This window comes from Sus scrofa, chromosome X, assembly GCF_054392235.1.
Source record: "Sus scrofa isolate SSC_HxYL_T2T_F1_AM1 chromosome X, Sscrofa_HxYL_maternal_Yorkshire_Landrace_v2.0, whole genome shotgun sequence".
Lineage (NCBI taxonomy): Eukaryota > Metazoa > Chordata > Mammalia > Artiodactyla > Suidae > Sus > Sus scrofa.
In genome coordinates this window covers 97,208,386-97,330,717 of record NC_139401.1, presented here as the reverse complement: position 1 = coordinate 97,330,717, position 122,332 = coordinate 97,208,386, and the positions used below count along the sequence as shown (strand labels likewise).

The window sequence follows — 122,332 nt, the reverse complement described above, 5'->3', positions numbered from 1 at the left end:
GGCCACACCCGTAGCATATGGAGGTTCCCAGGCTAGGGGTCCAATCAGAGCTGTAGCCGCCGGTCTACGCCATGGTCACAGCCACCGGGGATCCCAGCCGAGTCTGCTACAGCTCGCGGCAATGCCGGATCTTTAACCCACTGAGCGAGGTCAGGGATTGAACCCGCAATGTCTTGGTTACTAGTCAGATTTGTTAACCACTGAGCCACGACAGGAACTCCTCCACAGAGATTTTGGGACAGACCTGTGGCTAGCTTTAAATCTACTTTTTCAAAATCTACTTTTTATTTCTTGAGTATAAAAGAAGCAAAAATATAGGGCTAGAAGTGATGTCAACAATTTAAGAATGAGGGATATTCTCATTCTTAAATTGAATATGGGGATATGACTTAGAGCAAGAGATAACATTTCTAGTGTTTCTATTTTAGAGACTTGACATTAATATAATATGACCTGATTCAAATATAATCTCAAATATCTGAAATCTTCAGATAATCCCCAAATCTAGTGTTACATATTCATGTTAATCTTTTCCCCTAAAATTTCCTTGCTAAAAACAATTGATTACTGAAGTATTTCACCTCCCATCAATTCACCTGCAAATTCATGGGTAACAATGCTTTAAAAAAAAAAAAAGAAAATGTACCTGGAAAAGGTAACCAGTAAAATAGCCACCAGCTCAATTATAAACCATAAAAATGACTTTAGAATAAAAGAACTGGTTATAATCTATAATCCATATTGGTGCAAAGTATCTACTCCAAACATCAACTGTTGTTAGTGTCACCAAATAAGGGTTTCAAATTTCTTAAAAGTCCTTTTCTTAATATGAATAAAACAAATGCAGGATAATTCCAACAAAGAAATAAAAGTGGCAGAACAAACATGTTCTCAGATTCTTCTTTTTTTTAATTAAAAAAATTTTTGTCTTTTTAAGGCTGCACCTGCAGCACATGGAGGCTTCCAGGCGAGGGGCTGAATTGGAGCTACAGCTGTTGGCCTACACCACAGCCACAGCAACGCCAGATCCTTAACCCACTGAGTAAGGCCAGGGATCAAACCCATGTCTTCATGGATACTAGTCCGGTTCGTTTACTGCTGCAACACAAGAACTCCTCAGATTCTTCTTTTAATAGCTTACCAAAGGATTTCAATGGGTAGACCTCATGTACCACCTAATATTAAAAGCTGTAAAGACTGCGGTCCTGTGGTAGATTATGTAATATTTCATAATTTACTAATTATATTTAATATAAAAGTGACACTACAGTTGTATATTTGTGCTGCTTTGGAATGAATGTACACATATTGTTACCTGAAGCTAAATTCTTCTGATGGTAGTTTGCTATTTTTCTTAGGAAACTGCCACAGCAGCTATCCAATTTTGCAATAATTGGAAAGGCGGACACAGATATTTAACTCCAAATTTGGATATAATATAATATAAAATAAATTGTGGAGTTCCCATCATGGTTCAGAGGAAATGAATCTGACTCACATCCATGAGGACGCAGGTTCGATCCCTGGCCTCGCTCAGTGGGTTAAGGATCTGGTGTTGCTGTGAGCTGTGGTGCAGCTCGGATCCTGAGTTGCTGTGGCTGTGGTGTAGGCCAGTGGCTACAGCTCTGATTCGATCCCCTAGCCTGGCAATCTCCGTATGCCACGGGTGCGGCATTAAAAAAAAAGACAACAAAACAAAACAAAGATAGAATAAATTGCTATGGAAGTTGTTTTTAAAGATCCTAAATCTTAAGATTAAGAGTTGGTATTTCTCATTCAATATGAGAACAAAAATTACACTTGTTAAAGTGTACAGTTTTGAAATTTCAGCCTGAGGTTTTTTCGTCAATAGCCATTTAAGGATTAATGTTTTCCCTTCCTCAATATTTATGGGGCACTAAAATTAAATTGCCTATTAGCTTAAAACAAAAACCCAGATTCTGTTTGGTAAACAACAGTTTTCAACCCATATGGAAGAACCATATTGGCTCATTTAGCAAGTACATATAGGTCTACCATAGGCCAAAAATATGGTGGAAAGACATCAAATACATTCAAAATGAAACAGGTTTTAAATTCTTTAATAATACACTCAAAATTTTAACATGAGAATGATTCACTAATTAACATTTAAACACAATTTTAAAGAACAAAGGACTGAACACATTTATGAACAAATTGCAGCATCTGTCTTTAGGTTTTTGAGATGCCCAACACATCTAAAATGTATAGCATATGAAATCACAGAACCACAGGGCTAGAAGGAAATATTACAAGTTAACAGCTTAATGACAGTAAGATTCATCTTGATACAGAGTACTTTGAAATTCATGTGATGGTCATTTTAGCACATCTAACTAACCACATAGATGTCAACCACAGAGCCTTGCAAAATGCGGAATGGCCACTTACAGTTAAAATGAAGTAAGCTAGACAACCAGAGTGAAACAATTCCTGTAGCTATTGTTTTATACTTTCAAAATGAGCTCTTAAAATGGTAATTTGAGACAAATTTTAACTATTTAAAACTCACACTACAGGTACCACAATCAGAAATGAACATGGTGAGAATACAGACACACACTAGTCAAAACATTCAGATATTAAAAGGATATGAAATCACAATAGGGAATGGAAAACCTTAAGACAATTTAATTAAGCATGCTCTTTTACAGCTGACCAAACTCATGACCAAGGCACCTGAGCCATAACAATCCATGTGTGCTTTTGAAAATGACAGAAACTGTCTTGGCTGTGAGAAATGTTGGTTGACCACTTTAGGAGAATTTCATCTTCAAATTAGCAATTCAAAATTGCACCACTTTAGGAGAATTTCATCTTCAAATTAGCAATTCAAAATTTCGCATTATAGCTTAATGCAAACGGAAAGGTGTTAAATGCCCATGAAAAGTTACTCTTGTTAGTTGGGATGCCTTCTACTGAGGCTTTAGAATAAAAGGCCACTTCACAAATAGAACAGTGAACACAAATCATTAAAGTCAAGTTAACAGTCATATAGAAAGAAGTAAGGTACATTTTCTTGATACACAAAAATTGTTTTGATGACTTTTTCAGTAATGAATTCAAAATGAAGTGTTAGTTCCAAAAACAAGATGAACATAAAACCGCTTAACTTTAGAGTTTATGTAATATTTTAAATGAGAAAACAGTTACTGAAACTACCAACAAAATGACAGAATGTCTTTCAAGCAATGCCCTTTAATAATTTCATTTGACAATTTTTAAGAAGGATTATCAGGTCTATAAATTTTCTGCAAATAGACCTCTGCTTTATTGTTACCCAAACTACAAATATCCAAGATACAGACGATATGCACTCTATCCAGTTCAGTTGCTGCTTTTATAATATCACCTAAAAATCAAAAGCAGATGGTAAGCATTATAAAAGAGTTAAATATTTACTGGGATTTAGTAGCACATAAGCTGATATTTTTTTCTCATAATTAATACTGTCCCTCATCTTATCCCTCTTCCCCCCAATTCATCACACACTTTCATCAAAGTTATGTTATAGTTATTTCTGCAGCTAACAGTGAATACATCAAACAGATGCTACCAAAAATGTCAAGATACAGGCTGGTGCTCCAAAGCCATATTTAATTATTTTATTTGTTCATTAATTTAGTGGAGTAAAGTAAATCTACATCAAGGTGATTTATATGGTGTCAAGTAAACAACTTACCACCATGCTTCAAGGAAATACAAAGATACATTTTTCTATTTTGAAATTGAAATATCAATTATTTGCAAAAGTTATAAGACTTCAGCAAAATAAATACATGCAATTCGGAGTTCCCATTGTGGCTCAGCAGAATCAAATCTGACTAGTATCCATGAGGACGTAGGTTCGATCCCTGGCCTCGCTCAGTGGGTTAAGGATCTGGCGTTGCTGTGAGCTGTGGTGTAGGTCACAGACACGGCTTGGATCTGGTGTTGCTGTGGCCGTGGCATAGGCTGGCAGCTGTAGCCCCAATTCGACCCCTAGCCCGGGAACCTCCATATGCCGTGAGTGCAGCCCTAAAACACAAAATATATATATATATATGTATATAAAATACACACGCGCGCGCACACACACACACACACACACAAAGCTTCTTTTAAAGCTTCCTCTGAAATGGCTTAATTAACCAACACTTAGCTCTGCATATTCTTAAAATTTATCAAAAATGGATCAAGTGAGTGATGTGGATGAAAACGGCAGAGTATGGAATTTCAGGGCTCTGTCTCTGCACTAAGGCAATTTATAAGCTGGCCAAAAAAACCCCTCTCAGATCAACTTTTGCAGAACTCTAGAATGTAGACAGCCAGGTGAAAGATTAATGAAGAAAGAAGCTACTGCACCGTGCTACAACTGTGCTGTGGTGTTTTAAAATGCCCACCTACTCCCCTGATCAGCAGCAGCCATGAAGGTGACATCTCATACTCTTGGTGCAGGTTGCTAGCACCAGAGGGAGCAACATAGACCTTATACTCAGAGGTAATGGTGTATTTTGACCTGTCTGGCAGTTCCCTCAAGGTCAAATGAAAGAGCTTGCTTTTGTTTCACCCAATTTGGAGCATCCCCACTACTCGGGTAGCTTTCCCAATGGCACTTGTAGAAAGCATATAAAGGCAAAAGGATTGGTTAGAGCAGCTGGGGCCAGGGTATCAAGTTGGGACAAGAAATGCACATACCAAAAAGCCTGGGGAAGAAGGGGTTTGGGGAATCGATATGTGGGGGAATATGGGCTTTTAAGAGCTCCTATGTATTCCAAGGAATCAAGGAGGCCACGTGTATGCCCAGTGCTGGACACATGCTCAGAAGAGGCCTAAGAAAACACTCATTGCTCATCTCCAGCTGACCTAAGTCTCCGAAAAACAGGAAGTGAGGGCTAAGACAGAGTTGTAAACAGCATGGCTAAGCACTGAAGGTGTGTCATAGCACAGAACCAATCTGCAAGAGCTGGGAGAGTAATGTTTTTCTTTTCTTCCTTTTCTTGGCTAAAGTGGTATTTAAGGAATTGTTTTCAAGACACCAACTGGCAAAACAAACAAACAAAACAAGAAGAAAACCCCACTAACTGACTACACAACATTTTCAGTTTGAGAAAAACTAAGACATTTAGAGGTTAAGTAACTCCAGCAAAGTGACAAGGTGATTCTAATTCAGAGTCTGGCATCAAGGCATGTGTTCTTTTTTGTGCTAGAGGTACATATCTACAAAACTGTGCCCAAGGGCCAGCAGTGGATCTATTTTATGGAGCCTGAAGGGCAACATTTGGGGGGTCCTTTCTATGAAAGAGAAGATAAAATACAAAGGAATACCAAAAAGGATCTTGGGAGGGATTTATGAAAGTGAGAGCTCCTCAAGCTTAGGCTTCATTAGCTTCACAGGAAAGCCACCTCTGCCAGGCATGTCACAAGAGCCAATGATTTACAATTGTGCAAGTTCACTAAGCACAATGAACATAAAAGAAACTGCTAGTACTGTAAGTACTATATAATTTTCTTCTTCGAGTGGGATGGACTTTAATCCAGATGCTTTGGAAAGATTTCAAGATCTTCAGATTTGATGCTCACAGCAGAAACCCAAACCTTGATAATTCTAATTGTTATCCTGTATCAACTATTACAAATAATGACTTACATAGTACCTGCACCATAAAGTATAAGTAAGGGAGTTCCTGTCGTGTGCAGTGGAAATGAATCCGACGAGGGACCATGAGGTTGTGGGTTCAATTTCTGGCCTCGTTCAGTGGGTTAAGGATCCTGTGTTGCCATGAGCTGTGGTGTAGGTCGCAGACACGGCTTGGATCCTGCGTTGCTGTGGCTCTGGCATAGGTCAGCAGCTACAGCTCTGATTTGACCCCTAGCCTGGGAGCGTTCATATACTGCAGGGGCAGCCCTAAAAGGCAAATAAATAAATAAATAAATAAAATAAGTAATATTCTGTAATATTTCGAGCAAATGACAACCTCTCTGTGCTTCAGTCTGTTCATTCAGTACCTACATTATAGGTCGTTGTGAGAATTAAATGCATTGTAAAGCACTTAGAATGGTAGCTGACAAAGAGTAAGCACTCAATGAAGTATCAGCCACAGCAACCATCATTTTCTTTCTTTCTTTTTTTTTTTTTTTGGCTTCACCTGCAGGCCAGGGATAGAATCTGAGCCACAGCTGTGATCTACACCATGGCTGCGGCAATGCCAGATCCTAAACCCACTGCACTGGGCTGGGATTGATTCCGTGCCTCCACAGCAACCTGAGCTGCTGCAGTTGGATCCTTAACCCACTGTACCGCAGCAGAAACTCCAGCTACCATCATTTCCTACTTAAGAAAAGCTAGCATTAAATTAGAACGTTGTTATTTATCTCACAAATCAATTGTTTTAAAAGGATAATTCACTGTATCTGTAAGATGAGCTTCTCTACATTTCATTTTAAATTCTTTAGAATGATAAAAATTGTACATTTTTAGGAACATCACAAATGCCTAAGGTGAGCTACCAAAGGTAATGTTATGTATTTGCCATTCCAGTTCCTCTTCATGGTCATGTGGGAGACAGTGTGTCCTAGCCTCCTCTGTAGCTGGGTTGGGATCATGTAAATGAGTTCCGGCAAATGAAAATGTGAGTAGAAATGATGTGTCACTTTTGGTTCAACACAATGAAAAGCCAGTGTCTCCTTCATTTCTTTCTTCCTCTGCCTAGACTACTGTAGAAGCCATTTGTTCCTGTGGAGTTGCGACAGGATGGAAGCACGCTGGCTTCCTGAATCATGCTGGGAAGAAAGCTAATAACTGATTGCATCAGACTTGACTTGAGCAAGAAGTAAACTTTATTGTGTTAAGTCACTGAGACTTTGGAATTGCTTTGTAACTGCAGCGCAGTCTACCTTATCACTGTGGTATTCTTGTCTCTGAAAATTATATGGGAAACCCTCTAGAGAATAATAAAATTGTTTTCTTACATGTGTTAAAACCCTTTCATATTATGTAATGCTTCTGAAATGTTTATCAATGGTGCTTTCCAAGAGATGGAAGGTATATATATGTATCCTGGTACTTCATAATTAAAGATAATACCAATTAGGACACCATATCAGTAAGTATTATTCAACAAATGATTTGGGAACTATGACTAAGCCCTCGGAAAAAATTAACTTGGATCCTTATCTCACTATACCAAAGAAAGTCCAAATGGATTAAAAATTTTAAGATATAAAAATGAAGCTATATGGGAGTTTTCTTGTGGTACAGTGGGTTAAGGATCTGGCATTGTCAGTGCAGAGGCTTGGGTTGTTGCTGTGATGAGGGTTTGATCCCTGGTCCAGGAACTTCCATATGTTGCAGGGGCAGCAAAAAAAAAAAAAAAAAAAAAAATGAAGCTCGTATTAACAACAGCAATAACCCCCAAACAACGCAATTCAAAAATGGGCAAAGGACTTAACATTCCTCCAAAGAAGATATACAAATAGCCGATAAACACATGAAAAGATGCTCCATAACATTTGTAGTTGGGGAAAGGCAAATCAGAACCACAACACGATACCACTTAAGTATGACTGTTATAAAACAAAACAGAAAATAGTATGTGTTGGTAAGGATGTAGAGAAATTGGGACCCTCATGCACTGCAGGTGGGAATGTAAAAATGGTGCACCTGCTGTGGAAAATAGTTCGGTGGTTGCTCAAAAAGTTAAATTAGAATTACTATAGGACTCCATAATTCCACTCCCAGGTATATTCTCAAAAGGATTGAGATCAGGGACTTACAGGTACTTGCACACCAATATTCAAAGCAGAACTATTCACAATAGCCAAGAGGTGAAAACAACCCAAATGTCCATCAACAGATGAATGGATAAACAAAATGTGGTATACACCCAACGGAATATTATTCAGCTAAAAAAAGAAGTGAAATTCTGTTATATATATTACAACAAGAACAGACTTTGAGGATATGATATTAAGTGAATAAGCCAGACACAAAAGGACAAACACTGTGTAACTTCACTTAAATGGGGTACCTAGAATAGGCAAGTTCATAGAGAAATGAAGTAAAATCGAGGTTATCAGGAGTTGGGGAGAGGGGGGAATGGGGAGTTATCCTTTAACAGGTATAGAGTGTCTGTTTTGGATGATGAAAATGTTCTGAAAATGAGTAACGGTGGTGGTTGCACAACACTGTAAATGTACCTAGTGTCGCATGATTTTTAGGTTTAAAAATGCTTAAAGTGGTAAATTTTATGTATATTTTGAGTAAAAAAGAGTGAAGCTATAAAAGTGTCAGAAACAAAGCACAGTGAATTACAAAAAAATCATGGATTGAGTGATACCTTTTTGAGTATGACATAAAACCAGCAGCCATAAACATGAAAGATTGATATATTTGAGTATATAAAAATAAAATTATTTAAAATATCAAAACCAGATTCCCACTGAACAAATGTCAAACTGTGTAAAGGTATTTGTAACACAATAAAAGGTTATTTCTTCAATATGCAAAGAGGACTTACAAATTACTAAGAAAAAGAACCCTCTTAGAGAAAAATGGAAAAAATAAAACTAGTATAGAAAGAAAGTTCATAGAAAGAAAAAATATAAATGGCCAATATGCAGATATTCAAGCTTAGAAATATTCAGAAATGCACATGAAAATAATGATATAATACTTTTTTGCCTATCAGTCTGCCAAACATTAACAAGACTGATAACACCTAGTATTTCTAAGGATGTGTGTTAAGTGGCATTTTTTCTTTTGATTGAAGTGTACATTGTTATAACCTTTCTGAAGGACATTTTGACAGTATCTGCTGAAATTTACAATACATACATTTTTTGAGTCAGTGATTTCTAAGAATCCATCTTTCAGATGTATAAAGGCATGAAAATTATATATACATACACATAGATAGACAGATACTCATTGCAGTACTGTTTGCTAATAGCAAAAACATTTGAAAAAATCTAAATGTCCACCAATAGGGGACTGACTAAGTAAATTTTGGTATCTCTACACCATGGAATATTTATAGTTATTAAAACGAAAGAGGGGGGAGTTTCCTTCGTTGCTCAGCAGTTAAAGAACCTGACTAGGATCCGTGAGGATGCAGGTTCAGTCCCTGGCCCTGCTCAGTGGGTTAAGGATCTGGCATTGCTGTGAGATATGGTGTAGGTCACAGACATGGCTCAGGTCCTATGTTGCTGTGGCTGTGGCATAGGCCAGCAGCTGCAGCTCCGATTTGACCCCTAGGCTGGGAACTTCCATTATGCCTTGGGTGCAGCCGTAAAAAGTGGGAAAAAACCCCACAAAACCCAAAGAGGTAGCTCTTTATATACTAATATGAAAGCTATTCAAGACACAGTGTTAAAAAGAAAAAGCAGGTTATGAAACCATGTTTACTATAATTCCATTTGTGTGTATTTAACAGTGTGTGTTAGACTATATATAAATATATATCAAGACACCATCAAACTCCTGGAAGAGAACACAGGCAAAACATTCTCTGACATCAGCCTCATGAATATTTTCTAAGGTCAGTCTCCCAAAGCAACAGAAATAAGAGCAAAAATAAACCAATGGGTCCTAAACAAACTGACAAGTTTTGCACAGCCAAGGAAACCAAAAAGAAAACAAAAAGACAACTTACAGAATGGGAGAAAATAGTTTCAAATGATGCAACTGACAAGGGCCTAATCTCTAGAATATACAAGCAACTTACACAACTCAACAGCAAAAAAGCCAACCACCCAATGGAAAAATGGGCAAAAGACCTGACAGACATTTCTCCAAGGAAGATGTACAGATGGCCAACAAGCACATGAAAAACTGCTCAACATCCCTGATTATTAGAGAAATGCAAATCAAAACCACCATGAGATACCACCTCACACCAGTCAGAATGGCTATCATTAATAAGTCCACAAATAACAAATGCTGGAGGGGGTGTGGAGAAAAGGGAACCCTCCTACGCTGTTGGGAGGAATGGAAGCTGGTACAGCCATTATGGAGAACAGTATGGAGATGCCTTAGAAATCTATACATAGAACTACCATATGACCCAGCAATCCCACTCTTGGGCCCACATCGGGACAAAACTTTCCTTGAAAAAGACACATGCACCCGCATGTTCATTGCAGCACTGTTCATAGTAGCCAAGAAATGGAAACAACCCAAATGTCCATCAACAGATGATTGGATTAGGAAGATGTGGTATAGATACACAATGGAATACTACTCAGCCATAAAAAGAACAAACTAATGCCATTTTCAGCGACTTGGAGGGAACTAGAGACTCTCATCCTGAGTGAAGTAAGTCAGAAAGAGAAGGATGAATACCATATGATATCACTTATATCTGGAACCTAATATAAGGCACAGATGAACCTTTCCACAGAAAAGAAAATCATGGACTTGCAGAATAGACTTGTGGTTGCCAAGGGGGAGGGGGAGGGAGTGGGGTAGTTGAGGAGCTTGGGGTTAATAGATACAAGCAATTGCCTTTGGAATGGATTAGCAATGAGATCCTGCTGTGTAGCACTCGAAACTATGTCTGGTCACTTATGATGGAGCATGATAATGTGAGAAAATACAATGTGTACATGTATGTGTAACTGGGTCACCATGCTGTACCGTAGGAAAAAAATTGTATTGGGGAAATAACTATTAAAAATAATAAAATGTCTAAACATTAAAAAATATATATTATATATAATATACATGTATAGACAATATATACTGTTATATGCAAAAATAATTTCTTAAAGGATTCAATACTGGTTATCTCCAGAGAATGGGTGAGTGGGTTGGCAGAAGGGGATGGACTTTCAAAGGCAGGAAAGGTAACTTTCAATTTTACCCTATACTTTTTGTATTGTTGGAATTTTTTTTTTCTTTTGCCTTTTTGTCTTTTCTAGGGCTGCACCCGTGGCATATGGAGGTTCCCAGGCCAGGGGTCCAATTGGAGCTACAGCTGCCGGCCTATGCCACAACCATAGCAATGCCAGATCCAAGCTGCGTCTGTGACCTACACCACAGCTCACGGCAACGCCAGATCCTTAACCCACTGAACGAGGCCAGGGATAGAACTCACAACCTCATGTTCCCAGTTGGATTCATTAACCACTGAGCCACAATGGGAACTCCTGTTGGAATTTTTAGATGATGAACATGTATAGCTTTTATAATAGAGAAAAAACCAGTTCATAAAAATGCTTAAAAGATGATACCAATGTTACACTATAAGCCTGTATTACATTATTCTGTATATTTATATCTTTCCATTTGTTGTTATGGAGGGAATGAATGTTTTGAATCAGGCAGATCTGGGTTCAAATTCTAGTTGTTAACCATGCTGGTGAATCGCTTTGATTTTCACTGTAGTCATCTATAAACGGGATAATAATATTCACCTTGCAAGGCTCTTGTTAGGGTTAGCTCTAACTTAATGTAAAATGCTCAGGCACAATGCTTTGCACAGAGCTAAACAGACCCTATTATTAAGTCATGAAAAATATAGTATTCCATGTTCGAAATGAATCACCCTTCTTTTGATTACCATATCACTTTTCTCTTCCAGTGACTCTTGCCCTTTATGCCCCAAATATTATGTGCTTTGGCAGAATGGTACCAGATATTTTCACGTGACCATGTTAGTGAGTGCTGGAAGGACACTGGCACTAGCAGCTCATAGGCACCCAAGGATTTTGTCTTGATATTTTTTTTATCAATAATAACATACACATACAGCAGAAGTAATGTGACAGAAGTGGATATTGTATGAAACGAGAACATGAGTGCACAAATATTTAAAGTAAATATTAGGATTTGAAAAGATGTGTGCACCCCAATGTTCAATGCAGCACTGTTTATAATAACCAAGACACAGAAGCAACCTAAATGTCCACTGATATAGGAATGGATAAAGAAGACGCGGTACATATATGTGATGGAATATTAGTCACCCATTAAAAAGAATGAAAAATGAAATCATGCTGTTTGCAGCAACAAGGATGGACACAGAGATTATTAATACTAAGTGAAGTAAGTCAGACAGAGAAGGACAAATGTTATATGATATCACTGACATGTGGACTCTAAGTCAAACTTATGGTTACCAAAGAGGAAACCGTGGCAGGAGGAATAAAGTGGGGGGATGGCATTGGCATATACATACTACTATGTACGGAATGGATAGCTGGCAGGGTCTTGCTGTATAGCACAGGGATATCTACCTAATTTTCTGTAATAACCTCTACGGGAAAAAAGAATGGATATATTTATATGTATGACTGATTCACTTTGCTGTACACCTGAAACCAATACAACATTGTAAGTCAACTATAGACCAATACAATTAGAAAATGGTACATATTAGGGCACTAACTACGAAATGTGGAATTATTGAAAGTCTAAGAAGGTGAAATGTAGGAAGGGATATTGCATGTCAACTAATATATCATCTCTAAGATGGACTAGAGGAAAAACAGAAAACCTCATCTCTTACAAAATTAGAACCTCAAGTTCAGTTTGTAGTAACCATTACTGCCAAAAGTTACTTCATCATCAGGCACAGCTCGTAAGACTTGCTTGAAAACAACATACACTCTAGGATTTCATCAGCTTAGAAAGGCCCACCACAAAATCCCAAGATAATAAAGGCTTTCTTTAAGGCTCTTTTAATTGTAATATTCTTAGAAGCTCAATGAAAATGACTAGAAACTTTACCACATGCTTAGGAAATGGGATTGACAACAGAAAGTGAATACGATGATTATATAATGGGACATATAATTTTAGTGGCATATAGAAATGATTTAAAGTTTGGGATATTATGCAGCAGCCTGAACAATTAGTTGGTTGAAGGGTTTCACTATTGGGATTACATGCACTCTGAGAAGTCCTCAAGGAATTTATTGCATAGCACTTGAATAACTAAACATTTATAAGAGAAAACAATTGTACTGTACTATACTATGGTGGTATTGAGATTTCAGGCAATTATAAGGTAAAAGGACAAACTGTCCTGCCTGAATTGAAAGGAGAAAAGAGTAGAAGCTGAACCGCTCCATGTTCCTACCACTTAGGCCCAGTCAATACTTACATTTAGACATGTATTATGAGAGAACATTCTTAATGCCTGCCTGAAATGGAAAGCATTAATCTATCCAATTTTATAGAAAAATATATTCTCATATATTAGTCTTTGGACACTTCTACCAAAAACCTCTTTACACTGTATAATTATTATTATTATTAGAGTAGTAGTAGTATTTGTCTTTTTAGGGCCACACCAGCGGCATATGGAGGTTCCCAGGCTAGGGACAAATCAGAGCTGCACCTGCCAGCCTATACCACAGCCACAGCAATGCCAGATCCGAGCCACATCTGTGACCTGTGCCACAGCTCACGGATCCTTAACCCACTGAGCAAGGCCAGGGATCGAACCTGCATTCTCATGGATCCTAGTCAGATTCATTACCACTGAGCCACGACAGGAACTCCTACATTGTATTAAATGTTAAAGCTAGAGCTGTTTCTATAATAACATCTTAAGGTTAAGACTGCTTGCAATATTAATTTTATTTTCTGAGTGTAATAATACTTAGATTATTATTGTCTTACCTGCAAGTGCTCTTGGACCTCGCACTTTGTCAGTGCTAGGCCCTTCCTGTGGAAACACACAGCTGTAATTCATGCAGGTTAATAATGTGTCTATTTGAGATGTTCGGATGTCTTCTGGAGAATACATGGGGAGGAACGCAACATCGATTGCTATCTCGTGGTTCAGACCTGTTATAGAAAAATCACACAAGTGCAGTGGGTTAGTGCTTGGTGTTAACGAGGCCAGGTTTGCCAGTATGATCCTCACATGTGCCAAAGAGATTCACAGGTGTAAAAAACAAAAAAACTTTCAAAACGAGGGACTAAACCCCATGCTGTGCAAACATTTATGCATACATGCTACCTACCACTTGAAAGAGAGGACACTTCGGAGCAAACTATTAACCACTGTGGGAAGTAACAATCCCGAATGTTTTCACATACTGATAGAAGGCTTAAATTCTTCTTTCTTTCTTTCTTTTGCTTTTTAGGGCCGCATATGGAGGTTCCCAGGGGAGAGGTCGAATCGGAACTGTTGCTGCGGGCCTACACCACAGCCACAGCAACGCGGGATCCGAGCTGTGTCTGTGACCTACACCACAGCTCATGGCAATGCCGGATCCCTGACCCACTGAGCAGGGCCACGGATCAAACCCACAACCTCACGGTTCCTAGTCGGATTCCTTTCTGCCGTGCCACAACGAGAACTCCTAGAAGGCTTAAATTTTAATAACCAGAGGATAGCCTGGCCACATATATGAAAACATGTGGAGTATCTTTGTCATTTATGACAGGTGCCATCACAGGATAAGAAAATTCAGAGATGACCGATGGGTTCCCTTACTGCCATTTGGACTTAAAATATAAGACTCAAACAAGAGCAGGGGTGGTAATATCAAGGTTCCACTTGTCCTCAAGTATACAAGAAAAACTTCAATCACGCACTTTAGGGCTATATAAAAGGTTGCAATATGGGGGAACAACCAAGGTGAAGTCTGACCTGTGTCTGTTGTCTCCTTATGTGGGTCAATGTCAACTAAGGTGGATAAGAAAGACTTCTTAGAGGCAAGGGTCTGAGCTGGTTTTTTTTTTTTTTTTTTTTTTTTGGTCTTTTTAGGGCTGCACCCACAGCATATGGAAGTTTCCTAGATTAGGGGTTGAATCAGAGCTGCAGCTGCTGGCCTATGCCAGAGCCACAGCAACGTGGGATCTGAGCCATGTCTGCAACCTACACCACAGCTCACAGCTGTATCCTTAACCCACTCAGTGAGGCTAGGGATTGAACCCGCATCCTCGAGGATACTAGCCAAGTTTGTTACTTCTGAGCCATGAGGGGAACTCCTGAGCTGGGAATTAAAGGATGAGCAGTATTTAAAGAAACAAAGAGAAGGATATTTCAAGCAGGGCAGGAAGAAGCCAAAAGTATGTAGACCAGAGTAAGGAAGCCATCTTGGCTGAAGCAAGGGTAAATGCACACAACACTGCTTGAAAATCCTCAAACCAGAAACCCAGAAGTTATCCTGAATTCCTCCTTTTTGTTCTTCTCTGATATTCAGGCAGCAAGTCCTATGGCAATTCTTAAGTACGGAGTATGGGCCAAGGAAAAATAGATAAGTCCTTCCAGTTAGGCTGTAAACTGATCCAGAAATGCAAGTCCATTCTTTGCCTTTTTATAGGCAAATGACACTAAGTTCCACAGCTTTAACATACAACTAAAGGCTGTTTAAAGCTTTTAAGGATGACGAAAATTTGGTATTCATAAAATAAAAGTCACCATCTATAATTTACTGTGAATTCCAGTTCAATATTATCAAAAGTAACACTACCTCATAACTCTTAGCAATGTTGTAAAACTCATGTGAATGTGTACAGGCTGGTATCCCATTTCCTTGATTCTAATACCAAATCTAACTCTAAGACATATCGCCAATTTAATGAGTTGTTTTTTTTGCCACATCTATGGCACGAGGAAGCTCCCAGGCCAGGGATTGAACCCTGCCACACGGCGACCCGAACCACAGCAATGACATTGCTGGATCCTTAACCCACTGAGCCACCAGGGAACTCGAATAAGGTTTTAATAAAAAGGAAACCCTGAAGTAAATGGACCCATTGACTCTAAGATGCTTTCCAACTTATAAATGTAAGAAAAGAGAAAGCATTCCTTAGAATTGAGAAAATATCAGACATTGAGAATCTGATATTTTCAGGAAGGTAGCTTTATGATCAGTGTCACTGGTAACATTTCAAATTGCTTTCTAAATTATAGATAGAATACTGTGAGTTTAGCTTCAACATTATTAGTAAACTCAGTCATGAGTTATTTGGTTAAAACTCAAGTTCAGAGTGCAAATGTATAAGTAAACAGGCCTAGGGCCTCTGTACTTGATGTTCTTGTACATAGAATGTTCTTTCCCCAAATAAACACACGGCATGCTCCTTCACCTCCATCAGGTTTCTGGTGCAATGTTCCTTTCTCAGGGACATCTCCCCTAATGACTCTATTTAAAATTTAGCCCTTTCCTACTCCAGAACTCTTCAACCCATTTCTTCCAGCACTTATCATATTTTACTATAAGGTTTTTCTTTTAACTGTTGTGTTCACTCATGTAAGCTCAGGCCCTGGAACAGTGCTGGGCATGCCTTAGGTGCTCAGTAAATATTTGTTACATTGAGCAAATGATTGCATATGTGTTTATTTTTAACCTATAATTTTCAAATGTGAAGACTTTAAGACTTTGGTATATTGTGTTCAAATATGAATGCATCATATTCTCAACAGCAAAAGAGAGGCACATGAATATCCTTCCCACAGTGCGCATGTATAATGCACTTCAATGGTGACTTACTGTTTATGTGTTACTTAAGTAACTGACAACATATTATCTGGGTAAGTGTGGTGATACTTGTGGACTATATTCAAAATTATAGGGAATATGAAATCGAATAAGCTCCTATTTCTCTTTTGTAAAGTGCATTACATGCAATTTATGTATCTTCCTCTTAAATTCTTTGTTATCACTGAAATTCCTTTTCCAGTGAAAAGTGTGTGTGTTTGTGTGTGTTGGGGGGGTGGCAATTTGTAATCCCAGCACCTAGCACAGCACTTGGCATATACCATATTTTATAGGATCTAAGATACCACCGATTTTAAGATGGTCATTATTTTATATACCACTAAGCCACTAAGAAAGTTAAATGCGGGTTCCCATTGTGGCTCAGTGGGTTAAGGAGGGTGCAGGTTTGATCTGTGGCCTCTTTCAGTGAGTTAATGATCCAGCGTTGCAGTAAGCTGCAGAACAGGTTGCAGATGTGGCTAGGATCTGGTGTTGCTGTGGTTGTGGCTTAGCCCTTAGCTGCAGCTCGGATTTGACTCACAGCCTGGGAATTTCCATATTCTGCAGGTGCAGCCATAAAAAGAAAAAAAAAAGGTAAATGCTACCAACTAGACAAAAGCATAACATCTGCTGTAGAATTCCTATTATTTTTCATCAAGATGTTAAAATATGGTGTCTTGGAGTCACCTTGGTGGCTCAGCAGGTTAAAGAGCCAGTGTTGTCACTGCTGTAGCCTGGGTTGCTGCTGTGGTGTGGGTTTGATCCCTTGCCCAGGAACTTCTGCATGTCATGGACACCCCCCGCCTCCCAAGACACTGAATAGTCAAAGCAATCGTGAGGAAGAAGAGCAGAGCTGGAGGAATCACACTCTCTAACTTCAGGCTATACTGCAAAGCTACAGTAATTGGAAAAGTATGGTACTGACACAAAAACAGAAATACAGATCAATTGAACAGAATAGAGAGCCCCAAAATAAATCCATGCACTCTTGGTCAATTAATCTACAACAAAGAAGTCAATTAATCTACAACAAAGACAAGGCAAGAATATACAATGGAGAAAAGACAGACTCTAAGTGGCACTGGGAAAACTGGACATGTAAAAGAATGATATTAGAACACTCTTTAACATCATACACAAAAATAGACTCAAAATGGATTAAAGACCCAAATGTAAAACTTGAAACACAGGCAGATCACTCTGACATAAATCATAGCAATACATTTTTTTTGGATCTGTCTCCTAAGGCAAAAGAAATAAAAGCAAAAACAAACAAATGGGACCTAATTAAACTTAAAAGCTTTTGCATAGTAAGAGAAACCATTGACAAAATGAAAGGACAACCTATGTAATGGGAGAAAATATTTGCAAATGATTTGACTGATAAGGGGTTCATATTCAACCTGTAAAAATAGCTCACATAACTCAACATCAAAAAAACAAACAATTAAAAATTGGGCAGAAGAATTGAATGGATATTTTTCCAAAGAGGAAATACAGATGGCCAACAGGCACATGAAAAATGCTCAATACTGTTTTGTTTTAGTGAAACTAGATACAAAGTTTCACCTTTTTTTTTTTTTTTTTTTTTTTTGGTCTTTTTGCCTTTCCTAGGGTGGCTCCCATGGCATATGGAGGTTCCCAGGCTAGGAGTCTAATCAGAGGTGTAACCACTGGCCTGTGCCACAGCCACAGCAATGCCAGATCCAAGCTGCTTCTGTGACCTACGCCACAGCTCATGGCAACGTCGGATCCCTAACCCACTGAGCGAGGCCAGGGATCGAACCTGCAACGTCATGGTTCCAAGTCGGATTCGTTAACCACTGAGCATGATAGGAATGCCTCCACGAGAGGTTGATAGGCTATCCCTCCCATCAAGGTTCTATAAGAATCACTGGATCCAGTACTAATTAACTTCATTTTCCAGATTTTCTCTCTGAATTAATAAGCTAAACCATTAGAGAGATAAGTATTTGGATTACATAATAATTAAGGTGAAAACACTCCTTAACAGAAATACCTTATTAAGATTTGACTAATAATTATACTGAATATATCTATAGATGCAGTCAATTATCTGAAAAGCATTTCCGTATCTTTTAAAAAGAAAACTGTATTTGAAGACATCAGTCTATCTGTTATTTTATGCCGTTTATACAATGACTTGATATAGGAAGTTCACACTTGAATTCTGTTAGAGAAAAAAAATGACAGGATTCCTATGTGAGTGTTTTCACTGCAACGGGAGATATGTTTAGAGACTCAAGAGACGTGATTTCTAATCACAGCCTGGCTTCTATCTAGCTAGGGGGTAGGACTGGAAGATGTCCAGGCTTCTCTTACCTTTAAAATTAAGTAGTACCTCAGCAGAAATAATCCCTTTTCTCACTTCCTGCTGGAGAGCTCACAAAAAATTACTAGTGAATGGTAATAATTTGTTATTTACAGGTACCTAGTAGTTTCCTTTTAAAAATGCTCTGTTTTGTTTGATCCATATGTGTGGATGGGCAGAATGACAAATTTGCCTTCTTCTTCACGTTTGACTCTTGCTTTTAGGTGATGCGTAATGAAGCTACAAAGGTTTATAATTATAAGACAGCTGAGATATTTAGAGGATCAGTAACAGGTTGAAAGGAAGAGAAATACTCAATTGCTATGATTCCAGATGAACTCACGATTTTCATGGTTACTTTTTGTGATATATGGGAAATCCCTGCTATAATGATTGTTTTTAGATATAAAACTAAGATCAGGAATCTAATGAAAAATGATGCAAAAGAACATTCAAAAGAAGAAGACCCAGATTTTGAAACCAAATTGATGATTACCAAAGGGGAAACGTGGTGGTAGGGAAGTATAAATTAGGGGATTGGCACTGACACAGGCACACTACTATGTATAAAATGGATAAGTAACAAGGACCTACTGTATGGCCCAGCATAACCTATTCAATACTGTGCAATAACCTACATGGGAAAAGAATCTGAAAAGGAATATGTATATGTATTACTGATTTACTTTGCTGTACACCTGAAACTAAATACAACCTTGTATGTCAACTATACTCCAGTAAATTTTTTTTTTTATTTTTCCACTGTACAGTAAGGGGGTCAGGTTATCCTTACATGTATACATTACAATTACATTTTTTCCCCCACCCCTTCTTCTGTTGCAACATGAGTTACTCCAGTAAAATTTATTCAAAAATACCTGGAATTCCCTTCATGGCTCAGGGGTTAACAAACCTGACTAGGATCCATGAGGATGTGGGTTCGATCCCTGGCCTTGATCAGTGGGTTAAGATCTGGTAGTGCTGTGAGCTGTGGTGTGGGTTGCCGATGTGGCTCGGATTTGGCGTTGCTGTGGCTGTGGTGTAGGCTGGCATCTACTGCTCCGATTCAACCCCTAGCCTGGGAATCTCCATATGCTGCAGGTGTGGCCCTAAAATAGCAAAAAAAAAAAAAAAAAAAAAAAAAAAAAAAGGAAAAAGGAAAAAAAACCCCTAAGATTAATAAATTACCTACAGAGACTAAGCAAAGCAGTTGAATAAAAAGAATCACTTGAAATTTAGGTCTGAGACTGTCTAACAAAGTCAGTGGGAATTCATTTTTTTTCATGGATTGCATACATATACACAATCACATGTATGTACATATTTATGTGTGAGGAGATAGGAAAGAAGAAGTGAGAGAAAACAGGAAAAGGGAATCTTGGTAAAGGTCAAGGTAATTCATTCCAGTACTGAAGATGTAAAAATCTATGAAATGAACTTTCTTTCAGGCATTAATTTGCTAATGGAATTTCATCGTTCTTTCATTTTAAGGTAACAAGATCGTCTTTTCAAAGACCAACACAAATTTCCTTGACCTAGAAAGTAGCTCATTTTAGCTATGATTTTATTTTACATTTAATTTTTTGTGTACATTGATCATTCATGAGAAACAAACTTTAAAAATAAATATGTTTAGGAGTTCCCGTCATGGCTCAGTGGAAACAAATCTGACTAGTATCCATGAGGATGCAGGTTTGATCCCTGGCCTTGCTCAGTGGGTTAAGGATCCAGCACTGCTGTGAGCTGTGGTGTGGGTCGCAGACAAGGCTCAGATCTGGTGTTGCTGTGGCTGTGGTGTAGGCCGGCAGCTACAGCTCCGATTCGACCCCTAGCGTGGGAACCACCATATGCTGCGGGTGCAGCCCTAAAAAGACACACACAAAAACGTTTAAAAACGTGTTGAGGAGTTCCTGTCGTGGCGCAGTGGTTAACGAATCCGACTAGGAACCATGAGGTTGCGGGTTCGGTCCCTGCCCTTGCTCAGTGGGTTAACGATCTGGCGTTGCCGTGAGCTGTGGTGTAGGTTGCAGACGCGGCTCGGATCCCGCGTTGCTGTGGCTCTGATGTAGGCCAGTGGCTACAGCTCTGATTAGACCCCTAGCCTGGGAACCTCCATATGCTGCAGGAGCGGCCCAAGAAATAGCAAAAAGACCAAAAAAATAAAATAAAATAAAATAAAAATGTGTTGACATCTTTAAATTTCTGAAAGTTCTAAAGCTACTTGTTGGTTTAGGACAATCTGAGAAAATTAGTTTATTGCCCCTTGTTGCATAAGGTAATTTTTATTTATTTATTTATTTATTTTGTTGTTGTTGTTGTTTTGTTATTGTTGTTGCTATTTCTTGGGCCGCTCCCGCGGCATATGGAGGTTCCCAGGCTAGGGGTTGAATCGGAGCTGTAGCCACCGGCCTACGCCAGAGCCACAGCAACGCGGGATCCGAGCCGCGTCTGCAACCTACACCACAGCTCACGGCAACGCCAGATCGTTAACCCACTGAGCAAGGGCAGGGACCGAACCCGCAACCTCATGGTTCCTAGTCGGATTCGTTAACCACTGCGCCACGACGGGAACTCCAGGTAATTTTTAAAATAGCTTCTTTCTGTTCAACCTAAGTTACTTGAGAATTTTCTTTCTTTTTTTTTTTTTGTCCTTTTTTGCCTTCTCTTGGGCCGCGCCCATGGCAACGTGGGATCCGAGTCATGTCTACAACCTACACCACAGCTCACGGCAATGCTGGATCCTTGACCCACTGAGCGAGGCCAGGGATCGAACCTGCAACCTTATGGTTCCTAGTCGGATTCGTTAACCACTGCGCCACAACAGGAACTCGGAGAATTTTATTTTCTACAGGGGCTAAACAGATCTCTGTTCATAAGATCTTCACTGGATTAGTTAGTATTCCTTTCTCTTGAAGCTACATTTTCCCTTCAATGGCTCAGATCATCAAGATAGAGGCAGAGGATATGAGCAAGAAAGTGGTGGCTAAAGGAGAAGAGAATGAGAGCTGGAGTCAGGGATAAGGAAAGTTCCCTTGGTTCTCATTCTTTTCCCAAAGACTTGTCAGTATGACTAAGCCCACGATTGAAGCTTAATTTAGTCCAGAATTAATGTTCCATTCCTTGGGTTTGAGCCAAACAGGAGCGCTCCTTGGCCTTAACTTTTTTTTTTTTTTTAGAGTCTTTGAAAATTTTATTACATCCACTACATCAAGAAAAAGCCCCAAGATGTTACTCAAGTCCTTTAGCTCCTCCAGGGATGAGAAAGTTGTTTATAGAAGAATCATAACATCAGGCTCACTGTAAGCCACATCCATCCCAAAGCATGACATGCCTGGTTATTGAAACCAAGCATGGAAGAATTGAAGGGGGCTTGAAGATTAGTGATAGTTCTATGTTTTGGTTTGTTTTTCCAGCCTTAATTTTTTTGGGGGTGTGAGTGCTTAATTTTAAAAATCAAAATAGTATCATCTATATTTATATTACACCAAATTAATAATATTGAAAGGAGTTCTCGTCGTGGCTCCGTGGTTAATGAACCCAACTAGTATCCATGAGGACGCGGGTTCGATCCTTGGCCTCCCTCAGTGGATTAAGGATCTGGTGTTGCTGAGAGCTGCAGTGTAGGTCACAGACGTGGCTCAGATCTGGCATTGCTGTGGTGTAGGCCGGCAGCTGCAGCTCCAATTCGACCCCTAGCCTGGGAACCTCCATGTGCCGCTGGTGCAGCCCTAAAAATGCAAAAAAAAAAAAAAAATAGTTGACTTACCTAAGATGGTTATTTCAAAATGTCCAAGACTTCGGGCACTCTTAAAGTCATCAAGTTTTGGGGGTCTTCCTTCTGGTGGTATGTATTTTGCAGGCTGAGAATTATACTGCTGGGTAAGAAAATTTCTGTGTTCAAAAATAAATTTCCGTGGAATACTTTCAGGATGAACAGAGCTGTAACGTAGGTGATCTATTAAGCCGAACTTTTTCTCTCTCCACAGCAGGCTTTCCCATCTATCACTTATAGTTTTTCTGGCTTTCCCTTGGACGCCAATGCCTGTGCTTCCTCGACCTGTTAAAGAAACAATGAGATGAACATAATTGATCTATAAACTGGCCAAATCAAGTAATTCACCACGAAAAAGCACAGGTTAGGAATTCCTGCTGTGGCAGAGTGAACTAATGCTCTGGCTTGTCTCTGTGGTGCTGCTGGTTGGATCCCTGGCCCAGCTCAGTGGGTGTTGCCATGGCTGTGGTGTGGGCTGCAGCTACAGCTCAGATTCAGTCTCTGGCCTGGGAACTTCCATATGCTGTGGGTGTGGCTGAAAAAGGGGGAAAAAAAGCACAGGTTAAAGAGAAATAACTTAATTAACTTTAAAAATCAAAACAACCACCTACAAAATGTAAACTGAATGTCCAAAAGATAATTCTTATTAAAGTAAGCAAAGAACTAAAATTCACTTTCCAAAATAAACTTTTACTGCAAAATATTAAAAAGTAGTATTGTTTTCTCTGTTGCTGAAATTAATGAGATTTGTAATTATCTTCTTTATACTTTTTCTATATTTCCTAAATATTCTTAAATAAACAAATATTCCGGAGTTCCTCTCATGGCTCAGTGGTTAACGAATCCGACCAGGAACCATGAGGTTGCGGGTTCGATCCCTGGCCTTTGCTCAATCGGTTAAGGATCCGGCATTGCTGTGGGCTGTGGTGTAGGTCGCAGACGTGGCTCAGATCCCGAGTTGCTGTGCCTCTGGTGTAGGCTGGCAGCTGTAGCTCCAATTCGACCCCTAGCCTGGGAACCTCCATATGCCGCGGGAGCGGCCCTAGAAAAAGCAAAAAGAAAAAAAAAATACACTCCTTTTATATTCAGTGAGAGATTCAAGTTAGGTCAAATGCATGAGAATAATAACCTTTAGACATTGGACCACCACTTAGTACTGGTGGAATTTAAGCTTAAAATAAAATTTTGTTAATCTTTGCTAAAAGTACCCTGAACATGGAGTTCCCGTCGTGGCTCAGTGGAAACGAATCTGACTAGCATCCATGAGGACGCAGGTTTGATCCTTGGCCTAGGTCAGTGGGTTAAGGATCCAGCATTGTCGTGAGCTGTGGTGTAGGTCGCAGATGAGGCTTGGAACTGGTGTTGCTGTGGCTGTGGTATAGGCAGGCAGCTACAGCTCTGATTAGACTCCTAGCCTGGGAACCTCCATATGCCGAGGGTGTGGCCCTAAATAAATAAATTAATTAAAGTACCCTGAACAAATACAAAATATACTCTTTTTCTTGGATATAAATCTCCTTCAAAAGGACCAGGTATTTATTTTATATGGTATTCCATTGAGATATAACATGTAGAAAACAAAGAGGGATCTAAATTGAAACAAAAGACCACTTCAATTCTTGATAGTTCTCTATTATCAAGTTAATTTATCATTTATATATAATTTATCTAACATTTAGTTTCTAAGGCAGAATATAATTTCTCTTTTACACATTAACACATTCATTCATTCATTCATTCACTCAGCAAATAATTATTGAGCACCTATTAGGTATCAGATACCATGCCAAGGAATTTGGAAAAATAATATTTTAATTGGGAACATACCTTGGGAACTGAAGACAGAGTGAATCAGAAAAAAAGATTTTTGTGGAACTTCTCATGTTGTCAGTTCTGCCAGAAAAGGCAAGCTGACAGCAACTCTGTTCCAGGGTTTAACAGGTTGCTGAAATTGCTTCCTTGAAGGCTGCCTATGCCTTGGTATTCATTATTTTCCTAGTATTAAAAAAACCTTGCTGAGACAGAAAGGTGCTTCAACAGTAAGGTTTCAGTGTATTTAATACACCTCTTCTGCTTTTTGAACTTTATTCTAGGTTGAATTTTAAGAGAGGATGAGAAGTTGAACTTCCTCCCAGGAATTCAAAATATCGCATTGCAAGAGTTTTTTTTTTTTTTTCTTTTAAATTCAAAATTTAGTTGATGAACATTTTTAACTTCCTATAGTAATGCTTAATAACAAAAAGGATAAAAACATTTAATCACACATGAACAGGAAAGGAATCAATAAAGCCAAGAGGAAAACAAAATTAATAGTTCTAAACTGAGGACTGGGCAATGATTTAACCTTTTTATTTTCTAGAAATTGAACTTCCCTTACCCAAATTAATAAAAGTACATACTTAGATTAGCAGTAAGTAGCTATTACACGTTATAGTGAGAATTTCTGACTGATTTCTTCTAAAATAGAGCATGCAAGAGTTCCCCTGTGGCACAGTAGGTTAAGAATCAGTGCAGCAGTAATTTCCATGGGCATGGCCAAAAAAGAATATAGCATGCGTGGAGTTCTGTTGTGGCTCAGTGGGTTAAGAACCTGACATAGCATCTGTGAGGATGCAGGTTCAATCCCTGGCCTTACTCAGTGGGTTAAGGATCCAGCATTGCTGCAAGATGCAGCATAGGTCTCAGATGTGGCTCAGATCTGGCATTGCTGTGGCTGTGGTGTTGGCTAGCAGCTGTCATTCGAATTCAACCCCAAGCCTGGGAATTTCTATATCCCGCATGTGTGGCCATAAAAAGAAAAAAAAAGTATGCAGAGAACAAGTTATAGGCTATTCCAATTTTTTACAATTAAGTAATTACATCTTTCCCACGGGAAAAAAAAATCGACACTGTCAGGAATACGTCAGAATATTTTCTATGCCTGCTTTCTTTTTTTTTTTTTTGTCTTTTTTTTGCCTTTTCTGGGGCCCACTTGCAGCATATTTAGGTTCCCAGGCTAGGGGTCGAATCGGAGCTATAGCCACTGGCCTACGCCAGAGCCGCAGCAACACAGGATCCAAGCCGCGTCTGCGACCTACACCACAGCTCATGGCAATGCTGGATCCTTAACCCACTGAGCAAGGCCAGGGATTGAACCTGCAACCTCATGGTTCCTAGTCGGATTCGTTAACCACTGAGCCACGAGGGAACTCCTATGCCTGCTTTCTTATTTGATTGTTAAGAACTGGCAACTTTTGCACAGCAAAGGAAACCACAAAAAAAGTGAAAAGACAACATATGGAATGGGAGAAAATAGTTGCAAATGATGCAACTGACAAGGGCTTAATCTCCAAAATATAAAAATAACTCATACAATTCAACAACAACAAAATAAACAACCCAATTGAAAAATGGACAGAAGACCTAAATAGACATTTCTCCAAAGAAGTCATATGGACGGCCAGCGGGCACATGAAAAAATGCTCAACATCACTAGTTATTAGAGAAATGCAAATCAAAACTACTATGAGGTACCACCTCACACTGGTCAGAATAGTCATCATTAATAAGTCTACTAATAACAAATGCTGGAGAGGTTGTGGAGAAAAGAGAAGCCTCCTACACTGTTGGTGGGAATGTAAATTGGTACAACCACTATGGAAAACAGTGTGGAGGTTCCTCAGAAAACTAAAAGCACTATTCACAACAGCCAAGACATGGAAACAAGCCAAATGTCCACTGACAGATGATTGGATTAGGAAGATGTGGTGTATATACACAATGAAATACTACTCAGCCATAAAAATAGAATGACATAATGCCATTTTCAGCAACTTGGGTGGAACTAGAGATTCTCATACTAAGTGAAGTAAGTCAGAAAGAGAAAGACAAATACCATGATATCACTTTTATCTGCAATCTAATATAAGGCACAAATGAACCTTTCCACAGAAAAGAAAATCACGGACTTGGAGAATAGACTCATGGTTGCCAAGGGGGAGGGGGAGGGAGCGGGATGGATTGGGAACTTGGGATTAATAGATGCAAACTATTGCTTTTGGAATGGATTAGCAATGAGATCCTGCTGTGTAGCACTCGAAACTATGTCTAGTCACTTACGATGGAGCATGATAATGTGAGAAAATACAATGTGTACATGTATGTGTAACTGGGTCACCATGCTGCACAGTATAAAAAAATTGTATTGGGAAAATAATAAAAAAAAGAACTATAATATGATCTAGCAATCCCACTCCTGGGCATATATCCAAAGTGGACAAAGCTATAATTCAAAAAGATACATGCACCCGTATGTTCATAGCAGCACTATTCACAATAGCCAAGACAGAGAAACAACCTAAATGTCCACCAACAGATGAATGGATTAAGAAGATGTATTACATATACTCAATGGAATACTACTCAGCCATAAAAAAGAACAAAATAATGCCATTTGCAGCAACATGGATGTGACTAGAGATTCTCATACTAAGTGAAGTCAGAAACAGAAAGACAAATACTATATGATATCACTTATATATGGAATCTAAAATGTGACACAAATTAACCTATCTACAGAATAGAAACAGATTCACGGACATGGAGAACAGACTTGTGGTTGCCAAGGGCGGGGAGGGAGTGAGATGGACTGGGAGTTTGGGGTTAGTAGACGCAAACTATTACATTTAGAATGGTTGGGCAATGAGGTCCTACTGTATAACACAGGGAACTGTGTCCAATCTCTTGGGATGGAATATGATGGGGGATGATATGAGAAAAAGAATGTATATGCGTGTGTGTGAGAGACTGGGTCACTTTGCTGGACAGCAGAAATTGGCACAACATTGTAAATCAACCACACTTTAATAAAAAAAAAAGTATCCCTCCCCCCAAAAAAAGAACTGGCAAGACTGGAATTTCTGATGTGGCACAGTGGGTTAAGGACCTGGCGTGGTCTCTGAGGTGTTGTGAGTTTGATCCCTGGCCTGGGAACTTCCTTATGTCACAGGTGCAGCCAAAAAAGAACTGGCAAGGTTTAATGTTTATATGAAAAGCTCTGAAAAAAATCATTCATTGTTTTTTCTATTTAGTAACTTGGGACTCTAATTAACTGTCACAATATTCATAATTAATACAAATGGATGAGACCAGTACAAGAGATACTGGTAGTCATTGGTTGTGAACAGCGAGATTCCAAAGGCAATAATCAGCAAAGAGACAAAATACATCTAGAGTTCAGGTTTTTCTAAAACTAAGATGGAAAATTACACACTAGCTTGAATATTACTAAAATAATGACACACTATGTTTTATGTCTAATGCATAACTAAGATCCGGGTTAATAATCACCTATCGCAACTATATTTTTGTGTGTATATGATTCTATATTACGATTATAGTGATCGCTGCTATTTTAATGGTTCAGTTTACCCTTATTTCTGGTGAGAATGCATTTATGTGTTAATGAGGAAAAATTTCAGGAGAAAACCACATTTAGGTTGTGAAGCGAAAAAGGACATGATATAAATGTATGTGTGTAGGCATACTGATTGTGTTTCGTCACAAAATCTACCCTCAGCATTTCATTATGTGTGTAAGAGTGATAGGTAAGGATGTATGGAGGCATGGAGGATGGAGAAGAGCTCTTTCCTTTGCCTCTTTCCCCCTTGCTTTCACCGATCCCATGCTGGTACAAGATCTACAAGGCTAGAAAAAAAAAAAGCAGGATATTCCAGTCAGTGATCAGGTTTGTGCTTGGAAGCATATATATAATGGACTTTTTAAAAGGACTGTGTAAGTCAGAGGCTACCTATAATGTCTTATGATCTCAGTCGTATTGTTATTGTTTATTGTTAACTTTTCAATGTATGTCTTACCTACTTTTCGAAGTTACCAGATACAAAGGATAAGATATTAAACTTTCTAGTCTTCAAAACACCTAGCACAATCAAACCATGCACACAAATTAGCTATATAGTCACAAAATGAGTGACTTGTGAATTTATAGATAGTAATTTCCAAATCTCTCATGAAGCATTTGGGAATACATTAGTAATCATATGAAGACATAGAGACCTAATTCACTCATTAAAACTGTAGTATAATAAATAAATGGGACTACATCAAACTAAAAAGCTTCTCCACAGAAAAGGAAAAAGCAACCTACTGAATGGGAGAAAACGGTTGCAAATCATATATCTGATAAGGGATTAATACCCAAATATATCAAGCACTCATTCAACTCAATAGTAAAAAACAAACAGTGCTATTTAAAAAGGGGCAGGGAGTTCCTGTCATGGTGCAGTGGTTAACGAATCCGACTAGGAACCATGAGGTTGTGGGTTTGATCCCTGGCCTTGCTCACTGGGTTAAGGATTCAGCGTTGCCGTGAGCTGTGGTGTAGGTCGCAGACGTGGCTCAGATCCCACGTTGCTGTGGTTCAGGCGTAGGCTGGTGGCTACAGCTCCGATTGGACCCTTAGCCTGGGAACCTCCATATGCCACGGGAGTGGCTCTAGAAAAGGCAAAAAGACAAAAAAAATAAAATGAAAAAATAAAAACGGGCAGAGGCAAGTTCCCTGATGGCTCAGTAGGTAAAGGATCTGGTGTTGTCACTGCTGTAGTGTGGGTTCAATCCCTGACCTGGGAACTGCATGTGGCTGGTACAGCCAACAAAGACAGATGGGCGGTGGCGGGGGGCGGGGAGGTAGAGGGTCTGAATAGACATTTTTCTAAAGAAGACATATGAATGGTCAACAGAAACATAAAAAGATGTTTGACATCACTAATCATCAGGGAAATGCAAATCAAAATCATAATGAGATATCATCTCACGTTTGTTAAAATGGCTATTACCCAAAACACAAGAAATACAAGTTTTGGTGAGGATGTGGAGAAAAGGGAACCCTTGTATGCTGTTGGTGGGAATGTAAATTGGAGTAGTGACTATGGAAAACAGTATGGAGGTTCCTCAAAAACGTAAAGATAGACGGAAGTACTCTTGTGGAGCAGGTTAAGGATCCAGCATTGTCACTGCAGCAGTTTGGGTTGCTGCTTTGGTGTGGGTTCAATCCCTAGCCTGGGAATTTCCACATGCCATGGGCATGGCCAAAAAATAAAAATAAAGATAAAATAACAATATGATCCAGCAATTCTACTAATGTGTATTTATCTAAGAAATCAAAAACACTAACTCAAAAAGATTTATATAGGAGTTCCTGTGTGGCTCAGCAGGTTAAGGATCTGGCATTGTCACTGCAGTGACCCAGATCTCTGGTATGGCAGCGGTTTGATTCCTGGCCTGGGAACTTCTGGCCATGGGTGGGACCAAAAAAAAAGACCAACAAAATTGATACTTTACCTCAACCAACTTCCTCCCTAAAGAGAGAGACATAAATACCTAAATTCAGAAATGAAAACATGATTAATTGTAGAAATACAAAGGATTATAATAGAATACTATGAACAACCATACACCAACAAATTAGAAAACCTAGATGAAACAAATTCCTAAAAACAAAAAATTTACCTAACTCGCTAAAAAAGAAAAGAAAATCTCCATAGACCTATAACAAGAAAAGAGTTTGAAAAGAAATTAAAAAAGCTGTTTCAATTATAATAGCAGCTAAAAGAATAGAATACTTAGGAATCAATTTAAGCAAGGAGGTTAAAGACTTGTACACTGAAAACTACAAAACATGGCTGAAATAAATTAAATACTTGAAAATGAATAGAAAGAAGTCCTATGTTCAAGGACTAGAAAACTTATATGTCAATACTATCTAAAACAATCTATAGACTCATTAAATCTCAAAAGTCTATTTTGCAGAAATAGTAAAATAGATCCTTAAATTCATGGAATTACAAGAAATCCTGAATGCTAAAGCAATCTTAAACAAGAAGAACAAAGTCGAAGAACTCATATTCCCCAATTTCAAAACTTCATACAAAGATACAGTAATCAAAACAGTGATACTGGTATAGGGACATACATACAGACTAGTGAAATAGAATTTGTTGTTCAACAAGGGTTTTTTTTTGTTTTGTTTTGTTTTTTTGCTATTCCCCCTGCATGTGGAAGTTCCTGGGCCAGGGATCAAACCTAAGCCACAGCAGTAACTTGAGCCATGGTGGTGGCAATGCCTTTTCCTTAACCACTAGGCCACCAAGGAACTTCCGACAAGAGTTCTAATTCAAGTATGTGGGTACTAAGTCAATTTTCCTACCCATTACTCAGAGAATACAGAAAGCTCCTTGATACTTCCTTATGTTGATGAAGATAATTTAACTGGCCCTTAATAACCTTCCAACTTTATATTAATTCTACTTCGTCACATGCAAAAGGCCTGCGGTCTGGACTCTCCTTTCTACATGGTTATTATACCTTAGCCTATGACCATTCAGGCTTCTATCTAGATCTGAAATGCCCATGAACAGTTTTAGTTCCTACTCACCACTAAATTTCAACTCTTTTGTTTTGGCCACTTAGAGATTTTTCATTGTTGTTTCAGTTTAGTTATATATTTATAATGATTTTCCTCTTATTTTCTACCTTTTTTAGGGGGAGTTGCAGTTCAGATCCTTTTGTGGGTTCTTAATCTGTCAGATTAACTAGGAGTCAATCTTCAAACAAGAAGAACTCAAAAAGCAAGAAGGATCTAAAGAGTTAAAAAAGTCTAGTCTAAAGAGATGACTTTTTGTGAGATCTGATTTAAACAAAAATCATTCTAAGGATACCCTACCAGAACTAAACTGTGCTATGAAAGCTCTTCAGAAATGAACCCAAAATTCAAACCAGTCTATCTAAGAGCAGAGGAAGGAACTATAACTTTTTTTTTTTTTTTGTCTTTTTAGCTATTTCTTGGGCGGCTCCGGCGGCATATGGAGGTTCCCAGGCTAGGGGTCGAATTGGAGCTGTAGCCACCGGCCTACGCCAGAGCCACAGCAACAGGGGATCCGAGCCGCGTCTGCAACCTACACCACAGCTCACGGCAACGCCGGATCGTTAACCTACTGAGCAAGGGCAGGGACCGAACCCGCAACCTCATGGTTCCTAGTCAGATTCGTTAACCACTGCGCCACGACGGGAACTCCCCAATAAGTAACTTTTAAGTCTTACCTATAGTTATTGTCAAATAAAAAATTAATACCGTTTTATTATTCTGTTAATTAAAAAGACTTTTTTTTTTTTTGTCTTTTTAGGGCTACACCGGTGGCATATGGAAGTTTCCAGGCTAGGGGTCAAATTGGAGCTACAGCCACTGCCTACACCAAAGCCACAGCAACAGGGGATCCGAGCCTCGTCTGCAACCTACACCACAGCTCATAGCAACGCCAGATCCTCAACCCACTGAGCAAGGGCAGGGATCAAACCTGCAACCTCATGGTTCCTAGTCGGATTCGTTAACCACTGCTCCACGACGGGAACTCCTTAAAATAGTACTTCTGAAGGGATGTACTACCAAAGAAAATATAGGAAGTATAAGTTTGTTTATATTTATTTGCTCTTGGGTGATGATACTAAATTGTTCTTAATTGAGAACCAGTACTTTTGACAAGGACCTAAGCTAATATAAATAAAAAGAAATAAAAATAACTAGTTACATGTCTATGTAAAGTACATATATTATGCCAGCGGCAAACATGACCCAAAAATGCATAATCAAATCAAATAGCAATCTGTATATAATTGTGTTCCATAAAGACTTTATAAATCATCATCATCATCAAAACAACATACGTTGGACGTTGCTTGATGTGGTTGGTTTATTTCCTTTTGATTCTGCAGAAGTTTCTGGCTGAGGCACAGTAACTCTGCAAAAGACAAAGAAATAGATAGTTATGAAAAGAGGCTTGAATGGGAACAAATTCATTGGTTTCACTCAGAATTTATTCTAATTCAGTACATTTAGAAAATGCACAGATTTAGTTTTTTAGAGTCATGCATTAGAAATTTATGGGAAACATTCAAAATTATGAACAAATATCCAAACTAACATAATTCACATACTGCACTAGATAGAAATGTCCTTTTGAGGAGTATTTCACAAAAGAAAGTGATCAACTTTATTAAATATCAACTAAAGCTAGATATTTGTATTTCATCCTCTATGAGATAGGAAGTTAAACATTTGTTCAATGACCTATTTTCATGTTTGCTTTGTTCAAATATTCTGGAAATTATTTGGCCTAACTCGCCAACCTCATTTCAGAGTTTTCTATAAGCCTTATGTTGCTTCAAACCTTCATGCTTTTCTTTCAGCCAGGAAACCCTAGGCTCCTTTTCCTTGCCCAGTTAACTCGGACTCCTCCTTCAACATTACCTCAGGTATTATTTCCTATAAGAAGTCATCCTTGTTCTCTAGCCAAGACTCACTGATCCTGGTACATGCTGTCATACTGCCACGAATAAACTTATCATAGCAGTCATCACACTGTAATAAAATGACTGGTTTTTCGGTCTGTCTCTTCTACTAGAGTCTACCATAAACTCTACAGAAATATAGACTTAAGTTTATTTATTTTTGTGTCTTCACAGACTAACCACGCAGTAACTGCTTATTGAACTGAAAAAAAAAAAAAAACTGAAAAGGGAAGCATCTTATTTTGAAGCTGAGGAGAGAAGCTTGCATTTATAATAAAGATTTCCTTATAAACTTTCAGCATCTCTCTAGGATGAGTTTTTCTATTGCCATTTCCAGAACTGAAAGCATGAAGCAAAATGGAAATGTCATATTGTGGAAGGTCACATAAGACTGCTCAACTTATTTTACTAATAGATGTATTTCATAATTGTAGTATTTTTATTTTACTAATGAGTTATTAATAAAATAGAAATAAGTGGCTTTCATAAAGGAAGAATGCATCCATTTAACTATAAAACTCCAGCAAATAAAAACCCACTTTATATTTGCAATTTTACATTTTTTCTGACTGTTGAAACATGGTATTTCTAGAAATTAGTAAACCAAAAACATAAACTCTTAGATACGTTTAAATAACTAAAATATAGTTAAATTACATATATTTTGAGATTAAACAGTATGTATATACTTTTAAATACATGGCATTATAAAGAGATTTTTTTTTCTCATCTGAAAAAAATGAGAGGAAATAGCTTGCCAAACTCTAACTGCACTGTTATATGGTATAAAATTTTTTCAAAACTGGCTTAGGAGATTTATACTGGAGAATACAATCATTTATGTGTATGCCTTGTGTCTTAAAGGTGAGAGGGTAAATGATGGAAGTGGAGGTATATAATGTCTGTGGGTATCAACTGAAGAAACTGAAAAGAGAGATGAAAAACAAAAATATATGAAGTTGAAGGGGGCACCTGAGGAAAGAAAGAGACAAGATGGCTAAAACAAGATAACTGCATATAATGGATAGTGGACCAAATATTATAAAAATTATGTCAGAGGCAACAAACCATACTATAACTTTGCCCTTTTCACCAACTTACTGACCTTAGATTCTGTAGCATGCCGTTTCGTCATTTATATAACAACATAAAATTAATATTATTGTAGCCTTTCCTATAGTGCCTTCTGCTTTTCTTAGAATGAGACACTGATAATGATTTTTAAGGATTCACCTAACCTTGGTATGGTTTATTCTCTATCTTGATGGAATAAAATTTACCAACAGAGTGCAAAGAATAAGTTACAATGTCCCATGTATTCTATTTTATTCCTCAGTGCTAACTTTTGAATTGCTTGATATATTCTGATTGCATTTTACCATCTAACAGAGTACACCATGGTTCATTACCATTTGGATTAAAATGCTCATTGATACAACCCCTTAAATGGTCATATTTATAATTATTTTAAATTGTACTGACGGAAGCAGACCAATGGGTGATACAGACACTGGAGTCAGCAATCCAGGATTTAGAATACAATGATGTGCCAGTAGAGTGACACGACTGGATTCCACAAGGAGAAGAAAGCACAGAAAGCCCATGTTTTCTCTCAGACTTTATGTGTCTCCTCATTTGGCTCTTCCTGATCTGCATCCTTTATAATAAAACTGTGACTATAAGTATAGAGCTTTTCTGAGGTCTCTGCATCATTATAGTGAGCTTTTGACTCTAGGGGGTCAGGAACTCCTAAATTTGTAGCCAATTAGTTAAAAATGAGAGTAGCCTGGGGACCAGCTGAATTATGACTAGCATCTAATGTAAGGTCAATCTTGTGGAGGATTAAGCTTTTAAACCTGTAGAGTCTGATGTTAAAATCTGGGTAGTCAGTATTAGAATTGAACAACAGTACAGCTAATTGGATTGGAAACCCAATAAGAGCTCAATGAACTCAACTGATAAGATTATTAGCAGATTGGATATAGTAAAAGTAAATGGAGTAACAGGTCCAAACCGAAGCACAGAATCAAAACCCAAAATGAAATATGTACATAAATTAAAAAGAATACAGTGTAAGAAACTTGTTCACAGAAGTGCTAATGTAAGAAACAGGAATCGTGGAAAGAGAAGAAATAATGAGGCAGAAAATATATTTGAAGAGGTAATGGCAGATAGTTTTCCAAAGCTGATGAAAGATATCAATTCACAGATTCAAGAAGCTCAGCAATCTCAGAAGAGTACAAAAATAAAGAAAATCAGTCCTTGGTACATCATATTTAAACAGTTGAAAATCAAAGACAAAAATCTTAAAACACTCAGAGAGCAAGGATGCAATATCTTTGAAGGAGTAATTAAAAGACATTAGTCTGACTCTTAGTAGAAACAATGAAAGTATTAGAATGGTAGAATTGGACATTTTAAAGAACATGCAACTTAGTGAACACATCCTTTAGAAATAAAGGTGAAATGAAGATGTTTTTGAACAAAAACAGAGAATATACCATTGGCAAGATATACTGAAGTAAGTGCTAAGAGTAATTCTTCAGTCAGAAGGAAAATGATCCCAGAGAGAAGCATGGAAATACAAGTAGGAATAAAAAGAACCTAAAAAACGTGTTTAAATATTTTGTGAATGCTAACCATGTAAGAAAATAATGTCTCATAGAATTTAAAATGTATGTAAAATTAAAATACAAGACAAAAATAATGAAAATGGAAGTAAATGGACTTGAAGTGTTCTAAGAATCTAGTATTACCAGGAAAATGGTAAAATAATTTGTATTTAACCATAAATCAAGTGTTCAGTTTGTGATTTATTGAGTAACCACTAAAGAATACATACCTATCAAATTAAAAGAGGGGAAACTGAAAAATTAAAACTATTTGATTAAGCAAATAGTATAAAAATTGACATAAGCCCCGGGAGTTCCCATTGTGGCTCAGTGGTAACGAACCTGACTAGCATCCAAGAGGATGAGGGTTCAATCTCTGGCCTCACTCAAGGGATTAAGGATCTGGCGTTGCTGTGAGCTGTGGTGTAGGTCGAAGACCTGGCTTGGCTCTGGCATTGCTATGGCTGTGGCGTAGGCCAGCAGCTGCAGCTCTGATTCAACCCCTAGCCTGGGAACTTCCATATGCTGTGGGTGTGGCCCTAAAAAAAAAGAAAAAAAGAAAGAAAAGAAAAAAATTGACATTAGCCCCCAATACAGATTTTCCTCAACTTATGATGGGGTTAAATCCCAATAAGCCCACTGTACTCTGAAAACAGCATAACTTGAGAATGAATTTAATACACCTAACCCATCGATCACTGTAGCTTAGCCTAGCCTACCTTAAACTTACTCAAAACACTTACTGTCCTACAGTTGGGCAAAATCATCTAATTTTGTAATGAAATATTTAATATCACATGTAATTTATTGAATACTGTATTGAAAGTGAAAAAATGGTTGTATGGGTACAGGATGGTTGTCACTGTATCAGTTGTTTACACTTGCAATTTCGTGGCTGACTGCCCTGCATTAAAAGAGTATAGTAATGCATATTGTTAGTCAAAAAAAAAGATCAAAATTCAAAATTTAGGAGTTCCCGTCATGGCGCAGTGGTTAACAAATCCGACTAGGAACCATGAGGTTGCGGGTTCCGTCCCTGCCCTTGCTCAGTGGGTTAACGATCCGGCGTTGCCGTGAGCTGTGGTGTAGGTTGCAGACTCGGCTCGGATCCCACATTGCTGTGGCTCTGGCGTAGGCCGGAGGCTACAGCTCCGATTTGACCCCTGGCCTGGGAACCTCCATATGCCACGGGAGCGGCCCAAGAAATGGCAAAAGGACAAAAAAAAAAAAAATTCAAAATTTAAAGTATGGTTTCTACTGAATGCATTGCTTTCATACCATCGTAAAGTTGAAAAATTGTGAGTTGAACGATTGTTAAGTTGGGGACTGTTTATATCATTGATTCCATTAAAAGTGAATGGAAAGTGATATCAGTATCATGGCAAAGGGAGATTCTTTCTTTGTCTCTCTCCTATCTACAATCAGTAAACAACAGTCCACAACTCAATAAAAGTGCCTCTGCTCTGTGACCAGGACACTGGAGAATTCCACATATCTGACATCTAAAGGTGGGTGGACCAGAACACACAGAAGTGGAACTTGGGGAACGGTGGAGGTGGTGCTTGCAATCCTGGTCCCCATGACAGCTGAATGTATAGTTCCAGAGAACCCAGTAGCAACAGGGGAGGTGGTACGTATGACTCTGGCCTCTTGGCTTCAGCAGTGCCTGTAGCCACAGATGACTGGGTAGCAGCGGCAGTAGGGGCTTGGACTCTGTCTCTCCAGTCCTGGAGGTGCTCATGACTCTGGCCTCTTGCCCTCTGCTTACCGCAGTAAAGTCCTCAAACCTGACAATACTGAATACGGCAGAGCTTCGTGTGTCCCCTGGGTTATCCCCTGCAGTGGCAGAGCCTGTAGTGGCAGAGCCTGCGACTTAGACACGGCAGAAGAATTCGCCATCCTGATGCCCCCCAGGCAGTGACACCAGCCACAGCAGCAGCAACATGACACTAATGACCCTGGAGGCACAAGGCAAGATAACCAGGGCATTGGGTGATACCTCTGACAGGGGTGGTGGAGTGTGGAAAGTCCTTACTGTCAAATACAACCAGACAGCACAGGTAAGTGAAACCAAAAACTTGTGCTATACCACCACCTACTGGAAGGTAAAAGAAAGGACTTTAATTTCTAACCTGTTGAATAGTTAGAAACAAGTGAAGGAAAAAACAAACAAACAAACAAAAAACAAACAAATAAACAAACCCAAAAAAACCTACCTAAAGAAGAAAGGTGTTTGCCACTTGAAATAAGACAGCAGAGGAATAACTCATTAAGTACCATGAGGAACCACAGTAACATTGTGCCACAAAAAGAAAATGATAATTCTCCAAAAACTAAACTTAAAATCACAGAATATTGTGATCTAATTGATAGAGAATTCAAAATACCTGTTATAAAACTCGATGAGCTACAAGAAAACTCAGAAGGACAGTTCAATTAGCTCAGGAATTAAATTCATGAACAAAAGGGATACTTTATCAAAGAGATTGAAACTCTAAAATGAACCAATCAGGAGTTCCCAGTTTGGTGCAAGAGGGATGGGTGGTGTCTCTGTAGCGCAAGGACACAGGTTTGATCCCTGGCCCAGCACAGTGGGTTAAAGAATTTGGCATTGCCAGAGCTGTGGTGCAGGGTGTAACTGTGGCTCAGATCTGACCCCTGGCCCAGGAATTCCATATGTCAAAACAGCAGCCAAAAAATAAAAATAAAATAAAATACAATGAACCAATCAGAAATTCTGGAGCTTGGAGTTCTTGCCATGGCGCAGTGGGTTAAGAATACAACTGCAGTGGCTCAGGTTAGTATAGAGGTGTGGGTGTGATTCCCAGCCCGATGCAATGGGTTAAAAGGATCCAGTGTTGCCCCAGCAGCGGCACAGGTCACTGCTGCAGCTTGGATTCAATCCCTGGCCCAGGAACTTCCACATGCTACAAGGGTGGCCATAAAGTTAAAATAATAATAATAAAAAAAGAAATTCTGGAGTTCCTGTGGTGGTACAGCAGAAATGAATCTGACTAGTATCCATGAGGCCATTCATTTGATCCCTGGCCTCGCTCAGTGGGTTAAGGATCCAGTGTTGCCTTGAGCTGTGGTATAGGTTGCAGATGTGGCTCAAATCTAGTGTTGCTGTAGCTGTGGTATAGCCTGGTGGCCACACCTTCAATCTGACCCCTAGCCTGGGAACCTCCATATGCCTCAGATGTGGCCCTAAAAAAAAAAAAAATTCTGGAGGTGAAAAATTCAATAAACAAGTTGAAGAATACATTACAAAGTGGTGAAAATAGAGCAGACCATACGGAAGAGAGAATTAGAGCTCGAAGATAGAAATACAGAAATGATACAAGTAGAAGAGGAAAGAGAATTAAAATATTTTTAAAAAATGAGTTAATTCTGTGAGACCTATGTGACTCTTTTAGGAGGGGCAATATTAGGGCAATGGATATCCCAGAAGGAGAAGAGAAGGAGAAGGGAGGAGAGATTTTATTTATAGAAATAATAACTGAGAAGTTCCCCAATCTGCGGAAGGAATGGCATATACAAGTTGATGAAGCTAAGAGAACATCTAGTTGGCTCAATGCAAAAAGACCTTCTTCAAGACACATTATGCTAAAACTATCAAAAGTCAATGACCAAAAAATTTTAAAGGTAGTGAGGGAAAAAAGGATGGCAACTTTAAAGGAACCCATCTTAGGCTATCAGAATATTTCTTAGCAGAAACTCTACAGGCAGGAGGGAGTAGAATGACATTCTCAAAATACTGAAAGACAAAAACTATGTCCCAAGAATACTCTTTCCAGCAAAGTTATCACTCAGATATAAAGGAGATGTAAAGAGTTTCCCAGACAAACAAAAGCTAAGGGAGTTCATTAACACTGGACCAGCCTTACAAGAAATGTTGAAAGGAGCTCTTCTATCAGAAACAAAAATGCCAGAAAGTACATAAAACTTTGAGGAATGTAATAGACAGAATCTGAAAAGTCTAACTCTATATCATAATCTGTTTTTAAACATTTTATTATAGCATAAAGGCTAAAAGAGAGAAAAGAAGAAAAAAATAACTACAGCTACCTCAATTTGCTAACAAACTCACAAGATAAAAAGGGATAATCTGAGACAATAAAAACACAAAGAGGGATGACAAAAAGGGCATAATGTATATAGGTAGATGAAGATAAGATGCTATAAGCAGAAAAAGGACTATTTTATCTATGAGATATTATACCCAGCCTCATAGTAACTATTAAAACATAAACCTAGAGCAGAGACACAAAACATAAAAAAAACCGGAAACTGAGAAAAAATCACAGAAAATAACCAAACCAAAATGGCAGATTGAAATATAAGGAAAAAAAAAGCGGTGTAGTTTGCAGACTCAGCTCGGATCTGGCATTGTTGTGGCTGTGGTGTAGGCAGTGGCTACAGCTCTGATTCAACCCATAGCCTGGGAACCTCCATATGCTGTGGGTGAAGCATAAAAAGATAAAAACAAACAAACAAAAAACAAGACCCAGAATTCCTGTTGTGCTTCAGCAGGTTAGGAATCTAACTAGTATCCATGAGGATGTAGGTTTGATCCCTGGCCTTGCTCAATGGGTTAAGAATCCAGCATTTCTGTGAACTGTGGTGTTGGCTGGCAGCTGCAGCTCTGATTCAAGCCCTAGCCTGGGAACTTCCATATGCTGTGGGTGCAGTCACCCCAAAAATAAATAAATAAAAGTAAAAGATCCAACTATATGCTGCCCCAGGAGACTCACCTCAGCTCTAAAGACAAACATACGTCCAAAGTGAAGGGATGAAAGATGATACTCCAAGCAAATTGCAGCCACAAGAAAGCAGATGTAGTCATATGCATATCAGACAAAATACACTTTAAGCCAAAAATGGTAACAAGATACAATGGACAGTATAATAATAAAGTGGACAATTCATCAGGAAGACATAACAGTGATTAATATGTATGCACCTAACATTAGGAGCACCAAAACATGTAGCGATTATTAACAGACTTAAAAGGAGAAATTGACAGCAACACAATAACAGGGAATTTCAACATCCCACTTACATCAATGGATATATCATTCAGACAGGACATCATCAAGGAAACAATAGCCTTAACTGAAATATTAGACCAGATGGATTTGATAGCTCTGTACAGAACATTCCATCCAAATGCAGCAGAAAACACATTTCTCATGGAACTTTCTCAAGGACAGACCATATGTTGGGACAAAAGACAAGTCTCAATAAATTTTAAAAGATTTGAAATTACATCAAGTATCTTTTCTGATCACAGTAGCACGAAACTAGTAACCAACTATAAGAAGAAAGCTAAAAAAAATCACAAGTATGGGGTCAGTGAACAACATGCTATTGAACAACTATTGGGTCAATGAAGAAATCAAAGGAGAAATAAAAAAATACCTGAAGAAAAAAAAATACCTGAAGACAAATAAAATGAAAATTCAACAAAGCAAAAACTATGAGATTTAGCAAAAGTGATACTAAGATGGAAGATTTTAGTAATATAGGCGTACCTTAAGAAACAATAAAGGGAGTTCTGTTGTGACTCAGTGGAAAAGAATCTGACTAGTATCCATGAGGATGCAGGTTCAATCCCTGGCCTCAATCAGAGGGTTAAAGAAAGGATGCAGTGTTTCCGTGAGTCACAGTGTGGGTGGCAGACACGGCTTGGATCTGGCGTTGCTGTGGCTGTGGTGTAGGCCAGAAGCTACAGCTCTGATTTGACCCCTAGCTTGGGAACCTCCATAGCTGCAGTTGTGGTCCTAAAAAGACAAAAAAAAAAAAAAATAAAAGAAAGAAAGAAACAATAAAGTAGTTCCCGTTGTGGCTCAGTGATAACGAACCTGACTAGTATCCATGAGGATGTGGGTTTGATCCCTGGTGCTCATCAGTGGGGTAAGGATCCAGCTTTGCTATGAGCTGTCGTGTAGGTCACAGATGTGGCTCAGATCTGGTGTTGCTGTGGTTATGGCATAGGCTGGCAGCTGCAGCTGTGATTCGACCCCTAGCCTGGGAACTTGCATATGCCATGAATATGGCCCTAAAAAAAGAAAAAGAAGAAGAGAAAAGAAAACAAATAAAAATCTCAAATAAACAGTTTAGCCTTCCATCTGAAGGAAGAAAAAGAACAAATGAAGTAAGTAGAAAGAAGGAAATCACAGATATCAGAGTAGAAAAGCAAAAAAAAAAACAAAACAAAAAAAAAACCACAACAACAATAAAAAACCCAACCAACCCACCAACCAACCAAACAAAAAACAATTTAAGAGCCACTAGTTCTTTGAAATATAAAGAAAATTGACAAACCTTTAGCCAGAGTCATTAAGAAAGAAGACAAGGCTCTGATAAATAAAATAAAAAATGGAAGAGAAGAAATAACAATGAATACCCCAAAAATACTAAGGCCTATCAGAGACTATTATGAATAGTTATATGCCAACAAATTGGACAATCTAGAAAAAATGGACAAATTCTTAGAAGCATACAACCTTTCAAGACTGAATTATGAAGAAACAGAAAATCTGAATAGACTGATCACTAGTAAAGAGATTAAAACAATAATCAAAAACCTCCCCCTAAACCAAAAGTCCAGGACCTGACAGCTTCACAGGGGAATTCTACCAAACATTAAAAGAGGATTTACTACTTATCTTTCTAAAACTCCTCCAAAAAATTGAAGAGGAGGGAACACTTCTAATTTAAAATGTCCATAGATGGATTTATATGATATTTAGGACTTAGAGTTGATGTTGGTCTAGCTTTTGGGGATGTTGTGGTGGGGTTAGTGTCTTCTGTATGTGAGAAAGTCATGAATTTTTAGAGGGCAGATTGTTATGGGTTGAATTCTGTCCCCGCCAAATATCACTAAGCCTACCAATATGTAACCAATTACATCTTCAGTGACCCTAAGAATATGACCTTATTTGGAAATAGGGTCACTGAAGATGTGATTGGTTAAGATGAGCTCATACTAAAGTACACCAGTACTCTAGAATGGGTCCTGGACAGACCATGTGTTTCCAAAATGGCAGCAGCAACAGATGTGGATAACCCGAGTGGCACGAACAGCAGCACAGGCAAGAAAGTGGTTTGAAGTGAAAAAGTGCAATGCAGTAACCCTCTGGGGCTGGGATATTGTGGTTGATAACTGTGCCAGCTGCAGGAACCACATTATGTATCTTTGCATAGAGTGTCAAGCCAGCCAGGCGTTGGCTACTTCGGAAGAGCGCACCGTTGCATGGGGAGTCTGTTAACTGTGCTTTTCACTTCCACTGCATCTCCTGCTGGCCCAAAACATGGCATGTGTGTCCACTGAACAGCAGAGAGTGGGAATTCCAAAAATATGGGCACTAGAAAGAGAGAAGTCTTCCAGCAAGCTCAACTGTTTTGGTATTCATGTAATGACTTGCCCTCCTGTTTCTTAATTGTAAATTAGATAGAACCATGTCTTTTCTGCTTTGTCTTTTCAGTTTGCTCTTCCTGCAGCCATATTGTATCGTGTCAAATAAAATCCAGTTGGATGCTAAAATAGAAAAAAAAACGGGTCCTTAATCCACTGTGGCTGGTGTCCTTAAAGAAAAATTTGGATGCATAGGCACACAGGGAGAATACCATGCGAAGATGAAGGCAGAGACTGGGGCAATGATTCCATAATCCAAGGAATGCCAAAGACTGCCAGTAAACCATTAGAAGCTGGGGGAGATGCATGGAAGAGAGTCTTCCCCACAGCTCTCAGAAGGAAACCACCCTGACTATGCCTTGATCTTGGATTTTTGCAGCCCTAAAAAATTAAGACAACTTCTAGTAGAACTGTTCATTTTACAGGAGACAAATAAATTAAAACTAAACTTAATACAAATGACTTACGGTTTGTCAGATGGCCCTTGTACAATTCTTTTTTTCTTGGTAGGGCTCAAACTTCCAGATGAAGTATGAATACCTTGAGAAGCCAAAGGACCATCATCTGGATAATGTTTACCATCTCTTTCCTGATTCTGACTTTCTCTTTTAGCTGCTTGGGATGTTGAGGGTCGGTTAGCATTCTACAACCAAAAATTTAAAGAAAACATTTAAAGTCAATTCACAAAAATTGTTTCTCTCTTAAAAGACTCTACAATTTGAGAGTTGTGACAAAACTTTACAATCATAATAATGCTTTTATAATGTTAATTTATCTTGATCTACCTGCCATTACAACAATTTAAAAAGTAAGATAAACAACAGTCCTTCTTATATTAGCATAACTGTAAAATAGGATTATATGCTTATTTCTATGAGAATAGTAACCTTAGAAAGGATTTTTAAAAAGATAAACTCAAGGAAAAATTAATTTACTCATCTTGATTTTGCCTAGATTTCAGAAGTGCACATATCTTTAGCATTTATCTTACAAGAGTCATTGCTACCTCTTATAAAACCTAGGTAAACTGCCAAGCCTGGTAACAGAGCTAAATACTTCCAGTGGAAGTATACCTATACCTTTGGCCTGGACAAAAGGTAGGAAAAGAATATAATCATAAATATCACGTGGAAATTTAAATAAAGACAGTAGGCTCATATCACACAGAAAGCAGAAACAAGATACCAAGTCTTAAAGGCCTAGGGAAATAGCAGAGGCTGTGACCTTTAGCCCAGACTGCTCCAAAATAAATAACATAAAAATGAAACAAAAAATAGAAATGAATTTTTTCCTTTTTGGTTTACATCAGTAAGTGTCAATACATGTGAGTTCTGAATGAAACATACAAGTTAGCAACTGTGATTATAATCACAGTGCTTTCAGAGATATACTATTAATTCTCTGGCACCATACCCGTGGTGTTTCTGATGCTGAGGCACTTTCAGTTGGAATTCTATGGGGGACATACTTTATAACAGTAATTATTCCCTGAATTGCAATGCGCTTTTGTTCCCTATACTGCAAGTCTTCAATCTCCTTCCTCACTTCACTTATAGCTGTCAAGAGCGACTCAACTGCAAAAGAGTAATTCCAAGGAAATTGTAAGTTTTAAAGAACTGAAATGACAAAAAAAAAGAATTAGATTTGCAATGTAATTTCACAACATGAAAATTATAAACTTGCTACATTAACTTAAATATGTGGGACTTCAGATTTCTATTTGGCCTCCCCTCATGTAATTTCAGTAAAATTGGCAAAACATATTTATCAGTTAAATTGAGATAGTCTTGTAGTCTGGTGTTTTAATTTGAAATAGGAATTTTACATATCGAATGTAATTTATACGTCATACTTCAACTATAAAGTGTTGCCCAGCCACTGCATAGAAACATACATTTTATAGAACATAGTCTATATTCTCTATTTAGCATATACTACATACTGCTGGTATTATATAGCACAGGAGGATAGCAATACCAATATTTGGATGATGACAGGTCAGTATTTCAGTTTCTCTTTTTTCCAAAACCATGCAATTATCCCATAGCTTTTCAAAAAGAATACACTCATGTTAAACTTTTGTCATATTTTTTTTTTTTGGCTGCACCTGTGGCATGTGGAAGTTGCCAGGCTAGGGAGCGAACCCAAGCCACAGCAGTAACCTGAGCCGTATCAGTGACAATGCTGAATCTTTAAGTGCTAGGCCACCTGGGAACTCCTCAACTGTCATACCTTTTTTTTTTTTTTTTTTTTTTTTTTTGTCTTTTTGCCTTTTCTAGGGCCGCTCCCACGGCATATGGAGGTTCCCAGGCTAGGGGTCCAATCGGAGCTGTAGCCACTGGCCTACACCACAGCCACAGCACCTTGGGATCCGAGCCGTGTCTGCAACCTACACCACAGCTCACGGCAACGCCAGATCGTTAACCCACTGAGCGAGGGCAGGGACCGAACCCACTTCCTCATGGCTCCTAGTCGGACTCGTTAACCACTGCGCCATGAGGGGAACTCTGTCATATCTTAATTCTACTAAAATAAATTAATATTAGGGCTCTCATCAGTACTTATCCTGAATCTCAATGATTTTGGTGTCATTTTTATTTAAAGGGAGAGCTCAGTTGTGCTATATCCAAATACACAGTTGGTCCTCCATATCCACAGGTTTTGCAAACCTGAGGATAAAAAGGGCCAATGCATTCATTGTAATGAGCCATTTTATATAAGGGACTTGAGCATCTGCACAAGAGGCTCCTAGAACCAACGCCCTGTGGATACCAAGGAATGTATATATATCATTATTCCACAAGTGTACTATAATACAGTTGTATCTTGATATCAAATTGGTGAGTGTCTCCTTTGATATCTTTGGTCTAAGTAATGTCCTAGGAGTTGGGATCTACGCAGATTTGACCTCAATGACCTTAAATCAGCTGATTATCTCCATTTAGTCAAAGGCAACCTAAATTCCTTCTTTACTTAAAATCTAATAAAATCAAAATATAAACTTTATGGGGCAAGACATTTGTTTTCGGGTCTTGAAAAAGATCAAATTATTATCAGTGAGTTTTGCTACACTTTGGCTCACGCTGATAAAAGAATAAAGATGATTGATATGGCCTATACTATATATATATATATATATATATATATATATATATATACACACAGCACATAAACATATCATAAAAGACTAGTAATGACATAAGTACCTTTAACAGAACTACTATACTTGGAAAAGGTCTCTGGCACTGGTGGATAGGGGTAATATCCACCAATAACAGTATTCTTCACTTCCCCAGAATCGGTCTTTGTTTTAATCCACTGAATAAAGTTTTTTACCTTGGTATTGTTGGTATACGGCTGGCCTCTATGACCTCCTCACAGGAAAGGTAAAGTGCAAAAATATGAGAGAAAAAAAAACACAACTCACTGTAATAAACTGCATGGACTTTTTTGGTATAAAAACAGTTTACTATTAAATCAGTCTTGTATCACCAAGAAAAAAAATTCATTTATTCACTGTGTAGCAGATAATTATACTGAATATGCATACAAAAATTATCAAAGACATTTAACAAATCCTAAGTCAAGAAGGAAAACAGACATATTACAGTTTATGTGGACTAAACTGTAGCTGTCTACAGGGTACTGAAAAGCCAGAAGAAAAAGAAAACCAATTTTTCTGGATTTTTCTATCTAACTGGTTAGCATCTTAAAAAATATTGATTTTTACATATTAACCTGAAGGTATGACATTAATATGAACTAAATTGCCTATGAATATAGCTCAGCATTTAAATTCATGCTTTTAAATTATACTTAAAAGTGTCATTTACACCTGATATTCTTAGTATATATTATATCTGATATTTTTCATATTTATAAAATGAGGTATGGACAAAGATGTGTTACATCCTTCCCAGGACTCATCTTTTGACAAATTTCCTAATTATCAACAGAGTTGCATTCTAGTAAATACACCATTCCACACTGTTTCTTCACTCATCTGAAAACTTTTATCTTTATTATTTTGCCCCCGTTATCAGAGGGAATAGAGAAAAACAATATACTTGTACATAAGTAGAGAGACTTTTCTTGCTATGTAGGTAAAATGAGACATGTGGGGACCAAAATTTGATGCATATTTTTGTTTTTATTTAGTATTTTAAAACTACTGTCAGCTGAAACCATGTCGTGATAGAGAGCCTAACAGTCTTCAATCTATGAAGCAATTTATGATTATCTATCTTACTTCAAGCAGGAATTAAAGTTAACCAAAGGACATAAACAAAATTCTTCAGTGAGTCACAAGATCATTGCTTTAATTGTAAATAACTTGGAAGCAATATATTTCATAGGCCAAATATTCTTTGCTAAACATTTCTTTCTTTCTTTCTTTTTTTTTTTTTTTTTTTTATCTTTTTAGGGCCACACCCTCGGCATATGGAGGTTCCCAGGCTAGGGGTTCAATCGGAGCTGAAGCCATCTGCCTACACCACAGCCACAGCCACAGCAACATGGAATCTGAGCTGCGTCTGCAACCTACACTACAGTTCATGGCAACACCGGATCCTTAACCTACTGAGCAAGGCCAGGGATCGAACCAGCATCCTCACGGATGCTAGTCGGGTTCGCTAACCACTCAGCCATGACAGGAACTCCTGTTAAGCCATTCTTAATGGTGATAAAGGAGTTCAAAATAAAGCTATCTTGTGGTTGAATGTTGTTACAGGAAAACTAATTTAATGAAGAGAAAATACATTTTATTCCAATAAAGTATATACAAAGAAATTGCTCACCAGTAATAAACACTCGACTTTCATTTGTAGTGGTGAGGTAAAGCAGTTTCGGTACTTGAGTGTCATTTCTGACAACTTTCAACTGTGTGCAGATGAAATAGGTCACTGTGGAAAATGAAAACACTTATGAAATTATTTCTGCATTTCAAAGGGGAATACCAAGATCAGGATCTAACAGAGTGCATCTCAAAATTTTAATGAACAGAGGAATCACTTGGGACAACTGTTAAACTGCAAATTCAGATTCAGTAGTTTTAAGGTGGGGCCTGAGGTTCTCCATAGCAAAAGAGCTGCCAGTCTTTTGATCACACTTGGGGCAAGAAGGATCTCAACACCTACCTTTTCCTGAAGGATCTAACACTTACTTTTCCTTTAGAAAAAGTCATTACTTGCTGCACAGCTGAAGAGGGCAAAAGAGTCTTTCTAATTGGACGTGCAATAGACTGAACAGTTACTGCACACAGAGAAAAAAGCTGAGTTTCCTCATGATGCTTTCACTGATGAACCCAGTTTAATGTTGATCCCTGCATTACTGACTTCTTCCATCAGGCAGGGCTACATAATATTAATTTGAATTTGCTTATGCAAGTGATTATCTTAATTTGACTTTAAGCCTCAATGGTAGGGGCTTATACCACCTATTCTTTCCTTTTTTTTTCTTTTGTCTTTTTTTCTTGAGGGCCGCACCCATGGCATATGGAGGTTCCCATGCTAGGGGTCAAATCGGAGCTACAGTTGCCAGTCTACACCACAGCCACCAGGTTGGAGCTACAGCTGTGACCTACACCACAGCTCACAGCAACGCCGGATCCTTAACCCACTGAGCGAGGCCAGGGATCGAACCTGCGACTTCATGGTTCCTAGTTGGATTCATTTCCACTGAGCCACACAGAGAACTCCCCACCTGTTCTTTTCTATTTGCCTTGCTAACCAACTGGATAGACCAAAAAGAATCCCTGAAAATAAGATTGTAATATCTTCAGGCTTTCAAAACTACTTTCAAAACTATCAACTGTTTTTAACTACCAGGTTATTTAGGTAAAATTTACTTATCCAACAATATTTAAAAAAAATTAACTCATCACATGCCAAAACTGTTATGGTTTTACAAATTAGGAAATGGAGAAATAAATATAAACACCTGTAATTTCACAGTAACACTGAATTATCACTTAAGAATATTTTCCCAGAGCCTAATACTATCTATAAATTCATTTCCTAAAAAGCTCACATTTACCAGTTCTTCATTTTGAAGTAATTAAAACAAAGAAAACCTGTTCAAATGACTAAGAATAAGTCTCAATTTATATCATTTTTCCTTTATTTCAAAAACTGTACAAAGATGTGAGTAGGAGTTCCCGTCGTGGCGCAGTGGTTAATGAATCCGACTAGGAACCATGAGGTTGCAGGTTCGGTCCCTGCCCTCGCTCAGTGGGTTAACGATCCGGCATTGCCGTGAGCTGTGGTGTAGGTTGCAGAGGTGGCTTGGATCCTGCGTTGCTGTGGCCTCTGTGCGTAGGCCAGTGGCTACAGCTCCGATTTGACCCCTAGCCTGGGAACCTCCATATGCTGTGGGAGCGGCCCAAAGAAATAGCAAAAAGACAAAAAAAAAAAAAAAAAAAAAAAAAAAAGGATGTGAGTATTCATGATTAAAAATGTTGATATAGGAATACTACAGAGACTTCTAACTCTAATTTCATGGTTATTAAAAATCAGACATTTTGAGAGTTTCCATCCTGGCTCAGCAGTAATGAGCCCAGCTAGTGTCCATGAGGACGTGGGTTTGATCCCTGGCCCTGCTCAGTGGGTTAAGGATGCCAACGTTGTCATGAGCTGTGGTGTGGGTCGCAGATGCAGCTTGGATCTGGTGTTGCTTCACTGTGGTGTAGACCGGCAGCTGCAGCTCTGATTTGACCCCTAGCCTGGGAATCTCCATATGCCACAGGTGCAGCCCTAAAAAGAAAGCAAAAAAAATAATAATAACAAAAAAAAATAAAATAAAGGGAAAAGAAAAGGAAAATCAGACATTTGGACCTAACACCTTCTAGCTATGATATCCAGGAAATTACTTAACCCCTCTGGATCTTTGTTTCCTCACCTGTAAATCTGTAAAAATATTGCCTCTTTAAAATGGGAGTACAGATGAAATAACATCTATGGGCAGATGGCATATAGTAAACACACTAAAAATTATTCCCCCTTAGTTCTTCACTTTCCTTAATCAAATATAAAAAAAGATGCCCCAGTACCAAAGGATTTTGGCATTATTCCAGAAGACCCTTGGTCAAGCTGCGCTTCACAGGCCTGAAGCCTCCTTAATGCTCACCACTTATTTAATGATTTTTTTCCTTCATTCTTGGTCAAAAGATGAAAATAAACTGGGATTGTTTGTAAACTGTTATACTAGAGTACATCTCACCAAAGTCCATACAAACCTTTCTTAGAAAGATATATTCGCATTTTCACAAATAGAATGTGCATGCATAGCAAAAACATTTCTCTGAAAATATCATTATCCAAAACTTCTTTCAGTTTGTGGTTTAAAGAGGCTACAAAGAAAGAGGGACCTGGCCAGAAAACCCATCTAAATTGTCCTCAGGGGTCATCACCACCAATCATCTACGCCCTGAGAGTCAAGTTATATGAAAGGTCATAGCCCCACTTACCTTGGCAGCCCATGTCTTGGTTTTGGGCAAAACTCTCCTCCTGCCCTCTCCCATAATTGTTGGGGTGATGTTCAGCACTATTCATATATATTTTAAAATTTAATCTCACAAGCAGAGGGTGGACTCTAATGAGATAATATCCAAATGGTATGTAATACTCTTTGACAGTAGAGAATAAAGGGGTAGCAGAACAGCCCTGTATATGGTCTCTAGGTCTCCCGATGTTCTACAATTTCTACCTTGTTGCTGATTTAAAAAACACATGTGATCAACACTGGGAATTACTCTAACGTTGGCAAGCAGTTAACAACCAGTATTTCATTCATATAATCATTCTGAAAATAGTAAAATAGGGAGTTCCCGCCATGGGTCAGTGGGTTAAAAATTCCGACTGCAACAGCTCAGGTTGCTATGGAGATGTGGGTTCGATCCTTGGCCTGGCACAGTGGGTTAAAGGATCCGGCATTGCAGCTGCGGTGTAAGTGTCAGCTGTAGCTTGGATTCAACAACCCCTGGCCTCAAAACTTCCTATGCTGCGGGTGTGGCCATAAAAAAAAGAGAAAAAAACTTATGGTCTCCAAAGGAGACAGTTTGGGGGGTGGGGGGATGTGCTGGGGTTGTGGGATGGAAATAGTATAAAATTGGATTGTGATGATCATTGTACAACTAGAAATGTAATAAATTCATTGAGTAACAAAAAAAATAGTAAAATAGCACACCATATCTAAAATAGCATTATGAAACAAATTCAAATAAGGAAAAATTCACTTATGTTGTTACAAAGTACTAAATACACTTTTTCTTATAGATCTGAAGACTAACTTGTTATTACAATACATAATACGGGAGTTCCTTTGTGGCGCAGTGGGTTAAGGATCTGGCAGTGACACTGCAGCAGTTCAGGTTGCTGCTGTGGCACAGGTTCACCCCTGGCCCAGGAACTTTCACATGCCACAGTTGTGGCCAAAAGCATACATAATATGACATATCTAAAATGTCTTCAAATACATAAAATTAGTGGAAAATTTATAGATGTATATATATGTATATATGAAGGAATGCAAGGGGAAAAATCAACAATAAAGTGAAATACTATCTATTACAACACCATTATCCTATTATTAATTTAGTACTCAAATGACATCATACTTGCCACTGTCTTTATTTAATTATATGGTCTGTCAATCCTCTATCACTAATTCTACATTAGGAGAGTCTTCATTGTCTTTAATGTCTTTAATGGGGCTACTAAGTCAATTTCCAAACAGATACAAAGGGAACCGCGACTGTCTTGTTTTAGTTTCACTGAATGTTAAGCTTTTATGTCTGAAATGCTAACAATGGGAATTGATAAGAGCACCTGTTTTCTGAAATACTAGTGTCAATCCCAAATTAATTCTGAATAGAAAACCAGAAAGTGGTTAATATCTGTAACACCAATTATAATATTAGTAAAGAAAAAAATTTAAAACGCTATCAGACTGATTGAATTTGCTAACTCAATATCATACCATTCTGTAAGTCAGCATTTTTAAAAACCTAATGCCCCCACTTCCAAAAATAAAATGATAAAAATACTGGAACTGAGTACTTGGGTAAATATTTTCAAAGATTTCTGGCTGAGATGTAGAAAACAGTTCCACTATAAATGGCTGTTCTGAAGTTCCGTCAGCAATGTGAATCCAGCGATATGACCAAAAATCTTCACGGCTTTCTATATGGATAGAATATTAGAATAAATGAAGGTAATTGATTATGTACATATGAACACAAAATTATTCACTGAAATACTTTTTATGACTTTCAATGTCAAAAGCTTACCCTTCTTTTTTGACCGCTGGACCCTTCCTACAAAAACTAAAATGCCAATAACATCACAGATACGATTTCCTGGCATATCATCCAGTTCTGATCTAAAAAAAGCAAAATTGTTAAATAGATATTGTAGTTTTACACAATGAGAAAGAATTCTGCAATGACTGTGAAGATGTACATCTATCGAACAGCATAATTTGGGGTAGATTTTGAACAAATTATAATACTCTGTTTTAGTGACAAACACTGAATATTAATATTTGAGATATTTTACAACGTGCTATTTTACCTGGTGATAAAGCGGTGATATAACTTTGGCAACCTCCATTCTGGTTTCACCTGCCTTTCTGGAATGATAATTATGTTAGTTGGAGGATCTCGAAGGTTCAGGCAGATTTCTGAAAAACAGATATATTATTTTGACATTTAACACATACAAAAGAATACACATGTATATAAGTCACAGAGTGAAAAACAGACTGACCACTTTTGAGCCCACTACTAAACCTAAGATCTAGATCATTATCAATAACTTTCTTCTACCGAGTCCCACATTGTCACATCCGCTTGTCTCCCCACTAGAGGTTAAACATACCTTAAATTTTGTGTTTTATCACACACTCCGTTTTTTCAAAAAAAGTTTTTATCACTTAGGTGTTTTTGCCCAAATAGTATGCTGTTTGGATTTGTTTTTGAACTTTAAATGAATGGGGAGTTCTCATTGTGGTGCAGGGGAAACGAATCTGACCAGTATCCATGAGGATGCAGGTTCAATCCCTGGCCTCGCTCAGTGGGTCTGGGAGCTGGCATTGCTGTGAGCTGTGGTGTAGGTCACAGACGCAGCTCGGATCTGGTGTCGCTGTGGCTGTGGTGTAGGCGGGCAGCTGTAGCTCCAATTCAACCCCTAGCTGGGGAACCTCCATATGCTGCAGGTTTGCAGCCCTAAAAAGCAAAAAACAAAACAGAACAAAAAATAAATGAATGGAATGATACCGTAATAATATAATGCAGTATTCTAGGGTTACTTTTTTCACTTAACATTATTGCCCTAAAAGTCATCCATTTAACATTTTTTTCTCATTTCTACTGCTGAGTAAAGTTCCAGGGTGTTGATATACTACATTTTTATTTATTTATTTATTTTGCTTTTTAGGGCCATACCTGCAGCATATAGATTCATGGTTACTAGTCGTATTTGTTTCCACTGCACCACAATGGGAACTCCAATATACTATAATTTTATTTACTCGTTATTGTGTTGATGGACATCTGGATTATTCTCAGTTTTTGTTATTACCAACAGGGTCCCTTAAGAACGTTTTTTCTGCATATCTCCCTGTGCACACAAGCAACAATTTTCTAAGGTACTATATCCAGGAGGGAAAGCCTATATTGTACAATATACAAAGTTCTCTATAGGATAATTCCAAACTATTCTAAAGTGATAATTATTTTTTATTTTATGTATTTATTAATATTTACTAATATTTGTTAAAGATCAAATATTTATTTATTTATTTATTTATTTATTTTTGTCTTTCTGTCTTTCTAGGGCTGAACCCACAGCATATAGAGGTTCCCAGGCTAGGGGTCTAATCAGAGCTGTAGCTGCCAGCCTACGCCAGAGCCACAGCAACTTGGGATCCGAGCCGCGTCTGCAACCTACACCATAGCTCACGGCAATGCCGGATCCTTAACCCACTGAGCAAGGCCAGGGATCGAACCTGCAACCTCATGGTTCCTGGTCAGGTTCGTTAACCACTGTGCCACGAGGAGAACTCCTCTTTAAATTTTTATGGGTGCACCTGTGGCATATGGAAGTTCTCAGCCCAGAGACTGAATACAAGCCACAGCTACAGCCTACACCACAGCTGCAGCAACAGTGCATACTTTAACCCACTGCACCAGTCTGGGGATCGAACCTGTGCCTCTATAGCAACCCAAGCCACTGCAGTTGGATACCTAACCTGCTGCGCCACAGCAGGAACTCCTTTTTCCTTCTTTTTATGGTGTCTTTTGATGGACAAAAGCTCTTAACTTTTTTCTCTTATTAGGGCCGCACCCATGGCATATGGAAGTTCATGGTCTAGGCAGGGGTGGAATTGGAGCTGTAGCTGCTGGCCTACACCACAGCCAAAGCATCACAGGATTTGAGCCATGTCTGCAACCTACACCACAGCTTGTAGCAACACTGGTTCCTTAACCTACTGAGCAAGGCCAGGGATCAAACCTGTGTTCTCATGAGTACAGTCTGGTTTGTTACAGCTGAGTCATGATGGGAACTCCAAAAGTTCTTAATTTTAATGTAGTTTATTAATCTTTCTTTCATGGTTACTATTTTCTGTGTCCTATCCCAAAACCCTTCCTTATCTGAAGGTCAGTTACTTTCTGTAAGTTCTTATAAAAGTTTTGTCTTTCACATTTTATTATTTGATATATATATATATATATCTGGAATTGATTTTTATATGGTATGAGAGAGGGATAAAATGTCATTTTTTTCTTATATGTAATCAATTGTCTCAATACTATTTACTGAATGATTCCTCCTTCCTTAATGATCTGCATAGCACATCTGTCATATATCAAAATTTCATTTGTCAAAGGCTTTTTCTTGACTTTGTACTGTGACTTGCTGGGCAGTTTGTCTATATTTTTACCAGCGCTACATGGTTATACATTATAATTATTGATATTCAGCCCTTTTTCTTTAAAAAAAAATTAAATTAAATTATCTTTTTTTTGTCTTTTTAGGGCCACAACCACAGCATATGGAGGTTCCCAGGCTAGGCATTGGACCAGAGCTGTAGCCACCAGCCTACACCAAAGCCACAGCAGTGCAGGATCCGAGCTGCGTCTGTGGCCTACAACATAGCTCACAGCAACTCTGGATCCTTAACCCACTGAGCAAGGCTAGGGATCGAACCTGCGTCCTCATGGATGCTACTCAGATTTGTTTCCACTGAGCCACAACAGGAACTCCAAAATGGACTATTTTCTCACATCAAATACAAAGATAAACTCAAAGTGCATTAAAGACTTCAACGTTAAGACCTGAAACCATAAAACTTCTAAAAGAAAACCAGAGGCATCAGTCTTACACACATTTTTGGATCTGTCTCTCTAGACAAGGGAAGCAAAAGCAAAAATAAAGAAATGGAACTACATCAAACTTTTGCACAGTAAAGGAAACTATTGACAAAATGAAAAGATATCCCAATGAGTGGGAGAAGACATTTGCAAATAATAATCTGATAAGGGGTTAATATCCAAAATAAACAAAGAACCCAGCAAGCATCAAAAAAGCATCCAAATTTTAATAAATGGGCAGCGGACCTGAATAGACATTTTTTTCCAAAGAAAACACAGATGGCCAACAGACACATGAAAAGATGAACAATGTCACTAATCCTTAGGGAAAAGCAAATCAAAACCCCAATGAAATACCACCTCACATCTGTCAGAATGGCCATCATCAAAAAGACAACAAAGGGCAGAGTAGAAGGATTGGAGCTCACCTTCTCTCATAAAAGCAACAAAATTACATCCAACTGCTGAACAACCTTCAGCCAAATAGACTGCAAACCATCAAAAAAGATATCCTACTCCAGAAGACAAAGAGGAGGCCACCTAAACATGCTAGGAGGGGCGACTGTGCAATATAAGCAATCCCATACCTGCCAGGTGGGCAGCCCGCAGACTGGAAAGTAACTATATCACAGAGACTCACCTACAGGAGTGAGAGTTCTGAGTCCCACGTAAGGTCCCCACACCTGGGGATCTGGCATTGGGAGAAGGAGCCCCTGGAACATCTGGCACTGATGGTCAGTGGGACTTGTGCCCAGGAGCTCCACAGGATTGAGGGAAATGGAGACCCCATTCTTGAAAGGTGCACACAGGCTTTCATGTGCACTGGGTCCCAGGGCAAAGCAGAGACTCCATAGGAATCTGAGTTGGACCTGACTGCAGTTCTTGGAGGATCTCCTGGGAAAAGAGGGGATGATTGGCCCATGATCCTTTGCATCATTGGAGGCAAAGGACTCAGGAAATAATCATCAGCATGAACTCCTCTAGAGGTGGCCATGTTGGAAAGTTCTGGCTGCACCCAGTGGGAAACAGCCCCACCCATCAGCAAACAGGCTGCTTCAAGACCCCCCAGGCACAGAGCCACCTCAGTCACACCCAGAGATGAAGCCCCACTCACCAGAGGAATAAGAATCAGCTCCACATACCAGTGGGCAGGCACCAGTTCCTCCCATCAGGAAGCCTGCAGCAAGCCCCATATCAACTTCAGCCACGAGGGGCAGACATCAGAAACAAGAGAGGCTACAACCCTATTGTCTGCAAAAAGGAAACCACACCAAAAATCTATACAAAATGAAAAGACAAAGAATTATGACTCAGATAAGGGAGCAAGAAAAAAATCCCAGAAAAACAGCTAAGTGATCTGGATATTATCAACCTCCAGGAAAAAGACTTTAGACTGATGATAGTGAAGATGATTCAAGATCTTGTAAATAAACTGGAGGCAAAGATTGATAAATTACAAGAAACACTGAGCAAAGAAATACAAGATTAAGAATGAACAAGCAGGAGTTCCCGTCATGGCGCAGTGGTTAACGAATCTGACTAGGAACCATGAGGTTGTGGGTTCGGTCCCTGCCCTTGCTCAGCGGGTTAATGATCCGGCGTTGCCGTGAGCTGTGGTGTAGGTTGCAGATGCGGCTCGGATCCCGCGTTGCTGTGGCTCTGGCGTAGGCCGGTGGCTACAGCTCCAATTCAACCCCTAGCCTGGGAACCTCCATATGCCGCGGGAGCAGCCCAAGAAATAGCAACAACAACAACAACAACAAAAGACAAAAAGACAAAAGACAAAAAAAAAAAAAAAAGAATGAACAAGCAGAGATGAAAAATACAATAACTGAAATAAAAAAATATTCATTAGAAGCAACCAATGGCAGAATATAGGAGGCAGAAGAAGGAATAAGCAAGGTGGAGGACAGACTAGTGGAAATCACTGATGTGGTACAGAAAAGAGAAAAAAGACTGAAAAGAAGACAGTCTAAGAGAACTCTGGGACAACGTTAAATGCACCAACATCCATATTATAGGGGTGCCAGAAGGAGAAGAGAGAGAGAAAGGGCCAGAGAAAATATTTGAAGAGACAATAGCTGAAAACTTCCCTATATGGGAAAGGAATCACTCACTCCAATCCAGGAAGCACAATGAGTACCATATAAAATAAACCCAAGGAGGAACACCCCGAGACACATATTAATCAAACTGACCAAAATTAAAGACAGAGAAATATTGAAAGCAGCTAGGGAAAATAAACAAATAACACAGAAGGGAACCCCAATAAGGTTATTGGCAGATTTTTCAGCAGAAACTCTGCAGGCCAGAAGGGAGTGGCATGATATACTTAATGTGATGAAAGGAAAAAACCTCCAACCAAGATTACTCTACCCAGCAAGGCTCTCACTCAGATTTGAAGGGGAAATCAAAAGCTTTACAGACAAGCAAAAGCTAAGCAAATTCAGCACCACTAAACCAGCTTTACAACAAATACTAAAGGAACTTCTCTAGAAACAAAAATATTACAAATGACAAGGCTCACCAGTAAAGGTAGGAAATCATCCACACACAAATATGCTACCAAAATCAGAAATCATGAGAAGTACAAATGCAGGACACTGGAGGTGTGCTTGCAATTAAGAGACCAACAACTTAAAACAATCTTGTTTATATTCCTATACCAAACTTCAGGGTAACTGCAAACCACAAATCTACAACAGATACACAAACAAATAAGAAAAATCAATGCAAGTACAACACTAAAGAGAGTCATCAAACCACAAGAGGAGAGAACAAGAGAAGAAGGGAAGAAAAAAGAGCAACAAAAACAAATCCAAAGCAATTAATAAAATGGCAATAAGAACATATATATCAACAATTACCTTAAATGTAAATGGACTAAATGCCCCAACCAAAAGACACAGACTGGCTGAATGGATACAAAAACAAGACCCATATATATGCTGTCTTCAAGAGACCCACTTCACTTCTAGGGACACATACAAATTGAAAGCGAGAGGATGGAAGAAAATATTCCATGCAAAGGGGCATCAAAAGAAAGGTGGAGTAGCAATACTCATATCAGACAAAATAGACCTTAAAATAAAGAATATTGTAAGAGACATTATGAGAAGGACATTATACAATGATCAAATGATCAATCCAAGAAGAAGATATAACAATTGTAAATATATATGCACCCAACATAGAATCACCTCAATATATAAGGCAACTGCTAACAACCTTAAAAAGAGAAATTGACAACAGTGGGGGACTTTAACACCCCACTTACAGCAATGGACAGATCATCTAGACAGAAAATCCACAAGGAAACACTTAAATGACGCATTAGACCAGATGGACCTAATAGATATTCATAGAACATTCCATCCAAAAGCAGTAGAATACACATTCTTCTCAAGTGCACATGGAACATTCTATAGGATTGATCACATTCTGGGCCACAAATCAAGCCTCGGTAACTTTAAGAAAATTGAATCAAGAGTTCCTGTCATGGCACAGTGGAAACGAATCCGACTAGGAACCATGAGGTTGCGGGTTCCATCCCTGGCCTCACTCAGTGGGTTAAGGATTCAGCGTTGCTGTAAGCTGTGGTGTAGGTCGAAGACGTGGCTTGGATCTGGCATTGCTCTGGCTCTGGCATAGGCTGGCAGCTACAGCTCCAATTAGACCCCTAGCCTGGGAACCTCCATATGCTGTGGATGCAGCCCTAAAAAGGACAGAAGACAAAAAAAAAGAAAGAAAATTAAAATCACATCAAGCATCTTTTCCAACCAAAACACTATACAACTGGAAATCAACAAGAAAAAAAAACTGCAAAAAACACAAACATGTGGAGACTAAACAACATCCTACTAAACAGCCAATGGATCACTGAGGAAATCAAAGAGGAAATTAAAAAATGCCTAGAAGCAAATGACAACAAAGACACAACACTCCAAAACCTACGGGGTGAAGCAAAAGCCATTCTAAGGGGAAAGTTTATAGCAATACAAGCCCACCTCAGGAAACAAGAAAAAGCTCAAATTAGCAACCCAACTTTACATCTAAAGCAACTAGAGAGAGAAAAACAGATAAGACCTAAAGTTAGCAGAAGGAAAGAAATCATAAAGAGCAGAGCAGAAATAAATGAGATAGAAACAAAGAAAACCACAGAAAAGATCAATGAAACGAAAAGGTGGTTCTTTGAAAAGATCAACAAAATAGATAAACCCTTAGCCAAACTGATCTGGAAAAAAAGAGAGAGGACTCCAATCAATAAAATTAGAAATAAAAAAGGAGAAGTTACAATGGACATCACAGAAATACAAAGGATCATAAGAGACCACTGCAAGCAACCACATGCCAACAAAATGGACAACCTAAAAGAAATGGACAAATTCTTATAAAAGTACAATCTTCAATGGCTAAATCAAGATGAAATAGACAAGATGAACAGACCAATCAAAAGTACTGAAATTGAAACTGTGATTTAAAAACTTCCAACAAAAAAGACAACAAATAACAAGTGTTGGTGAGGATGTAGAGGAAAGGGGAAAGGGATCCCTTGTGTACTGGTGGGATTGTAAACTGGTGCAGCCACTATAGAAAACAATATGGACATTCCTCAAAAAATTAAAAATCTAACTGCCATGTGATCCAGTAATTTCACTTCTGGGTATTTACCTGAAAAGAAAAAACAAGAACACTAATTTGAAAAAATATGTGGGAGTTCCCATCGAGGCTCAGTGGTTAACGAACCCGACTAGCATACATGAGGACGTGGGTTCCATCCCTGGCCTTGCTCAGTGGGTTAAGGGTCTGATGTTGCCGTGACCTGAGGTGTAGGTTGCAGACACAGCTCAGATCCAGTGTTGCTGTGTGGCTCTGGTATAGGCTGGCAGCTACAGCTCTGATTAGACCCCCCCCCAAAAAAAAAAATAAAAAAAGAAAAGAAATGTGTATACCAATGTTCACTGAAGTGTTATTTACAATAGCCAAGATAAGGAAGCAATCTAAGTGTCCACTGATAGATTAATAGGTAAAGAAGATATGATATACATATACAATAGAATACTACTCCTCCATTAAAAATAATGAAATCTTGGGAGTTCCCATTGTGGCTCAGTGCGTTAAGAACCCGACTAGTATCCATAAGGGTTTGATCCCTGGCCTCGTTCAGTGGGTTAAGGATCTGGCATTGCTGCAAGCTACAGCATAGGTTGCAGATGCAGCTCGGATTGTTTGTCTCTGTGGCTGTAGTGTAGGCTGGCAGCTATAGGTCTGATTCAACACCTAGCCCAGGAACTTCCATATGCCATAGGTGTGGCTCTAAAAAGCAAAAAATTAAAAAAGGTAAAACAAAAATCTGGCCATTTGCAACAACACGGATGGATCTAGAGAGTCTTATGCTAAGTGAAATAAGTCAAAGACAAATACCATATGATCTCACTTACATGTGAAATCTTAATATTGTCAATAATATTGTAATAACTCCGTGTGGGGACAGATGATTACTAGACTTATCATGGTGATCATTTTGTAATGCATACAATGTCAAATCACTATACAGGACACCTGACACTAACATATTATTGTACATCAATTATATTTCAATAAAAAAACTCTTATGCCTTTAATGTGCTTTGTCATCTCACACTGGCTGGGACAGCCTACACAACATTAAACAGAAATAGTAAAAGGAAGTATCAATATTCCCCATTTTAAAAAGGAGTGTTTCAGATTTCCCTTGTGGTGCCATGGGTTAAGGATCCAGAGTTGTCACAGCAGCAGCTCAGGTCCCTGCTGTAGCTTGGGTTCGATCCCTGGCCCAGGAACTTCCACATGCCACAGACATGGCCAAAAAACAATAAATAAAAAAAAAAAGGAGTGTTTCTAAATTTTCCTCATTAAGAGCTGTTTGTTGTTTTGATTTTGTAAATATCCTTTATCAGTTATGGAAGGTTCCTTCTCTTGCTATTTTCTTTTTAAAATTGATAAATTATGTAGAATTTCAGCAAATGCCTTTTGTGCCTCTATTAGCATGATCTCTAGTCAGTTAATGTTAAAGTGACACACAGATTTTTATATGTAATATCAATTTTTCATTTCTAGAGAACAATGCAACTTAGTCATTATGCACATGTAACTGAATTCAGTCTGCTAATCTTCAATTTTGAGTATCTGCACATGTGTTTATGGCTAAAGCTAGGCTTTATTAATATTTGTTTGGTTTTGATCATCAAGATTATATTGGTAGCAAAGGGTGAGTTAGAAAGTATACCCTCTTATTCTATTATCTGGAATAGTTTTGGAGATGTATTTCTTGAATCTTTGCTAGAATTTGCCTGTAAAATGATACCTGGCTAGTATTTTCTTTGTATGATTTTAAACCTCTGATTCAATTTCTTTACTAGTTATAGAACTATCTGGGCTTTCTATTTGATGCCAATAATATTTTTCTAAGAATTTTTTTTCCTTTTTTTCTGCAAACTTCTCTGTTCAAGGTACAGAACTAGAAAGACACGAGACTCATAGGTCAGAGACGTGGGACTTTATTGCAGCAACGGATGATGAGTATATATATACTTTTTGCACTAGTCTTTCTTTTTGCTTTTTATTTTTTATTTTTTTGCCTTTTTGCCATTTCTTGGGCTGCTCCCATGGCATATGGAGGTTCCCAGACTAGGGGTGAACTGGAGCTGCAGCTGCTAGCCTATGCCACAGCCGTAGCAACACTGGATCCTTGACCCGCTGAGCAGGGCCAGGGATTGAACCCGCAACCTCATGGATACTAGTCAGATTCGTTTCCGCTGCACCACCACAGGAACTCTGTCTTTTTCTAAGAATTTGTTTAAGAATATGCTATGTAGCAAACAAAGATCAAACCAGGATGACGATAACTGATTTCTCATTTGGCCTATTACCATCCATGTGACTACAAAATTCACCCTTACCTTTTTAGGAATTTCAGGAGTTTTTTAAATATATGAGTGAGGAAATTTTGTATTACATGGTGTTACCTTGCACTCAGAAAAGAGTCTGCATTTTACTAAGCACCTTTATAGCCATAGTAGCTCAGGTATATCTAAAGTCCCTCCAGCTCTAAAACTCTAGGATTTCAAATGAATTAAAAACCTCCTTTGCCCCAAAATAAAAACATTTGATGCTTTATCTCAATATGTATTATGAATATAGTCTGAAAATATCAAGACTATCAAGGTTTATTATTTGTGTATATCAACTGAATACTACTTTGTAAGAGGTAGGACAGGACGATATACAAAATGGCAATATACAAAGTTATACATTACTAGCAAATAATATGTCCTTTTTTTACAACAGAATTTTCATCTTTAGGAGTTCTGTTGTGGCTCAGTAGTAATGAACCCGACTAATATCCATGTGGATGCGGGTTCAATCCCTGGCCTTGCTCAGTGGGTTAAGGATCCAACATCGCCGTGAGCTGTGGTGTAGGTCGCTGATACAGCTTGGATCTGGCGTTGCTGTGGCTGTGGTGTAGGCCGGCAGCTGCAGCTTCTATTGGACCCCTACCCTGGAACTTCCATATGCCATGGGTGTGGCCATCTTTATAGAGTTCCATTTACTTAGTGTTTTTTTTTAATTACATCAAGTTTCTACCATTTGGAATTACATGTGTAATTACATGAAAGAAATAAACCTAGCTAAATTACCTCAATAGTTTGTCATCCAACATCAACATCTAGAAGGCAGTGATGGCATCACAAATCCTTATTCTTCTACTGACCATATGCAGCCCCCACTACACACTCTTTTCCATTTATCCTCTCGTAACATTCAAACTATCCTGTTATTATTCCTAACCCACACTTAGACTTTCTCCTACTCAACCCATTCTTCTACTCTCCAGACCATTCTTCCCTCAACTACATTTCTGTTCATTTCCTCTCCCCTTCCATTCATCATTTTTTTCTTACTGTTACTGTCAGTTGTCTTTCAATTTACAGTAAGTTCAACTTATATACCTATTACCCTGTTAGATTAATTTTAAGGGTGGAATTCTATATTACTTATCTTTCTATCTCTTGTGCCTAGCATGGTTGGAAGAACTTTTTTTCCTTCAAAAGATTGTTAATCATATTGAGATTTTGAAAGATCATTATCAATAGTTTTCAAGCCTGGCTGTACATCAGAGTCACCTGAGACACACCAATGTCTTGGTCCCCTCCCTCAGAATAATTAACTCAGAATCTGAGGGCAGGGTGTTGCGGTTCTTTAAAGTTCCCCAAGTGATACCCATGTACAGACAGTTATTGAGATCTACTTAATACATGTAGGCTCCACAAACTATGGCCTATAGACAGATGCCTGTTTATTGCAAATAAAGCTTTACTGTAACTCAGCCATGCCAACTCGTTTACATACTTTCTCTGGCTGCTTTCACTCCATAAAGGCAGAGGTGAGTTATTGTGACAGAGACTATATTGCCTGCACAGCCTATAATATTTACTATCTGGCTCTTTACAGAAATAGCTTACCACACGAATGTTTTCTTAGGTAGGTCTCCCAAGGCAACAGAAATAACAGCAAAAATAAACCAATGGAACCTAATCAAACTGACAAGTTTTTGTACAGAAAAGGAAACCATAAAAAAAAGACAACCTATGGAATGTGAGAAAATAGTTTCCAATGATGCAACTGACAAGGGCTTAATCTCTAAAATATACAAACAACTTATACAACTCAACAGCAAAAAAACCAAGAGCCCATTTGAAAAATGGGCAGAAGACCTGAATAGACATTTCTCCAAAGAAGATATACATATGGCCAATAGGCACATGAAAAAATGCTCAACATCACTAATTATTAGAGAAATGCAAATCAAAACTAGTAAGAGGTACCACCTCACACCTGTCAGAATGGCCATCATTAACAAGTCAACAAATGCTGGAGAGGGTGTGGAGAAAAGGGTACCCTCTTAAACTGTTGGTGGGACTGTAAATTGGTACAACCACTATGGAAAACAGTATGGAGGTGCCTCAGAAACTAAATATAGAACTGCCATCCCACTCTTGGGCTTATATCTGGACAAAACTTTCCTTGAAAAAGATACAAGACATATGTTCACTGCAGCACTATTCACAATAGCCAAGACATGGAAACAACCTAAAAGTACATCAACAGATGATTGGATTAAGAAGATGTGGTGTGTATACACAATGGAATACTACTCAGCCATAAAAATAACAAAATAATGCTATTTTTGGCAACTTGGAGGGAAGTCAAGACTCTCACACTAAGTGAAGAAAGTCAGAAAAAGAAAGACAAATACCATATGACATCACTTATATCTGGAATCTAATATATGACACAAATGAACCTATCTACAAAAAAAGAAACAAACTCATGGACATGGAGAACAGACTTGTGGTTGCCGAGGGGGAGGGAGTGGGATGGACTGGGAGTCTTGAGTTAATAGCTGCAAACTACTGCATTTGGAATGGATAAGCAATGGCATCCTGCTGTATAGCACAGGGAACTATATCCAGTCACTTGTGGTGGAACACGATGAAGGATAATGTGAGAAAAAGAATGTATATATATATATATATATGTGTGTGTGTGTGTGTGACTGGGTCACTTTGCTGTACAGTAGAAAACTGACAGAACACTGTAAACCAGCTATAATGGAAAAAATAAAAATCATTAAAAAAAAAAGAAATAGCTTGCTGAGCCCTGATAAAGAGGGAAAAAGTCCTATTACTTATCAGAAAGGCATGGGATAAAGAGACAGATGCTAAAACTGATAAGTAAATGTATTGTAAAGACTACATGATACATTTTCAATATATTCTCATGAAGAGAATTTTATATATATATTTTTTTCAATATATATTTCATGATATATTTTCAATATATACTCTTGGTTTAAAAATGTAGAAGTTCCTTTGTGGCGCAATGGGTTAAGGATCCAACAGTGTCACTGAAGCAGTTGGAGTCGCTGCTCTGGTGCGGGTTCAATCCCTGGCCCTGGAACTTCCACATGCTGTGAGTGCAGCCAAAAAGAAAAAAATAAATAAATATCTCAGGTGAGATATTATGAATAAATGCAATAATAAATGTATTTATTACATAATTGCTTAATTTTTTTGTGTCTTTTGTCTTTTTAGGGCCGCACCCACTGCATATGGAGGCTCCTGGGCTAGGGGTCAAATCAGAGCTGTAGCCGCTGGCCTACACCACAGCCTCAGCAACGCGGGATCTGAGCCATGTCTGTGACCTATACCACAGCTCACGGCAACACCGGATCCTTAACCCACTGAGCAAGGCCAGGGATTGAACCTGCGTCCTCATGGTGGCTAGTCAGGTTTGTTAACCACTGAGCCATGATGGGAACTCCCGCTTAAAATTTTTTATGGATAAAGGAATTTCAAGGTTTGTCAGGTCCTAACAGCTTCAGTAATTTTTGTTTGTTTGTTTGTTTTTTAGGGCCGCACCCATGGCATGTGGAAATTCCCAGGCTAGGGGTCAAATTGAGCTGCAGCCACTGGCCTACACCACAGCCACAGGCACGCCAGATCCGAGCCATGTCTGCAACCTACACCACAGCTCATGGTAATGCTGGATTCTTAACCCACTGAACGAGGCCAGGGATTGAGCTTGTGTTCTTATGGATACGAGTCAGATGCATTTCCAGTGAGCCACGATGGGAGCTCTGGCTTCAGCAGTTTTTAATGGTTTTTGACTGATATGGTACTTTACAAATGTATACAAACAAAATAGTGATAAAATAACAAATTCATTGAATACTTAACCCATTGTAGAAATTAGTTTGATATGTGGATCCACGGGGAGAGGCTGCATCCTGAATGGATAACTCTTTTTAACAGAATAATCTTGAAGTAGAAGAACTAAACCAACACGCAAACTTTTATACCACTCAGGACACAAGGCATTCCACATAATCACAGACACTGTGCCTGAACTGTCAGCGACTTCCAAAAATGTCTGGGGAAAAAAAAAAGCGAAAAAGAACATGTGTATTGTTACTTTTACCTACAGGGTGTTCAAATTTTATTTTTAAGAATGAAGAAGCACAACCATAGGAGAATCATTGAATAATTTGATATAATATGATAGATTCTATAATGATGAAGTTATGAAGAACTTTGTTATACCAGAAAATACTCCAGAAAATGTGATATAATACAATAATTTTATGTATGATGATTCCCATTTTGTAAGATAATTTACTATGATATATTACATAGTTATATGTAATATACGGTAGGCATAAATATATGCATAGTTGTGGTATATATAATATACATATGATATTACAGATATGTATGTGTGTATATATACACACACATACCAAAAAGGAATAAAATACACTTTAATATTAACGGTGGTTCTTGGGTTGTTATTATTCGTAAGCTGTATATATATTTCTACATTTTACAGACTCCCTAAAAGTATGTACAATATTTATAACAAAAGCTCAATAGAACACCTAAATAATTCTTGAAAACATATGGAAATACAGTAAAGTGTTGGGTTAAAAAAAACAACACGGGACATAAATCTGCATTACATGGCACAGAGAGTCAAGATAACAGAAAAGTGACGGATAGTTTTGACAATTAGAAAGTCTCTAGTCAGTGACCAACCAGCTGAAGAAAAAAACCAAATTGATTATGCTGAGACGTCACTGGAGGCAAGAAAGTTGAAAACAGCTAGTGTAGACTACTTTTTCAAGGAGCTTGCCTGAAGAGGAGGCAAGAGGGAACAGAGGAGTCCTGAAGTCAACGATTTTTTTTCCTTTTTCTTTTGGTCTTTTGTCTTTTGGGGGCTGCACCCGCAGCATATGGAGGTTCCCAGGCTGGGGGTCGAATCGGAGCTGCAGCTGCCGGCCTACACCACAGCCACAGCAACGCGGGATCTGAACGGTGTCTGCGACCTACACCAGAGCTCATGGCCACACGGGCTCCTTAACCCACTGAGCAAGGCCAGGGATTGAACCCGCAACCTCATGGTTCCTAGTCGGTTTTGTTTCCCCTGTGCCACAACAGGAACTCCTCCTTTTTTAAAATGGAAGACTAGCATATATTTATATGCTGATATAGAAAGTACAGTAAAGAAGAAAAGGTTGAAGATACAGAAAAAGGTGGGAAGGAGACCAGCTGGTCAAGGGAACTAAAGAGCACTAAAGCAGAAAGAATTTCTTTTTGTATAAGAAACTACATAGAAAAATACCTTGAAATACATAGTTATGTTCATTTAAAAATTATTAAATTGAACCCACATCATATGCTATCACTTACATATGGAATATAAAAAAAGGACACAATGAACTTTGTTGCCAAACAGATACTGGCTCACAGACTTTGAAAAACTTACTGTTTCCAAAGGAGACAGGTTTTGGGGTGGGGGGACACGCTGGGGGTTTGGAACAGAAATGCTATAAAATTGGGTTGTGATGATCGTTGTACAACTATAAATGTAATAAAATTCATTGAGTAATAAAAAAATCAAAATAAAATAAAATGCACACTGGGTTTCAAAGACTTGGTATTGAAAAAGACTAAGATAATTAATTTTAAAAATATTAATTATAGTGATGTAATTTTGGTTATACTAGATTAAATAAAATATACTACTAAAACTAAAACATGTTATTTAAACATAAATTGTCCAAATAAAGAGTCAGGTCTGTAAGTTATAATTTATGACTGCTAAATTAACATATAATAACTTATCATCACTCATACCTGGTATGGCTCAATCATCTTTCTATCAGGTTTTCCATAGTATCGCAGTTTTGACTTATGCAAGATTCTCACAAGCAAAGCAGGAAAATTCCTTCTGTTAGACCAGGTCATTTCAAGGTGAGAAAGGGAAATTATTCTGGTATCTAGAATACAAAAAAAAAAAAAAAATCCTGCTTAATAGGTCATGGTAATTTCAAAATTCTATTTTATTGGTTAAAAAATTATAGCCAGGTCATACCCAAAGCAACTCTTTCTCATCAGCTAAGGAGTCTATATACTTCTTACATACAAAACTTAGTAAAAAAAAAACCCAAAACCCTCCCCCCAAAAAAACCCATCTTAGTAATACACATTATCCCTAATAATCACAGCTAAAAAAAAATATGATTTACTATGTCACTGGAACAGGTAAATACCTACATTAACACACTGTTCCAAACTAAAATGCACTCTAGGAGTTCCTGTTTTGGTTCAGTGGGTTAAAAACCTGACTAGTAACCATAAGGATGCAGGTTCAATCCCTGGTCTCACTCAGTGGGTTAAGGATCCGGTGTTGCCATGAGCTGTGGTGCATTGCTGTGAGCTGTGGTGTAGGTCACAGACATGGCTCAGATCTGGTATTGCTGTGGCTGCTCTGTAGACCAGCAGCTGAGCTCCGATTCTACTCCTAGCCTGGGAACTTCCATATGCTGTGGGTGCAGGCCTAAAAAGCAAAATAAAATAAAATAAAATAATAAAATAAAATAAAATGCCCTTTACCTTGTCAAATTGTGTAATTACTTCCTGGAAGACGAATAGAAATTTACCTCCTTAAGAAAAAAACTAAATGCCATGGAATATTTTCCCAGTACTAAGAACTTATATATTTAACTTACAGAACAGTTTCATGATGTATTTCCGCATTGCCGTCACCTTAGTTTCATATGTGTAAGTGATGTTTCCCAAACATTCCAGACGTGATCCTGTATCAGGGTCTTTGCACTTGCTGTTCCCTCGGTCTGGAATGTCTTCTTGTTATATACCCAAGTGACCTTCTCTTCTCCTTCAAGTTTTGTTCAAAGATTCCTTTCTCAGTGATGCCAGCTGTAACCGCCCTATTGAAAACTGATCCCCTTACTTATCTTTTTTTTTTTTTTTTTTTGGTCTTTTTGTCTTTTCTAGGGCCGCTCCCGTGGCATATGGAGGTTCCCAGGCTAGGGGCTGAATTGGAGCTGTAGCCACCGGCCTAGGCCAGAGCCACAGCAACGCGGAATCCGAGCCGCATCTGCAACTCACACTACAGCTCATAGCAACGCCAGATCCTCAACCCACTGAGCAATGCCAGGGGTGGAACCTGCTTCCTAATGGTTCCTAGTCAGATTTGTTAACTACTGTGCCACGACGGGAACTCCCCCTTACTTGTCCTTCATCCCATTTTATTTTTCTACATAGCACTTATTACCTTTTCATATAGCATATAATTTATTTTGAAATATTTTAATCTCCAAGCCTGCTGGCAATTACTAAAACTGCTTAAAAGGTTTTCACCATGTTTAAAAGATTAATTTGCATTTATAATTGTCTTCTTCCTTGGGCTAAGAGAGGTTCCATCTGCAATTTTCTCCATATTTTGCTCTCTTATAGCCCACAGTCCCATCTTTTAAAACCTGAATTTGTATTTGCTCCAATATTTGTTTTGCTAAGGTGTCCTCCACTTTCATTTTTTTTTCCATCTTTTGTCATTTTAGGGCCGCACCTGAGGCATATGGAAGTTCCCAGGCTAGGGGTCAAATCAGAGCTGTAGCTGCTGGTCTACACCACAGCCACAGCAACGTGGGATCCGAGCCACGTCTGCAGCCTACACCACAGCTCACGGCAACTCCAGATCCTTAACCCACTGAGCAAGGCCAGGCATTGAACCCGCATCCTCATGGATACTAGTCGGGTTCATTAACCACTGAGCCACGACAGGAACTCCTCCCTTTCCATTTTTATAATGTAGCATCCACTCAACTTTGGTGTGAAAATCATACTTGTAACTTCTTTTTCATAAGAGTTTGAATGGTATGGTATAATTACAAATGTACCATTAAAAACCCCCACTATTTTCAGTATTAGGATATCTGTGTAAATTTCCCTCCAGATTTTCCCAATACATTACTAGCCAGGATCACAGGTCCTAATATTTGATATGAGATAATTAAGTGATTTCCTTTTTAACATGGAACAAATGAATTGTGGATCATGTCTGAATTATCTGGAATGTATGTGGAACACTCCTAAATCAATGCAGTCACATAAACCTCCTTTACTGGCTGGAATAAATTCAAGAAGTACATGGCTTTATAAAATCAGAGTTCTAAGAGTCCTGCTACAATTGAGTCCAGACCACTAGCTGTGATCAGACATTTGCCCAATTTAACATTCTCCCAGGTTGGGTAAAAACCAAAAAAAAAAAAAAAAAAAAAAAAAGGCATGTACATATCTCTCAAATCTAAAAAGAAATTACAGATTATATATAGGCAATGAGGAATCATGTAAATTCATAGCAATAAGGGTTCATTATCAAAAGAAAGAATGAAAATAAATAAACTAGATGTTCAATATAAAAAGTTAGTAAGCAATGGAAGTGATTCTCAAACTCCGTGGTCTCAGGACACCTGTACAATTAAAAAAAATTTTTTTTTCTTTATAGGGCCACGCCGGAGGCATATGGAGGTTCCCAGGTTAGGGGTCTAATCGGAGCTACAGCTGTCAGCCTACACCGCAGTCACAGCAACTTGGGATCCAAGCTGTGTCTGCAACCTATACCAAAGCCCACTGAAACACCAGATCCTTAACCCAGTGAGCGAGGCCAGGGATCAAACTTGCATCCTCACGGATGCTAGTCAGATTCATTCCCGTTGAGCCACAACGGGAACTCCCAATTTTTAAAATTGTTGAAAAAAACCTCCAAAAGCTTTTGTTTAATGTGGAAAATATTTATCAATATTTACCATATTATAAAGTAAGACTAAGAAATAAAAATATTAATTCCTTTAAAATAGCAACAAACCTATTATGTATAATAAAAAGTGTAGTTTAAAAAAAATGACTATATTTTCCAAAACCAAAAATGTAGTGGGAAGAATGGCATTGTTTTACACTTTTGCAAATCTCTTTAGTGTCTAGCTTAGTAGAAGATAGCTGGATAAAGCATATTTTCTTCGTCATAAATATTCAGTCTGCTTCGATGTCACATGACATGTATCCTCTGGAAAACTCCACTGTATATTTCTGAGAGAATGAGAGTAAAAAAAGGTAAAGAAAGTGTTAGTATTATTATTATGAAAATAGTTTTGACATTGTGAATCCCTGGAAAACGTCTTGGGAAACACCGAGGTGTACCTGGACCATACACTGAAAACCACTGCAAAAGAATACATCTAAGGGGAGTTCCCACTGTGGCTCAGTGGTTAGCGAATCCGACTAGGAACCATGAGGTTGCGGGTTAGATCCCTGCCCTTGCTCAGTGGGTTAAGATCTGGCGTTGACATGAGCTGTGGTGTAGGTTGAAGATGCAGCTTGGATCTGGCGTTGCTGTGACTGTGGTGTAGGCCGGTGGCTACAGCTCCAATTAGACCCATAGCCTGGGAACCTCCATATGCCACGGGTGTGGCCCTAAAAAAGACAAAAAAAAAAAAAAAAAAAGAATACATCTAAGGAATACGGAGAGGAATAAAGATAAAAACTGAAAAGTACAGTAAAACTGGTAAATCCAATTCCCTGAAAAAAAATTAATGAAAAAGTAGAATTCTGCTAAGTGCAATCCTGAAGAAAGCAAACAAAAATATGTTTGGAATGTGATTGCCTGTAATCATAGAGAAAACCATTTAAAGATTATTATCTGTGATTATATATCACAAAGCATGAAAATATCAGTGAAAAAGATAATTTTCTAGAAAAATCTGAATGATCAATATCGCCCTAAGGAACAGAAAGACGCTGGAATAGGTCAGTAACCATGAAAGAAAATGAAAAAGTTTACAAATAATGACCTCCCCAATTTGTACCAGGTTCGTGTGCTTTTACAACAAAATTTGAACAATTTTCAAAGAATAGCTGTTTCCCTCAACTCTAAGTTGTTCTAGAGCACAGTAATATATAGAAAATACAAATCTATTTTATAACCTTAGATAAATCCTGAAAATTATGACAGAGGTAGCACAAAAGAGAAAACTATAAACCCCAAGCATTTATGATGTGAAAAAACCTAAATCAAACACTTTCAAATCTACTGTAGCAGTTTGCCAAAGTGCATCATGACCACGTAGAGTCCTGTCTTGTTCAGGAGGAGAGTATTATAATTTCTGAATAATTCTGGAGATTGACATAAACATGTTAATTCAAATAATTTTGTTAAAACATTAAAGAGAATAAAAATACAATATATAACTTCTAAGACACTAGAAAAAGTTTTTTAATCTTGTAAAAGTAAAAAAAATAATAAAAAATAGGAGTTCCCATGGCAGTATGGTGGAAACGAATCCAACTAGGAACCATGAGGTTGAGGGTTTGGTCCCTGGCCTCACTCAGTGGGTTAAGGATCCAGCGTTGCTGTGAGCTGTGGTGTAGGTTGCAGACTTGGCTTGGATCTGGCATTGGCTGTGGCTGTGGCATAGGCTGGCAGCTTCAGCTCCAATTAGACCCTTAGCCTGGGAACCTCCATGTGCTGTGGGTGCGGCCCTAAAACGACAAAAAGACAAAAAAAAAATAGTAAAAAATAAAGCATGGCACCTAGCAAACAATGTAGGACTGCAAGAACAGATGCAAACATCATTAATTAAATTTAAATGGATTAAATTCATCTCTTAAGAGAAAAAATTGGTTTGGGTCAAAACCCAAAAACTTAGCTATAGAAAGAAAGCTAAAACAAAATGGAAATAAAGTGATGAACAACGATACATAACATTTGGGAGTTCCCTGGTGGTCTAGTGGTTAGGATTTGGTGCTTTCACCCAGGTTCAATCCCTGGTCTGGGAACTAAGATCTCACATCAAACCACAGCATACTCTGGCCAAAACAACAACAACAAAAAACTCCCCACAAAAACCAAAAACCAAACCAAACAAAAAAACTCATAACACTAGACCAGTGGTTATTTTATTTTATTTTTTTGCTTTTTAGGGCCACACTGTCGCATACAGAAGTTCTGAGGCTAGGGGTTGAATCGGAGCTGCAGCTGCTGGCCTATGCCACAGTCACAGCAATGCCGGATCCAAGCCTTGTCTGTGACCTACACCACAGCTCACGGCAATGCCGGATCCTTAGCCCACTGGGTGAGGCCAGGGATCGAGCCTGTATCCTCATGGATACTGGTCAGATTCCTTTCAGCTGAGCCACGTTGGGAACTCTGGACCAGTGGTTAATAAAGTGTAACCTTTGAACCAGCAACATTATGGAGTTAGAAATGCAAATTCGGAGTTGGCTTCGTGGTACAGTGGTTAACGAATCCGACTAGGAACCATGAGGTTTCGGGTTCGATCCCTGGCCTTGCTCAGTGCGTTAAGGATCCGGCGTTGCCGTGAGCTGTGGTGTAGGTTGCAGACGTGCCTCGGATCTCGAGTTGCTGTGGCTGTGGTGTAGGCTGGTGGCTACAGCTCCGATTGGACCCCTAGCCTGGGAGCTTCCATATGCCGTGGGAGTGGCCCTAGAAAAGGCAAAAAGACAGGAAAAAAAAAAAAAGAAATGCAAATTCTACGGACCTACCACAGATATACTGAATCACAAACTGGTAATGGTGTTATGGATGCCCACTCGCGATTGAGAATCATTGCCCTAAATGCTACTAAAGGACAGAGGAAGTGGTAAATAGTACTATCAGACAAAATATAATTCAAGACAAAAAGGGGTTAAGAGATAAATTCCATATTGATAAGAGTAAAATCCATCAAGATATTAACAAGTTATGAAACCTTACATGTTATAGCAACATCTAAATCAGAAACTTTTAGATATATGAGAAAAAAATGAACAAAACCACCGTCATAAAGAGAAGCCAGTATTACTCTCAGAGAAATGGACAAATAGATTTAAAGGTAAAGATATGGAATATTTTAGTTAAACTTTTAAAAATCTGGAGTTCCCGTCATGGGGCAGTGGAAACAAATCCGATTAGGAACCATGAGGTTGCGGGTTTGATCCCTGGCCTTGCTCAGTGGGTTAAGGATCTGGTGTTGCTCTGAGCTGTGATGTAGGTCGCAGACGAGGTTCAGATCTGGCATTGCTGTGGCTCTGGTGTAGGCCAGAGGCTACAGCTCCGATTAGACCCCTAGCCTGGTAATCTCTATATGCTGTGAGTGTGGCCCTAGAAAAGACAAAAAAGAAAAAAAATAAATAAAAATCATAAAATATGAGTAATGAGTTATAATGAATCTCTATACTGCAAGTCCTGGGGGTTACAGCCAAAGCAATTCTCACAGGAAATTTCAGAATTTCTAAAGCTTTTGGAAGAAATAAACAAGGAAATAAATATATTAAGCATTCAACTCAAGAGGGTAGTATGTGTTGTGTGTGTGTGTATATATATATATGAATAAAGGAAGTAAAAAGAATTAAAAAGGATAGCAGAAATAAAGTAGAAACATCTCCATGATACAGACTTCTTAATTAGTAATGCTACAAGTTTTTTCTTATTTTTGAATACCAAGGAAGTAGAAAAACCTCTGGCAAGGCTGATCATACAAAAGGGTGAAAACACAAAAAATAGGAATGTAAAAGGGGATGTAACTAACAAGACAGAAGTTTAAAAATATAGACTAGTATGTGCAACTCTGAGATCTAGGTGAAATGAAATTGCCTAGTGAAATATGAACTCTCAAAAATGAACTAAAGAAAAAGCCTTATGGGAGTTCCCGTCGTGGTACGGTGGAAATAAATCCGACTAGGAACCATGAGTTTGTGGGTTTGATTCCTGGCCTTGATCAGTGGGTTAAGGATCCAGCATTGCTGTGAGATGTGGTGTAGGTCGCAGAGGTGGCTCAGATCTGGCGTTGCTGTGGCGGTGGTGCAGGCTGGCAGCTGTAGCTTCGATTAGACTCCTAGCCTGGGAACCTCCATATGTTGCGGGTGCAGCCCTAAAAAACAAAAAAAAAAAAAACAAAAAAAAATTAAAAAATGAATAGTTAAATACATAAATAAAAGGAAATAATTATTTTTTAAAAAAAGCCTTATGGGTTTCACTACTTTTTCAGGAAATTGAAATGGAATCATTTTCCCAACTTCCTATCCTGGTTCAAGGTCCCAGGTTTAAATAGTTTCACGGTAAATTCAATGAACACAAGATTTCTATAAGTACAGAAAAATGGGTAAGCTTCCTAACTCATCCTACAAAACTAATATTAATTAACCTGATATCAAAATTGTATTGAAAAAGTACTCTCCTAAAATAACAAAACCTATGGACCAATTCACTTGAATATACAGATATAACAATAACAAGCAAGACGAAGTAGAAACAAAAGTGGTTCAACATTTAAAAGCCACTAACGTAATTTATTTCATTCATTCCTTGATTCAATAAACACTTAGTGAATGCCAAGATTGTTCTGGGTAGAGGAGACACGGCCCACAGCAGTGAGTTAAAAGAAATAAAAAAAATGAGAGCTTGCCCTCCTGGATCTTATAAACTAGTGGCAGGATAAGGAAAACAATCATTTCAGAGTGTTATCAATTCGACGAATGGCATTTGACAGTGAAGTATTACTAACAAATGGGGAGAAATACATAGTTAAATAACCCTTTTCTATGTTTTGTTTTGTTTTTTTTTTGTCTTTGTGCCATTTCTTGGGCCGCTCCCGGGGCATATGGACTTTCCCAGGCTAGGGGTCTAATATGGAATTTCCCAGGCTAGGGGTCTAATCGGAGCTGTAGCCACCGGCCTACGCCAGAGCCACAGCAACGTGGGATCCTGGCCACGTCTGCAACCTACATCACAGCTCTGGGCAACGCGGGATCCTTAACCCAATGAGCAAGGCCAGGGACCGAACCCGCGACCTCATGGTTCCTAGTCGGATTCGTTAACCACTGCGCCACAACGGGAACTCCTACTATGTTTTTATATATCTGAGTTGAAACCTGAGGATTAGAAGGAACTTTGCAGAAAGAGCAAAAAGCAGGAGCAAAGTACCTAGGGCAGGACAGAGCCTAGAGGTTTGAAGATGAAAAAGGCGGCTGGCGGGGCTAAAACAAAGCGGCGGAAGAGGAGAGAGGTTAGGGCCGGTGCGCTAAGCACGTGGTGCTGCGGGACAGGGGTGGCAAGCTGCGGCCCTCGCGCCAAATCCAGCCTGCTGCCTGTTTTGGTAAATAAAGTCCTATTTTTAACTCAACCAAACCCATGTATTTACATATTTTATGTGCCTGCTTTCCATAAACAATGGCAAAGTTGGGGAGCTGCCTCAGAGACCACAGGTCTAGCAAAAACAAAAAGAGTTACTATCAATCTGGCTCTTTGCAGAGTTTGCCAAACGCCGCCATAAGGCCACGTGGACCCGGGCAGAAGTCTGGATTTTTTGTTTGTTTGTTTGTTTGTTTGTCTAAGTGCAATGGGGAGCCACTGGAGGGACTTAGACAGTAGCGTGGCAAAATTTAGGCTCCATTTTAAAAAGCTGAGATCTGTTGGTTACCTTTTGAATCGGATGTTGAACCCGGAAACTTTTGGTTCTCGATCTGAGAGGGTGGTTAGATGGATGGATGGATGGATAGATAGATAGATAGATAGATAGATAGATAGATAGAATCTGTACTTTTAAGATTTTTCTATTTTACTGTGTACACTTTATACCTAATAGAAAAGGTGGTTTTTTTGTTTATTTGTTTTTGTTTGTTTGTTTGTCTTTTTAGGGCTGCACCAGCAGCATATGGAGGTTCCAAGGCTAGGGGTCCAATCGGAGCTGTAGCCGCCAGCCTACACCACAGCCACAGCAACAAGGGATCGGAGCCGCGTCTGCGACCTACACCACAGCTCAGGGCAACGCAGGATCCTTAACGCACTGAGCGAGGCCAGGGATGGAACCTGCAACCTCATGGTTCCTAGTCGGCTTTGTTAACCACTGAGCCACGACAGGAACTCCAGAAAAGTTTTAAAAGCACAAAATCGCACCACGATGTTAAGAGAAAAGGCACAGAGTGGGAGAAAATAATTTGCAATATATGACAGACAAAAACTCAATACCTATTGGCAAAGAAATCCTAGGACAATTAGAAAAAGTCAAAAGATATACTTAAAAAATAATGCTATGATATGGGGAAATGGGCACTCTCATATATGTTGGTGGGAATGTAAAACAGCACAATCTTTTCAGAAGCTGCTTTTCCAATATTCATTTAATTAAAAAATTCAAATATTCTTTAACTTAGCATTTTCACTTCTAGGAAGCCATCCATTCAACAGAAATACTTGAACACAGTGAACAAATACAGGCATATCCTAGTGATGTTCAACACTAGATCAGAAACAGAAAAACCACTAACTGCCTAAAATTATAAATTACCCATTAGCATGGGCATGATTATATAGGTCCTGGTATATGCATATTATGTAAAAGGGTATATTATGTAAAAGGGTATAAAAAGATGTACATTAAAGATGCTTGAAAGAAGTGGAGATAACAAATCATGCAATGTAATAAAATACATTTTTGTGCAAAGATACACATCAAAATGCTGACAGTTTGAAATTCTGAAAGGAAAGCTGAATGCATAGGAAGAGATAAAAATGGTCTTTTACTCCACCCTGTTTCATTATTAAAAATTTCAAACACAAACCAAACCTGAAAGAATACCATATACCCACTCCCAGATGCTGCCACCAAGGATTTACTTAGGTTTGGGGCTTATACCTTTAATACAATATACTTTAAATATAAAGTTTGGGCTTTTTAGCACATGAACATTACCTTTTGTAATAAAAATGTGATTTCAATAATGAATAGATGTTACTTTCATAATCAGAAAAATGAAATATATTTTTACAAATTATTATTCCCCTCAATTCCCATAGAGCATCAATTTTTCATTTGTGTATTCAATTCTAAAAGTAAAAGTGATCAACACATAGTAATGCACTACTGTCTTACTCCATGCTTGTGATAAAATATTATTCCATTATTTCATCCCTGAAATGAATAAATTACTTTTAAAGCTGAAGTTATTTAAGTCATCCTTAGCCACACATTTCTACATCATCTTCTTTTCTTTATCACTGGATGTTACTTTAATTGCATATTTTCGTCCCAGTTATCACTTTCAAGTTTGTTGCTCTTACAGGTCATAAGATTATCTATGATTTAGCATTGTGATTGCAATGTTAAAAAAAAAAAACCTGAAAAGCAGTAAATGTAGAAAATTATCTTTTGCTTTCATTTTACCTTCTGCACTTTATTTCCCCATTCCATACACCTACATGCCTATAGTAGAATCATTCTCCTTATTTCCATCCCTCATAGATAAAAATATATTTTAGGGCAGTTGATGACGGAGGAGCATGCATTTTCAGGTTAACGTCCTACTCCTGATGCAGAACTGAACTTCTCAGATCAGTATCATTCATGGTTGCATAATAAGAAACATAAAAATGAGATTCCAAGCTTTCCCACAAAATCACGCATTCAAAAGACAATATTTACATAACTGCTACACTCAAATAATAAAAACAGCGTTTCATTAAGTGTAAATTATTAAGGAATAAATGACGGAACATCCTTATTTGAATCTTGGTTAAAACAAGCAAAATCACAAGTATTTACAACTTTTATGCCGAATTCAAATCTCTACACGCTCCAACACGGAAAGTACTACTTCCACGACTGAAATGGGAATAAAACTGAGGTGAATTCCACTGTAGTCAAAAGTATAACGAACACATGAGGAATATTGGCTGCAACATCACTACGTTCACCAGATTAAGATGTGTTCAGACACTTCCTGAAGGGCCACGTTTAAAATCAAAGCAAGACGCGAGCTGTGCAAATTTCATCAAGCGAGCATCTCTCCATCATTCATCAAGCCTGGTCTACTACCACTCCCAGCTTATAATTAACAATACCAAAGCACCTTCGTTTCCTTTTCTATTAAAGCAAGCTCTGGAAAACTAATTTTTTTTAACCCCATCGTCGTTCCCTCCAATTACTTACTGTTAAAGTTGTGCTCCTCGGGCTGCTTGTTGGTTAACCAGATATCTCCGTACGGATCTTCGTTATTCCACAGGGCCAGGTAATGACTCTTTCCGCCCCTCAATGGCCTCTCGGGTACCTCCCGGTGCGCTCTATTTCTAAAGGGAGTTTCTAAAGAAATAGCCTCCAAGGTCTCCCCGCAGTGGACGCTATCTATGCACAGGATCCCCTGGCCTAATCTTTTCTCGTTGTAAATGCACGAGACTCTCGAAATTTTCATTTCTATGCCAACTTTGAGAATATTTTTATATACGAGAGAATTCAGGCTGGGATCCAGGTAGCACTTCTCCTGGTACACCCCGTCCGAGATGGTCACATCATAGCAGTAAAGCGGAGGTTTAGGTTCCACGTCGCGTGGCTCATCCTCTAACAGGTACCTCTGGACGGCCAAAACAGCGACAGGCACCACCTCCGAAGGGGTGACCCACTGGCGAGGTGAATCCGTTATTTGCTCAAGAACCTTTTGGATCCAGGACCTGCGCCCCGTGGCACCGGCCCTTCGGATCACACCTCCCGGGACCCCAATACGATTTCTCTCCGCGTTTGGCGAATCATGCCCAGCACGTGACGGGCCGGCCTGTGGCGGACCTAACTCACCAGACATTGCGGGGTGACTGCGTACCCTCTTCGCTCCCCAAAGCTAGTCTGCCCGGTCTGAGGCTGAGAGAGTAAGAAACCGCGCGCTTGGGCGACGATCTCTACTCTGTCCCTGCGGACTGGTGAGGCTCCGCCCCGTCCAGAAGCTACAAAGACAGTACCCTCGTGCGTCAGCTTTCTGGCCCCGCCTCCCGTTTGGCGCGCTACTGTGTGCCAGGCACGGTTACTAGGCAGCCACACACGCGGTTACGTAGCGGGTCCTCTAACCTGGTGCCTCACGGATTTGCCAGGGTTGCAGAAGCGGGAAAAGCGTTGGTCGCCATGGTTCCCAAAGCAAAGTAGCCAGAGGGAGGGGGAGGAGCCCTCAGGGCTCTTGCAGAAAAGAGGGTGCCGAGAGGCACTGGAAAAGAGCAAAAGGCTTGAAGGGGGAGGCACGATAGTCATTTCTCGGGGGTTTGGGGGTTTTGGCCTTGGACTAGCAAGAGAAAGTAAATTAGAGTTGGTTAATATGTGTGACTGTGACAATATGGGTCTCCTGTAGTATGAACGAAACTAGATAATGTATGCACAGCCTTCAGGACAGTACCTAGCACACAAAGTCCTCCATAAACATTAGTTGCTATTGCTATTAGCCTTCCCATAATTGCAGTGGCTCCCTGAGTGCAGGGTGAGTGAATTCGTGATTAAGTGCACATTAAGACAGAAAATTATAGAACCGGCTTGGTAAAGAGCTGTCTTTAGAGTAGACTTCTTAAAATATACTTCTGTTTTATACAATACCTGGCTTAACACACAGGTAGGATATAAAATTTCAGAAATTGCATTTCTGAACTACAAGCAATGCATATGGAATGAACGTAATGTGGAAAAGCTAGTAAGAATAGTCAGAATTAAATATAAAATATTGATTCTATGTACTCAGATGTGCCAGCATACACAGAAGGTAGGAATTGTCCTAAAAATACCTTTCAAAGACAGAATTAGGTATCTTTGGTTGTATTAACCTCCCCTGGCTCTCTATTTCATCATTCTTTATTCACTAGTTAAGTCCCTACCATGAAGGAGGCACTGCTTTAGGCCAGTGGGGATCACAGTAGTCAGGCTCCTTAACTCGGGCCTCTCACTGTGGGGGCTGAAGAACCCTGTCATTATTAATATTTAACTAATTCACTAATTCTGCATATATTTCTTGAGTGTCTGCTCTAGACCAGGTAGAGTTCTGCTTTGGAGACTAAAAAACACATTCAGGGGAAAAGGAGGAAAGGGGGCAGGGGTTTATATTTTACATAGAATATGATTAGAAAAGGGGTTTCTATTAAGAGATTTAACAGAGCAGAGACTTGCAGCAAGTGAGGGAGGGAGTGTGTTGATTTCTTGGGAAAGGGTACTTAAATCAGAGGGAACAGCAAGAATAGATTCCATGCTACAGAAGCATGCTTGCTATTTTAAAGGAAATGCAAAAAGCCAGGAGTGAAGGGGTGAGAGGAAGAATGCTAGGAGATAAAGTCAGAGAGGTGGCAGGGCCCTGTAAACTTCCTCTGTTTTGAGCAGAAGGGCAGAACCCAACACTTCAACCTGAGCCCCACTTCCTTCATGAAGCTCCTGTAATAAATTTATTCTAAAATGATCTTTCTCTTATCTGTATCACCTTGTATGTACTACTCATTTAACATTTATCATCTAATACCCTGTAGTTAAAAATAACACTTCTGGAGTTCCCTTGTGGCACAGTGGGTTAAGGACCCATTCTTACTGCAACAGATTGGGTCACTGCTGTGGCATGGGTTTGATTCTCCAGCCCAGAAAATTACACATGCCACAGTCACAGCCAATTAAAAATTTAAAAATAAAAACAGAACTTGTAATGTACATAGCTTGTCTCTCAAGTCAGGTGTTCTCAACCTGGACACTCTTGACATTTGGGGCCAGAAAATTATTTGTTGTGGGGGTAGCTTGTGCTCTGGAGGATGTTTAGAAGCATTCGTGGCCTCTATCCACTAGATGCCTCTATCACTACATTCCTTCCCAGTTGTGAAAACCAAAAATATCTCTAGACATCCACAAAATCTCTTGGGGGCAAAATCACCCTTGTTAGGAGCCATTAATGTAGCTAGAGTGTAAGTCTTTTGAGAGTAAGAATTGATTTCTTTGTTATTGTCTCCTATAGTTATTTCATTACTGCTATACATAAAAGGCATTCAAATATTCTCAATAAATCCAACAAGAAATTCCCACTGCCTCTCCACCAAAGGGGATATATGTATATTATATAAATAAACAAATACAATAAAAATCCAAGCTTTACAAAACACAAAATAAGTAAGCTCCCTGAGTGTGGGTACTTTGTGATGTTCACTGCTGCATCTCCAGTGCAAATATCAATATTCTAGATTGTAGCAGGTGTTCAATAGTTATTGTTGAATGGAATTATGAGGGTTTTTTCTTTTCTTTTTTTTTCTTTTTGGCTGCACCTGCAGCATATGGAAGTACCCGGACCAGGGATCAAATCCGAGCCACAGCCGTGACCCATGCCACAGCTGAGACCTACACCACAGCTGGAGAAACACCAGATCCTTAACCCATGTTCCAGGCTGGGGATCGAACCCATGCCGCCACAGAGACAATCCTGGATCATTAACCCACTGTACCACAGTGGGAGCTCCAGAATTGTGGGGTTTTATTGGATTTACTGCAGGAGTCATTAAATACCAACTATCTCTACTGGGTATACAAAAAGAAATGGCTTTACATCTTTCAAATCTGTTCCATCAGCAACCCCCTAAACTATATACTCAGTGGAATTTATGCGTAATAGTATCATATCATCATATTCCCGGTCCTTCCATCTAATTCATAAAAGGTGATCATTGGCAATGGTGTTCAGTAGTTAAATAATTAGTGGAATTGGGAATAAATAGCACCCACATTTGTTTTTACAATACTACACATGATAAAGGTGTATGGTGACTCTGAGAACACATTTGAAGTCTTTTGTGTTGTTCTACTGACAATCTGCTGATAGTTCATCTCCCCAAGAGTTAAGGTGTCTTCCTGAGTAGTTAGCACACCTATGTATGGATGTTTTCTGAAGACATCTTAAGCACCTGTTTTGGAATTTATCACACAATAATAGAATAAGAGAAATGACTTTTGGAGCTAATAATGAGCATTGTTTAGGTTATTGCTGTTTTTCTCCCCTCAGATATGGACAATTTGCCATAATGCCCTCCAGAGCTGAAAACAGTAAAAGCAGCACTGTACCGCTTTATTTCATAAAATGGTGACGTTCCGAGATACTCAAAACATTTTATTTTTAAAAAAATAAATTTTTATTGGAGTACAGTTGACTTAGAAAGTTGTGTTAGTTTCAGCTGTACAGCAAAGTAAATCAGTTTTACATATGCATATATCAGTTCCTTTTCAGATTCTTCTCCCATATAGGTTATTATACAGTATTGAGTAGTTTATCCTGTGCTATCCAGTAGGTCCTTGTTATCCAAATGCTTTAAATACAACATGAAATTTATTTTGATAGTTCACTAAATTGGGTGCAGATGTCAACCACAGTGATTTTCCTCATCCTTAAAACTGGACCAGAGTCTCCCGGTGGCTTAGCAGACTAATGATCCGGCATTGTCACTGCTGTGGCTCGGGTCACTGCTGTGGCATGAGTTTGATCCCTGGTGCAGCCAAAAAAAGAAAAATAAATAAATAAAAGTGGACTAATGAAAGGATTCACAGTTGTTAAAAAAGTTAGTTCATATAGATAAAGTGCTGACAACACTATCTGGCACATACTAAGAGTTCAAAAAATGCTAGCAATTGTTATTATTATTCTAAAATGAAGATACAGGCAAAACCTAAGATCAGAGAATGCTAAAACTATAGAGAGCCATGAGATACCCACTAGTTCAGTGTACTTCATACTATGGGTTGTGAGGCATTAATGAGGTTGTGAGGTCAATTTATTGGGTAACAACCAGCAATTAAGAAGATGAAAAAGGAGTTCCCGCTGTGGCGAAGCGGAAACAAATCTGACTAGGAACCATGAGGTTGTGGGTTCGATCCCTGGCCTCGCTCCGTAGGTTAAGGATCCGGCATTGCCGTGAGCTGTGGTGTAGGTCGCAGACGCAGCTTGGATCTGGCGTTGCTGTGGCTCTGTCCTAGTCCGGCAGCCGCAGCTCCGTTTAGACCCCTACCCTGGGTGCAGCCCTAAAAAGACAAAAGACAAAAAAAAAAAAAAAAAAAAAAAAAAAACGATGAAAAAGTTTAGAACAGAAAATGTCAGAGACCCTGGCACATGGCAACGGTTAGGATTGCTTTGTAAAAATTTTGTTCCAGATTTGTTGCTGTGTACATGTGTATACTGGGTCGTGGTTTAAAATGTTTTGCTTATTACAGATTGTGAGCAGAAAATTTAAAAAAATAACCGCTATAATTCAACCCTCTTTTATTACAAACAAAGAAACCGAGGCCCATAAAAGGCCACTCATATGACCAAGATCACATGGTGATAAGTGACAGAGCATCAGAACAGCTAGTCAAGACTCCTGTTATCAAGCCAATGTCCTTTCCATGGCATAAAGTTGCACAGATCCTGGATTATCCCTGCCAATTTATCCATTTTTTATTTGCATAATCTTATTTTGGTTATTTTGGTTATTTTTATTTAAATAACCTTGTTTGAACTTCTCATTCTTTTAACTATTCTTTCCTTGATTTGTCTGGGGAAGGCAAATCAGCATTATTCCCTGGCTGTGTGCATTGGGCCTTGGAGGTATACCTGTAGCTTCATCAAATTCGCAAGATTATGACAGTATAGGTAGGGATGTGGGGGAGGAGGGAAAAATAAGTGTCCTGGCTAGTTGGTGCTAAAAGGACGTGGAGAGTTCAGATGCTATCTCAAAGAGTATTTAGGTAAGCTCTCCAAGCATCACCAAGGTAACAAAAGAGGGCCTGAGGATGGCTGCCTGGCAACCAGAGCACTACAAGCTCCAGCTCAATGCTGCCCATTTCCAACATCTCTCCCTTTCAATGCTGCTTTTGATGATTTTTGTTAACTAAATTGCCTCTGTCTACAAGGACAGGTCCGCATAATTTATAATAGCCCCTACCTCATTGGAATCAAGGATGTTCCTATGTCATCTTTCAGATGTCAAATGCGTTTTGATTTATTTCTTGAAAGTACATAAACAGAAATCTCTAACACGGGTTCATTGTAACAGTGGTTCGAGACTCCTTTTGCCCTCAGTATCTCAAACAAATGTTCATATGTGTCTGCATTCTTTTGCTTATCCTGAGCACATATTAGGTGCATAATAAATGATTGCTGCTGTCTTGCCTTCTCTTCTGTCCATTCAGTTCCTACTGTTTTTCATAAATATCTCAGTGTGTTAGCTTTTCTTCTGAGTCTCAATATTACATACCTGTAAGATACTTGGGTTTTAGAAAATGGATTTGATAATTTTCAATTTACTAGGCATGTTTCCTTGATTTACACCCCTCCTTTCAAGAATTTCTGTGTGTTGAAATGTGTGGCTAAAATTTGATGACATTTTGGAAATCCACACGCTAGTGTGTATACTGAGTTGCATTACATGAAATAGAGCTGGGCCAGAAAGCTGGTTCTCAATAGTCTATTTATCTAAAGGTGTTTGTGATAGTTGATTATTAAAATAATAGCTTTATTGAAATATAATTCACAAAACACTCAATTCACTCATATAAGTGAACATTTATTTAGAACATTTTATCATGCCATGAAGGAACTCTGCACATTTTAGCAGCCACCCGCAAGTCCAGCTCTGCCCCAGCCACTGGCAACCAGCAATCTACTTTCTGTCACTTTGGATTTGCCTATTCTAGACATCTCATATAAATAGAAATATATATTGTGTTTAGCTACTTTCATCTAGCATAATGGTTTCAAGTTTCATCCTTGTAGCTGACATCATTTATCTTTTTTTTTGCTGAATAATATTTCATTTTATTGATATACCACATTATATTCATCAGTTCATCAGCTAGTGGACATTTTGGTTATGTTCACTTTTTGCTACTAAGACTACTATGAATATTGGTATACGAGATTTTGTGTGGACATATGTTTTCAAGTCTCTGGTATAGATACCTAGGACTGAAATTGCTGGCTACTTTGGTAATTCTGTTTAACTTTTTTTTTTTTTTTTTTTGGCTGCAACCATTGCATGTGGAAGCTCCTGGGCCAGGGATCGAACCCACACCACAGTAGTGACCCCAACCACTGCAGTGACAATGCTGGATCCTTAACCCACCGCTCCATGAAGGAATTCCTTGTGTTTAAATTTTCGAGGAACTGCCAAGCTGAATTCCAAGGTGTTGTGCTGTTTTACATTTCCATCAGCAATGTACAAGAATTTCAATTTTTCTGCAACCTTGCCAACATTTGCTATTGTCAGTCTTTGCTTATCTTCATGGGTGTGAAGTGGCTTCTCACTGTGGTATTGATTTGCATATCTGTAATGAATAATGATTTTAAGCATCCTTTCATTGTGCTTATTAGCCATGTTTTTTGTCTTTTTGTCTTTTTAGGGCCACACTGCCCGCTACGCCACAGACACAGCAACATCAGATCTGAGCCATGAATGCGACCTACACCACAGCTCACGGCAATGACAGATCCTTAACCCACCGAGCAAGGCCAGGAATCAAACCTGCATCCTCATGAATACTAGTCAGGTTCGTTAACCACTGAGCTATGACAGGAACTCCCTTATTGGCCATTTTTATATCTTCTTTGGAGGAATGTCAATTCAGATCCTTTGCCTACTTTTAAACTGAGTTATATGTCTCTTGACTATTGAGTCATAAGTGGTCTTTATATATTATGTATATTCTAGATACAAGTCCCTTATCAGATATATGATTTACAAACGTGTTCTTTGATTAAGTGGGTTGTACATTAATTTTCTTATTTATGCCCACAGAGAGAGTGGGCCACCCTGGGGTAGGGACTGGCCCTGACAGCAGCTGAGTCTTTCCTTATATCCCTAGATCGTGGACCTGTTTGGGGACCCCTATTCTCTTGCCCCAATCCCACTAATTTCCTGTCCCAACCCCCTTGTGTCAGGCTGAGTGTTGTTTTGATCCCTGTATGGGGTGGGGGGTGCGTTTGGATCCTCTGATTTGTTCCGGGCAGGGATACTTTATTTGCATGGGCAAAAAGTTATAGCCAAGTGCTCTGAAGAGCATTCCTCTCTACCTGCATGTGTCTGCCTTGTTTGATCTCAGGCCTCCTGTTTTTGGTAATGATAAAGGGCCTGTTTTGAACCACCTGGGTCCCAGTCCCTATTCTCTCTTACCTAACAATATCAGTAAACACAGGGGTCAACAGCCATCGCAGAGATTGCAGCGGCTGTGGTGAGCAGGTGGGCCCCGAGGGAACAAAGAATACCTGTCATCTAGCAGCCATTAGAATGCAGCCATTCCCAATGGTGAGCCCTCAGTGTGAGAAAGCATAGGATTCTGGCCCCAGATAGCTGAGGTGCAAATCAAAGGAATGATTTCAGTGAGCCTAGACCCTTGCATTTTCTATATACAGAAAGCACTAAATTCCTTAACTTGAGATTTCTACTTTTCTTTTTTTTGCTTTTATTTTTATTTATTTTTTAAATTAATTAATTTTTAAAAAATTTTTTTTATCTTTTGAGGGCTGCACGCGTGGCATATGGAGGTTCCCAGGCTAAGGGTCTAATCGGAGCTGTAGCTGCTGACCTATGCCACAGCCACAGCAACGTAGGATCCGAGCCGTGTCTGTGACCTACACCACATCTCATGGCAATGCTGGATCCTTAGCCCACTGAGCGAGGCCAGGGATCGAACCTGAAACCTCATGGTTCCTAGTCGGATTCGTTTCCGCTGCACCACGACGGGAACTCCAGCTTTTATTTTTATTGATGGATTGATTGATTTTTGATTCTAGGGCCGCACCCATGGCATATGGATGATCCCAGGCTAGGGGGTGGAATCAGAGCTACAGCTGTCAGCCTACACCACAACTCGTGGCAATGCCGGATCCCTGACCCACTGAGTGAGGCCAGGGATCGAACTAGCACCCTCATGGATACTAGTTGGATTTGTTTTCACTGCACCACAACCAGAACTTCTACTTTTCTTTTATTAAGAGCAATCTTTTGTTCTACTACCTGCCCTTTGTTGCAAAACTCCTAGATAGCCGAGCTCCTCCCTCACCTCCTTGGATCAGTTTTCTTAGGGTAACGTGAGATGCTGCCTCCTGGGCTTGAAGTCCTAAGAATGTCCACTTAATAAAAATAATTCAGGAGTTCCCAACATGGCTCAGCGGTAATGAACCCAACTAGTGTCCATGAGGATGCAGTTTCAATCCCTGGCCCCGCTCAGGGAGTTAAGGATCTAGTGTTGCTGTGGCTAGATCTCAGCTGCAGCTCCGATTCAACCCCTAGCCTGGGAACTTGAATGTGCCGAAGGTGCAGCCCCAAAAAACAAAATAAATAAATAAATAAATAACAGTAATTAAAAAAATAAAACATATCTCAAGATTTTAAGTTATGCATATTTTTGGGTTGACAGTATATACCCAAGACTAGTTTTTGTCCAAGGAGAAAATGGTATTAATATTTTGTGAGGGAATGATTTCTATGTGTACTGGGTAGCACCAGACATTATAGGATGCTAACACCCCTGGCCCTAACCCTCTGTACTCCCCCATTACTGTCACTATCAACATTTCCCAGGTGAGAACTACTGGCCTAGGGAAACGTTAATAGCTGCACTGGTAGGTATGTAAAAGAATGTTCAGTAGCATTAGTCATAATAACTCCTAACTAGAAACAGACCAAATATTTATAATAGAATGAATGAATAAATTGTAGTGGAATTACACAATGGAGTACCCAGATAACCTCATGGCACCAGCATACCAGCCCTCACTTGCTTATACCAAGGCTTTTAAATTTAAGAGCACAATAATCTTTCTGTCTCGTTTCGCCATTCTCGTTTCCAGTCTCTAAAAAACATTGCTGTGAATATTAATGTGACTTGGAAATGAGCCCTGGTCTTTGGTAAGGGACCCGTTTACACAAATGTGGTGTCATAATGAGATTCTTTCCCCTGTAAACACTAGCTTGTGCCCTAAAATCTATGAAATGTGTAGGACTTCCATAAAATGCTGGCAGATGCAATTTGGTTATGATACAGCATTCTGAATTTAGGTGCTGATATTATTTTTGAAATCAAAGGGTAAAGGTGGCTTTTAGCTACACTGTTTATAAGGTAGATTACCACGCCTTAGCCAACCAGCCTTTGAATGTCTGGTCATTCATTTCTGGAAATAGACCAGCCTCTACTGCATCAAGCTGATCTACCTTCACTCTGTCTGTTGTTTAGGGGAAAAATTATCTGCCTCTTCAGAAGACGACATCATCAGAACCACTACACAAAGCCCAGCATTCAATAAAAGAAATTACCAGATATGCTAAGAAACAGGACCAAGTGACCAAAAACAAAGGAAACAAACAATAAAAACAGGCACATGGGAGATTGAAAATTTGGAGTAAACAGACATGGTCTTTATTTTTATTTATTTATTTATTTATTTTTTGTCTTTTTGCCTTTTCTAGGGCCACTCCTGTGGCATATGGAGGTTCCCAGGCTAGGGGTGTAATCAGAGCTGTAGCCACTGGCTTACACCAGAGCCACAGCAAAGCCAGAGCCGAGCCTCATCTGAGCCACGACGGGAACTCCCAGACATGGTTTTTAAAATAATTATGGGAGTTCCCATTGTGGCGCAGCTGAAACGAATCTGACTAGGAACCATGAGGTTGCGGGTTTGATCCCTGGCCTCGCTTAGTGGTTTAAGGATCTGGCGTTGCTGGGAGCTGTGGTGTGAGTGGAAGATGTGGCTCGGAACTGGCGTTGCTGTGGCTGTCGCGTAGGCCGGCGGCTACAGCTCCGATTGGACCCCCAGCCTGGGAACCTCCATATGCTTTGGGTGAGGTCCTAAGAAGACACAAAGACAAAAATAAATAAATAAATAAATAAAATAATTATAATGGGAGTTCCGTCGTGGATCAGTGGTTAACAAACCTGACTAGTATCCATGAGGACGTGGGTTCGAATCCTGGCTCTGCTCAATGGGTTAAGGATCTGGTGTTGCTGTGACTGTGGTGTAGGCCAGCAGCTGCAACTCTGATTTGACCCCTAGCCTGGGAACCTCCATATGCCACAGGTGCAGCCCTAAAAAGTCAAATAAAATAAAATAATTATGATTAATATGCTCAATAAATAAATGTGATTCATATATTCAATAAGCAAAAAATAATTTTAACAGAGATATGGAAATTATAAAATACAATCAAAGAAAATTTAAGAATTAAATAGTTGGGAGCTCCTATTGTGGCTCAGCTGTAATGAACCCAACTAGTATCCATGAGGACATGGGTTCAGTCCCTGGCCTCACTCAGTAGGTTAAGGATCTGGTGTTGCTGTGAGCTGTGGTGTAGGTCACAGACATGGCTCAGATCTGGCATTGCTGTGGCTGTGGTGTAGACTGGCGGCTATAGCTCTGATTCAACCTGTAGCCTGGGAACTTCCATTTGACACAGGTGCGGCCCTAAAAAGACCAAAAAAAAAAAAAAAAAGAAAAGAATTAAATAGTAGAATAACTGCAATTAAGAATTCAGTGCATACATTTAACACAGATTAAAGAGAACAGAAGAGAGGATTAGTGTACAGGATAATAGGTCAGTGGACAATATCTAGACTAAAGCTCAGGGAGAAAACACTGGAGAACACAGAAAGGAGAATAAGACAATAGATAACAAGGCAAAAAGGTCTAACATATATGTAACTGGAATCTGAGAAGAAGAGAAAAAAAGGGCAAAAGCAGTTTTTAAGAAATACTTGGTTTCTACTGTGGCACAATGGAATGAGTGGCCTTTCTGGAGCACTGGGACACAGGTTTGATCCCCAGTCCAGCACAGTGAGTTAAGGATCCAGTATAGGTTGCAACTGTGGCTTGGATCTGATCCTTGGCCCAGGAACTCCATATGCCTCTAAGCAGACAAAAAAGAAAAAATAAACACTTGCCAAGGAATTCCCTTTTGGCACAGCCGGTCAAGGGTCAAGCCTTGTCCATGCAGCGACTCGGGTTCGATCCCCGGCCCAGGAAATTCCTCATGCTGCAGGTACGGCTGAAAACAAAAAGAGAAAAAAATTCATGAAGGATTTTCCACAGACTGAGGAATGGTCTCAAGTTACATGTTCTAAGGGGTACAAGAGTCTAAAGCAAAATAATGACTGTATCAGGCAGAATAATGTGCCCCCAAAAATGTCCATATGCTAATCATCAGAATTATGAATATGTTATGTTACATGTTAGAAAGGAATCAAAGTTGCAGATGGAGGAATTTCTTTGTGGTGCAATGGGTTAAGAATCCAGTGTTGCCACTGCAGTGGCTCGAATCACTGCTGTGGCTTAGCTTTGATCCCTAGCCTGGGGAACTTCTGCATGCCTAAGTTGTGTCCAAAAACAAACAAACAAACAAACAAAGACAAAAACCAAGGTTGCAGGTGGAATTAAAGTTGTTATCCTGGAGTTTCCACTGTGGCTCAGCTGGTTAGGAACCTGACTAGTATCCATGAGGACATGGGTTCGATCCCTGGTCCTGCTCAGTGAGTTGGGGATCCAGCATTGCCATGAGCTGTGGTGTAAGTCACAGACGGGGCTCGGATCTGGCGTTTCTGTAGCTGTGGTGTAGGCAGCTGCAGCTCCAATTTGACCCCTAGCCTGGAAACACCCATATGCCACAAATGCGGTCCTAAAAAGACAAAAAGACAAAAAAAAAAAAAAAAAAAAAAAAAAAAGGATCCTGGCTTCAAAGAGAATGATTAGGATAGGGTGATAGCTGTGTAGGGAGGAGGTAGGGTAGGGAGTCTTATATCTATTACAGATATTGGTTCCCCAGTTAAATATATTCCTACAAAGAAAATACCAGACATGAATGGCTTCACAATGAGTTCTCCTTAATATTTAAGGAAAAAAAATAACACCAATCAGAGGGAAGGAGGCATTTCCACCCTTGTTTTCTGAGGCCATTATTAACTTGATACTAAAAGCTGTCAAGGAAATTCTAAGAAAGGAATATCATGGACCAAATATAAGTATAGATGCAAAAACACAGAGAGAAGAAGGCCATGTGAAAACAGAGGCGAGATATATCCAGACAAAACTGTAATTCAAAAAGGTACACGCACCCCTATGTTCATTGCAGCAATAGTCGCAATAGCCAAGACATGGAAACAACCTATATGTCTGTCAACAGATGGATGGATTAAGAAGATGTGGTACATAACATACCACGGAATACTACTCAGTCATTAAAAATGAAATAGTGGCATTTGTAGCAACACGATGCAACTAGAGAGTCTCATACTTAATGAAGTAAGTCAGAAAGAGAATGACAAATACCACGTGATAGCACTTACATGTGGAATCTAAATTTGGCGCAAATGGACCTATCAACAGAATAGAAACAGACTCGTAGACATAGAGAAGGGACCTGTGGTTGCCAAGGGGTAGGGGGGAGGGAGTGGGATGGACTGGGAGTTTGGGGTTAGTACATGAAAAGTATTACATTTAGAGTGGAGAAGCACAGGGACCCATATCCAATCTCTTGGGGTAGGCCATGATGGAAGATCATATCAGAAAAGGAAGGTATGTACATGTATGACTGGGTCCCTATGCTGTACAGCAGAAATTGGCACAACACTGTAAATCAACTAGACTTAAATAAATAAATAAATAAATAACAGAGGCAGAGATTAGAGCAATGCATGTACAAGCCAAGGAATGCCCCAAATTGCCAGTAACCACCAGAAGCTAGAAAAGGCAAGGAAGAATTCTTCCCCTAGAACCTTTAGAAAGAGCTTGGACCTGCCAGCAACTTGATTTTGGACTTCTAGCCTCCATAACTATGACAGAACAAGTTTCTCTTGTTTTAAGCCGTCTAGTCTCTGGTGTTTTGTTATGAAAGTCTTAGGAAACCAATACACTATTGACGCATTTTAATCAACTATTTGAAAAGAATTTTTAAAAGCTCCACAGCGTATTTAACATACTTCCATGCTCATACTGTCTATATCATTATTTTGTTACTAAGTTCCAGGAGGAATAATTTCTGCATATCTTCAAATTTTCAATTTCGTTTATTTCTCTGACTGCAAAGGTAGTCATATGTTTTGGATAAGGAACTAGTAGGGGAAATCTGTACAATAAGATTTAATTGCCCTGTGACCCCTACTCCCAGGTATTATATTATCTATAAAGGTTGCTAAGATGTTATCTATACATGGTTTTGGTATATATTATTCCAGGTATTTTTCACTTCAAATTCAGTATCAAGAGAAATGTAGTTTTCTTTCTCTCTCTCTCTCTCTCTCTTTTTTTTTTTTTTTTTTTTTTTTTTGTCTTTTTAGGGCCACACCCGCTGCATACGCAAGTTCCCAGGCTAGAGGTTGAATCAGAGCTGCAACTGCCGGCCCACGCCACAGACTTAGCAATGTGGGATCTGAGCTGCATCTGCGACCTAGCCACAGCTCACAGCAGTGCTGGATCCTTAACCCATTGAGCAATGCCAGGGATCGAACACACGTCCTCATGGATGTTGGTCGGGTTCGTTAACCACTGAGCCACGACAGAACTCCGAGAAATGGAATTTTCTTATTCTCTCCCTCCCTCTGTCACTGTGAGATGCATGTGATTTGATGTATGTATATTAGCAAAGAATGCTTATTGAAACATGGCCTATAATGGCAAAAATACTGGAGACTAATAAATGTCCGCCTATGGGTGGAAGCTTGAACATATTGCTGTATTTTCATAATAGAGCAATTTTCAGCTATCAAAGAAAAACAAGTTATATCTGTATTAATGACAAAGAGATATTCATGATATATTCATGATATTCATGATATATTAAAAGATATTCATGATATATATATATATTCATGAGATATTCATGAAATACACACTTCCACACACACACTGAATATGAGAAAAGTGTGGAATAATACAAAGAAGGCTATCTGGAGTTTGGAGGTGAAGAAGGAAAAGATGTGTGTGTGTGTGGAACTGTATATATATTTTAATAAGATCATTATATTATTTCATTTCACTGTTTTCAGGGAGCACAGGCTAATTTTATAATTCTGGAAGAACATTTGATTACAGCTTGAAAAAATATATAAATTTGAAAACTTTGTTTAATCTGGATATATAAAGTTGAAGAATAGATTTACATTATCATTTATCATAAGCTTAAAATTTATAAAAAACTCATCACCTAAAAGTAGAAAAAAGGAATAATACATTGCATAAACCCTTAGTATTTATTTAGTGCCATGAACATAAAAAATATGTTTAATTTAGAATAATTTCTCAGAAAAATCTCTATTCGTAATACACACTTCTTTCTTTAGAAGAGCCAAACATCATTCCAATGAGTTATGAAATTTTATTTATTAAAAAATCCTCATTGATGACAGATAAACATTGGATAAAATTACTCAGGAGGCGTGGTAATACAGCATTTTCGGAAGCCAGATAAAAGGATGTTACAAACAGCTCTTTTGAGAGGCTCTTTGGGGTCATTTACTTGCTCTGGCCATGTGTTTCCTTTTCAGATTTCTATTTCAGATTGTCCTTTTGGAGTAGCTCCTGATTACACTAAATGACCACTGTTCTACAAAATTTATGACATTTTAGCAAAATGAAAGCCTCTGTCACATTAATTTTCTTCTTATCAACACATTGCTATCATCGTGGTCTTCGCTCTAATCTAATGCGGGACAATAGTGTCAACATTTTCCCAGCCTGTTAAAGTGGTAGAGAACTGTCATAATGTGTATGTTACAAGTGGTACTGCCATGGTGTCTCTGAGATTATTGGCACCAGATTTTACTGTCATAATCACAGCTTAGTGGATCAAAACGTCTTTATGTCCCATGTATCACATAGAACAATTAATTGAATGTTTCCTGTGTGCCAAGAATTGTGCTAAGCATTGTACAAGCATCATATTTTTTAAGATAAATAATTATTAGGTATTATTATGCATATTTTAAACTAAGGCTCTGGGTTTAAGCCATCTGTCATGTAGCAAAGAGGAAAGCTAGGGCTTGAATTTAGGGTTTGTGGTTCCAGCTATGCTCTTTACCTATAAGCTACACTACTTCCAATAGGATCTGAGGAATACGTTGCTAGAGTCCAGAAACATCTGGTTCTCCTCCATTTTATGCCCATTGCGAGGGTGTATTTCCTAGTGTTCTCGTAATTAGTAAGAGCTGCCTAACTAGTTCTGGCCAAGGGGCAATGAACAGAAGTGATGTATTTTGTTTCCAGGTGAAAACACTAAAAAACTTTCTTTCTGCTGCACCTGCAGCCTAGGGAAGTTCCAGGGCCAGAGATCAAATCTGAGCCAGAGCTGTGACCTATACCACAGCTGCAGCAATGCCAGCTCTTTAACCTACTGCACCAGGCCAGGGATCCAGTCTGAGCCCCAACAGTAATCCTAGCCACTGTATTTGGATTCCTAACCCACTGCGCCACAGCGGGAGCACCTCCAGATAAAAACATTTCATTGCTAATGTGCATCTCTCTTGTCACCTCTTTTTCCTAGCTACAGCAACTGAGAAGGCCTTGTGTGGAGATGCTAGAGCTTCTCACATTTGAAGAAGCCTGATTACTCTGCCACCATATAATGGGAAGGTACCCTGGAGAGTTATCTGAATCCGCAATATAATTTGTGTTAGTCGGAAGCATTCTTTTGTTGTGTTAAGCTACTGAGACTACCATAGCCTAGTGTAACATATCCTGATTAATACAGAAAACTGGTACTAAAAATGGAGTATTGCCGCAATGAAATGTGACAGTGGCTAAGTGGTTATGTGGTAGGATTTTTCAGTGGCAAAAATGTGGTGAAATTGTAACTTGCAATAATAGACTCAGCATGTATAATTAGGGAATTTGTATTTCTAAGAGAAGAGATTGGAACATAATGCCAGTGGGGAAATATGGGGGAAGAAGCTAGAAAACAAAATTTTAGTAGTGTTTTTTAATTTTCTTTTTCTTTTTATGGCTGCACCTGTGGCATGTGGAAGTTCCTAGGCTAGGGGTCAAATCTGAGCTGCAGCATACACCACAGCCACAGCAATGCCAGATCCGAGCTGGGTCTGTGACCAACACCACAGCTCACGTTAACACCAGATCTGTAATCCACTGAGCAAGACTAGGGATCGGACCTTCATCCTCATGGATTCTAGTGGGATTCTTAACCCGCTGAGCCACGACGGGAATTCCCTATTTCTTGATATTTTTAAATTTAAGATTTCACTTTATATAGCAGAATTCCACTTATTCCACTTCTCCTTTGGACTCTTTAGGGCACCATTAAAATGATTGCATTGTCGACTCTAGTTGCTGCTGCAACATGGGTTTGATCTCTGGCTCAGGAACTGCCACATGCTGTGGGTGTGATATATATCACTAGAAAAGACAAAAAAAAAAAGTTAATGAAGAAAACGATATTACCAAAAATGGCCAATAGGAAGTTCCAAGAGTATGGTCTTGCACAGAAGTGATTATTATTATTATTACTATTTGGTCCTTTTTTTCTTTGTCTTTTTAGGGCCACACCCTTGGCATATGGAGGTTCCCAGGCTAGGGGTCTAATCAGAGCTGTAGCTGCTGGCCTACCCCACAGCCAGAGCAATGCAGGATCTGAGCTACATTTGCGACCTACACCACAGCTCACGGCAACACCGGATCCTTAACCCACTGAGCGAGGCCAGGGATCGAATCTGCAACCTCATCGTTCCTAGTCGGATTCATTTCTGCTGTGCCACCACGGGAACTCCCAGAAGCAATTACTAAGATGCGTCTTCACCACTGAGAAGACCACAATGACCAAGTGAAGCCTTACCTTCCAATTAGATGAACTCGTGTAGCCTCAAGGAATCATTTCTCCTTTTTATAGTAAAATCTCTAAGTCAAAGTAGCCTAAAGTTGCAAGGATATTGGCAAAAGCTTCCCTTTCTACTTTCTGGAAATTGTGTTCATTCTTCTGTACTTAAGCCTGACAATTTCTACTCTGGCTTTTACACTTATTGACAGTGTAACATTTTGCAAGCATTTATCCTCTCACTAAGCCTCTATTTTTTCACATACGAAATGGGTAAATTAATACCTACCTTAAACTATTATCCTAAAGAGGCAGTTAGTCCAGTACCTATTACCAGGGTTTAAAGTCAGTTTAGTTAATTTCCCTTCCAGAAGTCCCTAATGTAAAAGTTTCCTCCATGATTCTCACCCCAGAATTCCTGTTAGTAACAATGCCCATGGAGTTCCCTTCTGGTGCAGTGGGCTAAGGATCTGTTATTGTCACTTCCGTGGCTCGGGTGGCTGCTGTGGCATGGGTTCAATACCCCGCCCAGGAACTTCTATATGCCACAGGTGGAGCCAAAATAAATTACCCACATGGGAACTCTTGGCACAACCAGGCATCTAAAAGGAGAAAGGGCTATGGAAAAATCTTGTCTGGTAAGAAGTGTAAGGAAGGTCTGCAAAAGAATATCAGATGGTGGTGTCATTTTGCAGGTAGACATAGTTTAGAGATTGGAATAGAATGGATTCCAAGTCCTCGCACAGGTCCAGTGCCTCCGACTCCAAAGCACTCAACAGGGCAGTCTATGGGGAGTGGGGAGGGGTGCCTTTCTCATAGGTCAGCCACAGACTCTGAAATTACTGCCTGCTAACAAAGCTCAGCTGAATCGGATGCAGCAGAAAATAAGATGTGCCATTTTCTGGAGTTCCCGTCGTGGCGCAGTGGTTAACGAATCCGACTAGGAACCATGAGGTTGTGGGTTCGATCCCTGCCCTTGCTCAGTGGGTTAAGGATCCGGAATTACCATGAGCTGTGGTGTAGGTCGCAGACGCGGCTCGGATCTGGAGTTGCTGTGGCTGTGGTGTAGGCTGGCAGCTACAGCTCTGATTAGACTCCTAGCCTGGGAACCTCCATATGCCGCGGGAGCGGCCCAAGAAATGGCAAAAAGACAAATAAAAAGTGCCATTTTTAAAAATTTTATTTTCCCACTGTACAGCAAGGGGATCAAGTTATCCTTACAGGTATACATTACATTTTTCCCCCCACCCTTTGTTCCATTGCAACGTGAGTATCTAGACATAGTTCTCTTGAATGCCATTTTCTAACTCTGCCACCAGAGGGCAGATATTTGGAAATTTTCTTTCTAGGCAGTCTTTTTTTTTTTTTTTTTTTTAATTTAATGATTTTTATTTTTTCCGTTGTAGATGGTTTACAGTGTTCTGTCAGTTTTATACTATACAGCAAAGTGACCCAGACACACATACATATATACATTCTTTTTCTCACATCATCCACCATCATGCTCCATCATAAGCGCTATACAGCAGGATCACATTGCTTATCCATTCCAAAGGCAATAGCTTTCTAGGCAGTCTTCTCTTGTTTCTTCTGCAGTGACTGGCCATAACTGAGAGAGCAGACTGTGTTTTGTATACCAGGAGTGGGCATGAACCTGCCTTAGCGTCAGTAGACCCGAGCTTTCCACTGTCTTGCTATAGGACACACGCACCCATGACCACACTCCATATGTGAGGTGTGCTCTGCCCTGTTCAGTTTGGGCATTGAGAGTCAGGTGGTTAGAAAGATCCCTTGGGTTCAGGACTGATAGTTGGATTGAAGTCCCAGTGTATCCCATTGGCAACTGGACAAATGGCTAAGAACTCAAGAGAGCATTTTAGTCTATGGTATATCGTTCTATGATGTGGCAGTTGAGTTCCTGGGAGTGGATTATACCACCTAAGAAGAAGACCTGAGTACTGAGAAAGGAGCTCTGTCTTGCCTTCACAGATCTCTTCATTCTGACCACTCCTGTCCATGGTCACTGGGGCTTCCAAAGCTGACTTCCTTACTCTGTTGCCCTGTGTTCTTCCAGGCTCCAGAGCATCATACTTCATATCTTTTTGGCTTCCATTCTATTTTTTTTAACTTTTTTTAGGGCCACAACTGTGGCATATGGAAGATCCCAGGCTAGGGGTCCAAGTGGAGCTGCAGCTGCTGACCTATGCCACAGCCACATCTGTGAGCTACACCACAGCTTGCTGCAACGCTGGATCCTTAACCCACTGAGTGAGGCCAGGGATCAAACCTGCATCCTCATGGATACTAGTCGGGTTCATTACAACTGAGCCACAGTGGGAACTCCTTGGCTTCCTTTCTAATAAGTAAAAAATGCACATGGATATAAGAATAATAGTGTTAAGATGGTTTGCAACTTAGAAATAACTCTTTTGTTGATTATAATGGTAATAAAGATCTAAAATTCAGAACATTTTCATCTTCTTGTTTAGAAATATGCCTGTGGTTTCATGCAGGGATTTCAAGTTATGACTTCATACATGGGTCCATAAACCACAACTTTTCTATTTCATTTAAACACGTTTTGTGAGGAGTTCCCTGGTGGCAAAGCAGCTTATGGATACTGCATTGTCACCACAGTGGCTTGGATGGCTGCTGTGACATGGGTTTGATCCCTGGCCTGGGAAATGCTGCATGCTGTGGGCAGGGCCATAGAAAAGAAAAAAAAAACATATTTTGTGAAAATTATTCTGTTTTTCCGTTAGCTAAAGTACAGGTGTTCTTTTATCTCTTATAGATTTTGTCTTTAAAAAAAAAAACCAAATTAGGAGTTCCTGTTGTGGCTCAGTGATTAATGAACCCAACTACCATCCATGAGGATGTGGGTTCGATCCCTGGCCTCGCTTAGTGGGTTAAGGATCCAGCGTTGCCATCAGCTATGGTGTAGGTCACAGACATGGCTTGGATCCCACGTTGCTATGGCTGTGGTGTAGGCCAGCAGCTACAACCCCAATTCAACCCCTAGCCTGGGAACCTCCATATGCTGCAGGTGTGGCCATCAAAAAAAAAAAAAAAAAAAAAAAAAGGAAAAAAAACCAAATTAAACACAATGCAAAATTCTAGTCTACAGAGAATAATGTATGCAGAGGGTGTGCTAGTTTTACCTAAGGACTCCTTCCTCTCCAAGAAGCTGGTTCAAATAAAAAGTGGCTTTTTTTCCATATATTTAATTTACAGCACTTTCATAATGTCACCATTACATCTGAACAGGAGTGTACGGCATGATTTCTGTGACCCTGGCAAGCCACCTCTCTTACTTTCTGCCTCTATTATATGAATCATCAGTTTTTCAGGAAAGAAAGCCCTTCTCCTAGCCCTGGATGAGCACACCATAAAATATTTGCTGTTTTATTAATCATAGCGAGTGACTATTAGGTGTCTCTGCCTCAGACAGTGGTCCATCCAGCTGAATTCTTTTAATGGTTCTCTGCCTCATTGCTTATAGATTACCTTCCTTTCCAAATGCTACTGTTCCTCTATCTGGTTCTCTTGGTACCTGGGCTTCAGGATACAGTCCATTTTGTACCGCTTACCAACTTCGGAGTTACCTTGATCTGCCATTTTCTGCCATTTATCCCAACAAAGTACTACTCTCTGTAAGTGTCATTCCACTATGTTGACATTGCCCTCAGCCTTACTGGAGGTTCACCGTGGCCATCCCGTATTGGAGCATCTTCTATTCCCCTGTGAGAATTTCTGCAGCTTTGGCTGTGATATCCCTTATAGGGCATGTTCTAGTACCCAAATTTAGATACTTGGAGGGCTTGGGGTTCAACCTCACAGACCTCCCAATGGCAGAGATCCAGCAGGGCGTCCAGCAACTGAGCTGGTTCTGAATTTTCCAAAGAAGGAGCTGGAATTGCCAATGGGAAACACGCTCTCCATGGGGAAGGGGCAGAAACCAACGGCAAAGTTATTGGATTATGTCAAAACTCCCTATGTGACCTACTTCTCCAAGGCATCCTAGAAAGGAGATCAAAAGTCAAATGGACATGAAAATCAAAAGGAAGGTGCTAGACTATATCCATGACCCTCAAGCTGTGCACTGTCATAGTCTTGATGAGTTAGATATGTTTCAACAGGACCCTAAGATGTCAATTTCAAGTTCAATGTTCAGATAATTTGAAGGTAGAGGAGCAAGCATGTGATATCTTCTCTCTGGCACTAGCAGTGTCTCTCAAAGCCCTCATAACACAGTAATCTCCTCTGCTGAACATAGCTACACCTATCACTGGCTCTCCTATAGGTGGGGGATCCACATGGCTCTATTTTTTAATTAATTTATTTTTTAATGGCTGCACCCATGGCATATGGAAGTTCCTGGGCCAGCAATTGAATCTTATCTGCAGCTGTGACCCACACCACAGCTTTGGTAATGCCAGATCCTTAACCCACTGCACCAGGCTAAGGACTGAATTGGGCCTCCACGATGACCTGGGCAGCAGCAGTTGGATTCTTCTTTTTTTTTTTTTTTTTTTTTTTTTTGTCTTTTCTAGGGCTGTACCCATGGCATGTGGAGGTTCCCAGGCTAGGGGTCTAATCGGAGCTGTAGCCGCTGGCCTAAACCAGAGCCACAGCAACACCAGATCCAAGCCGAGTCTGCACCACAGGTCATGGCAATGCCGGATCCTTAACCCACTGATTAAGGCCAGGGATCGAACCCACAACCTCCTGGTTCCTAATCAGATTTGTTAACTACTGAGCTACAATGGGAACTCCAGATTCTTCTTTTTTCTTTTCTTTTTTTTTGTTTTTGTCTTTTTTTTTTTAGGGCTGCACTTGCAGCATATGGAAGTTCCCAGGCTAGGGGTCGAATCAGAGCTACAGCTGCCGGCCTATACCACAGCCACAGCAACGCCAGATCTGAGCTGTATCTGCAAACTACATCACAGCTCACAGCAACACTGGATCCTTGACCCACTAAGTGAGGTCAGGGATTGAACCCACATTGTCATGGATACTAGTCAGGCTCATATCCACTGAGCCACAATGGGAACTCTTCTTCTTCTTTTTTTTTTTCATGAACATCTGAGCACCAGCATACCCACCATGCTATTATCTTCTTCTGTTCCAGCTGTCCACCCCAGACCATTCCCCCCAACTGCCAAAACGTTTCTCACACACTCTTCTTTTCTTTTTCATCTGCACCCTTGGCATATGGAAGTTCCCAGGCCAGGGATCAAATCCGAGCCAAAGCTGTGACCTATGCTATAGCTGTAGCAATGCTGAATCCTGAACCTGGGGGCCAGGGATCAAACTGGTGCCTCTACAGAGACAAACTGGATCATTAACTCACTGTACCACAGGGGGGAACTCATATATATATATATATATATATATATATATATATATATATATATATTTTTTTTTTTTTTTTTTTTTTTTTGTCTCCACAGCATATGGAGGTTCCCAGGCTTGGGGTCAAATTGGGGCTGTAGCTGCTGGCCTACAGCACGGCCACAGCAATGTGAGGTCTGAGCCATGTCTGCGACCTACACCACAGCTCACGGCAACGCCAGATCCCCAACCCACTTAGCGAGGCCAGGGATCGAACCCGCGTCCTCATGAGTACTAGTCAGATTCGTTTCTGCTGCGCCACAACAGGAACGCTCTCTTCTCTTCTTTTTTTTGATGGCACCTGTTGAGACCTTTAACCTGCTGAACCTCATGGGACTTCCTCTCTTTTCTCTTCTTATAAGACTACTCATCCTATTGAATTAGGACTCCACTCTTATGACTTTATTTAAACTAATTACCTCCTAAAATCTTTATTTCCAAATATGCTTACATTGAGGGTTAATACCACAACATATGAAATGGGTGAGGGGGGACATAATTTAGTCCATAGCACAAGGACTATGCACAAAGGTTTTCATTTTGATATAGTCCAATTTATGTTGTTACTGGTATTGTCAGTGCTTTTGATGTCAAGCTGGCTCTCCCCGCTCCCAGTGTTCCCTTATTGCTCATTTATAAGCTGGGATTGGAGAAGGAAGGTCATTCATTCACATCATACCTCATATCTTGTTCTTTCTGCCTCCCAACTAGACTCATTTCCAAATGCTGCACCCCTGTCCCATTTGCTTAAGTAAGAATGCCCTGATTAATCTGTCTTTTGTCCCTACTCTCACTGAAGTTTCAAACCGCCCTTTCATTAGATCCTAAAACAACTTCCTCTTGCCATCCTACCCCTACCCACCCAACTAGATTTCATCTCAGACAATGATATTCAAAAGGCCCAGTGTAAGAATTCAGGACACACAAATAATACAATGACTGTTAATGATGTAGTGTCTGAAATTCTAGCCCTAAGGTGAAACCCTTTGGCGAAAGAGAAGTAATAACAAATGTGTAGAGGCTGTTGCAACTATTGTGCTTTCCGTTTGAAATAAATAAACCTAGACTGTTTGGAAAAAGGTGCAGTCCGCAAACACTTATAGATTTTTTTTTTTTTCTCATCAGAGCCATTTGTATACAGGTGTGCTTCCCCTGGTATAGTTCGCACTTTGGTTTTGTGGATAAGAACTTGGAAGCCCAAAGAGGATAAGTGACTTATATAGAAGAGAAACTTCATTGCTACCATAGAGTTTGGTTTTATTGAAGTGACCTTAAAATCCTGGCTCTGCTACTTACACTCTTTTGTGAACTTAGACAAGGTGATTAAGCTCTGCACACCCTATTTTCCTCATCTGTAAAATGGGAACATTAATGATATCCCTGTAACCAGGTTTTTGTGAATGTCTAATGCTGCAAAGCATGTAATATGCTTATCACAGAACTTGGCACCTGATAAAAACCTTTTAAGCAGGAATTGCTTCATCTTTGTTGGTCAACATCAAATAGCAGGCTGGGGTCAGATTCAGGGTTGTAGTGTGGGTTTCCTGATCTGCAAACTTCTGTGTTCTAGCACAGACCCTACATCAGGAGGCCAGTGTTAATATTATACAGGCCCCCTCCTAAGTTTCCCCAAATTGGGAAGTTGGATCAAAGGTTGTTCTGGGAGGAATATCAATATCTCCAGAAGGAAGTCAGGGATTAAGATTCTGTCCCTTAAGTAAGTCATGCATCTTGTTAGAGAATAAACCTCGTTCAAATCATTCACTCCTGTGGCCAGATCATGAAGGACTGCCATTAATGATTTTATAAATCTCAACTCATTCTAGCAAACTAGGGATAGAAGATAACTTCCTTAACTTCAGAAGGGTTAATCGTAAAATATCTATACCAATATCTCAATAGTCAGAATTTACAGCAGGATTTCTACTAAATTGGGGAAAAGGCAAGTATTTTCTCTATCATTGTTTCTATTAAACATGACACCGGAGGTCTTTAGTTAATGCAGCTAGATAAGAGAAAGAAATAAATAATATAAAAGATGCTGTGAAAAGGAGGCCATTGGTCTACACAGAAAAACCAAGAAAAATCTATGGGTAAACTCTTAGTGCAAAAAGGAGAACACTTGGGGAATGGGACACAAAAGAGTAGCTGTGTATATAAAATAGAGAAGCAACAAGAATATACCATATAGCACAAGAAATTATAGCTATTACCTTGTAATGACCTATAATGGATTACCGTCTGTGAAAATACTAAATTACAATGTTGTACACCTGATAATATAATATTGCAAATCAACTATACATCAATAAAAAAGAGTCATGGTATGGATTGCATGGAATTAGCCAACTCTCTTTTCCTTTCTCTGTTGTAATAGAATTATAGCCACAGGGCTTCCCTGGTAGACTACATTTCTTAGCTTCTCTTACAGTTAGTGTTGTCCATGGGATGAAGTTCTCATCAATGGAATATGAGTGTCAGTGATGTGTGACATTTACTGGCCAGGACTTAGCAACACTTGAGTCCCTCCTCCACTCTCTTTCTGCCTCCTTTGAGCTAGGTAGATCATGGACTTACATAATGGATCCAGCTTTGACTGCCAAGTAAGCGAAGAATTCTTTGGCAGTCTGGTGAAAATTAGCCATCTCTTTTCAGAATGAACTTTTCAATGCCCAAAAAAAAGTACAATTACAAAGGGCATCAGTAATGTTGAAATGTAGTTATGAAAATACTACAATGATAAATTAGCAATCTAGTGTTGCGTTGGTCTCATCAGTATTAGCGCTATCAGTTAGGAATGCCTGTGGCACTCAGCCACTGGTATTGTTTGTGAGGCGCCCCCACCATTGACATTTCCACAGCCAGAGCCAATGATATAGATGGACTGGTCCTTGTGGTTCTTTTGATTGCAACATGCACCTCAGCAATAGCCATTAGGAAACTTTGAAAAAAGCAAAGTTAATTTCTCACAAGAGTTTCATTGTGGCTCAGTGGGAATGAACTGACTAGTATCCATGAGGATGCAGGTTTGATCCATGGCCTTGCTCAGTGGGTTAAGGATCCAATGTTCCTGTGGCTGTGGTGTGTAGGTCTCAGCTGCGGCTCTGATTCAACCCCTAGCCTAGGAACTTCCATATGCTGCTGGTGCAGCCCTAAAAAAAAAAAGTTAATTACTCACAGGGCCTGGAGGGCACAGGTCATGCCCAAGGGCCATGTAGCAAGGTCATGGAGAGACACAGAGACAGAGAGAAAGACAGAAACAGAGACAGAAGAGTTCTTGTCTTGGCTCAGCTGTAACGAACCCGACTAGTATCACTCATTGGGTTAAGGATCTGGAGCTGCCGTGAGCTGTGGTGTAGGTTGGTGTAGGTCGCATACTTGGCTCAGATCTGGCGTTGTTATGGCTGTGGTGTAGGCCAGTTGCTATAGCTAAGATTTGAACCCTAGCCTGGAAACTTCCATATGCCGCAGGTGCGGCCCTAAAAAGACAAAAAAATAAAAGAGAGAAAGAAAGAAAGAAAGAAAGAAAGAAAGAAAGAAAGAAAGAAAGAAACGAACAAACAAACAAACAAACTTGGGGCTCTGAATTTATTAGGGTCCAGGGGCAGTGTGGCTAGGTTCACTCTTTATTAGTGAATTTAAAACAATGTGTTTATTCGAAATGGATGTCTTTGAACTAGATGCCTTGGCAATCAAAATCTTAATGTCAGTACTGCAGAAATTGGCACAACAGTATACATCAACTATAATTTATTTATTTATTTATTTATTTTATTTTGTCTTTTTGCTGTTTCTAGGGCTGCTCCCGTGGCATATGGAGGTTCCCAGGCCAGAGGTCAAATCGGAGCTGTAGCCTCCGGCGTACGCCAGAGCCACAGCAATGTGGGATCCGAGCCGCGTCTGCAACCTACACCACAGCTCATGGCAATGCCGGATCGTTAACCCACTGAGCAAGGACAGGGACCGAACCCTCAAACTCATGGTTCCTAGTCAGATTCGTTAACCACTGCGCCACGACAGGAACTCCTCAACTATAATTTAAAAAAAGCTTAATGTCTGGTGCTTACACACATGAAGTCACATATGTGTTTCTATAATAACATCTTTCAGCAGGTATAGTAAATACAGTATTTCCAAAGTAATAGGAAGTATAAATGATGTTTTGAAAGCTCTACAACTATAATGTGTCTTGAAATTATGTGTGATTTGGCAGTATGTATTGTGGTCTTTGTGACAGAAATCACAGGCACGGCTGCCGCGACTGTGGTTCTTGGCCCATATCCATAAATTGAAATGATGCTAAAGTTCAGCTGATGGTTGTTGAAATTAAAAATAAATTTAAAAAAATTTTCAAATTTATGGACTCTCTGAATTTCACACTTAGGTCTTCTTGAAGGGTTTATGGACTCAATGTTTTTTTTTTTTTTCTTTGCACCATTTTTTTTTTAATGCTCATGACAACCTTTTAAGGGAGGTACTATTATTACTCCCATTTTACAGATTGGACTCCATGTTAAAAAAAACTCTGCCATGACAGAGAAACAAGACCAAAGTACCTTCATATCTGAATACCTACATCGATTAGAGCTGCCCACTGACCTAAAACGCTTATCTCAGTTGTTTTTAGGTGAGCAGAAATAAGCGTCTATCTTCTTTAAGAGTCTTATTTATTGCTGGGTTTATTTATTAAGAGTAAGGCAACATAGCCTTACGCCAAGTAATATAGAAATTGGTAGGAATAGCGGAAATGTTACAGAACAGTCTTCAGGAAGTTGACTTTGAAACAGAATTTATTCTATAGGATGTTTATTATGAAGGGCCCTGGTTATTGATGCCTGTAGAAGGGAAGGAAAGTGAGCAGAATTGGGCAGAGGCAGAAGTTGAAATGCACATCCCCACAGAAAGAACCTTGACTGACTGCATGAGGAACTCTGGGGAGGAAAATGGCTGGTGAGAGTTGTCCTGCTTTGGTGGCAGAAATGGCTGCACCATCACATACGTATCTCAGTTAGTCACTGGCTATGGGTGAGACGTCTCTCTGAAAGTGAGGCTGTCCTCCAAGGAGCTAAAAGTCAAGGACTGTCTGATGACAGGACTCCTGACATCTGGGACAAGTCCTTTTTGGGGGAGGAATGTGTATGGCAGAGCTTCACATCCACCACTGTTCACTTCTTTTGTTGATCAAATCTATTTCTTCATCAAGTCTGGGAAGCAGCTCCTGCATGGTTCTGGTGGATCTTTCTTCTTTGGGGCAACTTAAAGGAAGAAGATTTGTGGAATGAGCTGCAGCTTTTGCTTCTGCAGCTGGTCCCAGGGTCACAAATGCTATCAATCTCCTCTCCCCTCTTCTGTGTATTCTAGGTTCTTGTTCTCTTCAGCTGCCCCCCCCCCCCCAATGAGATTACCATGTTCTTCTTTGGCCAAGGTCATGATGCTTGTCCATTTACCATCAAAAACTGAGCAAGAGAGTACACAGAGACGCTCATGTAAATCACTTGGATACCAAGCACATTCGGCTTGCTGCTGTTGTGAAAACACATCCCTTCCTTCTCTTGATGATCAAGGCCAATTGCCCCTTTCTAGATGGTTTAACAAAGAATCTAAATCTGGAGTTCCCATTGTGGCTCAGCGGGTTAAGAATCCGACTAGGAACCATGAGGATGCAGGTTTGATCCCTGGCCTCACTCAGTGGGTTAAGGATCTGGCATTGCCATGAGCTGTACTGTAGGTCGCAGATGAGATGCTGGAATCTGGTGTTGCTGTGGCTGTGGCATAGGCCTGCAGCTGCAGCTCTGATTTGACCCCTAATCTGGGAACCTCCATATGCTGCAGGTATGGCCCTAAAAAGAAAAAAAAAAAAGAGTCTAAATCCCCTTGCCCTCCAAACTAAAGGCTTTGTGGTTTTTTGTTAAAGTGAGATATAATCGACACATATTAGTTTCAGGTATATAACATAGTGATTCAATATTTGTATATATTGTGGAAAGGTCACATATTTCACATCTGTCACCCAACATCATGAAAAAAAGTTTTTTCTTGTGATGAGAACTTTTAAGATCTACTCTCGTAATAACTTTAAATTATACAGTACTTTTAGCTATAGTCACCTTCATATCACCATGACTTATTTTATACTTGGAAGTTTGTATCTTTCGACCACCCTCATTCTCTGATTCTTTCCACCCCTACCCCTTGCCTCCGGCAACAAGCAATCTAGTCTCTGTATCTATGAGCTTTTTCTTAGATTCCACATTTAACTAAGATCACACTGTAATTGTCTTTCTTTGTCTGACTTGCTTCACGTAGCATAATGCCATTAAGGTCCACTCATGTGACCACAATGGAAAGATTTCCTTCTTTTTATGGCTGAATTGTAGATAGATAATAGATAATATCTATCTATATATCTCTTGTTTTATTTAGTCATTCTTTCTCCGATGGATGCTTAGATTGCTTCCATGTCTTCCACATCCTGTCTACTGTAAACAATGCTGCAATGAACCTGAGGGTGTGTATATCTTTTTGAGTTAGAGTTAGTGTTTTTATTTTCTTTGGATACATACCCAGAAGTAAGAGTTCCTTGGTGGCCTAGTGGTCAAGGATTCAGTATTGTCACTGTTGTGGGAACTCTGCCCCTGCTTACTAGCGCCAAACAGAAACTCAGAAACAGAGTTTTGGGTGAAAGAGAAAAAAATAGCTGTATTCCTTGTATAGCTTAACGCCTTAAAGACTATGCCCCCGCTTAGGAGAGATTGGGATGTGGTTTTAGAGTTTCGGGAGTGAAAAATAGGGCTGCAGATAAGGATCAGGGTAGAGGCAAGATTGCCTTGTTTTCAAAGCTGGCGGTCAGTGGTCTGGTGGTCTTCTTTCTGGAATAAAGAATGCTTCATTAACATCTTCCACTTGTTGGGGATTTTAGTTCTGCAAAACAGCTCAAAGATATTGTTATCTGCATTCCTTGAGGAGGGACCAGGACCCTGCCCCAAAGCTACACTATTTTTTCTCGACGGGGCTCGTCTCTGGTCTCTGTATCCCCTCCCCTCCCTGATGAGCAACTGTTGAACCCACCCTTTGGAACACAGGGAAGGTCCTGGAGGCTGAAGTTTATTCCCTAAAAACAAGAAATGAGCACAGAAAGGCTTGTGTGCCCAGGAGCCCACAGGGCCCTGCTTGGTTTCATCACTGCTGTGGGCCAGGTTTGATCCCTGGTCTGGGAAAAAAATTAAAAATAACCAGAAGTAGAATTGCTGGATCATATGGTAGTTCTATTTTTAATTTTTGAGGAACCTCCATACTGTTTTCCATAGTGGCTATGCCAATTTACAATTTACATAATTCACATTCCCCCAACAGTGTGGAAATTCCCCCCCACCCTTTTTTCTGTACTCGTGGCATGCAGAGGTTTCCAGGCAGGTCAGAGATCAAACACAAGCCACAGCAGTGACAATGCCAAATCTTTAATCACTAGGCTACCAGGGAACTCAAAGCTTCCCCTTTCTTCACACACTCAGCAACACTTGTTATTTCTTGTCTTTTTGATAATAGTCATTCTAACAGGTGTGAGGTGATATCTCATTATGGTTTTCTTTTTTCTTTTTTTATGGCTGCACCTGTGGCATATGGAATTTTCTAAGCCGGGGATCAAATCGGAACTACAGCTGGCGCCTACACCACAGACATGGCTACACAGGATCCAATCTACATGTGCAACCTGTGCCACAGCTTGCAGCAACACCAGATCCTTAACCCACTGAACAAAGCCAGGGATCGAACCCTCATCCTCACAGAGGCAATATGAGGTCCTTAACCTGCTGAGCCACTACAGGAACTCCCTCACCGTGATTTTGATTTCCATTTCTCTGATGATTAGTGATGTTGAACATCTTTTCATGTCCTTGTTGACCATCTGTAGGTCTTCTTCTTTTCCTTATTTTGCTTGACTCTCTATGTTGGTTTATATGTATTAGATGAAGACTTGAAGGAGTGTTCTTAAGTAGGAGATGAACCTTATGGTTCAACCTTGCCTTAACTCTTGGTTGTTTCTCAAAATTTTGTCCAAGCAGACTCTTTTATTTTAATATCTCTCATTGATGGATGTTGGGTCAAGACCTGTCAGTGTTCCAGAGTTTGGGATTCTCAACACCCAGATTCTGGCTGATTAGAAGCCAGATCCTCAGGCAGCCACTTCTAAAGTAGACAAATAAAACAGTCCTGTGACACTTCAAGTATAAGACCCACTGGCCACTATGCCCAACAATCCGGAGGTGTCCTCTGGTCAGCAGTCACAAAAACCTGGGCTCCAGATTCCTGTATGAGCTCCTTTCTGGGAGATACTAGCGAGCTCTAGCAAGGCAGACAGAGAGCACAAAGATGGCATCTCTTGGCCTATCTTTCTTGAGAGCATTTCCACAGGCCTCTAGAAACATGCTAAAACCTAGGCCAAAGCTCTAGGTAAAAAAAAAAAAAAAATTAGGCCTCCTTTGCAGAAAGACTGGGGATGTGTTTCAATCTGTTATCTGTGCAGTGCCCTGGTGAGAACTGTCTGATGGGACCCAAGAATGCAAGACCTCCTGGCCACCAGAGCCAGGTGTTCAATGGGCATACCTTGGGTGGTGCCAGGCAGGTGTAAGAGCTCCCCTCCAAGAGATACTGGCATTCTGGAGCGAGGCATATGGAGACTGCCAAAATAGTGTCTGCCTTCTGAGGTCTCCGGTAAGGTTCACCATCAACCCTTAAATATCTCTTTAATTAGAAGACTGCCCTTCGGGCTGCAGCTTTGATGATAAGCTTATAGGCCTCTTTTACAGAAAGACTAAGCTCCTGAGTCAATTGCTGCTTGCTGAGCCCAGAGGGTGATGGCTATTTAAGAACTCTTTCTCTGTTAGGTACAGTCCTATGGGACCTGCCAGCATAAGCCCCACTGGCCCCCCAGAGCCAGGCACTGGCAACAGCTGCAAAAATTGAGATGCCAGACAAAGATGTAAACTCCTTGGTGGGAGATGTTGGCCTTTAAGGCCCCTTCAAGGAGATTGAACTCATAACCTCCTCTGGCCAAGACAAGAATTACCAGACCCTTATCATCACCTCAAGCATCTCATGGTAATGCCCTTTCCCCCACCTTGAGCAACCTGTCCTACTCCTTCCTATCCCCTACTAGGAAAGATGCATGGCCCACTCCTCACCCCACCCCTATACGGGGCTTATACGCCCCCAACCAACCAGCAAGTATATCCTAAGACCCATCTTTCCTCAACCCATCAGCAGGTCAGCAGGTGTATTGTGAGACCTCTCCTCTCCCTGGGCTATAAAAACAGACTTGGCCATGTGCTTGGTGTAGGCTCTCCTTGTTCATCAGGAAGTCATCCTGCTGTGCTTGATGTGTCTCTCCTCTTCAACTCTTCTTTCTCTTCAGGGTCAGCTCTCCCTGATTATCAAGAAGTCGACCCTCTGCGTTAGCAGCGTCTCTTGCCTCAATACACTTGTCTTTTCTTCACCTTGCTGTGACTCTGGAAATTTCTGCACAGACCACAACAGGAGATACTGGCCAGCTGGAGTATTTGCAGAGGGCACGTGCAAAGATAGTTTCCACCAGCCTCCATTCCCTGAGAGCAGCTTGGTAGGCCTCAAGAAGTTTGCCAGACCAGAAGCCTATCCCTCAGGTCGAAGGTTCCGGACAATCAAATAGATCTTTTTTTCTCAGAAAGACAAGTGTATTTCAGTGTGCTGTTGTGTTTGCCCTGGAGTGGTAGTCTGCCAAGAACTGTCTCTTCAATTGTTAGAGTGCCATGGGCCCCAGGGATGCAAGCTCCCCTGGTCTCCAGAGCCAGGTGCTCAAGGGACATTCTCTGGGCTGCAGCTGCAAAAGCCAGGCCATGAGATGTAAAAACCAGGGTACAAGAGAGATGAGAGCTCTTGGGGGCTCTTAAAAGTTGGGATAGGCATCCTTTGCTCCCCAGGGAAAAGTTTACAGTTTATGCATTCTCTCCTACCCATGTTTGTGTGACCCTTTTCTCATTTGCTGCTGTGAAGGACTTGCTCAGGTTTTTAGGTCTTTTTCTGAGGAAACTGTTCTATATGCATGTTATCAAGCAAAAATTGGTGTTCCCTTTTGGTGCCCCATGGTGCAGAAAGTCAAACTCTAAGAGTGAGTGTTTGGGGGCAAAGTATGTGTTTATGTGCAGGATACCAAGTGAGGGAGTGGGTGACAAGTTTCAGATCCACTCCAACTTGGTCTTTGCAGTAGGGGAGTTTTTATATTTTTAATTTTTAAATTTACTATTCTTTTTTTGCCCGCACCTGTGGCATGCGGAAGTTCCCAGGCCAGGGTTTGAAACTGCACCACAGCAGCGGCCTGAGCTGCTGCAGGAGGTTTCCAGGCTTGTGGTCGAATTGGAGGTATAGTCGCTGGCCTACACCACAGCCATAGCAATGCAGAATCTGAGCTGAGTCTGTGACCTACACACAGCTTACAGCAACGCCGGATCCTTAAACCACTGAGCGAGGCCAGGGATCGAACTTGTGTCTTCATGGATACTAGTCAGGTTCATTTCTGCTGAGCCATGATGGGAACTCTGGGATCTCTTTTTTTTTATCCATTCAGTCCATACATGTCTTTGCATTGAAGAGTTTAACTCATTTACACTTAAAATAATTACTGATAGGAAAGGATCTACTATTGCCATTTTGTTAAATGTATTCTATATGACTTGTAGTTTTTGGTCTCTTTCCTCTTTGGTTTCATTGATTTTCTGTAGGGACATGTTTTGATTTCTTTATAATTTCTCCTTGTGTATATTTTGTGATTATTTTCTTTGTGGTTCCCATTGCAATTACATAAACATTTTGTTACAATAATCTACTTTAAACTGATAACTACCATTGCATATAAAACTTTCCTCCTTTGCATCTCTGCCCCCCACTTTATATTATTGATGTTACAATTGACTTCTTTTTATATTGCATATTCATTAACATAGACTTACAGAAAATTTTTTGTTCTTAAGGTACATTTATTTTTCTGCCCATGAGCAATTAAAATGTTTTTACATATTTTTCTCATCAGACTTAAAAATTTGGGTTTTCCTATTATAACAATAGTCACTTTATTAGCATTCCAAAAATTTGCACTAAAACTGAAAGCATTTATTTGTTTTCTTCCAGTTTTACTGAGATATAATTGTCATGTAGCGCTGTATAAGTTTAAGGTGTGAGCACAATTATTTGACTTACATACATCACAAAATTACTACCACAATAAGTTTAGTGAACATCTATCATCTCATATAAATACAAAAAAAAAAGAAAAAGAAAAAAGTGTTTTTTCTCTGTGATGAGAACTCAAGATTTACTCTTTACAACTTTTATATATAATGTACAGAAGTGTTAATTATATTATGTTGTCCATTACATCCTTAGTACTTATTTATCTTATAACTGTAAATTTGTACCTTTTGACAACCTTCATCATTCTTCAAAGATATTACATTATTGTTATTGTCTTTTTGTCTTTTCAGGGCCACACCCTTGGCATATGGAGGTTCCCTTGGCATAGGGGTCTAATCAGAGCTGTAGCCGCCGGCCTATGCCAGAGCCACAGCAACGCGGGATCCAAGCCACGTCTGTGACCTACACCACAGCTCACGGCAACGCCGGATCCTTAACCCACTGAGCGAGGCCAGGGATTGAACCCACAACCTCATGGTTCCTAGTCAGATTTGTTTCCACTTCACCATGATGGAAACTCCTCGATATTACATTATTTTTGACTACATTCCCCACACTTAATATTTCATCCCCAGGACTCATTTATTTTGTAACTGGGAGTTTGCACCTCTTAATTCCCCTCACCTATTTCACCCTTCCTCCCACTTCCCTCAACTCTAGCAATCACTTTTTTGTTCTCTGAATCTATGACTGATTCTGTTTTGTTATGTTTGGTCATTTGTTTCGTTCTTTAGATTCCACATATAAACGATATTTGTCTTTTGTTTTCTGATTTATCTCACTTAATGTAATACCCTCTAGGTCCATCCATTTTGTTGCAGATGACAAGATTTCATTCTTTTCTATGGCTGAGTAATATACTGCATCTTCTTTATTCATTCATCTATCACTGAACATTTAGGTTGCTTCCATATCTTGGTTATTGTGAATAATGCTCCAATGAACATGGGAGCGCATACATGTTTTGAATCAGTATTTTTGTTTTCTTTGGAAAAATACCCAGGAGTGGAATTGCTGGATCATATTTTTAAATTTTGGAGGAACATCCATACTGTTTTCCATAGTGGCTGCACCAATTTACATTCTCACCAACAGTCCATAAGGGCTCCCTTTTTTCCACGTCCTCGCCAACAGTTGTTATCTGTTGTCCTTCTTCGAGGGTAGAGTGCTCCTGGTACATGGAAGTTCCTGGGCCAGCGATCTATCCCATGCTACAGCAGTGACCCAAGCCGATGCAGTGACAACCCCAGATCCTTAACCCACTGTGTTATAAGAGAACTCCCTATTTTTTGCCTTTTTGATAATAGCCATGCTGATAAGTTTGAAGTGCTATAGTGGTTTTGATTTGCATTTTCCTGATGATTAGTTTTTTTGTGTGTGGGTTTTTTTGGTTTTTGTTTTGTTTTGTTTTGTTTTGCTTTTTAGGGTCGCACCTGCAGCATATGGAAGTTCCCAGGCTGGGGGTCAAATCTGAGCTGCTGCTACCAGCCTACACCACAGCCATAGCAACGCACTATCTGAGCCGCTCCTGCGACCCACACCACAGCTCATGGCAACGCCAGATCCTTAACCCACCGAGTGAGGCCAGGGACCAAACATGCATCCTCATGGATCCCGCTGAGTCATGAATGGAACTCCCTTCTCTGCTCTTTTTTAAACAAGTTTTTGTTTGTTTTTGATGGTGAATTGTATGAGTTCTTTGTATATTTTGGATATTAACCCCTCCTCAGATATATCCTTTGCAAATATCTTCTCCCATTCATAAGCAGCTTTTTCCTTTTATCTTTTTTTTAATAGTTTCCTTTGCTGTGCAAAAGTTTTTTCGTTTGATGTCATCCCGATTATTTATTTTTTGCTTTTGTTTTCAATGCCTGAGGAGATATAACCAAAAAATATTGCTAAGACCATGTCAAAGAGCATACTGCCTTTGTTTTCTTCTAGGAGTTTTATGGTTTCAGGTCTTACATTTAAGTTTTTTTTTTTTTTTTTGTCTTTTTGCTATTTCATGGGCTGCTCCTGCGGCATATGGAGGTTTCCAGGCTAGAGGTCCAATCGGAGCTGTAGCCACCGGCCTATGCCAGGGCCACAGCAACGTAGGATCCGAGCCGCGTTTGCAACCTACACCACAGCTCACGGCAATGCCGGATCGTTAACCCACTGAGCAAGGGCAGGGACCGAACCCGCAACCTCATGGTTCCTAGTCGGATTCGTTAACAACTGCGCCATGACGGGAACTCCTCATTTAAGTTTTTAATCCATTTTGATTTTATATATAATGCGAGAAAGTAGTCGAGTTTGATTTTTTTACATGTAGCTGTCCAGTTTTCCCAACACTGCTTATTGAAGAAGCTGCCCTTTCCCTGATGTATATTCTTGCCTCCTTTGCTGTGTAGATTAATTGACCACATAAGTGTGGGTTCATTTCTGAGTTCTCTATTCGGTTCCATCGATCTGCCTGTCTGTTTTTGTGCCAGTACTAAACTATTTTGATGACTATAGCTTTGTACTATAGCTTGAAATCAACTTATTTCTGTAACTTGATTTTATTTTACTATTTTTCTGGGTTAGTACATTTAAATTGGCCTCACCTTTGTGGCGGATCCATAAAATTTAATTTCCAAATAGACCATTATTTATTTTGTTATTCCTCCTTTTGTGGTAGCTTTGAGTTTGTCAGGATTTTTTGGGTCATGACATAATTTAACATAAAGACAAATCATGTAAATATTCATTTTCCTTAAGAATGTGGACTTTTTGGAATTCCCTGGTGGCTCAGTGGGTTAATGATATGGCATTGTCACTGCTCTGGCTTGGTTCTCTGCTGTTGTGCAGGTTCGGTCCCTGGCCTGGAAACTTTCAGATGTCCTGGGCATAGCCAAAAAATAAAAGAATATAGACTTTTTGAATGACAGGCTTTGATTCTAAAGATAATTTCTGGCTGTCATAGGTTGAAGAAATTAATCTTATGACTTGCATGATAATTTAATTTCTATCCTGACCATGATGCACTACATATTCCACAGAGACAAAGATCTTTGGCAAAGACATGCACGGACAGGAACATCTGAAAATCTGCTTCTGGTATTTATTTGGAATTCCAGGTGACCCTTATCTGTGTGTTTATGAGTGATGGTGCTGGTTGCAGGTAGACAGAAGTGTTCTGACCCCTTCTGCAAGGTGAATCACACCTGAGGCTCTTACTTCAAAGATACAGAAATGCCTCAGGTAATGCCTTTATTCTCCCTCTCCTAGAAAATTGGCAACATTAGCTGCTTGGTGTAAATGAGAGTAGAATTAGGATTGAGTGACTTCTGAGATCTCTTTCAGACCCAACGCATGTGATGGATGTCTATTAAGAGTACATTGAACTGAGACTGGAACACAGATGTGTATCTGACAGGAACGCCAAATATTTCAACCCTTCTATCTAAACTGATTCCTTAAATTATTATATAGAAATATTTTCCCTCCAAGACATATCCCCTGGTAAGTTTCTGGTGTTTACTCTTCATTCATTGGATTGAGGGGTTCAAGTGTCTGAGGTGGAGATTAAAACTGTGCCTCTGAGGATGAATTTGCACCATCTAGTTGTCATAGAAAACTGGTATCGACCATAAAAACGTGAGGTACTTCTGGTTTCTATGACAACTGGACCATTCCATCTTATCCTGGGATGGGGAAACCTTTAACGTGGATGTTTACAGGCAGAAAATGTGTGATACTTGCATAAAAATAATTTGAGTGTCTACCATCACTATGCGTGTGTGTGTGAGAGAGGGTATTGGGAGCAGAATTGAATATATGATTGCTAATGTAAGGGCTGATCAATTCTGTTGTTGGGGGTGGCTGGCAGCCACCGCTGAACACAGACTGAAGAGGCTGAGTCTCTAGTTAATCCGTTTCCTCCCTAGTTTCTGTGTCCTCAGATGACACTCCATAGTGTGAGGGCTCTGTGATCTTGGATTCTGTAGAGAAAAAGTTTGTAAACCTTTTGACTAAGACCCTCTCTCCAAGAAATACTTTTGCAGTATTGCTTAAAGATGAATATTTATAATATGTCTACCTATATTGAGGAGATTTGGAGAGGGTAAATTATGAATGCACAAATTTTGAAGCAAATAAATTGTGAGAGACAATGAATATGATGAAAATATTCATACATCTTTTCCCTGGACTCCAATGAATCATTTGCACATCTCCTAGGTGTCTCAACACCACTTTGTAATTACTATGCCCAAGGAAATCTTTTAACTCATTACATCACTGGTTAAACCCTATAATAAATAAAACTTCTCGTCTCAGTGGTTGAATTCTGATTATGAGTTTTGTTGATGCGACAGCTTTTTTCCTGTTCATTAATTATGTTTCAAAAGAAAGGCAGAGTACTTATCATTTCCTTTGTAGGAAATATGTTTTAGTAAGCAGTTGGTATAAAGTATATTTAAATCTCTCAGTTCCACATTCCTGACTCTGCTCTGTGACGCAGGCAAGTCACTGCTAACCCGTTTTTTTGATTTTATGTCTTGTTTACTGAGAGGCTGTGCTTATAGGGAGAGCCACATGGAGACATGTATCTGGAGGAAATGAAGCAACTAAACCATACCTCTATTCCTGGGATGAGGTCTGCTTGATCATAGCATATTATACTTGCTATATATTGCTGGTTTAATCTACTAAAGTATGTTTAAATTAATGAGGCATTCGGGCTATAATTTTCATTTCATGCCTTTTTTTTTTAATTCCAGGGTAACGCTGATCTCATTTAATGAATTGAAAATTGTTCCCACGTCTTCATTTTAGTTTACATAGAATGACTATTAACTTCCTTCTGTTTCCACGTATGATGGAGAAACCAGGACCTATTAACATCCTATTGCTGCAAAACAAATTACCAAAAATTTAGTGGTTTAAAGCAACAGATTTTGGAGTTCCCGCTGTGGAAAAGTGAGTTAAGAATCCGACTGCAGCAGCTGCGGTGGCTGCGGAGGCGCAGGTTCAATCCCTGTCTCTGCACAGTGGGTTAAGGGATCCAGTGTTGCTGCAGCTGTGGCAAATGTCTCAGCTGTGGTCCAGACTCAACTCCTGGCCTGGGAACTTCCATATGACATGAGCATGGCCATGAAAATAAAACAAATAAAAATAAAACAACAGATGTTTATTGTCTTACAGTTCAGCAGGTCAGAGGTCTGAAATGGGTTCTCCAGGATGAAAGCAAGGTGTTGGCAGAGGCTACATTCCTCCAGACCCTCTAGAAGAGTCTATTTCCTTGTCTTTTTCAGCTCCTAGAGCTGTATATTTCACCTTTCTTTGCTTGTGGTCTCTTCTTCCATCTTTCAAGCCATCTGGAATGCACCTTTGAATCTCTATTTCCATCTGCACTCTGCCTTCTCTCTTACAAGGACACTTCTGATTATGCTGAGTCAACCAGATATTTCAAGATCTCGCCACTCAAGATTGTTAACTTAATCACATCTATACAATAAGTCCTTTTTTTTGGTGGGGGGCGCATTTGCGGCCTGTGGAGGTTCCTGGGCCAGGGATTGAACCCAGAGCCTAGCAGCAACCCAAGCCACTGCAGTGACAATGCTGGATCCTTAACCTACTGTGCTACAGGTGAGTTCCTGTAAAGTCCCTGTTGCAATATAAGACAAAACTGGACAAATTTGTCAGTGAATAAGACAATATCCCATCTCTCAGTGGGAACTTCTACTAAGTCCTTAGGCAAGGGTTGTAAGTATAGAATCTCGACTCAAGGAATCTATAGTTCTCAAGAACATGATGAAATGCACAGGATAGACTAGAATTAAACCTGGAGCCAAACTGAATTCAGAAAAGGAGCAGTAGTAGTTAGATACTCAGGCTTATTCTCTAGCTATTTCTGTTTTCCGGGAATGCAATATAATGAGGTGGTTGTACGTTCAAGCTTTTCATTAGGACTGAATTATGCAGCATTCATTATACACAGTTTAGCTACTAACTGGGATTGGGACTTTTCATAATGATTGGAAGTTTCACTATCATAAAGACATCTGATTTCCCCAACCTGATCTGTTTTTTTTTTTTTTAATTTTTAAAAATGTTAGTGTCTTTTAGGGCCGCACCTGTGGCATATGGAAGTTCCCACAATGGTTTTGTGTCATGTTTGTTATAAATCATGTGACTTCACATGGATGTATATGCACACACACATATTTTATGCTCTGTGTGATGAACCAGTATATATACATACATATATATTATGTATGTATATATACTGGTTCCATATTCTCTGTACTATTCCATTGGTTTATTAGTCTCTCCTTGACCAGTCAGTACCTCATGCCTTAATTCCTATAATTTCATAATAAGTTGGAAGGGTGACAACTTATATCCTCCTATTTCAAGATTACTTGTGTTCTTCATTTTTATTTGGCTGCACCCATGGCATGTGGAAGTTCCTAGGCCAAGGCTGGAACCTGTGCCACAGCAGTGGCCCAAGTTGCAACAGTGACAACGCCAGATCCTTAACTTGCTAAGCCACCATGTTTACTTTCTGCATTTCCTACAGCTGCACACTGTCCAGTATGGTGGGACTAGCCACAAGCAGCTACTTAAATTCAAATTGTAACTAATTAAAAATTTAGTTTCATAGAGTTCCTGTCCTGGTGCAGCTGAAATGAATCCAACTAGGAACCATGTGCTTGCGGGTTCAATCCCTGGCCTTGATCAGTGGGTTAAGGATCTGGTATTGCTGTGAGCTGTGGTGTAGGTTGTATACGTGGCTTGGATCTGGCATTGCTATGGCTGTGGTGTAGGCCAGCAGCAACAGCTCCGATTACACCCCTAGCCTGGGAACCTCCATATGCCACAGGTGCGGCCCTAAAAAGACAAAAAAAATTTAGTTTCTCAGTCACTGTAGCCATATTTCTAGTGTTTAATAATAGCCACATGGAGACTACTGTAATGGGCAGCACTGATAGAGAACATTTCCATTATCACAGAAATCTGTCTTGTATAAGGCTACTGACACATTTCAAGTCAGTTTACCACTTTTCACATGTACTCACACAGAAAACCTACTGGGATTGGGATTTGGTTTGGTTTCAATCTCTAGATCTGTATGGAGGAGTTCCCATCGTGGCTCAGTGGTAACAAACCCAACTAGTATCCATGAGGACACGTTCGAGCCCCAGCCTCACTCAGTGGGTTAAGGATCTGGCGTTGCCATGAGCTGTGATGTAGGTCACAGACACCGCTTGGATCTGGCATTGCTGTGGCTGTGGCATAGGCTGGCAGCTGTGGCTCCGATTGGACCCCTAGCCTGGGAACCTCCGTATGCTGCAAGTGCGGCCCTATGAAGCCAAAATTTAAAAAAAAGAGGGAGTTATCAAAGAAAGAGAGTAATAAGTTGAGCACTGAATCAACTTGGTCCAGATAGGAGCTAGGCAGGGAGAGGTAAGGATCACAAACAAGAAGCTGCCTACCCAGGAAATTCCTTGGTGGCTCAGCAGGTTAAGGATCTGGCATTGTCACTTCTGTGGCTCTGGTTACTGATGTGGTCTGGGTTTGATCCCCGGCCCGGGAACTTCTGCATGCCACAGGCACAGCCAGAAAGAAAACAGAAAAAAAGGCAAAAAAGAAGCTGTCTACCCAGCTGAAATTGCAAGTATTTCTCTAGAGCCATGAAGATCGATCTCCCTCTGTATTAAAAAGAGATCAGTTGGCTACCATAGAATGAATGAATTATAAGCACATGTGATGCCTTACCCTGGGCCCCTGTATCCTGATCTGAAGAAGGGGGACTAGGAGTAAGTCCGTATACCCCAGCAAGGGTGCAATGGGGCAGACAATAAAGACAGGAGATAAAACTTTCTCAGGCTTGCTTGGAAACCACTGTTCAAGGAACTGTCTCACCAGTTCCTTTGAGGGGCAAGAGCTGGATTTGGAAGTGAAGTGAAATTGGCAAGTGAATTAATTGTAACCATCTAGGTGGGACCTTTTGGACTCTTTTTTTTTTCTTTTTTTTGTCTTTTGTCTTTTTTGTTGCTGTTGTTGTTGCTGCTATTTCTTGGGCCGCTCCCGCGGCATATGGAGGTTCCCAGGCTAGGGGTTGAATTGGAGCTGTAGCCACCGGCCTACGCCAGAGCCACAGCAATGTGGGATCTGAGCCACGTCTGCAACCTACACCACAGCTCACGGCAACGCCGGATCCTTAACCCACTGAGCAAGGCCAGGGATCGAACCCGCAACCTCATGGTTCCTAGTCGGATTCGTTAACCACTGCGCCACGACGGGAACTCCTGGACTCTTTTTATGCACAGCTCCTATTACTCTTACTGCCTCATGTATAGTTGCTATTAATGATTTACATGCATGAAGTGTGAGTGCTCCTAAGATCCAAGGGGAGACTCTGCTAAGTGTCAAGAGCCTCTTGTAGAGTTGTGATTGTAGGAAAATCACACCAAAACCACCAATACACTTTCAGTTTTTCCCCATATTATACTGCAGAAACAATATACAATTCCAGGCGGTCGGGGGGAGTAATCAAAACCTTGATGAAGGACTTAAAGGTAGTGGGGTATTGAAAGCATCTATATCTCAAGACTATAGCATTGAGTCCAGTGAAAAAGGCTAATGAGATCTGAATTAAGCTGTTACCCCTGTAGCTCAGGCTTTTTCAGATCTTGTGCTTAAATGCACAATGACTGTGTCGTACCTGAGGGACTCACATTTTCCTGCTATTTGCCACCAATGGGTGGACTGATCTATGGAACAAGCCCCTCTCCATTCTTGCAAGACTTGGGTTCCACTCCATGGATAATATCTTGATGGTAGGACCCAATAAAGGACAGCTGGCGATGGTTGTTTGTTGACTTGCATGGAAGCCAAGGGGTGGCTCATTAATCCTGATAGAGGGACCAGCCATTCAAGTCAAATTCTTGGGATCCATGTG

At 39.6% G+C, this 122,332-nt stretch overlaps 1 protein-coding gene and 1 pseudogene across 4 annotated transcripts; one reads left to right on the top strand and one right to left on the bottom strand.

The window, feature by feature from the left end:
- Positions 1-2,065: 2,065 nt before the first annotated feature.
- Positions 2,066-79,931, bottom strand: RADX (RPA1 related single stranded DNA binding protein, X-linked). Of its 4 annotated transcripts, none has more exons than XM_003360407.5 (14): positions 79,175-79,931; positions 68,025-68,167; positions 66,069-66,261; positions 52,487-52,595; positions 52,204-52,295; positions 51,974-52,096; positions 47,717-47,821; positions 46,127-46,291; positions 44,334-44,494; positions 43,388-43,563; positions 32,265-32,338; positions 22,542-22,832; positions 13,628-13,795; positions 2,066-3,373 (listed from the first exon to the last, which is right to left on the bottom strand). In XM_003360407.5, the coding sequence occupies exons 1-14, from the start codon at positions 79,815-79,817 to the stop codon at positions 3,243-3,245; spliced, it is 2,574 nt and encodes an 857-aa protein (XP_003360455.4). In that variant the 5' UTR covers positions 79,818-79,931; the 3' UTR covers positions 2,066-3,242. The 4 variants fall into 4 exon arrangements, with proteins under 4 accessions (XP_003360455.4, XP_084864176.1, XP_084864175.1 ...); XM_085008050.1 differs by having other exon boundaries at positions 79,811-79,931; XM_085008049.1 differs by lacking the exon at positions 51,974-52,096.
- On the top strand, positions 42,534-42,933 carry LOC146394731 (E3 ubiquitin-protein ligase RBX1 pseudogene; annotated as a pseudogene).
- Positions 79,932-122,332: the final 42,401 nt, after the last annotated feature.

Bases quoted from the DNA above. Each gene is read 5' to 3' on its own strand.
- RADX (XM_003360407.5), bottom strand. From the start codon at position 79,817: ATGTCTGGTGAGTTAGGTCCGCCACAGGCCGGCCCGTCACGTGCTGGG. The intron at 52,596-66,068 runs GTTAAGTATTCA...TCTGTTTTTCAG, and splicing joins CAAACTAATTTCTACAATGG to AAATCTGCCTGAACCTTCGA. The intron at 3,374-13,627 runs GTAAGACAATAA...TTTGATTTTTAG, and splicing joins AGGTCCAAGAGCACTTGCAG to GTGATATTATAAAAGCAGCA.